This window comes from Hyla sarda, chromosome 5 (assembly GCF_029499605.1).
Source record: "Hyla sarda isolate aHylSar1 chromosome 5, aHylSar1.hap1, whole genome shotgun sequence".
Classification (NCBI taxonomy): Eukaryota; Metazoa; Chordata; class Amphibia; order Anura; family Hylidae; genus Hyla; species Hyla sarda.
Genome location: NC_079193.1, coordinates 307,625,179 through 307,768,849, shown reverse-complemented (window position 1 = coordinate 307,768,849; position 143,671 = coordinate 307,625,179). Strand labels below are relative to the sequence as shown.

Sequence of the window (143,671 nt, the reverse complement as noted above, 5' to 3'; positions counted from 1 at the left end):
TTCTCTACGATTTCTACTCTTTACTTCTTCAACCTCCTGTGGGTTTCCCGGTGTCGCATCGTTATATGGGTCATTGGGAAGATGCTCTAAACACTACCATAACTCTCCCTCTGTGGAGGGTTATCTGGGAGAGGGCCTCTAAGGCATCTATTTGTACGGCCTATAAGGAAACTCAATACAAACTAATTATGGGATGGTACCATACACCAGAGCTGTTAAATAGGTTGAACCCCGACATCCCCCCCCCCCCATATGCTGGCGTTGTGGGGTTGGTCTGGGTACAGTGTATCACATATTTTGGTCCTGTCCCCTGATAGTGGAATAATGGCACAAAGTGTGGGGATTACTGTCTGATGTTCTGGGGGTGTCGGTCCCTCTCGACCCTCTTGTCTATCTTCTTCAGCTTTCTCACCCCATCATGCACATAGTCTTAGCTGCTAAACCACTCATTGCTAAATGTTGGAAGAGGACCCTCCCCCTGCTGAATCCGACCTCTTATCTTGCATACGGGAGATTCGTTCTCTGGAAATCTTTAACTGCTTCCCTGAATAACTCTGTCCCTTTGTTTCACTCGGTCTGGGAGCCCTGGGACCGTTTTTCTGACAACCGCCTTGATATTCTTTTCTCTAGCTCTTTCCTCTTTTTCTCCTTCCAATCTTTCCGATCTACCTCCCTGTGTGTAGTACTGTCACTTTTTGTTGGTCTTGTGCTCCCCCCGGTTTGTGCTCCCCTCCTCTCCCTTGCTCGTGGCCTTGGGCTTTGTCCTATATTTGCTGCCATTTGGATGTGCTCTCATTGGTTCTCATTATTTTCTCCTATGGCTGCTTGTCATGTTGGTCTTGGAGGCTAGTGGAACGTTGCTGTCACTGTACTGACCTGTCCGGATCTGGGCACTTGCTAATACGATTGTTTGTATAGCTGTGGTTGTTAACGGGCCCATGTGACATTTGCGCTATGTTTATTTTTGTTTTGATTGTAATTATGCAAACTTCCAATAAAAATTACAGTAAAAAAAACAAAAAAACTAAGAATACTGTGTACAGTACTAGGCACCAGTGTACAAGAAAAATATAGTGGAGCTGGAGAGGGTTCAAAGACGGGCAACCAGGGTAATACGGGGAATGGGAGGACTACAGTACCCAGAAAGATTATCAGTATTAGGGTTATTTAGTTTAGCAAAAAGGCTTAGGGGAGACTTAATAACTATGCATAAATATATCAGGGGACCGTACAGAGATCTCTCATGATCTATTTATACCCAGGACTGTATCTATAACAAGGGGGCATCCTCTACGTTTAGAGGAAAACTGTTTCTACACCAGCACAGACGGGTGTTCTTTACTGTAAGAGCAGTGAGACTGTGGAATTCTCTGCCTGAGGAGGTGGTTATGGTGAACTCTGTAAAAGAGTTCAAAAAGGGTCTGGATGCATTTTTGGAGAATAACAACATCGCTGGTTATGAAAACTTGATTTATAGGGACAGAATGTTGATCCAGGGATTTATTCTGACTGCCATATTTGGAGTCGGGAAGGAATTTTTACCTCAAGTATGAGTTTTTTTTTGCCTTCCTTTGGATCAACTCAGTAGGGACTCATTAGGGATACAGGTTGAACTTTATGGACTCTGGTCTATTTTCAACCTTATGAACTATGTTACTATGTATTTTGTGTTAGTGTAGTGTAGTGTTTTTAGGGTACATTCACACAGGCGGGGGTTTACGGTGAATTTCCCGGTAGGAGTTTGAGCTGCGGTGGAAAAAGACCAGCTGTTGCAAAACTACAACTCCCAGCATGCACGGAGGCACACTGGTTGGAAAACCTTGAGTTAGGTTCTGTTACTTTCCAACCAGGTTCCATATTTTCCAACCAGTGTGCCTCTGGCTGTTGCAAAATTACAACTCCCAGCATATACTGATCGCCGATGGGCATGCTGTTGTAGTTATTCAACAGCTGGAATCACGCAACTACAACTCCCATCATGCTGAGGCATCCGTTTGCCGTTCGTGCATGCTGGGAGTTGTAGTTTTGCAAGATTTAGAAGGCCACGGATTAGAGAACACCGCACAGTGATCTCCAAACTGTGGCCCACCAGATGTTGCAAAACAGCAAATTTCAGCATGCCCAGACAGCAAACCGCTGTCTGGGCATGCTGGGAGTTGTAGTATTGCAACATCTGGAGGGCTACAGAGTAGAGACCACATTCTAGAGGTCTCCAAACTGTGGCCCTCTAGATGTTGCTAGGCAACAACTCACTAGCAGGATCGTGTCACAAGGAGGATCACTGCCGCCGCATCAGCAGGAAGATCGTCGCCCGCTATAGGTAGGAGACCTCCACTCCCGCTCCCAGCACAGTTCCCCTGCTCTGCCCGGACTACCGTGGGTGGGCAGAGCGGGGGAAGCGAACTTTAACCCCCCCCCCCCCCCATCACTGTAGGCTGCTCTGTAACATCCTGTTTTCATGCTGCAGTCTGATAGACAGGACAGGAGTGAGCACGGAGGAGTGCTAGTCTCCTCCCTCACTTACTTGACTGTCCCAGTCTGTGCTTTAGCTGAGACAAAGATGATGCTGCAGTCAGACAGGATTATGTTCTGGATGATCTGTTTTTTTTTTGTTTTTGTTTTTTTTAAATCAGCCATCATTTCTATAAAAAAGGAAATAACATTATCTTGATATAGAAGGTTATATTGTAAAGGTTAATGTTTTGACAAGATGTAGAACATACAAAAAGTTTTTGAATCTGACAGTGCCTATTTAAAGATAATCTGAAAGTGCTATGTCTAGGTTTGGGATTGAATTTATAAAAATATTGCTGCAGCATCACACAAAAGTGATAATAGACTTTCCTTACTTACTCAACAATGTGCAACAGAAGCCATTGAACAAAAGCATCTTTACTACAGAATTATGGTTTACAAAAGGAAGATTAGTAAAATTGTAGAACAGGGGAAAAAGGAATATTACTTTTAATTGACCATGTTCAGCTTTTTCATGGTTCTCCAGCGATCCTTCAGCATGACGCCTGTGCGGTTGTTAAATCCATAGTGAACTAGTATTCTGCTCCAGTTCCCTGCTCCATATTTTTTTATACCTTTCTTTAATAGTTCATCTTCTTTGCTGGTCCAAGGCTAAAGCATATGAATACAAATACTGTTAAAGGAAAATGGTTACCCTGTTCACCCACATCAATACACTGGATTATAGTGAGACCGGAGATCGATGAGGGGTCACTGACTACAATACATGACTGGTCTAGAGATATGTCCCTCCGAAGATCCACTTCTATCTTCTCTGAATTGCCCACTAGAGGCAAGGCCCCGTCTGCTAAATTTGAACATTCATTGTCACTGGTCACGTGAGCGCTTGTACCTACTTAGTGTTCACTTGACCAGTGACAATGAATATTCATATTGATCTGGTGGGCCCGCCTCCAGCGCACATTTCACAGACGATAGAAGCGGATCTTCGGAGGGACATATCTCCGGACCAAAGGTACGTATTGTAGTCAGGGACCCCTTATCGATCTCCCGTTTACCCACACTATACCCAGTGTATTGGGTTTAGTGTGAGTGCACAGGATAGCAGTTTTAATTTAATTAAATATATTGAATTATATACACTGCTCAAATACATAAAGCGAACACTAAGATAACACCTCCTAGATCTGAATGAATGAACTAATCATATTAAATACTTTCGTCTTTACATAGGTGAATGTGCTGACAACAAAATCACACAAAAATTATCAATGGAAATCAAATTTATCAACCCATGGAGGTCTGGATATGAAGTCACACTCAAAATCAAAGTGGAAAACTACAACTTTGATGTAATGTCCTTAATAAAAGTCAAAATGAGGCTCAGTAGTGTGTGGCCTCCACGTGCCTGTATGACCTCCCTACAATGCCTGGGCATGCTCCTGATGAGGTGGCGGATGGTCTCCAGAGGGATGTCCTCCCAGACCTGGACTAAAGCATCCGCTAACTCCTGGACAGTCTGTGGTACAACTTAGCGTTGGTGGATGGAGCGAGACATGATGTTCCAGATGTGCTCAATCTGATTCAGGTCTGGGGAACGGGCGGGTCAGTCCATAGCATCAATGCCTTCCTCTGGCAGGAACTGCTGACACACTCCAGCCACATGAGGTCTAGCTTTGTCTTGCATTAGGAGGAACCCAGGGCTAAGCGCACCAGAATATGGTCTCACAAGGGGTCTGAGGATCTCATCTTGGTACCTAATGGCAGTCAGGCTACCTCTGGCAAGCACATGGAGGGCTGTATGGCCCCCCAAAGAAATGCCACCCCACACCATTACTGACCCACCGCCAAACCAGTCATGCTAGAGGATGTTGCTGGCAGCAGAATGTTCTCCACGGCGTCTCCAGACTCTGTCACATGTGTTCAGTGTGAACCGGCTTTCATCTGTGAAGAGTACAGGGTGCCAGGGGCGAATTTGCCAATCTTTGTGTTCTTTGGCAAATGCCAAACGTCCTGCACGGTGTTGGGCTGTAAGCACAACCCGCACATGTGGATGTCGTGCCCTCATACCACCCTCATGGAGCCTGTTTCTGACACATTTGTGGCCTGCTGAAGGTAATTTTGCAGGGCTCTGGCAGTTCTCCTTCTGCTCCTCGCACAAAGGCGGAGGTAGCGGTCCAGCTGCTGGGTTGTTGCCCTCCTACGGCCTCCTCCATGTCTCCTGGTAGCACCTCTGGACACTATGCTGAAAGACACAGCAAACCTTTATGCCACAGCTCGCATTGATGTGCCATTATCCTGGATGAGCTGCACTACCTGAGCCACTTGTGTGGGTTGTAGACTTCGTCTCATGCTACCACTAGAGTAAAAGCACTGCCAGCATTCAAAAGTGACCAAAACATCGGCCAGGAAGCATAGGAACTGAGAAGTGGTCTGTGGTCACCACCTGCAGAAACACTTCTTTATTGGGGGTCTCTTGCTAATTGCCTAGAATATAAATTTAAACATGTTGTCTGTTCCATTTGCACAACAGCATGTGAAATGGATTGTCAATCAGTGTTGCTTCCTGAGTGGAGAGTGTGATTTCACAGAAGTGTGATTGACTTGGAGTTACATTGTGTTGTTCCCTTTATTTTTTTTGAGCAGTGTAGTATATAGTATATGACAATATATCAATTTAAAAAAGTATTAGCACTTCAAAATCTGATGGAGATTATATATATATATATATATATATATATATATATATATATATAAATTTGAGTAGCCATATTAGTCCAGTGATGCAAATCATAAAATGTTGCAGTATCTTGTAATACCTTTTTTATTGGACTAACATATTTTTGTAGAGACAAGCTTTCGGGATTCCTCCCTTTATCAAGTCCAAAGCAAATCTAAGTTCACAAGCAGAAGACGCAGGTTACATCTCACAAATATGCAGGGGTTAAGACAATAGATGTGGAGAATTCACACTAAGATGGGCCATAAATTGTCCTGTTATAGGAACATAGACTAAATAGATAAGAATGAGAAAAAGGGGGAGGGAGGGGGGAGCAGGGGAGAGACTGGTAATAAGCAGGACAAAGTGGGATGCAAAAGAGAATCCAGTATAGTACAGGTTATAAGAGAATACAGTATACAGTACAGGTTATAAGAAATTTTGATAATGAGATAAGAAGCTCAAATCTACATTAAGTCCCCTGTTTTTCGAAAGGAATCCCGAAAATTCTGTTAGTACAATAAAAGAAAAGGTATTAAAAGATACTGCACCATTTTTTGATTTGCATCTGCATCACTGGACTAATACGGCTACTAAAATTTACTATATATTATATATACACACACAGAATCAGTAGATGTGAACTAAATGTATATAAATTTATTAAAATAGGATAGAACAATGTCAATCTTGCATAAAATAAAATATGCTAGACCACCTGAAATACTACAGATGAAAGACCACAGGGCCCTTGTTTCTGTCCTAATAGTATCCAATCTATAAAAAATATATGATAAAATAGTAAAAATATGGTTAACCCCCTTTGAGGTATTTGAATATGTCATTTATTTCTTTTGATAATGAGAAAGTATATGTAAGGGGTGGGGGGACACAGGGGGGCGGTGGTTATGTCCCTGTTCACAGAGCCCCGTGCGTGGTGCACACAGCGCTCGCTCCCGCCTGCATGATTGACAGGCGGGAGCAAGAGATAAGCAGAGCCGCACTTCCGGAAAGAGGACCAGTGTCCGTCCGGCACTGGTCTGAAAGATATGCAGCACCTGCTGAACAAAGTACAAGAGAGACCCCTAGTGGCCACTTTTTACAAAGGTATTAAACTGCTGTAAATATTTTTTTTTTTATGAATATATATTGCAATAAGGCTTCATTTAACATAAGGAACACTATATAAAAAGTTTTACTTGATGACAGGTATTCTTTAATTACCCAATCAGCAACTAAACACATACAATTATGTAAATAAGTGGAATTTCTTGTTCAGACCAAACAAAATGGGAAAGATATGTGATCTGTGGGGCTGAAATTTTAAAATTCAGTAAAACGTTCATCCCCTGGGATTATGAAGAAAATGGATTGGACGAAAAAACTATAAATACCCTAAAAAACTGCATGGATTTTCCTCTGAAATAAAATACCAGTTACTACAATGTTTCTTCTAGCCATAGTAAAATGGCTTTTATTTTTCTTAGCCAAAAGAAGAACTTAATCCAAAGATCTCCTAGTGTTATTAAATTGTAGGGAATGTATTGCATTTTGTTTTGTTAGAGTTGACTCTGTGGTGTTCATGACAGTACTTTATTATATGGATCACTATGCTAACAGCATTACCAAACTTAGGCTGGGTTCACACCACTTTTTTTGCAATACAGTTCCTGTATACGTTTTCAATTTGAAAACCGCATGGAACCGTATTGAAAACCGTATGCATTGACTCTCCATTGAAAACCGTATTCCAAAAGATGTATCGAGTTGTGTTAGTTTTGCATCCTGTAGCCTACCACCGTTTTTGGTCCGGGTGAAGAACCGCATTGAAAACGTATATATATTTTTTTAACATTGGAGTCAATGGGAACCGTACAGAGCCGTATGTGCATACAGTTCCATCCGGTTTTCAACATACGGTTTTTAACTTTGCACAGTATTTTTTCTTGGAATTTCAATCAAACAAGTGAAGCTTTATTCATAATGGAATGAAAAGTTAAAAACATATACGTTTTTTCTTTAAAAACAGATGCAACCGGACATCATTTTTCAAACCGTATACGGATTAAAATTTGTGCACACGTTTTGATACAGTTTAGTCAGGTTTTGAGGAATCCATTTTTTTAAATGAAAAACCTGATACGGGAACTGTATTGCAAAAATGTGGTGTGAACACAGCCCAATATAGGTTTTGAGATGTTTAATAAATAAATAAATTATTTAGCATAACTCATGGTTGTGGCACCAGCTTTAGTTTTATTTTTTATACATATATTGTTTATAATTGCTTGTACAATACACTGCAGTATTTATGTATTGTAGTATACAGAGCTATAACCACTATCTTAGTAAGATGGCAGGCCTGAGGGTCTTCACTACATGCCCAGCTACCATATTAACTGCTCAGCACCCTGCAATCATGTGTGCAGGGTAAGGTAGGGTGATTGGGTGACAGAGGGACCACCTTTTGTCTAACCACATAGATATTGACTGTAGCATCTAGGGGTTTAAATGGAGAAGATCAGAATTATCACTGTTCCCATTCTCAGTTCATGTGTTCACTCTCCCTACTCCTCTAGCAAACATCATGACATACAGGAACGTTAAAATGTCAGGGAGAGGTAAAAATGGAGGTAAGATTTCCACCTCATCTAGTGGACCAGAACAGCAGTCATTCCCTACAATGGTTAACTGCAGAATTACACAACTCCCAAGCTTTACACTGCCTGTATCTGTTATGTGAAGGTTTACAGGCTTAAGCTGCATCACATAGGGATACACAGACTATTTAGTGTGAGTTAAGGAACAGAGGTTCTTTGCCACCAATTATCCTTTTCTACCTTTAGATAGAACTCAGCGTGATGAGACATCTCCTCTGTTTCTGCGAAGCAGAGGCATCATAGTTGCTTTAGGAAAGCCAAAATAAAGAGGAAGGAATCAAGATGTCAGACAGTATATAAATCAAACTAACTAAAATATGTATACACAAGGACACACAAGAGCTTCCACATTATTCTCTAATGACGGCCTTTGCTGTATTATACAGCTTAAAATAATGATGCAGCGCTTAGGAAAATTAAAAACTTGAATCCAGGAGCTTATACACAACATAAAGACTGGCTCACAAACAGTTTGTCATCTGACTTTAGTATGAAGCACAATAAATCATCTACAGGGTGATGATTTTAGGGTATAAAAAACTGTTAAGAGCCACAATCATTTGTGATTTGCAATTGCTAAAACAACCAGTACAGCACTCAGCTATCAGTCCACTCCAACAGTTGGACCTTCACAGATCAGACATTTATCCCCTATGCTATGGTAAGAAGCATTTTATTTATCAGTTCTACTAGGCTCAGTCAACCTTACCTGTTTTTTCTTCATTGTTGCAGAATGACCAGAGATTTCAAGATTGTGAGTTGGTGCATTACTTAAATTATCACACTTTTGTTTTCCTATTGTATGACAGTAAGGGAACAGGAGTTACTTCATTGTCAATTATGTGTTTTAGGAAAATAGTTAAAAGGGTACTCCTGTGGAAAACTTTTTTTTTCTGTGCCAAAAAGTTACAGATTTGTAAATGACTTCTATTAAAAAATCTTAATCCTTCAAGTACTTATCAGCTGCTGTATAATAGAGAGGAAGTTATTTTCTGTCTGACCACAGTGCTCTCTGATGACACCCCTGTCCGTTTCAGGAACTGTCCAAAGCAGAATAGGTTTGCTATGTGGAATTGTTCCTGCTCTGGACAGTTCCTGACACAGACAGAGGTGCCAGCAGAGAGCAGTGTGGTCAGACAGAAAAGAAATTCAAAAAGAAAATAATTTCCTCTGTAGTATTACAGAAGCTGATGAGTACTAGAAGGATTAAGATTTTTCAATAGAAGCAATTTACCAATCTGTTTATCTTTCTGGCACCAGTTGATTTAAAAAAAAAAAAAAAAAAAAAAAAAAAAGGAGATTTTTGTTTACTTACCGTAAAATCTCTTTCTCGAAGGATCCACTGGGGGACACAGACCGTGGGGTGTATGCTGCTGTCTCTAGAAGGTGTGACACTATGGTAATAAAAAAAGTCAGCTCCTCCCAGCAGGATATACCCGCCTTCAGGCCCTGAGGTGATCAGTTTACGTTCCAGAGCAATAGGAGAGGACCAACAGGTCAAAGAAAACCCAAACTGTCCGAGAACCAGAAGAAAAAAAACCTAACTGAACACACCCGCGGACAGAGAACCAAAGGAAACCCCAAAAAAATGTCGGGAGCTGTGTCCCCCAATGGATCCTTCGAGAAAGAGATTTTACGGTAAGTAAACAAAAATCTCCTTTTCTCTATCAGCTCCATTAGGGGACACAGACCGTGGGACGTACCAAAGCCGTCCCTTGGGTGGGCAGATAAGCAGTCAGGCAGACGGCCGGTCCACTGCCGCCTACAACACTTTACGGCCCAGACTAGCATCAGCCGATGTGAAAGTATGAACTCGGTAGAACCTCGAGAAAGTGTGCAAAGACGACCAGGTAGCTGCCTTGCAAATCTGCGAGGCCGAGGCTCTATTCTGGAGAGCCCAGGATGCCCAAACAGAACGGGTAGAATGAGCCACAACCCTGAAAGGAGGAATCTTCCCCTTACAGCGATAGGCTTCTGAAATGGCAGACCGAATCCACCGAGAAATGGTGGCCTTGGAAGCAGACTGTCCCTTACGACGACCTTCTGTAAAGGACGAAAAAGGAATCACACTGACGAAACAAAGAAGTGATGGAGAGATAAGACCGAACTGCCCGAACTACATCCAGCTTGTGTAGTAAGCGCTCCTTAGGATGAGAAGGAGCAGGACAAAAAGACGGGAGAACAATGTTCTCATTGAGATGAAAGGCCGAAACCACCTTAGGCAAAAAGGAAGGATCTGGCCGGAAAACAACCTTGTCCTGGTGGATCACCAGAAACGGAGAACGGCAGGATAGAGCTGCCAATTCAGACACCCTCCGGTTGGAGGTGATAGCAACAAGAAACACCACTTTCCAAGAAAGGAGGCGGAGAGACACCTCTCTAAGGGGCTCAAAGGGTTCACCCTGGAGGGCACTCAGAACCAGTTTCAAGTCCCAAGGGGGAGAGGGAGACCGATAAGGAGGAACAGCATGCGCAACTCCTTGAAGGAAGGTCCGGACATGAGAATTAGAAGCCAGAGGCCGCTGAAAAGGAATAGCAAGGGCCGAAACCTGACCTTTAAGGGAACTGAGAGACAACCCCAGTTCCAAACCCGACTGCAAAAAGGAGAGAAGACAGGGAACCTAGAAGGTTACAGGGGATAAGTCCTGAGCTTCACCCCAACGAAAATAAGACCGCCAAGTACGGTGGTAAAATCTTGTGGAGGAGGGCTTACGAGCCCTGAGCATGGTGTGAATGACTTGGGAAGAGAACGTGCGGGCCCTCAAAACCGCGGTCTCAACCGCCACGCCATCAAATGCAGCGACTGTAAATTGGGGTGGAAAGGAGGACCCTGAGAGACCAGGTCCGGATGGAGCGGAAGGCGCAGTGGAGCGTCGTCCAGGAGCCTGACTACATCGGCGTACCACGACCTTCGGGGCCAATCTGGTGCTACCAGAATGGCGGAGACGTCCTCTGTTTTGAGCTTTGGCGTTGTCCGACTGGACGCGGACAGGACGGGACTGAAGCTGGGACTCCCAATGAAGAAGACAAAGAGGAATCGCCCGTAATTCCAATATATTTATCGGAAAAAGGGCCTCTCGGGTAGACCAGAGTCCCTGAACTGTCCAATCCCTGAACACGCCGCCCCAGCCAGATAGGCTGGCATCCGTTGTAACTACCTGCCAGTGAAGGGGAAGAAATGACCGCCCTTGGAAAAGCAGGGGGGAGCGGAGCCACCAGAGCAGAGACTGACAGACCCTGCGAGGGAGAACAATCTGACGATCGAGGGACAGAGGAGACCTGTCGCACCGAGAGAGAATTGCCAGTTGAAGAGGGCAGTAATGAAACTGGGCAAAGGGTACGGCCTCCATAATTGCCACCATTCAACCCAGGACTTCCATAGAAGTGCTGATTGAGACTGAGACCTGGGTCCGAAGGGAGCGGACCCCCGACAGAAGCGCCAGACGTTTGTCCGGCGGGAGGTAAATTCGGGCAGAGGCCGCGTCGAAGCGAAGTCCCAAGGTTAGAGACTGGGTAGGGGAGAGGACTGACTTGTCCCAGTTGACCATCCACCCGAAGCGATCCACAGTGTGGAGAGAGACGTCCACATTCTCCAGAGTCTGGGCTCTGGTTGGAGCCTTGATGAGAAGGTCATCCAGGTAGAGTATCACAGAGACTCCCCTCGACCGTAAAAGGCTCATCACTGGCGCAAGGATCTTGGTAAAGACCCGAGGAGCCGTGGCCAGGCCAAAGGGAGGGCTACGAATTGAAAATTCCCCTCAGGAACCGCAAAGCGGAGGTACCGATGATGGCCTGGAAACATTGGGACATAAAGGTAGGCATCCTTGATGTCCACCGAGGAAGAAACTCCCCTTGTTCCAGGGACGCCACCACCGAACGGAGAGACTCCATTCGGAAGCGGCGGATAAGAAGATGATGGTTGAGATGCTTGAAGTCTAGGATTGGTCGCACAGAACAGTCATTCTTGGGAACCACAAAAATATTGGAATAGAAACCCCGAAACCGCTCCCCTGGAGGAACGGGAACGATAACCCCTTGGAAAAGCAGAGACTGAAGAGCCTCTCAAAATTGCTTCACCAGAAAAGGAGACCAGGGAGCCCGGGATCAAAAAAAGCGATCCCTCGAAAGGGAGGCAAATACGATTTGGTAACCGTTGGACACCACGTCCCTGACCCACGAGTCCTGAATGTGTGAGGTCCAGATGTCTCGAAAAAAGTAAGAGACTACCTCCCACCCGAGAAAAAAACCGAGGGTGTGGGCTTCACTTCATGCAGAAGTGGGTTTGCGGTTGCCTGATTTGGGCGCAGACCGGCCGGACCGGATTGGTGTCCGACTTCCAAGAGGACTTCCTTTGGGAAGTAGGGCGAGCCTTATTTTGAGGCAACAAGGAACTCTTACCTCCTGTCGCCTCAGAGATAATCTCATCATGGCGCTTGCCAAAAAGACGGCCACCCGTAAAGGGAAGCTCAATGAGAGACCTTTTGGAAGCGACATCCGCATTCCAAGGTTTAAGCCACATAGAACGGCGGAGTGCCGCTAGGTGACCCACAGCAAAAGCAGAACAATGGGCTGACTGCATGGAAGCCGCGCACAGGAAGTCCCCTGATTTAGAACATTGTAGAGCCAGAGCAGACAGATCCTCTGGGGGGGATCCCGCTAAGATACACTGATGGAGCTTTAGGCACCACTCCAACAGAGCCTTGGACACCCATGTCGAGGCGAAGATGGGAAGAAGAGAAGAGCCAGCTGCTTCAGAAGCAAACTTCGCTAAGGAGTCTACCTTTTTGTACGTCGAATCCTTGAAGGCAGCGGCATCCGCCAGTGGCAGTGTAGTCGCCTTAGAGATCCGGGAGATTGGTGGATCCACTGAGGGAGGGGAAACCACCTTAGTGACAAGGTCCTTGTCAAATGGATAACGTTCTTGAATCGTCTTGATTCCCGGGAACCTCTTGTCTGGATGATTCCATGCAGATTCCAGAATGGTGTCAAAGTCAGCTGAACCTTTGAGGTGCTGGCTTAGCACAATGAAATGATACTCCTGGAGTGGCATCCGAAGATCCTGGGTCCTCTAAGTGAAAGGTGTCTCTTATGGCGATCACCAATGAGTCCACCGTTTCAACTGAATCCTCTGAGTCAGATGCCGGCTCGGAAGCCTCGTCCGCCAGTTCACCAGGAGAATGTGAACGAGTGGAGGCAGCCCTGGAGGGGGGCAACCCAGACCTGGTACACGGCTCTGGCGTGGCAGAGCGGCGACCTTGAGAATGTCCTCTGAAGGAGCGACGTTTGTGCCCAGATGACAGGGGGGGCAGCCATATATTGGGTCAGGGAAGAAAACCCAGGCTGGTGGGGTGGCTGAATCCACCGGAACCGGAAGGGCATCAGGGGGTAACAGGGGTCTGGGGGAGCAGTGGAGCAGGCAGGGCAAGTGGGCTCAGTAGAGCCAGGCATCTTGGTATTACAGTGCTTACAGACAAAGTAAGTCACTGACGTCAGGGACTTTCTCACCCTAGTCTGTGTCTCCTGGCAGCTGCGGAGAGGAGAACCCGGCTCCGTGCAGCTAGAGTGACAGAAAACAGGCCAACCAATAGCAGAGACGGGCATGCCTGAAGCCGAGGCACTAACTAATTGGCCCCTCCATGGCGCTGATTGGAGGCTACTTCGCGCCTCTGAAGAGCTCCGACAGCCCTGTGGGCGGAGCTACAGACTGGCCGAGAACTGTAATGGCGCCTGCTCCTTGTCCCGAGCGCACATGTCAGCCGCATATGCGCATCGGGGGAGTAGAGCGGGCGGCCTACACGCCGGCAGAGGCTGCTGGAGAAGTGAAGTAAGCCGGTGCTCAGAGCGCCCGGCCCGTACTGGAATGGCACCCGCTCCTTGTCCCGGACGCACATGTCAGCCGCATATGCGCTCGGGGGAATAGAGCGGGCAGCCTATACGCCGGCAGAGACTGCTGGAGAAAGAGAAAGTAAGCCGGTACTCAGAGCGCCCGGTCCGTAGAAGCGCCGCGGCTGTCAGCCGCATATAAGGCGCTGCGGTCAAAGTAACCACACACACAGTGAAGTAAAACACAGATTACATGCCCCGAAAAATGCCACTGCTCCTCCAGAATAAAAAGTTCAGCCCCTGTATAAGCCAGCCCTATAACCTGAAAAGGTGGGCCAAAAACAGGGGGTCTCCAGAGGTTGCAAGTCCGCACCTAAGGAGAAAAGGGGGAAAGTACTTACCTCAGTCACAAGAACTTACCTAATGGAGTCTTTAGAGAAGTCTTCAGTCAGCTTTTGTCACCTGCATCACGCCTGGCTGCTATGCGCGAGCGAGGCGAGCAGGTAAATAGGGGGACCTGGACCCATGAGGTACCAACCCAGGTGCTGACCGTTGGCGAGGGAGGGTGAACAGTGCATATACGCAATGTCTGTGCCCCCTTACTCGCAATGGGGAAACAGGGAACCGGAGCCCCGGAGTCCCCACCTGAAAACAGGAAAGAAAAAGGAATAAAAAACTAACACGTCCCTAACTAGGAAAACAAAAAATCAGAAGACCTGGTCTGGAGAATTCCAGACCATGTCCACCTCCTTCAGACACTAAGCTTAAAGGGTACTCCGGTGAAAACCTTTTTTCTTTTAAATCAACTGGTGGCAGAAAGTTAAACATATTTGTAAATTACTTCTATTAAAAAATCTTAATCCTTCCTGTACTTATTAGCTGCTGAATACTACAGAGGAAATAGTTTTCTTTTTGGAATGCTCTCTGATGACATCACGAGCACAGTGCTCTCTGCTGACGTTATTATAATAATAATAACACTTTATTTATTGTTGTCCTTAGTGGGATTTGAACCCAAGTCCCTAGTATTGCAAGGCAGCAGTGCGAACCACTGAGCTAGCATGCTGCCCTTTACATACATCTGCTATGCACGGTTGCTAAAATGGACAGAGATGTCAGCAGAGAGCACTGTGCTCGTGATGTCATCAGTGTTCCAAAAAGAAAGGAATTTCCCCTGCAGCAAGTACTGGAAGGATTAAGATTTTTTAATAGAAGTAATTTACAAATATGTTTACCTTTCTGCCACCTGTTGATTTAAAAGAAAAAATGTTTTCACCCTTAAAACTGATCACCTCAGGGCCTGAAGGCGGGTATATCCTGCTGGGAGGAGCAGACTTTTTTTATTACCATAGTGTCACACCTCCTAGAGACAGCAGCATACACCCCATGGTCTGTGTCCCCCAATGGAGCCGATAGAGAAAAAATGTTTTCCACCGGAGTACCACTTTAAACAAGTAAGTTAACCTAAAACCAGCTCAACTGCACCAAATTGTCTTTACTAATCTAATACACAAATACTGTATACCCATAAATGGTGCAGTATTATGGAAAATGGAAATCTCTGGGCAATGGAAATAGTTTGGGTGCTCTACCAAGCGTTCACTTTTGCTTTGTGATCTAAAAAAGTTTTCAGCTCACAAACCAACAGTATCTCATCATTATTGATAGGCCAATTGCACAAGTTGAACAACTTGACCCGAAAGTTCTACTTTGGCCTTAAATGGTTACAGTCAATTCTACAAACCTTGCTTAAATCAGTAGTACAAAATGAATGTAAGAAACCTTACAATATATCTAAATGCATAATGAATAATTCTTTCAACTCTTTCAACAAGCCCAACTTAATGTAATTACAACTTAATGTTATTCCTGGAAAGAAATTGTAAAGAATTCTGAAACTATATTGACTCACCTATAATGGGTTTGCTTATTACCCATTTACAATTTTCGTTTGATCTGCCTTTCTTCAAAGAAAAGAGTCGCCTCTGGAGTCTGCAAAAGATAGTGCTTAATAACAATACTTCACGCTTTTTGGGTTCTTTAGTTTTATGTACACAAAGCTAAATAGCTGTATAGTAAAAATAACACTTTCTAACATCCTACTGTGCTTCATACCTAAGCATTATAAAAATGGAAACATTTTTGTTTAGTTTACAGCCAACAGTTCATGGCAAAACTTTAGCATGACAGCTCAGTACTTTACATTGTTGCCTTTGCATTACCGGATTCTTTAGTTACAATCTGAGCAAGGGCAACATCTGGGGTTTGTATTTTCTCCTTGTAATAGCTTCGATTTCCTCAAGGTACTCTAGTTTTTTTCTAATAGTCAAGAAACAAAAACAAACAATCAAACTGCTAACCCCTTTAGGGTGTCGGTCTCTGTACAGAACTGCAGAATGTGTTAGCACTGTATAAGCAACGTCTGTATGGGAGATGAATCTCAAGTCACCCAGTAACTATTGTACATAGTACAAAAAGTTTCAATCTTTTTACTCATGTTCTAGAATTGTGAACATCTATGTCAACTGAACATAATCAGGACAGTTTTCAGTCTCTAGATATAAACAATGCATATTCTCATTCACTGAGAGCAAGCAAAGGTTTTTTTTGAAAATGGGGAGAAATGTTCTACAAATATTATTAGACCAGCACAGTTAACTATTAGATGACACAATACTATTCAGACATTCTATAATAGGAAATCCTAAAAGGAGCATACAACAGAAAATTCAAATGTTTGCAGCAGCTCTTTAACCCCATAAAGACAAAGCCCAGTTTCACCTTAAGGACCAGAGCGTTTTTTGCACATCTGACCACTGTCATTAATAACTCTGGGATGCTTTTACTTTTTTTTTATGCCGATTCAGAGATAGTTTTTTCATGACATATTCTATTTTATGTCAGTGGTAAAATTTTGTCGATACTTGCATCATTTCTTGGTGAAAAATTCAAAAAGGTTATGAAAAATTAAACAATTTATAATTTTTTTTACTTTGAAACTCTCTGCTTATAAGAAAAATAGACAAAACAAATAAATGATATATTGATTCACGTATACAATGTGTCTACTTTATGTTTGCATCATATAGTTGACAAGTTTTTACTTTTGGAAGACATCAGAGGGCTTCAAAATTCACCATAAATTTTAAAAATTTTCACAACATTTTCAAAATCTGAATTTTTCAGGGACCAGTTAAATTTTTAAGTGGATTTGAAGGGCCTTCATATTAGAAACAAATGACCCCATTATAAAAACTGCACCCCTCAAAGTATTCAAAATGACATTCAGAAAGTGTGTTAACCCTTTAGGTGTTTCACAGGAATAGCAGCAAAGTGAAGGAGAAAATGTAAAATCTTTTTTTTTTAACTCGCATGTTCTTGTAGACCCAGTTTTTGAAATTTTACAAGGGGTAAAAGGAGAAAAATCCCCCCAAAATTTGTAACCCAATTTCTCGAGTAAGGAAATACCTCATATGTGTATGTCAAGTGTTCGGTGGGTGCACTAGAGGGCTCAGAAGGGAAGGAGCGACAATGGGATTTTGGAGAGTGAGTTTTTCTGAAATGGTTTTTGGGGGGCATGTCGCATTTAGGAAGCCCCTATGGTGCCAGAACAGCATAACAAAAGAAAAAAAAAATGCATATTTTGGAAACTACACCCCTCAAGGAACGTAACAAGGGGTACAGTGTGCCTTAACCCCCCACAAGTGTTGGACACATTTAATTTTTCATTTGCACAGCCCACTGTTCCAAAGATCTGTCAAAAGCCAGTGGGGTGTAAATGCTCACAGCACCCCTTATTAAATTCTGTGAGGGGTATAGTTTCCAAAATGGGGTCACGTGGGGGGGGGGGGGAATTCACTGTTCTGGCACCACGAGGGGGGTTATGTAAACACACATGGCCCCCGACTTCTCTCAAATTCTCTCTCCATAAGCTCAATGGCGGTCCTTCTCTTCTGAACATTGTAGTTCGCCCACAGAGCACTTTAAATCCACATATGGGGTATTTCCATACTCACAAGAAATGGGGTTACAAATTTTGGGAGGCGCTTTCTCCTATTACCCCTTGTGAAAATGAAAAAATTGGGGTAACACCAGTATTTTAGTGAAAAAAAAGAATTATTTTCTTCATTTTCACATCCAACTTTAACAAACATTCGTCAAACACCTGTGGGGTGCTAAGGCTCACTATACCCCTTTTTAAGTTCCGTGAGGGGTGTAGTTTCCAAAATGGGGTCACATGTGGGTGTGTTTTTTGTGTTTAATGTCAGAACTACTGTAAAATCAGCCACCCCTGTGCAAATCACCAATTAAGAACTCAAATGTACATGGTGCGCTCTCACATCTGAGCCATGTTGTGCGGAACTACCCCATATGTGGGTGTATGGGGTAGTAACGTACTCAGGAGAAATTGCGTTACAAATTTTGGGGGTCTTTTTTTTTCCTTTTACCACTTGTGATAAATGAAAAGTATGGGGCAACACCAGCATGTTAGTGTAAAAAGATTTCATTTTTTTAACAAACAAACAAAAACAAAACAAAAAAAACCCAAAAACATTCTGTTACTTTTGGGGGCTTCCAATTCTACGCAGAGCACTTTTTTTTTGTAAAACGAATGAATAAAATGACACCCAACTTGTATAGGTTTGATTTCGTTTTACTTCTGTTAAACAATTATTACTTTATGCACAAAAATTAGGTTAAAAATTTAACTTTTTTATTTTTCCGTGTATGGGATGTCCAAAAGCTATTTTTTTTTTTGCGCCACGATCTGAAGTTTTTATCGGTACTGTTTTTGTTTTGATAGGACTTTTTGATCGGTTTGTATACATTTTTTTGGGGGTATACAAGGTGACCAAAATACCCAATTTTGGGTTTGCATTCACACCACTGGACCACCAGGGAGTATTTAAAGCGGTCAGCTTTGACAGCGACAGTCTAAAGGGTTGATAGCCGGCCATAGCAACCGCCGCATGTCGGCTATTAACGCCGGCCCTCAGCTACAAGAATCAGCCCAAGCCATACACAGTTAACAGCATTTAACCAGTTAAGAGTCCAGATATAAAATTAGACATTTTATTATAGGATAAATCAAAAAACTTGTTGTGGTCACTACTACACAGTTGGCCCCTACCTCTACTTTTGATATTCGGTCTGGCCAATAGGTTAGTATTAGGTCCTGTACTAGTGGTAAAAGGAAATTGTCCTTTATTATTGCCAAAAACCTATTTCCTTTGCTGGGTCGCTGGGTCTTCGTCTGGGACTTTGGCATGGAAATCCACAAAAATTTTTTACATGTTCATTCTTTTTGTGAAATCCGAAATACAGAATTTCTGCAATGGAAGTTCTGCAGCAAAAAAAGTGCAAAAAAATTCTATTCACCACTATGTTAAAGAATACCTGTCACCAAATAAACTTTTAATATAGTGTTCCTTGCAGGGCTGTGGAGTCGGTAGATAAATGTTCTGAACTCCACAGTTTTTTGTACCTCCGACTCAGACTCCCCGACTCCTCTGTATTAATATGCAAATGTATTTATAAACACTTAGGCTAGGTTCAGACTACGGAATTTCCGCCTGCAATTTTGCTTTGAAATTGCAGGCGGAAATTCCACTTTCTAAAATGTATAGTGTAGTGAATGATTTTCCGTTCACAAATTCACACTTCGGAATTTGTGAAGCGGAAAATCTGCTTAGAAATTTCCGCCTGAAGAAAAGCGGTGCTCTTTCTTCAGGCGGAAATCCGCACGGAACACATTGCAGTCTATTGGAGACTGCAGTGTCCACGCGGTCCTAGCGCCGACTGATTCAGCTGGCGCTGGCCGCACTTGGAATCTCCGGGCGGAAATTTTCTGCCTGGAGATTCCATAGTCTGAACCTAGCCTTACAGTTGAATCCAAGAAGCTGTTCCACCAAGTTCTTCTAAGCTCTTCTGCTTAATTCACGGTTACTTAACGTGTTCGTTTTGCGGTTGCGTGAGGCACTGCATGCATTGGTCTTTATTCTTACAGTAGAGAAGTCATTAATTATAACTTTTTTTGAATTGGGACATTTAAACTTGTTTTTTTTTTTTTTTTTTTTTATTCCAATCTAAATTTAGTATGAGTCTGAGTCGGTGCATTGTTTGCCGACTCAGACTCCCGATGCCCAAAATTTCATCCGACTCCACAGCCCTGGTTACTTGTGTAATTAGCAGACACTTTCCCATTCATTTGCTTTTAAAATCATCAACATAAAAAGGTTTAAAATGCAATAGAAAGAAAACAGCCACGAGGTGGCACAATTAATACAGTGAGTTTGGTCTCCTCCCGGCCTGGCAGGACACCAAACTCCAGAAGGGGGGTATTTATCAGGAGTGGTGTAGATGAACGTCTTTTTACCCCATTAATTCATGAAGTGAAAACTGTGTACCAGCATACATGTATACTTTATTACATGGTGCAGGGCAAGTGATAAATCTGGTGCTGATCACATTTCTTACTTCAGTGAACGACTTTGTGTAGTGCCCCCCTAAGACTGTGTGTGTGACTTTTTATGCCGTGCGACAAAATATTTGACTTTTTAATCATGCTGTTTGCAGTCAGTTTTGAAAGCAAAGTCAGGGCTGGTGTAGATTTGCACCTAATTTAGCGCAGTAGCGACAAAAGATTAGACAAACCGAAAAGTCGCATATGAGGATTTCCTTACCACTGCATGATATCAACTGAAATCATGACTTTGTATGCTATTCTTGAAGAATCTTCTAAAGCAAAAGTCTGAAAAGTCAATGAAAAGTCTCAAAACAGCATCTGAGACAAACAGACAAATGTACACCACAAAACCAGAAAAAAACCAATGATAAATTCCGCCCAAAAGTGTTTCCCTGCACTGAGCTTGATTGACAGCTGCACAGAGCCTCACTGAAAGCTGCACAGAGCTTGAGGTCTATTCATCACAGCACTGCAACAATGTGAGAGCGGAAGTGGTCCCCCAGCAGGCTTCAGGGATGTCCTGCCTGCTGGGAAATGCTCACTTTCTCCTGCTAGGAGATTGCACTATGTGAGCAAGAATAAAAGGTATGATACACAGCTTTTTAACCCATTAAGGACCAAGGACGCACCGGTACGTCCTGAGTCCTTTCCCTTTCTGTAACGCGGGCCACGGCGTGTCCCGCATCATAGTGGGTCGGGCCCGGCCTCTAACAACGGCCGGGACCTGTGGCTAATAGCGTGCGGCACTGATCGCGGTGCAGCACGCTATTAACCCTTTAGACGTGGCATTCAAAGTTGAACACCGCGTCTAAAGTGAAAGAAAACAATGCCGGTTAGCTCAGGGGGCTGTTCGGGATGCTGCGATTTCATCACGGCCATCCCGAACAGCCCCCTGAGCTAACCGGCATTGCTTTCTTTCACTTTAGACGCAGCGTTCAAATTTGAATGCCACGTCTAAAGGCTGTGACACAGCAGGAGGGTCCCTTAAATTGCCTCCTGGTGTCCTATAGCCGAATGACTGCTCAGTGCCTGAGATCCAGGCATGAGTAGTCAAGCGGCAGAATCATTGATCAATGGTTTCCTATGAGAAACCATTGATCAATGTAAAAGATCAGTGTGTGCAGTGTTATAGCTCCATATGGGAGTAAAGTGTATAAAGATCATTTAACCCCTTCCCTAATAAAAGTTTAAATCCCCCTTTTCCCCATAAAAACTTCTGGTCCTTAAAGGGTAAAAGCTATTTTTTCTAAGGGTGGGAGGAGTGTTTTCAATAGTTCGGGAACATAGCCTGAGTAGTTTAGAAGTTTATTTGGTAACAGGTACTTTTTAACTTAATGTTCCTGAGCTTAATTTTTCCACCATATTTTGTAAGGTAATTCCGCAGTGTAAACATACCCAAATTTGAAAGAACATTCAGAAAATCCTGCAAACTTAGAAACAATTGGAGCAAAAGGTATGTATCTTTTTAAAGTAACACTAAACCTAAAAATGACTAATTGGGCTGAGTCCACCCAAAAATTGTCCAGTTTTCAGAGGAAAAGTTGACCAGTTACCCATAGCAACTAGATTGCTTCTTTCACTTTTCAAAAATGGAAGAAGGCTTTTCAAAAATGAAAGAAGCATTATGATTGGTTTCTATGGTCAAATGGTCAACTTATGTTCTGCACAGGTTTTGTTAAATATCACCCATATTACTTTAGTCAGTATTTTTAGCCTAAAGCAACAGTGGAACGAATACAGGAAAAACTATAATAAAAATTGTGTACCTTTTGCTGCGTTTTGTACCCCTTCCTAGTTTTGGCATAAAATATTGACCAAATACTTGTGTGAGAACCAATCCCAAAAGTTAACACAGTCTCTTACCTTTCGGTAAGGTCTACCGCCTCCTCTGGGAATTCATTTATAACTTAATATCTTCACCATCCCTGGGGGCACAAATGTTTCCCGGGGAAGGTGAGGAGAATGATTTTAGCATATATAATGCAGTATCCATATGAATTCTTACTTCCCACTCTGGGGACTTACTGAGTCTTAGCAGCGACTCATTTCAAAGGGAATGTTTCGGCAGTTTTAAAATTGCTAACAGCCCTATAAGGCCTTTGGAAAGGGGAGTGTAAAAGCAGTTTCCTGCCCCAGCCAGTGCCCTCAGTTGTGACAAGAAGACCCCACCTCCTGGACACTTGAGGCAGCAGCTGCCAGGGAATTAAACAGTAATGGACACAAAGCATACAATCTAGTTAGATTGTGTTTGTATACATGTATTACCTAGATAATAATTAGAAACCAATTCTGAAATCCAGGTAATGGCAAAGGGTTCACCAATTTTTCCTGCAACTGTATACTTGTAGCTACATTACAGTTTTGCCTTGATATAACGAAAGGTTGCCATTTCTTGAATTTATCTACTCAGTGATAATATAGAAACCATATAGAACACAAAGTTTTTAGTTTTTTTATTAAAACAATCATCTAGATGTATTTGACCAGTGTACAGTTTGGTACATTCACACCGAGGAAACTCAGCAAGGAATTTCCACAGCGAATCCGTACCACCTGGAATTTTGCCAGAGAAAGCGTAGGAAATCAAAGGTCCATCAACTAATAGGCTTTTTGTGGTCAGATTCTGCCGAAAAAATAAACATGTTCATCAGTGCAGCAGAAAACAATAGGAGGCTACTGCAAGCGGTTTCTGCTCAGAATTTCCTCTTGGACATTCAGCCCACAGGTATCTCTTCCGACTCTTTCATATGTTTGGTTTGCCTTAAAGTGCATGTGTGTGGAGCGAGATTATTTGCCTATTTCTATTCTCTGTTGTCATTTCTGTCATTTTTGTTCTGCATGTCCTGTGGTCCTGTATATGTCTCGTGCGCTACTATGTCCTAATGTTGTGAGATTCTTTCTGCGTCTCTGTATAGTGCCCTCTTTATACGCTCTCGTTACCTTCTCTAAAAGTGCTTATCCACGCTTTGTGCGGACTCTCGAGGGTGGCGACCCTCCTTTTGCTACTGTTGTGGCTTCTCTAACCCCTTTTTTCCTTCCCTTTTTTTTCTTCCTCTATTCTTCTGTTCTGACTGTATCGCATACATGCAACTTATGGACAGATATTGCACTATTTTTCTATTTTGAAGTTTTACACTTATTCCTTTACGAGGGTAGGACACAGGAATTAGGGGTGGGGGGATGGGTGTTCTGTGTGGGTGGGGCGATGGGGTTTGTGGTTTTGTTGTTTGGTTGTAAACTGCTAAATGTTTAATCAAAAAATTCTGATTAAAAAAAAAAAAGGTGCATGTGTTATGGGGTAAAAGCCTCTGTCAGACACCTATGGTGGCAGCTTATCTTCCTGGACAACGAAAGGATCCGTTTCTGTGCTTGTTCGTAACATGATTAGCACGTCTTTTACATAAAACAATCGTCAGCAAGTTTGGCCAATAACCACCCTGTATATTAGGGCTTTAAGTTCTTTTTCAATATATTTGTTATAAAACATTAAGGGAGGAATTCACCAAGACTGCTGTTTCACACACACACACTGGTAAAGCCCCCCTTCCTCCCAGTGAAGGATTGCACTGAATTTATCAAGAAGCATAAGTCTTTAAAAAAAAAAAAAAAATCTATGCCAGCTCTATACAGCAATTTACACCAGCTAGGAGGTAGAAATTCTAAAACCAGTGTGTGAGCTGTCACACTCCTTTGTGCCCACCCAAAAGGTTTTCTGCCAGGCGCAAAGTATCATAAATCCCCACCACCTTACATTTTTTTTTCTTTTTAATGTCCCAAATCAAACATGTTCATCTTTAGACGTTCTGTTTATTTACAGTTCATTTTGCCATTCTAATAACACTATTGTTTATATTTCTTTAGGGGCAGGAGGTAATGTTTCCCCTTGAGAAGAGCACCAAACTGGTGTGGAGTCTTATAGGCTATACAATGCTGTACTGAGAAATGAGAATGAAGTAGCCCTTCACCAGAAGAAAAACTGCTTGTTCCCTAATGGCATACAAACACTAAAAACCCTGTCCACACATTTAAAAAAATCTGTCAGCAGTTTTGAGCTGTGAAAACTGCTGACACTAATATATAGAGCAGGAGTGAATTTCTAGTGATGTTCTGACTGGATTGGGCATGGGAAGGCGTCAATGCAGGGGGCATCTGACAGGAAGCATTCGCCTCCTGGGCACTTGTGAAAGCAGAGGCTGGGGCATTAAAAAATTTTTTTTTGTTACGTAGGTTGCATGACCATAACCCACAAAAGTATGCTTACTGTCTTCTAGATAGTGTCAGCAGTTTTGAAAGCGCAGAGCTGCTGTTTGACTTCCTGTAAGGATATGTTCACACAAACATAACCCACTGCAGGTTTTCCGCAACCGGATTACATTGCTACCTATTGACTTCAATGGGTCTGCAGCAAATCAGCAAGAAAAATTTCCATTGCAGAAAACCTGCAGAGGATTATGTGCAAGTGAACATATCCTAATACTGGGAACTACTAATACCCTAATACTGGAAAAACAATATAGCTGTACAATCCCACAAAGTGAAAATTTTCTTATTTACTCAACAATGTGCAACATTTTCACTCTTAGAAGCTACCAAGCTAAGGCTACATTTCATTAAGATATTTTATAAAAGCATGTTTATAAAAGCATGAGGAAGAGGACAATCTCCCTTATTTGTGTCCTGTTGATTGTTAAAACTGTAGAATAAGGGACCAAGGAATATTACTCGTCATGGACCATGTTCAGCCTCTTCATGGTTCTCCAGCGATCCTTTAGCATGACGCCTGTGCGGTTGTTGAATTCATAGTGAACTAGTATTTTTCTCCAGTTCCCCACTCCATATTTTTTCACACCTTTCTTCAACAGTTCATCTTCTTCCCAGGTCCAAGGCTAAAGAAAATTAATAAAACTATTGGGAATATCTTTTGCTTATACAGTATATCTATATCTTCATTGAAAATGTTTATCTGTTGCTTACCTACGTGTCTTTTGATCCCCTGACAATAATGACCACAGGTACAGTGACCACTTTATTGAATACCCATGCTCATTAATATAAATATCTAACTAACCAGCAACTAAGTTGATATGAAAAACATTACAAGAACTTTGAGTGATCCAACCAATACACTTAAAGAATGATTAAATCTAATTATCAGAGGCAAAACAAACAATGGATATTAAATTCTATGGACAGTTTTGCACAGTTTTTATTTTTATTGTTCATTTGTTTTCTGAATGCAACATGAGGCAGCTTTCTAAAATATTTTTCTTTACAAATGTCCTACCATTGAGCAGAGAGGAATCCAGAGTAAATATTCAGCTTGGAAATTCTGCTGCAGCAGTTTCCCATTATTTTCAATGAAATTCTGCTGCCCTGTGCACATAGTAAAATTTCCATGGTGGATAACTGTGCCTAAATTGAAATTCCAGACTATGTAGAAATAATGAACATTCCTTCTTTTAGCGGAATATTCTAGAAAATGAATTTCCTTTTATGGAGACTGCGCATTCCCGAGCAGTCCTAGTGTCTACTTATTTGTAGGCACCTGCCACATAAGTACAATGCAAGGATATAAAATGCTTTTCAAAAGGTGTCTATAGCCTTTAAAGGGGTACTCCCATGGAATTTTTTTTTTTTTTTTTTAAATCAACTGGTGCCAGAAAGTTAAATAGATTTGTAAATCACTTCTATTAAAAAAAAATCTTAATCCTTCCAGTACTTTTTAGGGGCTGTATACTAAAGAGAAATCCAAAAAAGAAATGCATTTCCTCTGATGTCATGACCACAGTGCTCTTTGCTGACCTCTGCTGACCATTTTAGGAACTGTCCAGAGCAGGAGAAAATCCCCATAGCAAACATATGCTGCTCTGCTGACCTCTGCTGTCCATTTTAAGAACTGTCCAGAGCAGCATATGTTTGCTATGGGGATTTTCTCCTGCTCTGGACAGTTCCTAAAATGGTCAGCAGAGGTCAGCAAAGAGCACTGTGGTCATGACATCAGAGGAAATGCATTTCTTTTTTGGATCTCTCTTTAGTATACAGCCCCTAAAAAGTACTGGAAGGATTAAGATTTTTTAATAGAAGTGATTCACAAATCTGTTTAACTTTCTGGCACCAGTTGATTAAAAAAAAAAAGTTTTCCATAGGAGTACCCCTTTAAATAATTATTTTAAATAAATAAAAAATACAAAAATCCTAATACTCTATTAGCTCCCTAATAGATAAAAATTGTTCTAATTTTCCGCAGTGTTGGGCATATCCCCACTAACTAGTAATTTATGTAAATAAATTATGCCGTTCTTCAAAGTGTATTAACAATCATTGCATCTAAAAGACGCTAACCAAGTAGATGAAATAGGCTTGGTTCACACCCCATTTTAGTTTTTTGCATGTATTAATGTATAGATGTATGTATGAAGGTCTAAAGATTATATACACTAAACGGATAACAAAAATGTGGTGTGGCCATAGCCATACATCATTCTACCATAAGATAAAGGGATTGAAGGTGGGACATTTCTTAAACAGGGAAAATAACTTTCTTGTTACATTTTAACATTGAATTGTATTTAATAAAGTTTAGCGCAACTGTCACCTAGAATAGGCTTGTTAAGAGGCACATGCAGTGCAGTGGGGGACTTTACAAGCCTACTCTAAGCATACCTTTGCTATAAAAGCTGTCTGCTGCATATTCTCTCAATAAACTTGTTTGGAAGTCCCTACTGGAGATGCAGGGACTAGGGTTCGCTATGCTCCAGGGCAGCACTGTCTCTCTCCAGCTAAGTCACTTTGTTGATCAACACACATGGCTCGACCTGCCTGCGGGCACGCTGTCAGTCAACAAACAGCATGTTGTAACTATAGAGAGGTAGAGGGGCCCGGAGCATTTTGAGACCCAGGCTCTCCTCTCAGACTGTTCAGCCAACTCCAGGAGGGATTACCAACCACGTTTATTGGAAGTATTAGGAGTACTGCACTGTGCAGCTTCATTAGCCTATTCTAGGTAACAGTTGCGATTTTATTCAAAACTATATACAGCATATCAGGACAGTGAGGGGTAAAAGCCATACCCAGCCTCACCAAAGAGTTTATGGCTAAATGAGTAGATTTTACAAGGGAAGTGCTGAAAATAAAAGTGGACACTCAACAACTATTAGTAAGAAATTACTAGTTTAGAAAACCTTACCTGTTTTTTCTTCATTGTTGCAGAATTAACAGAAGTTTCAAGATGTTCAGACTGTGCATTTCTTAAACTATCACTATTTTGCTTTCCTATTGTAAGACAGTTAAGGACAATTCGTTATTGCATTTTTAAACATGTGTTTTAATAAATAAATTACTCATAAATGAACCCTTTCAAAGCCATCTTCTATGTTCCATTTCTTTACAGAATGAAGACACTTATGTACCCACCAATGGTTCTGTACTGAGAAAAATGTGTTGTGCTGTATGAGAGAAAGCATTTTATAGATGGAAATCTCTGACTAGTGGCAGAAGGTTTGGGTGCTCTATCCAGCAATTTATCACAATGAAATGATTTGATATCAGAACACAACAACTGTAAAGGTGCATACATCACCCTGTTATATAACTGCACCAGGGTACTACACTGGAAAACATTTATTTACTTTTAATTAAGTGGTGCCAGAAAGTTAAACAGATTTGTACATTACACAGCAAAAACAAAAAGAAACAAAAAGAAACATAGCCAGCACAACTACTTAATACATGGGTGCACACTGCTGTGGAAAATACAGAGTATACAAAAAAGAAAGTTGCAGCAGCACACTTGGTCAAAAAAATGGAGGCTCTTAGCGCACTTTTTGATCAAAACATGTCCCCCCTATCCACCACGCGGAGGTGGCCTCATTTCGGATGGGACCTTAACACTCATTTCAATCACCTCTGCTGGGCATATGGCCTCTGACTGGGTGACATGCTAGATCCACTATCAATTTAAAAAACCTCCTGTGAAAAAGGGGAGGGGTGCACGGCTAGAGAGGGGGCCACTCCCCCTAAATTGCACAGCAAAAACAAAAAGTAACTTCACCTTTATTTTCATCCAGATTAAAACATCGACATGGATTCGTCTCAGACACAATGGCAATAACATAAAACTCATGAAACGTCCAGCATGACGCGTTTCAGGTCATGTGACCTTTCATCAGATGCATGATGGGTAGTGGGGAGATGGAGAGATATATATAGAGCTAAATGGAACAGGTGTGAAAACGACAGGTGATGGTTTAACCCCATAAGTTCCAGGTTCCAAACATTTCACCACTACAAATCATGAAATCAAATGATATATGATTTTTCGAACGAAGTCTAATCATACAAAATCCACTTGCAAAAAAACCTTTATACATAACAAATAAAGAAAAAATATCTAATATTTTGTAGAATAACATCAAACCTTTAATTAAGACCATATGGCTGGAATGTATGTAACGAGTAGATCCAGAAAATTTCTCAATTGTGCAAAATTTTTATACGGTCACCACCCCTTTCTGGTTGCTGAACTACTTCGATACCATAAAATTGGAAATCAGACACATCACCTGAATGTACAGTACTAAAATGTTTTGACATATTCGAAGCATTGGTGTAAGACGTACTGTTAACCCCTCTCAGGTGTTCTTGAATCATTTTTTTCAACTCTCTTTTTGTGCTGCCAATATAGGAAATGTTGCAACTTCTGCAGCAGATCCTATACACTACATATGTGGACGGACTGGCAATTGATCAACTGTTGAATAGCAACAGGTTTGAGCTCATTCATAGCTATTGAAGAAATTTTAACCGCATGTTCACACACATCTAGTTTGCCCGCACATAAAAAATCCTTTCAGATTTAACCAAGATGAGCAAGTGTTAGATTTGTGTGAAGAAGGAAGCGCACTAGGAGATAACAAATTTGCTAGATTTGGAGCTCGTCTACTGGAAAAATTTATACCATGTTGTAAATATTTGTTTAAAAGTAGGATCCTGCTCTAAAACAGGTAAAAATGTTATGATAATGTTTTTGATAGTATTGAATTCCACACTATGGGCCTCATTTATTAATCTGAAACCGACCAGTTTTTGTCTAGTTATTTTGGCCCAAAGTGTCTGAGACATGTCTGCGCCAGTCTGCACCAGTGTTCGACAGTGTGCGCCTGGAAAATCCAACAAACCCGACATTGCACTGTGAAAAGCCGCAAAAGGGGGCGTGGTCTGCCACAAAGGGGCGTGGTCGTTCCGAAAGGGGCGTGGTTTCACAACCCAACTGTGATTTACTATTGAATTCACAGAAAATCCTGTGGATAAATGGCTGGAAATATCCACCTAGAAAAAGCTGGTCAGAAAATGTTCCTAACTTTTCCCAATGGTAAATAGAGAGGAATCCTGCAAGTCTGAAACAACTTTTCCCACTAGTAAAAACCCAATACTCTTTGTAAATAAGGCCCTATATGTTGCAACAAATGTGGGCTTGAAGGAGGGTATTTCAGAAAAAAAGTTTTTTTTGATGTTTTGATTTAGTTTTAAGAAGATCGTTCCTAGATTTCAACTGGACCTTGCGTTTAGCTCTATTAAGAGTCCAGGGCTGATGACAAACCGTGACAACCGATGACAAACCGTGTTAGACTCGATATAATACAACTCTTCAGTTGAACAATTTCTTTGAGCCTGTGTCAACTCACCCACAGGGACAGCTAAAACCATATGGTTGGCACGATTCTGCTTGGAGAATAGTGTTGCCAGCAGTAGGCTTTCTAAAGGTGATGGTGTGAACATGTCCCTCACTAGCCTGCAGCAAAATATCCAAAAAAAAGTGTAGTAGATTTATGCCAGGAATGTGTAAAAAGCTAATTTGTGAGGATTGTTATTGACATATTCAACATATAATAATAACTACAACATCATCCACAAACCTCCCATACCATACGATGTGGGAGGAAAAGGGATTGACGTCATTGAAAATATATTGCAGTTCCCACCAGTGGACAAAAATATTTGCCACTGCTGGGGAGGACTTAGCCCCCCCATAGAGGCACCTGTACTCTGAACATAAAATTGTTATTGAAAGCTAAAAAAAAAAAAAATTGTGTGACGAGATGTAAGACAATGCATCCAGAATAGAGTTACACAAATCATAGCTATAGGTTGAAAAATGATGCACGATATATGAAACTGCTCTCAAGGATAATGAATGGGGTAATTTAGGGGGGAGTGGCACCCTCTCTAGCTGTACCCTTTTTCATAGGAGGTTTTCTAAAATGACAGTGGATCCAGCATGTCACCCAGTCAGATGCCATATGCCCAGCAGAGGACATAGTTTTAAATTAGAGGGGCAAAGGTTTCTGCAGTAATATCAGGAAGTATTACTTTACTGAGAGAGTAGTGGATGCATGGAATAGCCTTCCTGCAGAAGTGGTAGCTGCAAATACAGTGAAGGAGTTTAAACATGCATGGGATAAGCATAAGGCTATCCTTCATATAAGATAGGGACAGGGACTACCGTATTTATCGGCGTATAACACGCACTTTTTAGGCTAAAATTTTTTGCCTAAAGTCTATGTGCGTGTTATACGCCGATACACCCCCAGGAAAGGCAGGGGGAGAGAGACCGTCGCTGCCCGCTTCTCTCCCCCTGCCTTTCCTGGGGTCTAGAGCCCTGCTGCCGGCCCTTCTCTCCCCCTGGCTATCGGCGCCGCTGCCCGTTCTGTCCCCCTGATTATCGGTACCGGCGCCCCATTGCCGGCGCCGATAGCCAGGGGGAGAGAAGCGGCGCCGACAGCCAGGGCGAGAGAAGGGGCAGCGGCACCCATTGCCTGCACCGCTGCCCCGTTGCCTCCCCCCATCCCCGGTGGCATAATTACCTGGGTCGGGTCCGCGCTGCTGCAGGCCTCCGGCGTGCGTCCCCGGCGTCGTTGCTATGCGCTGCGCGGCGCATGACGTCACTGCGCCGTGCATAGCAACGACGCAGGGGACGCGCGCCGGTGGCCTGCAGCAGCGCGGACCTGACCCAGGTAATTATGCCACCGAGGATGGGGGGAGGCAACGGGGACGCGGCGCCGGCAATGGGTGCCGCTGCCCCTTCTCTCCCCCTGGCTGTCGGCGCCGCTTCTCTTCCCTGGCTATCGGCGCCGGCAATGGGGCGCCGGTACCGATAGTCAGGGGGACAGAACGGGCAGCGGCGCCGATAGCCAGGGGGAGAGAAGGGCCGGCAGCAGGGCTCTAGACCCCAGGAAAGGCAGGGGGAGAGAAGCGGGCAGCGACGGCCTCTCTCCCCCTGCCTTTCCTGGGGGTGTATCGGGGTAATATACGCGCACACACGCACCCTCATTTTACCATGGATATTTGCGTAAAAAACTTTTTTACCAAAATATCCTTGGTAAAATGAGGGTGCGTGGTATAGGCCGGTGCGTGGTATACCCCGATAAATACGGTATTCATAGTATTCAGATTATTGGGCAGACTAGATGGGCCAAATGGTTTTATCTGCCGTCACATTCTATGTATGTTTCTATGAGGCCACCTTTGCGTGGTAGATGGGGGACACTTTTTGATCAAAAAGTGCGCTAAGAGCCTCCATTTTTTTGGCCAAGAGTGCTGCTGCAAGCTTCTTTTTTGTATACCCTATTTGTCACAGCAGTGTGCACCCGTGTATTAGGTCGTTGTGCTTACTATGTTTCTTTTTGTTTTTGCTGTGCAATTTAGAGGGAGTGGCACCCTCTCAAGATTTGTAAATTACTTCAATTGAAAAATCTTAATCCTTCCAGTACTTATCAGCTGCTGTATACTACAGAGGAAGTTCTTTTCTTTTTTAATTTCCTTTTAACAACTAGATCCACCATTTGTACTAAACTGGGTTTGTGTGAAATTGGCATAAGACTTGGGCTTTACACAGTCTAGTGCTATAGAATAGTCTTAAGGGGTTGTCCTAGCTCTCACTTTGATTTTCTCCGGCTCCTCTGGCCTGTTTGCAGCTGCCGGAGATGGTCGAAAAAGCTGAAAGTAGCTGAACAAGGGAAGTTATGCAATTTGCGTAGGTCTAGTCGACTTTAATGATACTCTGTTTACGTAACCCTGGGAGTTAAGTAAACAGCAGGACTACACTGTTTGCTTAACTCCCATTCTCTGCTTCAGCAGGTTAGAGAAGAAAGCCAGAAGGAGGGAGCTAGGAAAACATCTTTAAAAGGGATTTTCGCTAGCTGTGCTTAGCCTGGTGATGGATCCACTTAGACCTGGCCATGTACTTTAATATGTAAACAAAACACCCTTTTTTTTAGGTCATAATCGTGGACCCTCTACGAACCAGACTTGTGAATGATCAGTATATAGGGACCACTTACATGAATCATAGGAATACTAAAGGGTAAGCTCCGGTGCAGCTTACCCTTTAGTATTCCTATGATTCATGCAAGTGGTTTTATGATAATCCACCTTGGTATCATGGCTTTTTACATTATACTAAAGGGTTTCTATATCTCTGTATTTTTTTCCAGTGCTCCTGTGAGGAAACGTCATATATGAATCAGCCATCATAGCATATCATTCATGTATCTATATATCTAGCTGTTTTGTGGTTATTCCCTATATGTACAATCACAAAAAAAACTGACCAGGTTCTATATAATATCTATGATTGACGCGCTATAAACCTGACATACACAACATATGACTCAACTTGACGCTAAGCTATAATTATCATTTTCCTCCACTATTATAATTATTATCTGTATCTTATGTGCCATAAATTTTGTGTAATAAGTTTATGTCTTACTGTATCTTGTTATCTAACAATTCTGGATTATCTCATTACTAATGGTTGTGATTTCCTCTCATGCCTGATGAGCCCCAAATATTGTTGGGAGAAACGTATTGGCAAGAGAGGCCTTCTAATCACTTACCAATAGGCATCATTGTGAGTTTTTTCCTTATCCCTATCCACACTTAGAATTAGGAGTTTCCCACCGAGACAGGCAGGGCTCCAAGTGTAGGTCATCACCTGTCACCCTATCCCCCTTCCCCATTTGTGGCACTTTATGAATTTTTGTAAGTCATTGTTAAGTAATTTTGTATTATTTGGTATAAGTAAACATTGTCTAATTATATGATATCTTTAGCCTAATTGGTGTGGTTTCTATAGTTTTCTGCTAGCTACAGAATAAGAAGAAAAACCACCATAGGGTGCGCCCCTAGTGAGGATCGCTGAGGTTCGCTTGAAAGGTGAACAAACTTGGGGTTCTTACCCTTAGGTGTTGCGCTGAGGGCACAACACCTACAGTAGTATCTGGAGAGAGAGATACGGGTTAGCCGCCAAGGGGAACACCCGGGGATGTCAGCCAGTCCGGTATAGGTACAGTGCAAAACAGTGAAAAATGGTTCCCCCAAATGAGGCGCTTCTCCTGATAGTTGCATAATGCAACGTGTTTCGACCCAGAACTAGGATCTTCATCAGGCATACAGAACATGTATTTATCTAGCGTCTGTTTGTATGTACTGTATGCCTGATGAAGATCCTAGTTCTGGGTCAAAACGCATTGCATTAAAAGAACCTTATCCAACTATCGGGAGAAGCGAGAACCATTGTTCACTGTTTTGCACTCTAGCTGTGCTTAGGTCCCAGTTAAATAGAAAAAAAAAACAATACCTAGCCTTTTCGCTCTCCTGCTGCTGTCTGTGTCGGTCCTTACTGCAAAACACTTCATTGTGTTGGAAGGCCGACCCAGACACAAAGAAGTGCTTTGCAGTAAGGACCAAAACAAAGACAGCAGCGGAGAGCTAAAAAAGGGTCAGAATACTTAGATAGAAAAAAATACCCCTTTAGGGTACGTTCACACATATGCAGATTTGAAAAGCAGGATTTGATGCACAGGATTTTCTGCTGCAGATTTTAATGTTAACTAAATGACTGAGCACAACTTCTAATCTGCAGTTACAATTGTACTCACAGACATCATGGCCGCTCCCTAGCTCAGGAAGCATGGGGGGTGCAACTGCAATGTCTTAGTACACTGCGCATGCGCTGCAACTCGAATATCACTGTGGGGGAAGATTTATCAAAACCTGTGCAGAGGAAAAGTTGTCCAGTTGCCCATAGCAACCAGATTGCTTTTTATTTTTCACAGAGCTTTTAAAAAAAAAAAAAGGAAAGAAGCGCTCTGATTGGTTGCTATGAGCAACTCAGCAACTTTTCCTCTGGACAGGATTTGATAAATCTCCCCGGTGTGTCTGCTAGTAGAGGCAGATTGCTGCTACGAGCAGACAAAAGCAGGACTCACAGGCACAGTAGAAGGTATAATCTAGGGACGGTCAGTAGCTCATCTGCAGTGTAAAATACACTGTGGAGGTGCTACACATGACCCTACCCTTAACCTATTTAGAACCAACTGCCATAAAATGTTTGGCAGTTGGTCATCTGGTAAGTTTGCTAAACACTGCAGGTGCCATCTGTAGTTCACTATGGACAACTGGCACCAAAGCTAGCTCTAATGCTGATTATTTAACCTCCTTAAGGCTGCAGTTAATTAATTGTGACCAATGCATTTAAAAGGTTAGGAGCTGCAAAAATAAATCCCTGTGCAAGAAAACAAGTTCTCACATAGCTCAGTAGATAGCAACAAAGTTAAAGGGATCAGAACATGGATTTGCAAAGCAATATGTTAAAAGTTATTTAAATTAGCAAAACATGAGAAAAGCTACATACATTTGCAATCACAATAGTTAAAGTGTACCTGTCGTCAACAAAAACTTTTTATATAATGTAGATAATACAATTATATGTATATTTGTAATATACATTGGTTTAAAAAATAAATAAATAAAAAGAAAGTGTATATTTTTGGGAGAAAAATGCTGTCCTTGTAGCTATTGAATGTGTGTCTCTATGAGGAGTCCAAATACAGGATGCCCGATGTTTGTCTTATGCGTCTGTATGTCTATAATTCTTCTACTGCTTGATGGTGTACGGCCAATTGGTAACCCGTATTGGGTGACGGCTATCCGCCAGATGCTATTATGTTCATTTGTTAATTTATTGGTTTTGAGTTTGTTACTTTGTTGGCCCCTGTGGTCTCTCACATCTGTCCCTGTCGTTTACATGCTGTCTATCTAATTTTGGCAATAAGAGCCTTACTACCTATTGTTTATGGTCATGGTGTTGTATAGACTGTTTACTTTTCAATAAAATGAATAATAAAAAAAAAAAAAAAAGGGGTGTATAATTAATATTTAATTTTTACTGTCACCCCAGCAAAATAGGATACATTTTAGGATAATGGAATACCCCTTTAACCTCTGAAAGACACAGACAATTTTCATTATTGTGTTTTAGGTCACTTCATATACAATAAAAAGCATCAAAAAGTCCCATCAAAACAAATATGGTACCGATAAAAACCACAGACCACGGCCCAGTACGTGGTAAAATAGAAAAAAGTTACAGGGGTCAGAAGATAATTTTAAACATATACGAATTTTGGTGCATGTAGTTATAATTTTTTTAACACCTTAAGGGCGGGAGCTGTGTCCCCCAATGGATCCTTCAAGAAAGAGATTTTACGGTAAGTGTTAAAAAATCTCCTTTTCTCTATCAGCTCCATTGGGGGACACAGACCGTGGGACGTACCAAAGCCGTCCCTTGGGTGGGCAGATAGTCAGGCAGACGGCTGTTCCACTGCCGCCTGCAGCAGTCTACAGCCCAGACTAGCATCAGCCGATGTGAAGGTATGAACCCGGTAGAACCTCGAAAAAGTGTGCAAAGACGACCAAGTAGCCGCCTTGCAAATCTGCAAGGCCGAGGCTTTGTTCTGGAGAGCCCAGGATGCCCCAACAGAAACAGGTAGAATAAGCCACAACCCTGAAGGGAGGAATCTTCCCCCTACAGTGATAGGCTTCCGAAATGGCAGACCGGATTCACCGAGAAGTGGTAGCCTTGGAAGCAGGTTGTCCCTTACGACAACCTTCCGTAAGGACGAAAAAGGAATCGCACTGATGAAACGAAGAAGAGATAGAGAGGTAATACCTAACAGCCCAAACCACATCCAGTTTGTCGAGTAAATGCTCTCTAGAATGAGAAGGAGCGGGATAAAAGGACAAAAGAACAATGTCCTCATTGAGATGAAAGGCCGAAACAACCTTAGGCAAAAAAGGAAGGATCTAGCCGGAAGACAACCTTGTCCTGGTGAAGCACAAGAAACTGAGAACGGCAGGAGAGAGCTGCCAATTCAGACACTCTCCGAATGGAGGAGATAACAACAAGAAAATGCCACTTTCCAAGAAAGGAGGCGCAGGGACAACTCCCCAAGGGGTTCAAAAGGGTCACCTTGGAGTACCCCCAGAACCAGATTCAAGTCCCAAGGTGGAGAAGGTGACCGATAAGGAGGGGCAGCATGCGCTACTCCTTGAAGGAAGGTCCGGACATGAGAATTAGAAGCCAGAGGACACTGGAAAAGAAAGGGCCGAAACCTGACCCTTAAGGGAACTGAGAGACAACCCCATTTCCAATCCCGACTGCAAGAAAGAGAGAAGACGGGAAACTGAAAAGGTAACAGGACACAAGACCTGAGCTTCACACCAACTAAAATAAGACAGCCAGGTATGGCGGTAAATTTTTGCCGAGGAGGATTTATGAGCCTTGAGCATAGTGCGAATGACTTGGGAAGAGAAACCGCGGCTCTCAAAACCGCGGTCTCGACCGCCATGCCGTCAAAGCAGAGACGGTAATAGGGGTGGCACAGGAGACCTGAGATAGGAGGTCTGGACGATAGGGAAGGCGCAACGTTAAGTCATTCAGGAGGCTGACCATGACGACTTACCACACCCACCGGGTCCAGGCTGGGCCACTAGAATGGCGGAAACGTCCCACTGAGAGTTTCCTCCAGACCCCGAAAAGAGAAGAAAGGGAGGAAACAAATAAGGTAGGGTAAAGCCCGACCACTAAATAGACAAGGTAGGGCAAGGCTCGACCAAGAGAGGAACGCTTCGGTTGTGGCGGGACAAGCAGAGGTCCACGCCTGGAGCGCCCCAGGGGTTGCAGATCACAGCAAACACCCCTGGATGTAGGGACCAGTGCCTTGGATGACTGAGGACCGGCCGAGAAGATCACATCCCAGGGACGGCCAGACTGAAGATAACTGAGATGGCCGGAAACCTGAGTTCCGCCAGGAGGGAAATTCCCAAGAAGCAAGCGAAGAAAGAATTGCCCTAGGCCCCAAAATGTTGAAGGGGAAAAAGTTTCTCGGGGGGCCAAGACCCCAGACTGGGCGGTCCCTGAAAACACCTCCCCAGTCTGACAGACTGGCAGGGATGGACAGGAAGGAACACCCCCGAAAAAAAATGAGGGGGAAAACGAAGCCACCATAGAAGGGACCAACAAGACTGACGAGAGAGGACGATCTAGCGGCAGAGAGACAATGGAGACCTGTCACAATCACCAGTTGAAGAGGTCGGTGATGAAACTTGGCAAATGGCAATCGACCCAGGACATCCATGCAAAAGCGAATGGAAACTGGAGCAGGGAGCCGAAGGCATCAGACTCTTGAAAGGAGTCGGCGGAGTCGAAAGCGGGAAGAGGCCGCATCGAACTGGAGCCCCTGGAGAGCAGTTGAGCTTGTCCCAAATGACCATCCAACCGAAGTGAGACAAGGTCTGGAGGTTGAGACTAAGACTCTCCAGGATCTGGGTCCTGGCTGGAGCTCAGATCAGGAGGTAGTCCAAATAAGGAATCACGGAAACAACTGTTGTCCGTAAAAAAGGCTATTACAGGCGCCAGGACTTTGGACTTTAAAGGTCCGCGGAGAAGTGGCCAGACCAAAATGGATAGCCACAATAGAAAATGACCGTCCGGAACTGCAGAGCGGAGGAACTGCTGATGACCGGGAAACAATGAGAAGTGGAGGCAGGCATCCTTGATGTCCACCGAGGAACAAAAACTCCCCTTGAACCATGGACGCCAGCACCGAACGGAGAGACTCCATTCGGGATGGGAACGCAAGATGCTGGCTGAGAAACTCGAGAACCAAGACTGGGCGAACAGAAACGCCTTTCCACAGAGAGGTTAGAATAAACCTCGAAAACGTTCCCCTGAAGTTGCATGTCCAGGCATCCCGGAGGGTAAGAGGCGGCCAACCACCCGAGAGAGGTCGGCGGGTGGGGCGACCCTTCAGGCCGAGGAAGGCCTACGGGTGCCTGATTGGGCCACAAAACGGCCAGAACGGACAGCCAACCTCCGGGAGGAATAGGATCGGAAAGAGGAGCCAGCTTCCCATGAAGGCGCCCGGCTGGACCCTTTGTTGGTACCCTTTGTTGGTACCAAAGGTTCGCAGCATCGGAAGGAGAACTTACGACGGAAAGCGGTTCTGTGAGTCTTACCAGAGGTAATAAAGAACTCTTTCTCCGCCCATCGCCTCACTTCCTGAAGGTGGCATCCCCATTCCAGGCTTAAAGCCACATGAAGGGACGGTGGCTACCAAGTAGCTTGTGGTAAAGGCAGCACAGTGGCTGCACATGGAAGCGGAACACAAAAAAAATCTCCGGCTTCAGAGCATCGGAGAGCTAGATTAAATAAATCATCCGGAGGGATCTTGAAGACTACCCTGGCGGAGTTGTTGACCATACTAAAAGGGCCTTTGACACCCAGGCAGAAGCAAAAGCGGGAAAAACCTGCTGCCTCAAGGGCAGAGATTGCCAAAATATCAACCTTCAGGTCCACTGGATTCTTGAAGGCAGCCACATCAGCCAACGGCCAAGTAGGCGCCTTAGAGAGGCGGGAGACCGGCGTATCCACAGTTGGAGAGGAGGTCCACCGAGCAATGAGGGCCTTGGCGAAGGAATACCGCGCTTGAACCTTCTTTGTTTCCTGAAACTTCTTGTCAGGGTGACTTCAGGCGGATACCCGCAGGTCGTAAAATTCAGAGTGAGAGCTGAAAGTCTTGAGTGCCGGTTGGGCACAGAGAAGGAGACTTCTGGAGCCACATCCGAAGTTCCTGGGTCCTTTAGATGGAAGGTGTCTCTTATGGCCGCAACCACTGAGTACACCATATCAGGCACATCCGTGCGGTTTTCTGAGTCGGAGGCCGAATCAGAAACCTCATCCACAAGTTCTCCAGGTGAATGGGAACGTGTGAGGCGGCCCTGGAAGAGAGAGACTGACCTGGTACGCGGGTCTGGAGAGCGAGGGCGGCAACCCTGGGAGCATTCTCTAGAGGAGCGACGCTTGCTACAGGTCAGAGTAACGGGGTGATGCCTGCGAGGGGAGCGCCCGTGCCTGCCAGAAGACTCGGGGGATGAGTCAGATGACACACAACTATGATGCTGCGAGAGCGTCAGAATAGGGGGAGAGTGGGACCCTCCGGAGGGCCGATGTAGGGAGGGCCTCTCCAAGGCAGTCACCACATAACGGGAGACCTGAGCCAAGTCGGATATAGACTGGAAGAGTGAGGGAACCCAGGCTGGAGGGGCGGCCGAATCCACCGGGTCGGGAAGAACAACCGGGGTAGAGTAGCAGGGGGGTCTGGGGGAGCAGTGGAGCAGGCAGAACAAGTGGTTCAGCAGAACCAAACAGTTTAGAGTTACAGTATTGACAGAGTAAAGGAGTGGCTAACAATCCAGTTAACTGTTTAGAGGGAGGCTGTTCTGGGCCTCTCTCACCCAAGACTGTGTTCCATTTCACTGTGTTACTGATACAGTCTGCTTATCTTACTGTTTCACATGCCTTGAGATCCCTATAGACCACAATGGGCCTATTTAAAAAATTAAACCACAACACTGTAACACTCTGTCCCACCCCGGGACTCGAACCCGTGGTGGTCTGCAGGCTGTCAAAGAGGAGAAATGCCGCCAATAGTGAGGGGCATGTTAGAAGCAGGGGGCACAGCTGATTGGCCCCTGCCACCAATCGCGCGCACAGTGCTGATTGGTGTACAGCTCGCACCCAGAGAAGCTTCGGCGGCCCTGTGTGGGCGGAGCTAAAGCACACCGGGCCACCAAAGCATTAACAAGAAGTCTGTATTGGCGCCCGCTCCTTGCCCCAAGTGCACATGCGAATGCATGTGCGCTTGCGGGGAACTGAGCGGACTAGATGCCGCCGGCAGCAGCTGCTGCCGAAGTGAAAGTAAACCGGTGCTCAGAGCGCCCGCATAGAGAATGCCGCGGCTGTCAGCCGCTTCAATGTAAAAACACACACACAGACGTTACACACACACACAGTATATATGAATAAAGTGTAGAGAGTTGTGCCCCATCCAAACTGCCACTGCTCCCCCAGTAATAAAGGACCCCCTGTCCAGGCCAGCCCCATTAGACCCATGAGAAAAGTGGGCCAAAAACTGAGGGTCTCCAGCTGTTGCAAATCTGCACCTAAGGAGAAGAGGAAAATATACTCACCTCAGTCAGAAGAACTTCCCTCATGAAGTCTTTCTATGAAGTCTCCAGCCAACTTTTATCACCTGCATCATGCCGGGCTACCATGTGCGAGCGAGGCGAGCAAGGAGATAGGGTGACCCGGACCCATGAGGTACAACCCCAGGCGCTGACCGTTGGCGAGAGGGGGTGAACAGCGCATATACGCAATGTCTGTGCCCTCTTACTCGCAATGGGCCACAGTTCCTGAGTCCCCACCTGAAAACATGAAAGAAAATAGAATAAAAAAAACTAACACATTCCCTAACTAGGAAAATAATAAAACATAAGACCTGGTCTGGAGAAATCCAGACCATGTCCACCTCCTTCAGACACTAAGCTTAACCTGATTACCTCAGGGCCTGGAGGCGGGTATATCCTGTTGGGAGGAGCAGACTTCTTTGTTGCCATAGTGTCATACCTCCTAGAGACAGCAGCATACACCCACGGTCTGTGTCCCCCAATGGAGCCGCTAGAGAAATGTAATTTTTTTTACACTAACATGCTGGTGTAGACCCCAACTTTTCCATTTCATAAGGGGTAAAAGGAGAAAAAGCCCCACAAAATATGTAATGCAATTTCACCCGCGTACGGAAATACCCCAAATGTGGCACTAAAATGTTGCCTTGAAATACGTCAGGGCTCCGTGAGTGAGAGAGCGCCATGAGCATTTAAGGGCTGAATTAGGGATTTGCATAGGGGTGGACCTGGATGCAAACATTACACTTGCCTCCAATACCAAAAATACCCTACAGCAGTGTTTCCCAAACAGGGTGCCTCCAGCTGTCGCAAAACTCCCAGCATGCCTGGACAGTCTTGTAAGGGGGAGGGCACTTATCCCTGGCATCATCGCCACCACCGCCGATCCTGCCGCCCCTGCACACCCGATCGCTCCTTGGGTTAATCAAATGGTGTCCCGGGGTGTCAGGCGGGACACCCTTGGACTTTAGCTTATTAACCAGCACCGTGGGAGCACGCATTTAATGAACGCTGTATATATGGCGGAATGCGCAAAGGTATCGTGTCATCCGCGTACTGCGTGAAGGGGTTAAAGAAGTCAAATAAATAAAACCTACATAAAACCTAATCGGGTATCCCTGTAACGGTATGGACCTGCAGAAAAAACATAAGGTGTCATTTTTACCGAAAAGTTCACTGCGTAGAAACGGAAGCCCTAAAAATTAGCAAAATGATTTTTTTTTCTCATTTCACCCCGCAAAATTTTTTTTTTGTTTCGCCACAGATTATGGTATAAAATAAGTGAGGTCATTACAAAGTACAATTGGTCATGCAAAAAAACAAGCCCTTATATGGGTCTGTAGGTGCAAAATTGAATGCGTTATGAAGGTAGGGGAGAAAAAACAAAAGTGCAAAAACGAAAGTGGTTTTGAGTCCTTAAGGCGTTAAAAACTACAACTCTTACTTTTCCATCCACAGACTCAAAGGCTTAATTTTTATGTGTCAGTTGTACTATGTAATGACATCTTTCAATTTACCATAAAATGAACAGTGCAACAAAATTATTATAATTTGCAGTGGAAAATTGAAAGAAAAACTGCAATTTTGAAAGTTTTGAGGGGTTTTGCTTTTGTGAAGTGCACTTTACGGTAAAACTGACATGTTCTCTTTATCCTGTAGGTCACTATGATTAAAACAATATCCATGTTTACATGCTTTTCTAACTTATGTTGTTAATAAAGTAGGTTTAGAATTGTCCTCTTCTGTCTCCTAAAACTTTCTTTTACATATACGCAGCTGGCTCAATTTTTTGCATTGACTTACCTATAATGGATTTGCTCATGACCCTTGTGCAAGTTTTGTCCGGATGCCATGGTGTGTTTTGTACCAAAGAAAAGAGTCTCCTTTGGATTCTGCAAAAGATTAATAGTAATATCTTAGGTCATTAGGTTAACCAGAATTCTATAAGCATAGCTTGATCATTGTATAGTAAAATTGCTTTCTAATAAGGAGATTTTTATGCTTACCGTAAAATCTCTTTCTCGAAGGATCCATTGGGGGACACAGACCATGGGTGTATGCTGCTGTCACTAGGAGGCTTGACACTATGGCAACAAGAAAAGTCGGCTCCTCCCAGCAGGATATACTCGCCCACAGGCACCTGGGGTAATCAGTTTTAGTCCCAGAGCAATAGGAGAAGACCGACAGGTCAAGAGAAAACCACAAACTGTCCGAGCAACCAAAAGAAAAAAGGCAACTGAACACCTTTCGGACAGATAACTGAAATAGGAACACCAGAAAAGGGTGGGAGCTTTGTCCCCCAATGGATCCTTCGAGAAAGAGATTTTACGGTAAGCATAAAAAAAAATCTCCTTTTGTCTATCGGCTCCATTGGGGGACACAGACCACGGGACGTACCAAAGACGTCCCTTGGGTGGGTAAGGAATCAGACGGGTGGACGGTTGGACCACCGCCTGCAACGTCTTATGGCTCAGAGTAGCATCAGCTGATGCGAAGGTATGAATCTGGTAGCACCTTGAGAAAGAGTGCAAAGACGACTATGCGGACGCCTTACAGAACTGCAAGGCCGAAGCCATGTAGCGGAGAGCCCAGGATGCCACGAAAATCGGGCGGAATGAGCCAAAACCCTGAAGGGTGGGATCTTCCCCTTGCAGCGGTAAGCTTCCAAAATGGTTGTCCTGTCCGACGACCACAACAGGTTGTGGAACAAACGCTTCCAGGGATGAGAAGGGGCAGGATAAAAGGACGGTAGGACGATGTCCTCATTGAGATGAAAAAGTCAAAACCATATCAGGTACGAAGGACGGACCTGGACGGAAAACAAAAAAACTTGTCCTGGTATCAACCAGAAAGGGAGAACGCTAGGAGAGAGCTGCCAGCTCTGACACTCTCCTAACAGAGGGAAGAGCAATAAGGAATGCCACCTTCTGGGGAAGGAGACGAAGAGAAATGTCCCTGAGAGGTTCAAAAGGGGGGCCTGGCAGGGCAACTAAGACCAAGTGCAAGTCCCAAGAGAAAAAAGGGGACTGATAAGGAGGGGCAGTTTGTGCCACTCATTTAACTAGGTTCGGACATGATAATTGAACGCCAGAGGACGTTGAAAAAGAATGGAAACGGCCGAACCTTTGACCCCTAAGGGAGCTGAAAGCCAACCATGACCGGAGAAAAAGGCTGAGTTTCACACCAACAGAAATAAGACCACCAAGTATGGTTGTAAATCTTTGCAGAGGAAGGCTTGTGAGCCCTCAGCATGGTGCGAACCACTTGGGAAGAGAAACTGCGGGTCCTCAGAACCGCCGTCTCAACCGCCACGCCGTCAAAAGCAGAGACGGTAAATAGCGGTGGCAGAGGAGACCTGATATAGGAGGTCTGGACGATAGGGAAGGCGCAGCGGTAAGTCGTTCAGGAGCCTGACCACGACGATGTACCACGCCCGCCGGGGCCAGTCTGGGCCACGTGAATGGCGGGAACGCCCTCTGCTGCGAGTTTCCTCAGGACCCCGAAAAGAGAGAAAGGGGAGGAAACAGATAAGGTAGGGCAAATGCCGACCAACAAACAGATAAGGTAGGGCAAAGCCCGACCAAGAGAGAGGAACGCCTTGGTTGTGGCGGGACGTGCAAAGGTCCACGCCTGGAGTGCCCCAGAGGTTGCAGGTCACTGCAAAACACCAGATGTAGGGACCACTCGTCTTGGACCGGCTGAGAAAGACCACATCCCAGAGATGCTCGGAATGAAGATCGCTGAGATGGCCGGAAACCCGAGTTCCGCCGAGAAGGGAAATACAGAAGAAGCAAACAAAGAAGGAATTGCCCTAGGCCCCAACATGTTGAAGGGGAAAAAGGCTTCTCGGGGAACCAAGATCTCAGACCGGACGGTCCTTGAAAACACCTCCCCAGCCCGACAGAAAGGCAAGGAGGGGCAGGAAGGAGCACCCTCGAAAAAGCAGGGGGGAAACGAAGCCACCATAGAAGGGACCGAGAGACAATGGAGACCTGTCCCACCTCAAGATCACCAGTTGAAGAGGTCGTGATGAAACTGGGCAAACGGCACGGCCTACACGGCTGCCGCTTATTGTCCCAGGGCATCCATGCAAAAGCGAATGGAAACTGGAGCAGGGTGCCGAAGTCATCGGACTCTTGATAAGAGAGTCAGCCAATTGGTCAGCGGAGTCGAAAGCGGGCAGAGATCCGCGTCGAACTGGAGCCCCAGAAGAGCGGTTGGACTTGTCCCGATTGACCATCCAACCGAAGTGAGACAAGGCCTGGGGGTTGAGACTAAGACTCTTCAGGATCTGGGCCCTGGCTGGAGCTCCGATCAGGAGGTCGTCCCCGTAAGGAATCACGGAAACAGCTGTTGTCCGTAAAAGGGTTATCACAGGTGCCAGGACTGTGGTAAAGGTCGGCGGAGAAGTGGCCAGACCGAAAGGAGGGCCACAATAGAAAATGACCGTCCGGAACTGCAAAGGGGAGGTACCGCTGATGACCGGAAAAACAATGAGATGTGGAGGCAGGCATCCTTGAGGGCCACCGAGGAACGAAAACTCCGCATGAACCATGGACGCCAGCACCGAACAGAGAGACTCCATTCGGGATGGGAAAGCAGAAGATGCTGGCTGAGATACTCGGGAATAAAGATTGGAGGAACAGAAACGCCTTTCTTGGGGACCACAAAGAGGTAGGAATAACCATGAAAACGTTCCTCTGAAGGAACCAGGACAATTACTCCCTGTATAAAAAAAGGAGCTGGAGCACGCCCCGAACTGCCTTCGCTAGAGAGGGGAAACCGGAGGGTCCAGGAAAGAAAAAGGCAATCCCATAGAAGGGAAGCAAATTCGATCCTGTATCCATTGACTACCACATCCCTGACCCAGGAATCCTGAATGTGCGTGGTCCAGGCATCCTGGAAGAATAAGAGGCGACCAACCACCCGAGAAAGGTCGGCGGGTGGGGGGTGACCCTTCAGACCGAGGAAGGCCCACGGGTGAATGATGGGGCCGCAAAACAGCCGGAACAGATAGCCGACCTCTGGGAGGGACAGGTCCGGAAGGAGAGAGCCCTCTTCCCGTGAAGGCGCCTGGCTGGACCCTTTGTTGGAAAGCGGTTCTGTGAGCCTTATCCAGAGGTAATAAAGAACTCTTTTCCGCCCGTCGCCTCACCTCCAGAAGGCAGCGTCCATATTCCAGGCTTTAAGCCACATGGAGGGACGGTGGCTACCAGGTAGCTTGTGGCAAAGGAAGCACAATGGCTGCGCCTGGAAGCAGAACACAGAAAATCTCCAGCTGCGGAGCATCGGAGAGCTGGATTAAATGAATCCACCAGAGGGATCCACCAGAAGACTACCCTGGCGGAGTTGGGAGACCATACTGAAAGGGCCTTTGACACCTTTATGTCCGCTAAATCCTTGAAGGCAGCCGCATCAGCCAATGGCCGGGTAGGCGCCTTAGAGAGGCAGGAGACCGGCAGATCCACATTTGGAGAGGAGGTCCACCGAGCAATGAGGTCCTTGGCGAAGGGATACCGCGCTTGAACCTTCTACGTTTCCTGAAACTTCTTTTCAGGGTGCCTCCAGGCGGATATCAGCAGGGCGTAAAATTCAGCGTGAGAGCTGAAAGTCTTGGGTGTCGGTTAGGCACGAAGAAAGGAGACTTTTGGAACCACGTCCGAAGTTCCTGGGTCCTTTAGATGAAAGGTGTCTCTTTTGGCCGAAACCAATGAGTACACTATGTCCGACATATCTGTGCGGTCCTCTGAATCAGAGGCCGAATCGGAAAATTCATCCGCAAGTTCTCCAGGTGAAGGGAAACGTGGGAGGCGGCCCTGGAAGAGGGATAGACTGGCTTGTGCTCAGGTCTGGAGAGCCAGAACGGCGACCATGGGATCGTCCTCTAGTGGAGTGATGCGAGCTACAAGCTGGAGCAACGCCTGTGAGGGGAGCGCCCGTGCCTGCCCAAAGACTCAGGGGATGAGTCAAATGAAACACCACTATGATGCTGCGAGAGCATAAGAATAGGGGGAGAACAGAACCCTCCACATACTGGGAGGCCTGAGCCAAGTCGGGGATATGGGGGAGCAGTAGTGCTAGGTTAAAAGTAAAAAACTCCAGACTGTACCCCCAATGCAGCTGCTGTGAAGTTTTTAGAACTCTGGCACGCTGAAGAGAGATGTTGAAAACTCTGCACCAATGGCAAGAGGGGGCCGTACTAAACCAAAGGCGCTGTTGAATGGCCCCGAAAACTTCCCTCTGCGCGTGCACAGCGCTAATAGGTAACTAGTCCCTGCTCAGAGAAGCACCGACGGGCCGGAGATAATGCGCCCCAGCAAGCCAAAGGAAATACAGCAGAGGTAATAATGGTGCCTGCTCCCAGCCCCGAGCGCACATGCTACCGCATTTGCAAACTAATGGAGAAAGGAGCGGGCGCAGTACCTCCGGCAGCCTCCGCTGCCGAAGAAAAGAATGTCAGGGCGCTATGTGCGGCCGTGGGAACACGTTCCCGCTCAGAGAAGCAGCTACGGGCCGGGTGGGCGGAGCCAACGCATCCAGGCCCACCGAGTAAGTGCAGCTGAGACAATAATGGCACCCGCTCCCGGCCCCACTAGTGGGGAAAGGAGCGGGCGAAATACCTCCGGCAACCTCCGCTGCCGAAAGAGAAGTATGTTAGAACGTTATGTGCTGCTGGGCCGAAAAAGCGCCCGTTGCAAAAACGAAAGTCGCCGTGGCTGCTTAGTAGCAAGCCGCTCACAAATGTACACTTAAGTACAAGCCCCTGCACCACTGCTCTGTCCCCCAGCTGTAGAATAAAGAAAAGGAAAGGACCCCCGAGTAGACAAAAGGAGGGAAAAATCCCTCCTGGCCCGTCCTAATTTAACAGTGGGCTAACACTGGGGGTCTCCAGAGGTTGAAAATCTGCCACCTAAAGAAAAAAAGGGGGGAAAATACTTACCTCATGCTGAAGAACTTACCTAATGAAGTCTTCAGCCAGCTTTAGTCACCTGCATCATGCCGGGCTACCATGTGCGAGCGAGGCGAGCAGGGAGGTAGGGGGACCCGGACCCATGAGGTACAACCCCAGGCGCTGACCGTTGGCGATAGGGAGTTCACAGTACATAAACGTGATGTCTGTGCCCCCTCAATCGCAATGGGGAAACAGTGAGCTGCAGTTCCTGAGTCCCCACCTGAAAACAGGAAAGAAAACGGAATAAAAAGCTAACACATCCCTAAATCTAGGAAAATAATAAAACATAAGACCTGGTCTGAAGAGAACTCCAGACCATGTCCACCTCCTTAGACACTAAGCGAAAACTGATTACCTCAGGTGCCTGTGGGTGGGTATACCCTGCTGTGAGGAGCAGACTTTTCTTGTTGCCATAGTGTCAAGCCTCCTAATGACAGCAGCATACACCCATGGTCTGTGTCCCCAGTGGAGCCGATAGAGAAATACTCCTTTTCAGCTCCTGAGCATTTTCAACAACATGTCACTTTCTGATGACACCGCCTCGTTATCTCCTTTATTTTGCCTATTTAGAGATATCCACATGTAGAGGTAGCCATACATAACAGTGTAGGCACAGGACTCTCCCTGTTACTTGTTTAATGGAGGGCTAATCCTAGAAGTGACTAATACAAGTAGGTTGTTTCTTACCTTTCTGTTTTATCTGTAGTATCAGCTGCTTCTTCTGTCAAATTATTTCTTGTCAACAAAAAGAAAGGAAAAAACAGTTTAGACTTCACATTTAAGCATTAAACTGAATAATCAAATGCAATTTGCAATGGGCTCACAGATTCAGAATTTTAGAATTTAAGGGAGTTGTCTTCTGGTGCAGGGGGACACGGTGGACCAAAATTTTTTTAATAGATTAAGAAAACGGAACTTACTGATTTAAATCTGAGCTGTTGTCCTGATCAAATGTGCCTTCACACTCGCTCGTTGACATGTTTTCTTTTTGAAGGCTATAAAACAATAATTAAGATACAATTTTTTAACCAAGCTTCACCACAGAATAAGATGATAATTTTGGGCCTCAATACAGATCTGCTTTTTAGGCTCCAGTCACATTTGTGTCATGGATCTACATTGGGATTTTGGCAACTGCAGTCTTCTTGGTTGGGTGGGATTGTTAAATGGTCAGCTGGGGTCCCCATTTTTATCTATGCTATATCGGACACTGAACTCGTATTCAGTGCAAGATATGTTTTTTAATGTGTTTAACAAAGATACTCAAGATTATATAGAACTAATCATTTCATATATAATAATCATATACAATTAATTTACTTGGTGGGACCCCATAATCTATGAGCCAGAATTGAGAGCAACTCATACATTGGTGGATCTGGCCTGTCATGGTTAGTTATTTATATGAATGGTCAGCATATAATAGACATGAATTGAGGGGACGTGGCCGTTATGTCATGTCTTTGGAGCAGCGCCCGGCACAGAATGCCAGGGGCTGCACAGAGCTCATGGGGTCCCAGCGGCAGGATTCCTGTGATCAGACATTTTATATCCTATCCTTTGGATAGGGAATAAGATGTCTTAGGCCGGAACACCCCTTTAAATGCTAAAATGGAAAATGTATTTAAAAAGTACTCACTTATCATTGGTGGTTTGTATTTGCTGTTTTTCCTTTTCCCTAAAAAGGATAAAAAAATTTGGGTTAGAACAGTACTGTGACATAGAACATAAAAAATAAATATGTGCAAAGACTGGGTAACTATCTGCATAAAAACATTAGGGTTCATTAAGGCATTATACAGTAACAAAAATACTTGATATTTCTTGGTGATTCGTGAACTTTATTTTCTTCCATTTGGACATCGACTTTATCTTTGGCTTCAACCACTTTTGTTGCTGCCTAAAATCATAAAAAATGAAATAATTTCGTTTTTATTTGCCAGAACTGTAGTTCACTACAAGTGCCAGGTACCGCAATGACAGTTTTTCATTGACGTACAATACAGTAGCATGTAAGAGCCACAAATACTGACACTGAAGAGAACAAAAAGCCTACAAAGTACAAAAGTATAAAAAGGAAACCATGACAAATATGGTTTGCAGATCCTTCTTCCCCAAAAATTTCTTAAAGCGTGCAACTCACCTGTAGCAAAAAAACAGGGGGCCTTTTGGTCAACATAAGACTGATGTAAGATTTGATCTTGGTCAACATTTTGTTATGTGAAAAATTCTCAAGGAATTCATGATATGGATCTTTTTTACTAACAACCATAGACATTTTCATTCTTAAATACTGAAAAAGAAAAGAAAATCAAAAGGTTTTATTGAGTCCAAAATACTAAGCAATCAAAGAGTTCTTGTCTTTGGAAAAAAAAACTTCTGACATGTCAGAGACAAAAGTTTGGGCCATACAGATTTCATAGTGAGTCTATGGAGCCAGGCTCCTGCAACGAGATGGGGAAAGCAGCGAGCTGAGAAAAGAAGTGCTTAGCTGCACACTTCTCCCGCCTCGTTCTGAACACCTTACCTAATATGTACAGCTCATAAGGGAGAAAAAAAACAAAACTGAGGACCCACAAGTAAGACTGACTTCCTGTATGTATGTTTTCACACTTTATGCTAAAGTTTTACTGTACATTTATAAAAATTGATGAATAAACTAAAACCAAACAATACAAAAATTGTTTGTGTTGTCAAAAGCTCTGACTTGTATTTAGCTTATACACCACTAGATGTCCTCCTTACATTTATACAAATTATCTACTCAAGAAAACTGGTTTTCAAATGTTGGTCTAAAGGCAGAATACAATAAAAATAAATAACTATTATAGACTTTGGATATTTCTGACCATATAAAAGACATCTTCAGTTCCTACAAGATATGGGAACTTTTACCTATACATTTGCATAATATATTTGTTCACATGAGAGACCTTATTTGTCTCAGATTCTTCAAACTGTCGGTCAAGAACTTCTGATGACAACTTAAATCTTCCCTTTTCCATGCAAACTGCTACAGCCTGTAGACAAAAAGACAACAACACAGTTAGGAGGAAGCATACTCACTTTATTCACTGGTTGCAGTTTGGTTCAAAAACTGCATGGGAAGCTTTCTTAAAAAAATAAAAATAAAAAAATAAAATAAAACCTGTGTGGAAACCTAGCCTTATTGCAGCAAAAGTAGTGCAGCACACACTCACTTTAATCATTAACATTTTTTTTTTACCATTTGTTAAATTAAGAAAACCACAGCCATTATTTATAGTCTACATAAGCACAAACAACATTACATATAAGAATGCATTCATAAAAACATGCAATGCTTTGATATCAATGTTTATTACATCAGCTTGCCTCGCTGCTAACCATAAAAACATCTTAAAAACAGATTTGTACAAAGACGACAGCAGAATTTCTGAACAAATATATGAATAAAAGTGTCAAGAGAATAGATAAATCGGTAATGGGCCAACTGCTGGGACCTCCACCAATCCCGATAACGGTGGTCATTTTCCCACCAAATTATTGGAGCAGAACGCACTTCATACATTCTCTATGGGACTACCGAACATTGCCGAGCACTGGTCTCCAATGGAAGGCTCTTAACTATATTACGGTAGTCAAACTATTACATTAAATGGAACGGTGTACATTAATTTACTCTATTGTGGTGCTTCAGGAAAACAAGTTACCGTATTTATCGGCGTATAACACGCACTTTTTAGGCTAAAATTTTTAGCCTAAAGTCTGTGTGCGTGTTATACGCCGATACACCCCCAGGAAAGGCAGGGGGAGAGAGGCCGTCGCAGCCCGCTTCTCTCCCCCTTCCTTTCCTGGGGTCTAGAGCGCTGCTGTCGGCCCTTTTCACCCCCTGGTTATCGGCGCCGCTGCCCGTTCTGTCCCCCTGACTATCGGTGCCGGCGCAGATAGCCAGGGAGAGAGAAGCGGCGCCGACAGCCAGGGGGAGAGGAGGGGCAGCGGCACCCATTGCCGGCGCCGCTGCCCCGTTGCCTCCCCCCATCCCCGGTGGCATAATTACCTGGGTCGGGTCCGCGCTGCTCCAGGCCTCCGTCGTGCGTCCCCGGCGTCGTTGCTATGCGCTGAACGGCGCGGCGCATGACGTCAGAGCGCCGCGCCGTGCATAGCAACGACGCTGGGGACGCACGACGGAGGCCTGGAGCAGCGCGGACCCGACTCAGGTAATTATGCCACCGGGGATGGGGGGAGGCAACGGGGCAGCGGCGCCGGCAATGTGTGCCGCTGCCCCTTCTCTCCCCCTGGCTGTCGGCGCCGCTTCTCTCCCCCTGGCTATCGGCGCCGGCACCGATAGTCAGGGGGACAGAACGGGCAGCGGCACCGATAACCAGGGGGTGAAAAGGGCCGACAGCAGCGCTCTAGACCCCAGGAAAGGCAGGGGGAGAGAAGCGGGCAGCGACGGCCTCTCTCCCCCTGCCTTTCCTGGGGGTATATCGGGGTATACACGCGCACACACGCACCCTCATTTTATCATCGATATTTGGGTAAAAAACTTTTTTTACCCAAATATCCTTGGTAAAATGAGGGTGCGTGTTATAGGCCGGTGCGTGGTATACCCCGATAAATACGGTACTTGCTGTGAGTTTCCTCACACATATATTACAGCTAATCGCTGGGAGTTCTGGCAAACAGACAAGGCACTACAGTGACCTGACCTCCAGTAGAAGAGATACAATATTCAGGACTCTATTGCTAGCGGGACTGAAAAGTATTAGAAAACACAAGTCAGTTTTGGGTGAAAGTCTTTCAAGCAGAAGACAAAGACAATCATGTAGTACTAATCTTACATTACTGACCAATACTTTCAACAAGCAGCTCTAAATGCCGGAAGAATTTGAAAAATGTGCGCAGCAATTGTATGGTACCTGCGGCCTCCTTCCTGAAGCGGTGCGCACTATCCGTGATGTCATAGGAAGCGCAGGACGCATAGGCAGCGGCATGACGCTGACGTGCCGCCTGGGATGACGTCACCTGACGCGCGCATCGTGCATCCCCCCGGCCCGCGCATCGTGCATCCCCCGGCCCAAAAGCAAGGTCCTGCGATCTTTACAGGCAGCAGTAAGTGTAAAACGTCCATAGAGATATTTTTGCAAGGGGGTATACTTGTTTAAATAGGAACCCTACCTGGGTGATCATGTATATCTGGGGGCCTGTACACCAATTGAGAACCCCTATCTCTTTATCAGGTGGGGCTCCAGCTGTTGCACAACTACAACTCCCAGCATGATCGGACAGCCAATGGCATGCTGGGAGTTGTAGTTTTGCAACAGCTGGAGGCTTCCTGGTTGGAGAAACAGCGGTATACTGGCTGCACAGTGTTTCCCAAGCAGGGTGTCTCTAGCTGTTGCAAAACTACAACTCCCAGCATGCTCGGACAGCCAATGGCTGTCTGGGCATGCTGGGAGTTGTAGTTTTGCAACAGCTGGAGGCTCCCTGGTTTCTAGAAACAGCGGTATACTGGTTGCACAGAGTTTCACAGCTCACTCCCCCACTGTGACACACAGGTCCCAGCACATAGAAGATGCGCTATTATCCTTTATGTGTGGGCGGCGACAATGCACATTTATATAAAAAAAACATACCATTATTCGGTATGAACAGGTATATCGCCCAGCCCTAGGGGTCATATATATGTGGGGGCCTGTACACCTATTGGGAACCCCTATCTCATCATCATCGCCCCCACCCCCCGCAGCGCAATCGCTGATCCACTATAGAGGTAGCCGGAGGGCTTACCTCTGCTTCCTGCTGTCCCCCTCTGTCATTGATAGATCCGCTCTATCAATGGATCACAGAGCACACAGATCAATGGAGTTCAATAGAACTCTATTCATCTGTATGAGGAATCTAATGATTCCTCCTATAAATCTAATAAACTGTAAAAAAAAAAAAAAAAAAATTAATACGTTTTAATAAAAGTTTGAAAGACACACATTAACGCAGTGGTCTTCAAACTGTGGCCCTCCAGATGTTACAAAATTACAATTCCCAGCATGCTAGGACAGCTGTTGGCTGTCCGGGCATGCTGGGAGTTGTAGTTTTGCAACATCTGGAGGGCCACAGTTTGAAGACCGCTGCATTAACAACTTCCATGTTAAAAGTTCAAATCACCCCCTTTTGCTATATAAAAACATGTAAACATAATAAAAATAAACATATTTGGTATCGCTTCGTGCGTAATTGTACAACCTATTAAAATATAGCATTATGTATCCCGTACGGTAAATGTAAAAAAAATACCAAACCACAGATTTGCAATTTTTATAATATCCCAGAAAAAAAAAGTTAAAAAGCGATTAAAAAGTCAGATCAATACCAAAATGGTACCGATACAAAAAACTGATTATGGCGCAAAAAATTAGCCCTCATACAGCCTGGTATAAAGAAAAAAATAAAGCTACAGGGGTTAAAAAATGGCAATTAAAAAAAATTGAAAAAGTTCAGAATTAGTAAAACATGACGTAAATTATACAAATCTGGTATTGCGTAATCAGACGGCCTAAAGTATGAAACTAACATGTTATCTCAACCCCAAGGTAAATGGCATAAGAAAAAAAAAAAAATCTGCAAAATTATCTTTTACTATTTCAATTTCACTTCACCTAATATATATTTTTTTGGTTTGGAGAACATGTTATTGAAAAATTAAAAGGTGTCATTATAGTAGGTAGTTATGGCTATTATAGGGCGAGGAGGAAAAAAATCAGAGCGCAAAAAGCGAAAATTGGCCGGACAAGTGGATCGTCATGAGGGACAAGTAGATTTTGCTCCATGTTAGTCCCGTGGACAATTCGTTTTTTATAAAATTTCCACACCCCTGGTTCCCTCCGTTTCCTGTCTCTCTTTGAATGAACTGTATCACATTCTTAGAGGTTGTAGCACGGGAGGATTGTCTATTAGAAGTGGAACTGCATCAGGGGTACTGCTGCTGTTGAAAGTGCTAAAATCGGGAACACTTGTGCAAACATACGGTAGTTGCCAATCACTGTATCTTGGTATTCTCTACAACTCCCAGCATGCCGAGACAGCTGTTTGGGCATGCTGGGATTTGCAGTTTTGCAACATCTGGAGGGCTACAGTTTAAAGACCACTGCACAGTGATCTCCAAACTGGGGCCCTCCAGATGTTGCAAAACTACAAATCCCAGCATTCCCAGACAGCAAACTGCTGTGTGGGCATGCTAGGAGTTGTAGTTTTGCAAGATCTGGAGGGCTACAGTTTAGAGACCACTCTAAAATCTGCTATTGGTGGTCACTTCTAGATGACCAATAGCAGGGATAGGAGGGGTGGCACCCCCCTTATTTTCCTGGTCACCGGAGACACGTATGACCCGGAATTGCCACAAATCGGCGGTGTGAATTCGATATCAGCAGTCACCTAGTCTGATCTCCGCCCCGCGTGCGGCGGGGACTGAAATTCCCACGGATGTACATGTATGTCATGGCTCCTTAACTACCAGGGTCTAATGTCGTACCGGTACGTCATGGGTCCTTAGAGTATTCCAGAACAAAATAATTTATCTCCAATCCAAAAGGATAGGAGAAAAGTTATAGATCGCGGGGGGCCTGAGCACTGGGGCCCCCCCGGGATCTCCTGGACGGGGCCGCGTCAGTCTGCAGGAAGTAAAGTTTCGTCCCCAGCAGAAAACCGCGGCAGACACTCCCCCTCCATGTATCTCTATGGGGTATATGGAGGGAGCGTGTCGGCCGCCACGTCAGGTGGGGACGGAACGCCCCCTTTCCAGCATACTGCTGTGGCCCCGTCCAGGAGATCCCGAGGGGGGCCCCAGCGCTCGGACCCCCCGCGATCTATAACTTATATAAGTTATATTGCACTACAGATCTCCTTTAACTAGTTAAAAGGGTACTCCGGTGGAAAAAAAATTTTCTTCATATCAACTGATGCCAGAAAGTTAAACAGATTTGTAAATTACTTCTATTAAAAATTCCTAATCCTTCCAGTACTTCTTAGTGGCTGTATACTGCAGAGGAAATTCTTTTCATTTCATGGGATTTATTTTCTGTCATGACCACAGTGCTCTCTGCTGACACCTCTGTCCATAGCAGCATATGTTTGCTATGGGGATTTTCTCCTGCTCTGGATGGTTCCTGACATGGACAGAGGTGTCAGCAGAGAACACTGTGGTCATACAGAAAAGAAGTCCAAACAGAAAAGAATTTCCTCTGTAGTATACAGCCGCTAAAAAGTAATGGAAGGATTAATTTTTTTTTTTTTTTTTTTTTAATAGAATTTACAAATCTGTTTAACTTTCTGGCATCAGTTGATTTAACCCCTTAAGGACTCAGACAATTTTATTTTTAAGTTTTCCTTTTTTCCTCCTCGCCTTCAAAAAAAATCATACCTATTTTATACAGACTAGTATGAGGGCTTGTTTTTGGCACGACCAGTTGTCCGTTGTAATTCCATCACTTTACCATAAAATGTATGGCGCAACAAAAAAAAATTCTATTTGTGTGGGGAAAATAAAACCGCAATTTATCAAAATTTTTAAAGGTTTCGCTTTCACGCCGTACAATTTACAGTAAAAATTAAGTGTTCTTTATTCTTTGGGTCAATTAAAATGATACCCATTATAACATACTTTTCTATTACTGTTGCGCTTACAAAATAAAATGTACAAGTAATCCAGAGTTTAAACCCTGCATTAAGGAGGAAACGGTAAAATGCTGGATTCCTTTCCTTTTTTTTGGGAGAGACACATTGCACTGACTTGATATCCATGCATTAGTAAGGCTAGGTTGACACTAAGGAATGTCTGTCTGGAATTCTGCTTAGGAATTTGAGTCGGAAATTCTGATGTAGCAAATTCCCAATGCAGAATTTCACCAGGGCATATTCTACTGCCAAAAGAATGAGCTTGCTCATATTTTAGGTGGAATCCAAACCGCAGACATTGCTATTAATGGTGAAGGCAATGTCCACGTGATCCTAACTGAATTAATTTTTCCGTCCAGAGATTCCACAGTGTAAACCTAGCCATTTACTACCATGGATGGTAAGCTGATCCTACTTTCATTGCATACGATTTTTTGTAGCTGGTTACTTACAAGACATTTGTGTAAATACATTAGGGATCGACCGATACTGTTTTTTTACGGCCGATACCGAAAATCGGTGGAGGTTAGGGCCGATAGCCGATAACTTATACCAGAATATCGGTATAAGTTATCGGCTATTTATCCCCCCTCGACACCGCTGCAGATCATTGATTTAAAGCGGGCACTTTAAATAAATGCACTGCAGTGGCTTTTGCGGTGCCATAGGCCGCCGCCGCCCGCTTCTCCCCCCATGCCTGTCCGGGGGTCCTGAGTCCTATCACCGCCACCGCTCCCCCCACCGCCGCACCGTACCGCGCCCGCCCACCGACCGACCCGCCGCGTCCGCTCCCCCACCGCACCGCCCCGGCCCCATTGCCTCCCTCATCCCCGGTTTTATAATTACTTGTTTCCGGGGTCCACTCTACATCTGGCTCAGGTGGCGTCCTCCTGAGCTGTCACTGTACGCACAGACGGTGACGTCACGTTGCGCACGTCACGTCACTCGTCATTGCGCACAGCGTAACGCAGGACGCAGCAGGAGCCAGAAGTAGCGTGTGCCCCGGGAACAGGTAATTATAAAACCGGGGATGGGGGAGGCAAAGGGGCCGGGGCGGTGCGACGCGGTGGGTCGGGGGCGGTCGCGGTGCGGTGGGGGCGGGGCATTATCGGCAAGGTAATTGCCGATACTGATAATGCCCAAAATCGTGATTATCGGCAGATAATATCGGCCAAACCGATAATCGGTCGATTCCTAAAATACATCATAATCATTTTATAGTGAAAAGTTCTGCAATAATCTGTAGTGTGGGAAATATATTGATACTGGCTCATCATATGTACAGTGCACAGGTCTCTTTTCCAGTACACTGTGAGACAGATTTATTAACAAAGGTGAACAACCTATTCATAAATCTGCTAAGGAGCCAAAAAAAAAAAAAATATCTGACATTGTTTTCCCAAACTTTTCTAAATAGAAAAAGGGTCACAAAAGCCTTGCCATGTCCACTCTTTCCTGACACAGAGGCTTTAAACACCATGGTTTTTAAAGTACATTTGCAGCAAAAAGCAATAATTAATTAAATTGTTGTGTTTTAAAAACTTTGACCATTTAAGATATCCAGTAATTTTTTTTATTTATTTGAAAGTTTTATTTCCATTTTTGCAGAAACATTAAGGAATAACAATCACTTCTAATGAGAAACTCTGTTGTCTTTTATAAAGCATAGCTTGAAAATTCAAATTATAAGGCAATACAGTAGGGGAAAGTTAAACAAAAAAAGGGGGGTTAAATATGAGGGGATAGGGAAAACTAGTCCGCGGATGGTAATAGCGTTGAACTTGAGAGAGATGTGTAGTAGATCTGGAAGGCAGTCTATTGAAACAATGTCTTGTAATAAAAGTTTGCTTCAACATAATGGAATTTCTGTGCAAACTTCTGCTTAAGAATTCCGCTGCAGCAGAGTCCCATTGATTTTAATGGGATTCTGCTGCACTGTATACAGTGTCCGCACGGAAATGCATTGCTGTCTATGACATGGCTTATTTCAGAGCAGTCCTAGGGCAGGCATGTCCTGTTGGCGCTCCGCTGTCGGCTAAGTGTCTGCACCAAAATTTTAGCCAAGATTTTATCACCGAGACTCCCCTCGACCGTAACAGGCCCATCACTGGCGCAAGGATCTTGGTAAAGACCCGAGGAGCCGAGGCCAGGCCAAACGGGAGGGCGACGAATTAAAAATGGCCCTCCGGAACCGCAAAACAGAAGTACCGATGATGGCCTGGAAATATTTGCACATGGAGGTAGGCATCCTTGATGTCCACCGAGGGAAGAAACTCCCCTTGTTCCAGGGACGTCACCACGGAGAGATTCCATTCGGAGTGGCGGATAAGATGACGGTTGAGATGCTTGAGGTCTAGGATTGGTCACACAGAACCGTCCTTCTTGGGAACAACAAAAAGATTGGAATAGAAACCCCGAAACCGTTCCCCTGGAGGAATGGAAACGATAACCCCCTGGAGAAGCAGAGACTGGAGAGCCCCTTGAAATTGCCTCACCAGAGAAGGAGACCGGGGGGCCTGGGATCGAAAAAAAACGATCCCTCGGGAGGGAGGCGAATTCGATTCGGTAACCGTTGGACACCATGTCCCTGACTCAAAAGTCCTGAATGTGTGAGGTCCAGATGTCTCGAAAAAGTAAGAGACGACCTCCCACCCGAGAAAAAAAAACGCGGGTGGGGGCTTCACTTCATGCAGAAGTGGGTTTGCGGTTGCCTGATTTGGGCGCAAACCGGCCGGACCGGTTGGTGTCCGACTTCCAAGACGGGCGCGCCCGGAACGAGGGAGCCTTCTTGTCCCGCGAAGGCACCTACCCAGACCCTTTGCTGGAGCCAAGGGTCCGAAAGGAAGAGGACTTCCTTTGGGAAGTAGGGCGAGCCTTATTTTGAGGCAACAAGGAACCCTTACCTCCCGTCGCCTCAGAGATAATCTCATCAAGGTGCTTGCCAAAAAGACGGCCACCCGTAAAAGGAAGCTAAGAGAGAGAACTTTTGGAAGCGGCATCCGCATGCCAAGCTTTAAGCCACATAGAGCGACGGAGAGCCGCTAGGTGACCCACAGCAAAGGCAGAACAACGGGCTGATTGCATGGAAGCCACGCACAGGAAGTCCCCAGCGTTAGAGCATTGGAGAGCCAGAGCAGACAGATCCTCTGGGGGGGATCCCGCTAAGATACCTGGATGGAGCTTTTGGCACCACTCCGACAGGGCCTTGGACGCCCATGCCGAGGCGAAGATGGGAAGAAGAGAAGAGCCAGCTGCTTCAGAGGCAAACTTCGCTAAGGATTCTACCTTCTTGTCCGTGTAGTTGCCTTAGAGATCCGGGAGATTGGTGGATCCACTGAGGGAGGGGAAACCACCTTAGTGACCAGGTCCTTGTCAAATGGATAATGTTCTTGAATCGTCTTGATTCCCGGGAACCTCTTGTCTGGATGTTTCCATGCACATTCCAGAATGGCGTCAAAGTCAGCATGAGAGCTGAACCTTTGAGGTGCTGGCTTAGCACGATGAAAGGATACTCCTGGAGTGACATCCGAAGATCCTCTAAGTGAAAGGTGCCTCTTATGGCTGCCACCAATGAGTTCACCGTTTCAACTGAATCCGAGCGGTCCTCTGAGTCAAATGCCGGCTCGGAAGCCTGGTCCGCCAGTTCACCAGGAGAATGTGAACGAGTGGAGGCAGTCCTGGAGGGGGGTGACGCTGACCGGGTATGCGGCTCTGGCGTGGCAGAGCGGCAACTCCGAGAACGTCCTCTGGAGGAGCGACGTTTGTGCCCAGATGACGGGGGCGGGACCCACGAGGGGAACGCCCACGTCTATCTGAAGACTCAATGGAAGAGTCAGACGAGGCACCCCTAGTACGCTTGTGAGAGCATGAAGTATGTGGAAACAAGGAGCGGGCACTCTCAGAGGCCCTGCGCAGGGTAGACCCCTTCAAGGCGGACACCACTTCCCGGGAGGCCTCAGCCACCGAACGGGAGACTTGGGTCAAGTCAGCCATATACTGGGTCAGGGAAGAAACCCAGGCTGGTGGAGCGGCTGAATCCACCGGAACCGAAAGGGCATCAGGGGGTACCAGGGGGTCTGTGGGAGCAGTGGAGCAGGCAGGGCAAGTGGGCTCAGTAGAGCCAGGCATCTTGATATTACAGTGCTTACAGACAAAATAAGTCACTGACGTTCCAGGTTTCTGTTTAGAGGGAGGAACACCTCTGGGTACGGACATAATGAGAAAAGAGACAGGAACTTTCTCACTCTAGTCTGTGACCCTTGGCATCTGCAGTGAGGAGAACTCAGCTCCGTGCAGCTAGAGTGTAAGAAACAGGCCAGCCAATAGTAGAGAGGGGCGTGCCTGAAGCAGAGGCACTAACTAATTGGTCCCTTCTAACTGAAAATCGTGCCCACGGCGCTGATTGGAGGCTACTTCGCGCCTCTGAAGAACTCTGACAGCCCTGTGGGCAGAGCTATAGACTGGCCGAGAAGAAGCTGTAATGGCGCCCGCTCCTTGTCCCGAGCGCACATGTCAGCCCCCTATGCGCTCGGGGGAATAGAGCGGGCGGCCTATATGCTGGCAGAGACTGCCGGAGAAAGTGAAAGTAAGCCGGCGCTCAGAGCGCCCGGCCCGTACAAGCACCGCGGCTGTCAGCCGCATATAAGGCGCTGCGGTCATAGCCGCAAGTAACCACACACACAGTGTAAAACATAGATTACATGCCCCCTAAGATGCCACTGCTCCCCCAGAATAAAAGTCCAGCCCCTGTATAAGCCAGCCCCATAACCTGAAAAGGTGGGCCAAAAACAGGGGGTCTCCAGAGGTTGCAAGTCCGCACCTAAGGAGAAAAGGGGAAAGTTCTTACCTCAGTCAAAAGAACTTACCTAATGGAGTCTTCAATGAAGTCTTCAGTCAGCTTTTGTCACCAGCATCACGCCTGGCTGCCATGCGCGAGCGAGGAGAGCAGGAAAATAGGTGGACCCGGATCCATGAGGTACCAACCCAGGCGCTGACCGTTGGCGAGGGGGGGGGGGGGGGGGTGAACAGCGCATATACGCAATGTCTGTGCCCCCTTACTCGCAATGGGGAAACAGGGAACCGGAGTCCCTGAGTCCCCACCTGAAAACAGGAAAGAAAAAGGAATAAAAAACTAACACGTCCCTATACTAGGAAAGCAAAAAATCAGAAGACCTGGTCTGGAGAATTCCAGACCATGTCCACCTCCTTCAGACAATAAGCTTAAACGGATTAGCTCAGGGCCTGGAGGCGGGTATATCCTGCTGGGAGGAGCCGACTTTTTTATTACCATAGTGTCACACCTCTTAGAGACAGCAGCATACAACCATGGTCTGTGTTCACCAACGGAGCCGATAGAGAAAGAGGCATTTATCCTCTAAGTTACATGAAAATGTTTCTTTTATTTGCTTCTACTATACATTTATGCAAAATTACTTGAAATAACAGTGCCAAATTCTGTTTTATTTCAATTAGTCTGTATAAATCTCTCAAACAATAACAGCTATTTATAAAAAAAACTTTTTCCATGTCACGCAGTTGTCAAAAGTTTTGATCTCTAGATATAACTACCACGTGTTTAACTCCGTGATTTGGTGCCAAGGAGATGGGCTCCATAAAATGATAAAGGAGCTTGTCTCCTGCAATTAGTGGGACTGAGTGATGAGCCAGAAAGTGAAGTCTGATGCCGCCTGCTTCACTTGACTATATCGGCTGGGGTCTCAGCACTAAGACCTTGACTTAACGGTATTTTTGACACATCTGCATCACGTCAATAGTTTATTTTCATGACAGTAATTGTTCAAGAATGCAGCTATATCACTGCTTTGACTACTGTGTTATTATATTATTACAGTAAAGCTTTAAGTTGTTTTTATCTATAAGAACCAGCATGCATATGTATTAAGCACAGACTCTACTTAATATAGTAAACAAATGGAACTAATTTGCAGTTACAGCTTCTTTGCAGGTTGGTTTTATCTCTCATGACATTGTTTTGTTGTACTAATTATCACAATGTAGAAGAGAAGATTAATAAGTGCTGTTACCTATATCTGCATTTTAGCAGGACTCCTCTGTTGACCTTCTTGGCAGCAATATGTACCCCTATGAACTTTATTGATTGATTGATTGTGAGGATTTTTTCCAGAAATCTAGTGTACAGCAAATCCTTTTATCTCCGCTTCTAATTAGATTACAAATTGCTCAATGCTGAGACAGACAGCATATAATACTTACAAAGGTGTCTTATCCACATAGCATATAGGCCAAGAAGTTATAACCCATCTTAATAGTTTTTTTGGTCTGAAATGATTAATTGACTGTGATTAGCATAGGCCATCAATCACTGATTGGCAGGGTGCAAATACCTGGCACCTCTGCTCAGAGAGCCTCAGTGCCCTGCACTACATAAAAAACGGGCCATGTACTGCTGTGTAGTGATGATGCCGGATTACTGCAGATTAGCTCCCATTCACTTCAACAAGTAAGGTCTGATTGGAACTGTATTGTTAAAGGGGTTGTCCTGCAAAAAGTTTTTTGTCTTATTTAAATATGCTCAGATTGCTTGTTTAAACAAAACCAACCTGTACTCTCCCTTGCTTACCTGCTGCCTCCATTATCATTGCACCTGGTCTCTGCCTTGCTCTACTTCCTAGCGCTGTGGTTATTACGTCACATTGTCAGTCAGCCAATCACTGGTTGCAGCAGTGTTCTGCCTTAGTCAATGAGTGGCAGTGTGACCATAGCACCAGAAAGTTAAGCGAGGTGGAGACTAGGGCTATGGTCAATTTGTCACAATGTTACTAAGTCTACTGGCCGAGGTACGTTACTGCTACAGCAAATGATTGGCTGAGCAGCAATGTAATGTTTTGACCACACCACTAATAAGTGGAGAGTGGGAAAAGCAAATCGCTATCATTCCTAAGAGCAACCCCCTTACCACTAAACCACCTCAAGCAGTGTGGGGGTGTGGTGAAAAGACCACATCCACCGTAACACTCCATGACTACAACCTCCTCTATCCAGCCATCCTATTATGACTCCACTCAACCCTGGGTCGCTGCTAGTTCACTGCTAAGTGGATGCTTCCTATGTGTCCAAACAAAAGCAGGAAGTGCTGGTCAGCTGGGATAGGGAAGCAATAAAACTGGACACAGCAGGGCATCAGGACAGATGAGTATAATTTTTTTTAAATTTTTTTTTGGTGTCAGCCTGGAGTCAAAGATTTTGTTTGGCGTGACACCCCCTAAAAGGGAATGCAGATTAAAATAAGTTCAACGGACATGTAGTATCACCTCTAATGATCTCAATAGAAGATGCGCTTTAACAGTGGTCACTCACCTGAACTTTAACCAATGTTTTTATTTCTTCTAGGAGAATTCTCAGGTCATTATCTTCTTCAGTGATCTGATCCAACACCATTGCAGCTGTTTCCAGTGGAGTTAGCTTCTCATCTGTTTCAAACTGTACATCTAGAAAGCATTGAATATATGTTTGGTTTGTTGTATCATTCCAAAAGGATTGGACTAACACACAGAATCACAAATTATGTTTTACCAAGATGTCTTCCTTCTATAACACGGCTGAGGAACTGTGAGATCAAGACAGCTTTTGATTTCTCTGAATCCAGTGTAGATATACCCTCCAGGATCACTGTGTATGAAATTTAGAGGTTATATATTTTCCTGACTCAGCTGTTTCCATATCTAACAAACCACAGGGAAAAAGAACCATGCAAACTCTCTTCCAGGAGCAGGGGACTGGTTAACTCCACTTCTCGGGGTGTCAGTGGTTGGGGCCTCACCAATCAAAAAATAAAAGCAAAGTTATTGTCTATCTGGCAACATCATGTGGGACTAAAATGATCAGATAAACATATATAACATTCTGCCAAGGTAGGTACTAGCATTAGATATTAGCACACATACATTACATGCATACATAGCCATTTCTTTCTACGTCACTGATGATTTTCATAAAAAGGTATACATTTACAAAAAGCAAACCCCTCCATCTTTTGCCACCCCAAATTATACCAGGCATGTGCCTCCAGCTGTTGCAAAACTACAACTCCAAGCATGCCTGGACAGTGAAAGGATGTCTGGGCATGCTGGAGTTGTAGTTTTGCAAAAGCTTTAGGCACACAGCTGAAGGCAACATTGCTGCAAAGTTATCCAAACCGTGTACAGTGACCCCCCGACCTACGATGGCCCCGACATATGATGAAATCGACATACGATGCTTTTTTATGTCAGGGCCATCGCATTAAGTGCTATCCGGCAGCGCCAAATGGTTAAGCTGCTAGCAGCTTAATGTTCCCCGTGTGGTGTGGTAAGTATTCCTTACCCCTCCACGATGCTCCGGGGTGCCCTCCGGGTCCAGCGCTGGTCTTCCGGTGTCTTCTCGGCCCTCTCCGATGACGTCAATACGCTGCTGCGTACGTCATCCAATAGGAATGGCGTACGCAGTAATGACGTTGCTACGCAGGCCCAGTAAGGCCTTGCGGAAGACAGAAGAGGACTGGAGAAGACAGCGGAGAGCCCAGCGGACGCCGGGGTCACCATCGGGAGCGGCGGGGACACCATCTCAAGCGGCGGGGACAGGCGAGTACAGCTTCCTATACTTTACATTGCACGAATCCCTCAACATACAATGGATTCGACAAACGATGGCTCGTTTGGAACGAATTACCATCGTATGTTGAGGGACCACTGTACCTCCAACTAACAAGTCCCAGCATTAAAGGACTGCCTACAGATGACACACATGAATGACATAGGAAGAGCTAATGGAACAATAGAGAGGGACGAGAAGCAGGCGCTGGATCGCGCAGCCACAAGTAGGCTATCGTTCCAAATATTCTCTTAACAGGTAAGTTTATAAAATTAAAACACATGCAACGTATCAAAACCGATCAGGTTTTTTTTCATCAGGCATTTCATCAGGATGCCTGGAATATTTGTAATGATCTCCTACTTGCAGCCACGTGATCCAGCTCCCACTTCTCATCTCCCTCTATTGTTCCACTATACGCTTGCCTGTAAACAGGGGAGCCACAGCAGCTGCTATCTGAGTGTATGCCCTTGGAGTGTTGTGTTCATACTTGCACAACACGATCAGGTGAGTGGATTTATGCATAGCGTGTAACCACCACCGATCTTATCAGATTTCAAACAAGGGAGGGCTCCTCGTTCTCTTTGTGTTTTTATAGGAAGATGTAAATTATACACTCACCATATTGTCTTTGGTGGTAAAGTACAGGCAATCCGCAATAATTGATATTGTGTGTGTGTGTGTGTGTGCGCAGCATAAATCCAGAGAGGAAAGGGTTACAGAGAAGGGCTGCCAGACTTGCTACAAAGAGCAGGGAGTCAGCAGAGTGAGGGGGGAGTCATCACAATGCAAGCAAAAGAGGGACACACTGTCTCCCTCTGACAAGATGGAAAAGACATTGAGCAGCTGTAATATGCTAGTGAAATATGGATGATAGAGACATAAAAATTACATATGTCTATTACATTAATTAGCAAATCCAAATTTTTTGTTTTTCAAATTTCAACCCGCAAATCATTTTCTTTTTTGTTTCGGAGCATAAGTTATAAAGAAAAATTAAAGGTGTCATTACAAATTACAATTGGTCCCGCAAAAAACAATCCCTCATATGGGTCTGTACATGGAAAAATAAGAGTTATGGCTATAATAGGGTGAGGAGGAAAAAAAAACAAAGTGCAAAATCTTAAACTAATAAAGACCTTATTTACATTATATTCCGTTTGAAATTATTTTGTGTAGCAGGACAAATGGATTTTCATGAGGGACAAGTAGATTGTGTTCTGTTTTAGTCTCTTGGACAAGTTTTTTTTATTTTTAATTTTATTTATTATTATTATTATTTCCACACGCCTGAGTGCAGGTAACACTAATGAAAAGCATTACAGGGGAGATGTATCAAAACCTGTCCAGAAGAAAAGTTGCTTAGTTGCCCATGGCAACCAATCAGATTTATTCCTTTGCTTCTTCAAAAGGCCTCTGGAAAATAAAGGAAGAAATCTGATTGGTTGCCATGGGCATTGCTATGGGCAACTCCACAACTTTTCCTCTGGACAGGTTTTGATAAATCTCCCCCTACGTTTCTATGCTAGGTGGCTTTATTGGTCTGTAATCCTCGTTTTTCAGTGTATGTAAATGAGTTGACTTGGTGCACATAGGGTGTTCTTAAGCCCCAGATGCACCCTGACATCCAGCCCTCTTCCTCCTTTGTCCAGTTCACCTTATGAATATTTATATCCCTTCTTTTGCCTTCTTTCAGCAATTACTGTCCATGTGCGGCTTTCAGGGTATACCAGAAAGCGGCATGTGGCTCCGCACATCCGTATTACCTTGGAAGTGTCATATGTGTAGTACTTGCTGAAAGGAGGCATATGAATATTCATAAGGTGAGCTGGACAGAACAGAAAGTGGGCCAGGGTGTATTTGGGGCTTTGGGACGCCCAGCGTGCGCTAAGCAGGCTCATTAACATATGCTGGAAATGGGATTACAGACAAATGGAGTGAAGAAAGGTAAAGACCTTTTTTTATAGCCACGCCTGTACCAACAGGTTAGTACGGGTAATACTAATGACAAATTCCCAAATTGTTAAGCCAGAGATTGCTGAAGCTATACAAAGGCCTGTCGAGTTTATTATCACTTGTTAAAACTGTCTCCCCAGATACTTCTCACCAACAAGTGGGGGACATCTCAGTTGTCAGATACTCCTCACATTGACTAATGCATGATAGACTGGCTGCTGTTCTTAGATATTTCTATTTCTTGGCCGCAGCACCTACGATAAAGCAGATCTATGACAATCTGACTTCTTGTTATGACTGTGCCAAGCTAAAGGCCACTAAGGCTATCAGTCAGTGTCTGTGGTGCAAAAGACCATCTTGCTTTATTTGTTGTTGTTCCCGTATGGGGCCCTAGGCTCTTTGCCGAAATAACGTGTTTTGACCACAACATGAAGTGGCCGCTGACACGCCCCCTAATTACATTTCTATGGCAGCAGAGGCGGAGACTGCTGAATGCAGCGTCCCCGCTCTCCCATGTATTGAGGGGGCATGTTGGCTGCCGCATCATACAGTGGTCGGACACGCCCCCTGGCCGCTGACTGCCGGGGTCCAAGCGATCTGAAATCTTCGGATAGGGGATACGTTTTCTTATCCCAGAGTACTCCTTTAAATGGGTACTCCACCCCTAGACATCTTATCCCCTATCCAAAGGATAGGGGATAAGATGTCAGATCACCAGGGTCCCGCCGCTGGGGACTCCCGCAATATAGCAAGCAGCACCCCCCTGTAACTGCTTCCGGAAGCGCTGAAGGTTCTCTGGCTAATTCCTCCCCACCACCGTTACGGAAGATGGTGATGTCACGCCTCCGCCCCGTGTGACATCACGCCCCGCCCCCTCAATGCAAGTCTATGGGAGGGGGCATGACGGGGGCGTGATTATTATTATAATTTTTTTTTAAATCAACTGGTGCCAGAAAGTTAAACAGATTTGTAAATTACTTCTATTTAAAAAAATCTTAATCCTTCCAGTACTTACTAGCTGCTGAATACTACAGAGGAAATGATTTTCTTTTTGGAACACAGAGCGCTCTGCTGAATCACGAGCACAGTGCTCTCCCCTGACAGCTCTGTCCATTTTAAGACCTGTCCAGAGTAGGAGAAAATCCCCATAGCAAACATATGCTTCTCTGAACAGTTCCTAAAATGGACAGATGTCAGCAGAGAGCACTGTGCTCATGATTCAGCAGAGAGCTCTGTGTTCCAAAAAGAAAACAACATTTACAAATCTGTTTAACCTTCTGGCACCAGTTGATTAACCTCCTGAGCGGTAATCCCGAGCGTGACTCGGGGTTAATTTTCCCTGCCAGGATCGGTAACCCCGAGTCACGCTCGGGGTAGAATTACAGAGTTCCCGGCCGGGCTGCACGATATATCGCAAAAGCAATGCGATATAGCGATGCGGCCCCCGGGAAAACATGCGATTATCTGCTCTGGTCGGCTCTCGTTGCGGGGGCCGGCCAGAGCAGGTAAAGAAAAATACAAAAAGTCAGTGTTTCCCTACCAGGGGGCCTCCAGCTGTTGCAAAACTACAACTCTCAGCATGCCCGAACAGCCAAAGGCTGTCCGGGCATGCTGGGAGTAGTAGTTTCACAACAGCTGGAGGCCCCCTGTTAGAAAAACACTGAGCTAAGTGTAAAAGAAAGAAGCAGTAAAATAAAAAAAACTTTTGCTCACCTAATCCCGGTCCCTGAAGAGGTCGTTCCCCCTCCGTGCGGTCCGGGGTGTCCTCTCTTCACTATTCATCTTCTAGGACCTTTCACTTTTCAGCCAATCACAGACCGCAGTGGTGTAAAGCCTGTGATTGGCTGAAGGGGAAAGGGCTTGTTCTGCAGCAAATACACTAGGTTTGAAATCTGCTCGGCAAACCAAGTGTATTTGCTGCAGGACAAGGTGACAAGGGGGGGGGGATGAATGTGACAAAGGGGGGGATGTGACAGGAGGGGGGGATGTGACAAGGGGGGGGGGAATGTGAAATGAAGGGGGAAATGTGACAGGGGGGGGGAATGTAACATGAAGGGGGAGAATGTGACAAGGGGGGGAATGTGACAAGGGGGAAGAATGTTACAAGGAGGGGGAAGAATGTTACAAGGAGGGGGAAGAATGTGACAAGGAGGGGGGAGAATGTGACAAGGAGGGGGGAGAATGTGACAAGGAGGGGGGAGAATGTTTCGGGGGATGTGACAAGGGAGAGGGGGAATGTGACAAGAGGGGGAATGTGACAGGGGAGATGTGAAATGGACAAAGGGAGATGTGAAATTCAGTTAAAAAAATTGTACCGCTTTTGGTACAAATTTCCAGACAGAATCATACCGCCAGGGAGGTTAAAAAAAATAAAAAATAATAAAAAAAAAGTTTTCCCCCCAGAGTACCCCTTTAATGCCTGGCTCACAGTGATCTCGGTCCTGCTTCACTGAACACCTGCACAGGCGTAAATGGAGCTGGATCACTGCAGCCTGGGGAGCTCAAAATATTAACAAATAAAAAAATTTATGTTGTAATTGTTAATTTTGGATTCAGTCATAAACGGCCATTTTTGGGCTATAGCTTTCACTACAACCCCATCAAAAAAAATTAATAAAATAAATAAATCTGAAAATAAACATTCCAAGTGTGATAAAGTGGCTAAAAACAAATTAGCAATTGCAGCCATTTTTGATGAAAATAAATCTTTGTGAGTGTAGTGTAGGTGCACTGATGGTATACACAGGTCTTGAAGATGTAGTTGGAGTGTACATGCACCAAATTTATTAAATGGTCGCATTGCATGTGATAAATATGGTGCAGGTATTAGGGATGTCTTGTTACTGTATCAGGGCCGATACTAGACATTTTCACGAGTACCACATACCTCTCATCCAGCTTTCCCAGTCTCCTGTAGAGGGTGGTGTGTTCGTTTTCACGCAGTACACTTTACGGTAAAATGTATCTTTATTCTCTGGGTCAATACGATTAAAATGATACCCGTCGTTACATACTTTATTATTATTTTACTGCTTTCAAAAAAAATCAAAAAAATATATCTTTTTTTTTTTTTTTTTACAATTTTTTTTTTTTAAATTGCCCTCTTTTGACTACCTCTGACTTTCTCCTTTTTCCATATACGGGGATGTGTGAGGACTCATTTTTTGCGCCATGACCTGTATTTTTTTTTAGTACCACTTTTGCATATATGTGACCAAAAAGCCGAAATTTTGGATTTTTTTATTTATTTTTTTTTATTTATTTTTTTTTTTTACACGTTTATGCCATTCACCATATGGGATCATTAACATAATATTTTTATAGTATGGACATTTACGCATGCGGTGATACCAAATATGTTTATTATTTATCATTTTTTATAAAAAAAAATTGGGAAAAGGGGTGATTTAAATCTTTATTGGGGGAGTGGCTTTTTCAAAAACATTTTACTTTTTTATTATTTTTTATTTATTTTTTATAAGACCGCCAGTGCGCACAGTGACAGCTCAGAACGCCACCAGAGCCAGAAGTAGCTCGGGCCCCGGAAACAGGTAATCATAAAACCGGGAATGGGGGAGGCATTGGAGCAGCGGCAGTGGTTGGACTAAGGTCCGGCAGGGGGAGAGAAGCGGGTGGTGGCAGCTATGGCGCCACAAAAGCCGCTGCAGTTCATTGATTTAAAGCACCCGCTTTAAAATTGATGATCTGCAGCCACTTCTTCGGGGCCAGGGGGGGGTGGCGGAGTAGGTGTGGAGAAATAGCCGATAACTTATACCGGAATATCGGTATAAATTGTCGGCTATCGTCCTGAAAGGCCACAGATTTTCGGTATCGGCCCTAAAAAAAAATCGTTATCGGTCGATCCCTAATTAAAATATAATATTATGTATCTCATACGGTAAATTACGTAAATGAAAAAAAAAAAAAAAACACACAGAATTTCAATTTTTATAATATCCCAGAAAAAAAAAGTTAAAAGCGATTAAAAATTCAGATCAATATTAAAATGGTACCGATACAAAAAACTACATACATACAGCCCAGTATGCAAAAAAAGGAGATTTTTTATGCTTACCATAAAATCTCTTTCTCGAAGGATCCATTGGGGGACACAGACCATGGGTGTATGCTGCTGTCACTAGGAAGCTCGACACTATGGCAACAAGAGAAGTCGGCTCCTCCCAGCAGGGTATACCCGCCCACAGGCACCTGAGGTAATCAGTTTTAGTCCCAGAGCAACAGGAGAAGACCGACAGGTCAAGACAAAACCACAAACTGTCTGAGCAATCAGAAGAAAAGGCAACTGAACACACCTTCGGACAGATAACTGAAATAGGAACACCAGAAAAAAGGGTGGGAGCTGTGTCCCCCAATGGATCCTTCGAGAAAGATATTTTACGGTAAGCATAAAAAAAAAAAATCTCCTTTTCTCTATCGGCTCCATTGGGGACACAGCCCATGGGACGTACCAAAGCTGTCCTTTGGGTGGGTAAGGAATCAGACAGGTGGACGGTTGGACCACCGCCGTCTGCAACATCTTCCAGCCCAGAGTAGCATCAACTGATGCAAAGGCGTGAACCTGGTAGCACCTTCAGAAAGTGTACAAAGACAATCATGCGGACGCCTTACAGAACTGCAAGGCCGAAGCCACGTAGGGGAGGGCCCAGGATGCCCCGATAAACGGGTGGAATGAGCCAAACCCCTGAAGGGTGGGATCTTCCCCTTGCAGCAGTAAGCTCCCAAAAAGAGCAGACCGGATCCACCGAAAAATGGTGGTCGTAGAAGCAGGTTGTCCCATACAACGACCTTCCAGAAAAACAAAAAAGGGGTCACACTGCCGATATATGTATAGATATATATCTTTTTCACACATTATGACACTAGGGTGATTGATTATCTATTATATTTCATTTTAGTATTATTATTAACACATTAACTATTAATTAATTAATTTATATAATATATTTCATTGTATAGTGGTAGATCTGTATTTAACATAGGATATCCATGAACTGTGTGCTCGATCCTTACTGTTATGATTCGTTTTATCTATATCCGCTCATTGTGTAACTGCCATCTTTCTATGGAGTCATGTGACTGTCACATGACTTCACTAGTGAATTAGACCAGGTATCCGCCCAGATCATGTGACTGACTGTCACGTGACTTCATTCTGCCGGAGGGGCGGCGCGCTCCCGGCTGCATCATCTCCGATGCCACGGCGTTGGGGGTACGGCTTGGAGTTGCGCTATCTCCCGGGTCACTGTTTGCTTACCGACGGCATGACGCTGGTGGGCGGGGACAGTGATGCAACATTGTTAATTGGATCAAATTATCGGTGTGTGATGACAGCACATGAACTTTGACTCCCACGTCAGTTGATGCGGGCAAGATGGCCGCTGCACGAGGGACTTTGACTTGTCACACCTGTAAGGTATGACTGTTTACCAACTACATATATAAGGCACGATGAATACTTATCTCTCTACACTCCTGAGGAAGTCACTCAGTGACAGAATGCGTGGAGTTCTTGGGACTGGGACGTATGGGTGACATTTCTGTCTAACTGTTTATTGCAGGGTCTGCCTCCTCTCATCCTTGTGTCTATGTGCGGTAGCTGATTTATTATTGTTTTCTCTTCACGTGTCTATATTTTTAGACGGTGTAGCATTGTTATTATTTAGCTTCACATCAAGTATTGTATGATAATTTCGCTGTGTTTTTTGCTGGCAGGTTAAATTATTGGGATTGTTCACTTATTTATTGCATATTTTATACCGCAGCATCCAGTGTTAGGAGGATCAAATTATACCTGCATACTCTGCATTTTGAGTTAACATCCAGTTATTATTCTGTCCCAGTCCCTAGTGGGACATTCACCATGTCTCACTTGTGTAGTGCGGTCCAATGTGGACCTTTTTAAGTGTTTTTATATGTATGTGTCTGTCATTTTTTCATTCTCAACTTGTATGAGCCTTTAAAAAAAGATTGCTTAATTTGCTATGTATTACAGGATTGGGTGTGCTTTAATTTGATACATTTTTGTGCTTTGTTGCTTGGTTTGTTCAATGTGGTTAGCACCCCTAGCACAGTATATTGTATAGCTGAGCCCCCCCTTTTCCTTCTATCTATAAGCCCTGGAGGTTGGGCACGATTAAAGGAAACTCCTGGAATCACGTCCGAAGTTCCTGGGTCCTCTAGATGGAAGGTGTCTCTTGTGGCCGAGACCAATGAGTGCACCATGTCCGACATATCCATGCGGTCCTCTGAATCAGGGGCCGAATCGGAAACTGCATCCACAAGTTCTCCAGGTGGGTGGGAAGGTGTGAGGTGGCCCTGGAAGAGGGGGGAGACTGACCAGGTACGCAGGTCTGGAGAGCCAGAGCGGCGACCATGGGAGCGGCCTCTAGGGGAGAGACGCTTGCTACAGGGCGGAGTAACGGAGCGATGCCTGTGAGGGGAGCACCCATGCCTGCCAGAAGACTCTGAGGATGAGTCAGATGAAAAACATCCCCATGACGCTGCAAGAGCATCAGTATAGGGGGAGAGTGGGACCCACCGGAGGGTCGGGAGGGCCTCTCCAATGCAGTTACCAAGTCGGGAGACCTGAGCCAAGTCGGATATAGACTGGGGGGGAGGGAGAGAACCCAGGCTGGAAGGGTGTCCGAACCCACCGGGTCTGGTAGACAACCAGGGTAGAATAGCAGAGGGGGGTCTGGGGGAGCAGTGGAGCAGGCAGAACAAGTGGTTCAGCAGAACCAGAAATTTTTGAGATACAGATTTTACAGATGTAATGAGTGGCTAACACTCCAGTTAACTGTTTAGAGGGAGCAAATGGGTTCAGCAGAACCAGGCATTTTGGAATTACAGCTTTTACAGACAAAATGATGAACTAATGCTCCAGTTGTCTGTGCAAACAAAGTCTGTGACTCCAGGGCAGCTGCTGTGAGGAGAACTCCGTTATAGTGGAGAAATGCTGGCCAATAGCAAAAGAGGGGCAGGCCAGAAGCAGGGGCACTGCTGATTGGCCCCTGCCTCTCACAATGCGCGCACAGAGCTGATTGGAGGCTAACTCTCGCCTCTTAGAAGCCCCAACAGAGGGGGCGGAGCTATAGTGCCCTCAGCTTCTGACAAGGTGGTCAGTAATGGCACCCACGCCCGCTCCTCTCCTCGAGCGCACTGTCATTCGCATATGCGCTTGCGGGGAAGCGAGCGAACGAGACGCTGCCGGCAGCCGACTGCTGCCAAAAGCGAAAGTAAGCCGGCGCTTCATGCGCCCGCATAGTAAAAACGCCCCGGCTGTAAGCCGCTTTAAGAAACACACACACCACACATACACATCGTTCAGGAAAGTGAAAAGTATGAATAAAGCTGTGCCCCAGTCCAAAAATGATCCTTCTCACCCCAGCAATAAATATAGAAAAAAACCCTGTCCAGGCCAGCCCCTGAGAAAAAGTGGGCAAAAAGTGAGGGTCTCCAGAGGTTGCAAGGCTGTACCTAAGGAGAAAGGGAATATACTCACCTCAGTCAGAAGAACTTACCCAATGAAGTCTTCTATGAGGTCTTCAGTCAGCTTTCTGTCACCTGCATCACGCCGAGCTACCATGTGCGAGCAAGGCGAGCAGGAAAATAGGGGGACCCGGACCCATGAGGTACAACCCCAGGCACTGACCATTGGCGAGAGGGGGTTAACAGCACATATACGCAATGTCTATGCCCACTCAATCGCAACGGGGAGACAGTGAGCCGCAGTTCCTGAATCCCCACCTGAAAACATGAAAGAAAAAAAAGAATAAACTAACACATCCCTAACTAGGAAAATAATAAAACATAAGACCTGGTCTGGAGAGAACTCCAGACCATGTCCACCTCCTTAAGACACTAAGCTAAAACTGATTACCTCAGGTGCCTGTGGGCGGGTATACCCTGCTGGGAGAAGCAGACTTCTCTTTCTGCCATAGTGTCGAGCCTCCTAGTGACAGCAGCATACACCCATGGTCTGTGTCCCCCAATGGAGCTGATAGAGAATTATTTAATTTTTTTTCTTTAAAGCTACAGGGGTTAAAAAATGGCAATTAAAAAAAATTTGAAAAAGTTCTGAATTTTATTTAAATTAGTAAAACATGATGGAAACGATACAAATATGGTATTGCTGTACTCATGTTGGCCTAAAGTGTCAAAACATGTAAGCTCAATCACAAGGTAAATGGTGTAGAAAAGAAAACCACCATGTTTGCTAAATTTTCTTTTACTACTTTCAATTTCACTTCACCGATATATATATATATATACCGTATTTATCGGGGTATACCACGCACCGGCCTATAACACGCACCCTCATTTTACCAAGGATATTTGGGTAAAAAAAGTTTTTTACCCAAATATCCATGGTAAAATGAGGGTGCGTGTGTGCGCGCGTGTATACCCCGATATACCCCCAGGAAAGGCAGGGGGAGAGAGGCCGTCGCTGCCCGCTTCTCTCCCCCTGCCTTTCCTGGGGTCTAGAGCGCTGCTGTCGGCCCTTCTCACCCCCTGGTTATCGGCGCCGCTGCCCGTTCTGTCCCCCTGACTATCGGTGCCGGCGCCGACAGCCAGGGGGAGAGAAGGGGCAGCGGCACACATTGCCGGCGCCGCTGCCCCGTTGCCTCCCCCCATCCCCGGTGGCATAATTACCTGAGTCGGGTCCGCGCTGCTGCAGGCCTCTGTCGTGCGTCCCCAGCGTCGTTGCTATGCACAGCGCGGCGCACTGACGTCATGCGCCGCGCCGTTCAGCGCATAGCAACGACGCCGGGGACGCACGACGGAGGCCTGCAGCAGCGTGGACCCGACTCAGGTAATTATGCCACCGGGGATGGGGGGAGGCAACGGGGCAGCGGCGCCGGCAATGGGTGCCGCTGCCCCTTCTCTCCCCCTGGCTGTCGGCGCCGGCACCGATAGTCAGGGGGACAGAACGGGCAGCGGCGCCGATAACCAGGGGGTGAGAAGGGCCGACAGCAGCGCTCTAGACCCCAGGAAAGGCAGGGGGAGAGAAGCGGGCAGCGACGGCCTCTCTCCCCCTGCCTTTCCTGGGGGTGTATCAGCATATAACACGCACACAGACTTTAGGCTAAAAATTTTAGCCTAAAAAGTGCGTGTTATACGCCGATAAATACGGTATTTATTAATATTAGGGATTGACAGATTATCGGTTTGGTCGATATTATCGGCCGATATTCATGATTTTGGACGTTATCGGCAATTACCTTGCCGATCATCCGATAATGCCCCAACCCCTGCACCGCCCGCACCGCACCCCCCACCGCACCGCCCTGGCCAGAGACCGCCACCGCCCCATTGCCTCCCCATCCCCGGTTTTATAATTACCTGTTCCCGGGGTCTGCGCCATTTCTGGCTCCTGTGGTGTCCTGTGTTACGCTGTGCGCTGCGCAATGACGAGTGACGTCCTCAAAGCGACGTCACCGTCAGGGCGCACAGTGACAGCTCAGGAGGACAGCGCCGGAGCCAGAAGTATCGCGTACCCGGACCCCGGGAACAGGCAATTATAAAACCGGGAATGGGGGAGGCAATGGGGCGGCGGTCTCTGGCCGGGGAGGTGCGGCGGGGGACGCGGTGTGGTGCGGGCAGTGCGGTGGTGGGGATAGGACTCAGGACCCCAGGACAAGCAGGGGTAGAGAAGCGGGCGGCGGCGGTCTCTGGCACCACAAAAGCCGCTGCAGTTCATTGAGGGGGGGGGGGGGCTGATAAATAGCCATTAACTTATACCGGAATAATCGGTAGAAGTTATCGGCCCTAAAAAAAAATTATATCGGTCGATCCCTAATATATATATATTTTAGGGATCGACCGATATTTTTTTTTTTAGGGCCGATAATCTGTGGAGGTTAAGGCCGATAACTTATACCGGAATATTTGTATAAATTATCGGCTATTTATCTCCCCCCCTGGCGACACCGCTGCAGATCATTGATTTAAAGCAAGCGCTTTAAACCAATGAACTGCAGCGGCTTTTGCGGTGCCAGAGACCGCCGCCACCCGCTTCTCTCCCCCTGTCCTGGGGTCCTCCTGAGTCCTACCACCGCCGCTTAGTTTTTTCCTCTTTTTCTTTTTAAAAGCCAAAACGCTTTAAATTTTCCACTTAAAGACCCATATAAGGGCTTATTTTTGGTGCAACTAACTCATTTTATTGCCAAAAACCACTACAGCGAAATTAAGAAAAATATTTTTTGGAAGAAATTTAAAAAAAAAAGCAAGTTAGCAACTTTTGGGGACTTCCGATCTGCAGTCCACTTTTCGGTACAAATGATATGTTATATCTGTTCTGTAGGTCCATGCAATTAGAATGGAACCCAACTTATAAAGGTTTTATCCTCTTCTGACCCCTGTAACTTTTTATTTTTGCATATACGTGGACATATGAGGGTACATTTTTTTTTTTTTGCCCCATGGTCTTAAGTTTTTAGTGATACCATTTTTGTTTTGATAGGACTCTTTGATCACCACCTTTTATTCACTTTTTTTCTGGTACAACAAGCGACCCAAAATACGCAATAGTTGCACAATTCTTGATTTTTTTTTTCTTTTCTTTTATGCAATCGGCCAATTAACATTATATTTTAATAGTTCGGACATTTATGCACTCGGCAGTACCACATGTTTATATTTATTTTTGTTTACATCATTTTTATTTTAACCCCTTAAGGACATGCGCAGTAAATGTACGTCGCTGCAGCGAGTTACTTTGTGCACAGCACCATACATTAACGGAGCGGCTATGATGTGGGCGCAGGAGCACTAGCTTCATGCACGGCGGGTACCGGCGGCTGTCCGTCTGCCATTAACCCCTCAGATGCCATGATCAATACAGATCATGGCATCTGCGGCAGCGCGGCACCTAAATGCTGATCTTATCACCTGCGACACTGGTGCGGGGATCAGATCAGCCAAGATGGCAGGTGGAGGTCCCGTCACCTGCCCCCATCGATCTCCCGGGGTCTTCTGCTCTGATCTGCCCTCCAGCACACCAGAGCAGAAGATCACCGATAATACTGATCAGTGCTATGCCTATCTAATGATTGCTATTAATAATCCCTTATGGGGACTAAAAAAAAAAAAAAAAAAAAAAAAAAAAAAAAAAAAAGGGTTAAAATTTTTTTTTTTTTAAAGTTAAGATTTTTGGGAAAAGCCACTCCCCCAATAAAGATTTAAATCACCCCTTTTCCCAATTTTTTATAAAAAAAGGCGTAAAAAATGATGTCACTCGTCATTGCGCAGCGCACAGCAGGACACCACAGGAGTCAGAAGTAGTGCGGACCCCGGGAACAGGTAATTATAAAACCGGGGATGGGGGAGGCAATGGGGGAGGCAATGGGGCAGCGGTGCTTTATCGGCAAGGTAATTGCCAATACAGATACCGTATATACTCGAGTATAAGCCGAGTTTTTCAGCACAATTTTTCGTGCTGAAAACACCCCCCTCGGCTTTTACTCGAGTGAACTCTCCACCCGCAGTGGTCTTCAACCTGCGGACCTCCAGAGGTTTCAAAACTACAACTCCCAGCAAGCCCGGGCAGCCATCGGCTGTCCGGGCTTGCTGGGAGTTGTAGTTTTGAAACCTCCGGAGGTCCGCAGGTTGAAGACCACTGCGGCCTTCGACATCATCCAGCCCCCTCTCACCCCCTTTAGTTCTGTACAGTACTCGCCTCCGCTCGGCACTGGTCCGGTGCTGCAGGACTGTCCGGAGAGGAGGTCGTCTGGTGGGATAGTGGTTCCGGGCTGCTATCTTCACCGGGGAGGCCTCTTCTAAGCGCATCAGGCCCGGCCCCAGAATAGTCACGTTGCCTTGACAACGACGCAGAGGTACGTTCATTATCAACGTACTTCTGCGTCATCGTCAAGGTAACGCCTCTATTTTGGGCCCGAAGCGCGGAGAAGAGGCGCCCCCAGTGAAGATAGCAGCCCGTAACCACTATCCCACCGGACGACCTACTCAACGGACAGCCCTGCAGCACCGGGACAGCGCCGAGCGGAGGCGAGTACTGTACAGAACTAAAGGGGGTGAGAGGGGGCTGGATGATGTCGAAGGCCGCAGTGGTCTTCAACCTGCGGACCTCCGGAGGTTTCAAGACTACAACTCCCAGCAAGCCCGGACAGCCGATGGCTGCCTGGGCTTGCTGGGAGTTGTAGTTTTGAAACCTCTGGAGATCCGCAGGTTGAAGACTACTGAGGGCGGATGATGACAAGAGGATGATGAAGGGGGGGGTGTGGGATGATGACAAGAGGATGATGAAGGGGGGGGTGGGATGATGAAGGGGGGTGGGGATAATGACAAGGGGATGATGAAGGGGGGGGGGTGGGATGATTACAAGGGGATGATGAAGGGGGGTGGGGATGATGACAAGGGGATGATGACAGGTGATGATGATGAGCGTCTGGATGATGACAGGCGGTGATGATGATGAGGATGTTAATGACGGGGTCTGGATGATGACAGGGGGGATGATGTATTTCCCACCCTAGGCTTATACTCGAGTCAATAACTTTTACTGGGATTTTGGGTTGAAATTAGGGGTCTCGGCTTATACTCGGGTCGGCTTATACTCGAGTATATACGGTAATGTCCAAAATCGTGAATATCGGCTGATAATATTGTCCAAACTGATAATCGGTCGATCCCTAATTTTAATACTTTGTACAATTACGCAGCGATACTAAATGTTTAGTTTTATTATGTTAACATGTTTTTATATAGGAAAAGGGGGTGATTTGAACTTTTAACATCGAAGGGGTTAATGTTTGCCTTCTAAACTTCTATAAAAATTATTATTATTTTTTTTTACACTTTATAAAAGACTTTTGGAATTAGATTCCTCATACAGATCAATAGAGTTCTATTGAACTCCGTTGATTAGTATGATCTGCGATCCATTGATAGCGCCTGGCTGGACTAGGCTCTATCAGTGACATAGCCACGGAAACCAGGGATCAGAGGTAAGCCCTCCGGCTACCTTTATTGTAGATCTCCCCACCGCAATGACGCTGCGGGGGGGGAAATCCACCCCACCAGGGAGCATTCACATGTCCCTTTAGACGCCGGCAATCTAAAGGGTTACTAGCCAGCCGCATGCTGGCTATTAGCGGCGGCCCCCAGCTACTGAGAACAGCTGGGGGTTGCAGAGTATGGAGCGGGCAGGAGTCAGGAGCCGCTCCACACAGACTGCTGAGCGCCGCCGCGCTTGTCTGGTCCGGCCTTGCTTGCCCGAAGCAGGACTAAGGGCAGGAAAAATTCACCTGCCCTGCGCCTGGAACTGCGTTGGGCAATAGGAATTCCACATCCCTAAAGGAGGGAGGTAGGGTGGATGAGAGAGCCTAGGGGAGAGAGAATAATGTTGATGATTTGGGGGGGGGAGGAGTAATGGTGTTTGATACTGATGATGATGGGCCTGGGGGAGAGGGAATAATTGTGGTGGTGATGACGATGATTGGGGGGGGGGGGGGGGTTAATGGTGCTTGTGATACTGATGATGATGAACACAGGCCTGGGGAAGAGGGAATAATTGTGGTGGTGATGATTGGGGGGGGGGGGGGGGGGGGGTTAATGGTGCTTGTGATACTGATGATGATGGGTCCAACCATTCTTGGGCCAGAAATTTTTGACCACTACAAAGGTCAGCAACTGCCGAGCCGAGAAGTTTGTGACTAATCAAATTACTGTAACTTCGCTCATCTCTACTACTTTGTAATGACATCAGTCATTTTACCCAAAAATCTACAGCGAAACAAAAAAAAAAAAATAATCATTGTGTGACAAAACTGAAGAAAAAAAAGGCCTTTTTTTGTAAATTTGGGGGCTTCTCTTTCTATGCAGTACATTTATCGGTAAAAATGACACCTTATATTTATTCTGTAGGGCCATACAATTAAAATGAAACCCTACTTATATAGGTTTAATTTTGTCCTACTTCTGAAAAAAAAAATCACAACTATGTGCACGAAAATGTATACGTTTAAAAATGTTCTCTCTTCTGTAACTTTTTTTTTTTTCGCATACATATTTTTGGTGCCGTGATCTTAAGTTTTTATCATACCATTTTTTGTTTTGGTTCACATATACAATATGTCTACTTTATATTTTCTATCTGGATATCACTAGCGCTGGAATGGATTGAATGGAGTATATATCTCTAGCTGCAGCAAAACCAAATCAGCACATGTCCCTGTATGTTGTGCAATAAGTGAAGATACAAAATATATCAGAGATGTGGAAATTCTATCGCCCGACGCCCGGGACAAGTAGTTTTAGGCGCCGGGCAGGTGAATTGTTTATAGATTTAGCCCTGTATCGGGCGAGCAGGGACAGACAGACTTCCCCCTTTTTTTTTTTTTTTTTAATGCCGGTGTGAGGCGCAGGAGCGGATGGAAGTCTACACCTCACACCAGCACTCAGGAGTGTATGGAGGGGGCGGCGGCGGCGGCCTCCAGCTGACTGCAGAGTCCCCTTATCTCCCCTCCAGGGTGAGAGAAAGGACGTAGACAGCTCCGTGCACAGCTCCTCCCTCCCCCGTACACAGCTCTATCCCTACCCCTCCCCGGCTCTGTCTCCATAGGACCTAATCCACCACGGGGAGGTTGCTTGTTTGCACGGGGAAAACACAGAGCTGGGGGGGGAGGGGAGAGAGGACGGAAATCTCATCTCACACCGGCGGTAACTACAGCTCTGATGTCCACTCATGGCCGGATCAGGTGAGGAGACAGAGAATGCAGGCGGCGGCAGGAAGGGTGGTTATATATGTATGGTGTGAGTGTGTGTGTGATGTGTGTATGTGATTTATGTGATGTATGATGGGGGGGCAGCGGCAGGTGTATGTATAATGTGTGCATATGTATGGTGTATATCAGTGTTTCCCAACCAGGGTGCCTCCAGCTGTTGCAAAACTACAACTCCCAGCATGCCCTGGGCATGCTGGGAGTTGTAGTTTTGCAACAGCTGGAGGCACCCTGGTTGGGAAACACTGGTGGATATGTATGGTGTGAGAGTATGTGTGTATGATGTCTGTCTATGTGTGATGTGTATGTAATGTATGATGTGTGTATAATGTCTGTCTGTGTGTGATGTGTATGTAATGTATAATGTGTGTATGATGTCTGTCTGTGTGTGATGTGTATGTAATGTATAATGTGTGTATGATGTCTGTCTGTGTGTGATGTGTATGTAATGTATAATGTGTGTATGATGTCTCTGTGTGTGATGTGTATGTAATGTATAATGTGTGTATGATGTCTCTGTGTGTGATGTGTATGTAATGTATGATGTGTGTATGCTGTCAGTCTGTGTGTGATGTGTATGTAATGTGTGATGTGTGTATGATGTCTGTCTGTGTGTGATGTGTATGTAATGTATACTGTGTGTATGATGTCTGTCTGTGTGTGATGTGTATGTAATGTATACTGTGTGTATGATGTCTGTCTGTGTGTGATGTGTATGTAATGTATAATGTGTGTATGATGTCTGTGTGTGATGTGTATGTAATGTATGATGTGTGTATGATGTCTGTCTGTGTGTGATGTGTATGTAATGTATAATGTGTGTATGATGTCTGTCTGTGTGTGATGTGTATGTAATGTATACTGTGTGTATGATGTCTGTCTGTGTGTGATGTGTATGTAATGTATAATGTGTGTATGATGTCTGTGTGTGATGTGTATGTAATGTATGATGTGTGTATGATGTCTGTCTGTGTGTGATGTGTATGTAATGTATAATGTGTGTATGATGTCTGTGTGATGTATATGTAATGTATGTGTGTATGATGTCTGTCTGTGTGTGATGTGTATGTAATGTATAATGTGTGTATGATGTTTATGTGTGATGTATATGTAATGTATAATGTGTGTATGATGTCTGTCTATGTGTGATGTGTATGTAATGTGTGATGTGTATGTAATGTATGATGTGTGATGTGTATGTAATGTGTGATGTGTATGTAATGTATGATGTGTGATGTGTATGTAATGTATGATGTGTGTATGATGTCTGTCTATGTGTGATGTGTATGTAATGGATAATGTGTGTATGATGTCTGTCTGTGTGTGATGTGTATACCATAGAGCTTGCTATTAGAATGCAATGCCTGCAAGGGGCAAGAATAGACTCCCAGCAATATATGAAATAATAAAGGGGATAAATCAAATAGAATCCCAGGGGAGGTGCATGTAATACTTAACTTTTAATTTTACAAAGTTAAAATAATAAATTAGTGCTCAAATAACCCAAACGAATAAATATAAATGTTCTGGTTGCGATATGGATCTTACTCCAGAAGCAATATCAAGCATACAGGGTGTCGCTCTCAACGCGTTTCTGCCACTAATGATATGGCGTCATCAGGAGAGACAAAAGACAAAGCTTGAAATACCTTAGAATTGTGGTACTAAGAGCACCCTATAAATAAATAAACCAATGTGACTAAGAGATCACGGCAAGGACTGTCTGTATCAGGCCACCTGCAAAGAAAGCACAACAGAAAGGTACCAATGTCATTTATGTGCTCCAAGCATAATAAAACACATGAGCAATTCATGCGGAGCATACACTCACTGTGCCGTGGATATTTTCCAGAAAACCTAAAGAGGAAAGCACATAGAGAAAAGCCCCTATCAGTAACTGTCCAGCTGGTACCTGTAAAGAAAAAACACTCTTCCGCAGTATGCGGCTACTCACAGTTCCAGTCTGCCGATATCCGTGATCCCAGGATGGTGCGCTATTACCCGCAGTGGCGGGGAGCCTTGCAGTAAGTGCCGGCTGCTAATGCGCTTCCGTACCTGGGATCACGGCGTGTGACGTCTTATGCGCTGGCCGAGCCACGCGTCACTTCCGCCGCGCCCCTGATTGACGTCATAGGGGCCGGCGATTATCGTGCAGCGCGCGGTCAGGTGACGGCCGCAATGAAAACAAAAGAATCATGTGATTACGGCTATGGTAAACACTCTTATATCCTGGTATATTCATAATGGCTAGATGTTTTAAGCAAATTAAGGAGGAACTAAAGGGATAGAGGTTAAGTATGTAACCTAAAACTATTCATAAATATATATTTAATAAGCAATACTACGGAGATGCCTTATGCATATATAGCAGGTGCATAGAAAAACCTGACCATAGGAGTGTATACATACATAATGAGAAGTCTAAGTACCCTAAATGACTGGGTACTATTGCCATAATTCATTGGTGACTCCCATAATTATATTGATACAAACTGGTCGGAGGAAATTATACTAGCATACATATAGAGTTTTAGCAAGGCCAAATACAAAGGCCATGGGTATAGATACCCTGGATGCTCGGAAGAGGTTAGACTCCGCGGACGAGGACTAAATCATTGAACCTTATATTAACTGAGGCTCAATTATAGTATAATATAATCTAATGGGGTACCCCCCCCCGAAAGGGGGACACTAGATAGGCTACATGACAAGAGGATAGCGGGGGCCTAGGGAACCTACCTTCCCCTGCGCTAGTTCTATAACCCTAGTGCCTAGGCAGGGAATACCGCCCTAATAAGGGCGGGCCTGCTCCCGATCCTCCTACTTGCCTAATAGGTCCCTAGAAATTGGTGACACTGACTTTAGGCTTACTAAAGCCTCCACTAGCTGCCTATAGTCACCAAGAACGGGGGGTACCCCCAAGTCCATCTACAAAAAACTAGCATAATTGACCTGTTCATTCAGGCCAGATGGAGTACAGGTGTCTAATTTGTAAATCCACCTGCACTCCCTTTGTAGGAGTACACGGTCCAAATCCCCTCCTCTTGGTGATGGCCAAACTTTTTCTATACCCATGAATTTTAGATTATCTGTCCGGCCCTGGTGAGAGTCATTGATGTGTCTTGCAAGGGGCTTATCCCTCCGATGTCGGATATCCCCCAGATGTTCAAGAATCCTGGTCTTGAGTGCTCTCCTGGTCTTGCCCACTTATTTTTTACCACATGGACAGGTCGCTAGATAGATCACCGATACTGTAGAGCAGTTGATAAACTCTCTCAATCTGAACTGTTCTCCAGTGGATTCATTGACAAATATCTGAGACCTGCTGATGTTGATGCAGGCCTTACAGTGTCCACATGGAAAACACCCCGATTGCCTAGGTCTTTGTTCTAACCAGGTGTTTCCCAATGACCTCGGTGGTAGATGGCTTTGTGTAAGTATGTCACCTAAGTTGCGACCTCTCCTAAAAGTCAGTAGGGGTACCTCTGGGATTTTGTCACGTATATCAGGGTCCATTCTGAGTATATCCCAATGTCTATTAAGGATCTCACGCATTTTGGTGGACCCTTGATCAAATGTCGCTATTACTCTCGTAGTCCCCCCTAACTGGTCTTCCCTCGGTCGGGGTATAAGTAATGATTCCCTGGGTGTATCAAGTGCATGTTGGTATGCTGCTGAGAGAACGTGCGAGGGATAGCCTCTATTTTTGAACCGTGTACGAAGTTTACCAGCCTCCTCCACGAAGTCACACCTCTCCGAGCAATTCCTCCTGAGGCCGAGATACTGTCCCCGCGGGATACCCCGTTTAAGGGGTCCCGGGTGGCAGCTCTCCCACCTCAGGAGGCTATTGGTGGCAGTGGCTTTTCTATGCACGGTGGTCCGCAAGGTACCACTATCTTGTTTGTAAATCATAATATCCAAGAAAGCTAGGCATTTCTCCTGTATCTCAAAAGTGAAGAAAAGCCCTAGTCCATTGTAATTTAGGGATTTGATAAAGTCCTGAAAGGCCTGGGCTGTACTCTGCCACATAATAAGGACATCATCTATGAATCTAGCCCATACCAGGGCAGATTCACTAAAATGTTCCCTTGTATCGGCAAAAACTACGGTGGCCTCCCACCAGCCCAGGGTCAGGTTTGCGTACGTGGGGGCGCATGGGCTCCCCATCGCCGTACCCCTGAGCTGGTGGAAATAAGTACCGTTAAATAGGAAGTAATTGTGCGTCAATACAAACCGCATCAATTTAAGCACCAGTTCGTTGTGGGCCTGCATATTGATGTCCCTAAAAGACAAATAATATGCTATAGCTGATAGGCCCACCTCATGTGGAATCGCTGAATACAGAGACTCAACATCAATGCTGGTCAATAGTGTGTTTCTGTCTACAACAATTCCCTCCAATCGTTAAGTAGGTCCGTAGTATCCTGTATATATGATGGTAACGCCATGACAAAGTGCCTTAGCACCATGTCGATATAGATTCCTATATTTTGTCCCAGACCTCCTATGCCTGCCACAATAGGACGCCCTTTAAGAGGTGTAGTTCCCTTGTGGACTTTAGGCATGGCATAGAAGGTCGGGACAATAGGATTCTGTGGTATCAAAAACTCACACTCCTGATCACTTAGCAGGCGATCCGTTTTGGCCAGGGCTACAATCTCCAATAATTCTTTTTTATACCTATTAGTGGGGTCACCACTCAATATCTCATAAGTGGACCTGTCATCCAATAGTTTTTTACACATGAGAATATATTTGTCATGATCCATGACTACAATGTTTCCCCCCTTGTCAGCAGACTTGATAACTAAGTTATCTTTACGCCGTAGCTGTTTAATGGCAACATGTTCCTTGTTGGAAAGATTCTTCCTGTTTGCTGACAAGGGGGGAAAAGATAAGGCTTTAATATCACGGGATACCAGTTCAAGGAAGACATCCAAGCAATTTGTTTCACTCACAGGTGGAAAGGTTTTATTTCTGTTTTTACAGTTGGTAAATGGACCCTCATACCGGGGTCTCTCGCCATCCTCCAACAGAGATGCTAAATTTCTTACCATCGGGAGTTCATTTATCCCTATGCCTAGTTCTAGACATTCTCTTTTGTCGCGTAGTACATGATATTTATGCCATTTTAGCTTACGGATGAAGAGGTGAAGATCCTTAGTCCAAATGAAGGGGTCAAAACTAGTAGTTGGTACATATGAGAGCCCCCGGCATAAGACCCTCACCTGTGCATCCGTAAGTCTCTCACTAGACAAATTAATCACCTGCAAGTCACCTGTGTCATTAGGGGTCATTGGCGATTCTCTTTGGTTCTGAGTGGGTAAGGATCCCTGTTGTCCCGATTGGTATCCCCAGAAAAAGGAGCCATATGTGAGGCAGAGGATGATTCTCCAGACCATTCTGAGTTCTTATATTGGTTCCTCCCTGTGCCCGTTTTTCCTCTAGTAGGGCCTCTACCCCGGTGATTTCTGGGGTTACCCTTACCACGTTTGCCTGACTGAGCGTAGGTCCTATCTGTATCACCTTGATCAGTATCTGAGGATGACACCTCGGTTTCAGTGTCCCTTGTTGTTACAGATTTAGTTAGAACACTATAGGCACGGTTTTCCCTAAACTCTTGAAGATCACGGATAAATTGCGCTCCTTTAGCTGATATTGGAATCGTTCTATAGTGTTTTTAGCTTGTGTCTCTTTAGCCTGAAAGTCAGGGTCCTCCTTGAACTTAAGGACTATGTCCTTTTGTTCCTTCAATTTGCTCTCGGCTATTGTTAGATTAGCTTTCTCTTCCTCGAGCAAAATCTGGATAAACTTTAGAGACGTATTCATCGCTTCAGTCTCCCACTTTTTTAGAACTGCTGGAGTCCTCAGCCTACTTGCTGGGAGAACTGGGATTCGGAGGCCCCTAGGCACAATTTGATGTTTTAAATAACTCTCGAATCCCTGGATTTCCCAGAAAGAGACTGCGTATTGTTTGTAGCAGGTGATCAGATCACGGAGTGCAATTTTTAAGGAAGGAGTGAATTTAGTTTGTGTGAAAACTAGTTCCGAGAAAACCTCCCTAGCTTCACATAACCATTCAGCCAAATTCGGTGTACCAGATACAAAGCTAGCCATCACTAAGTAGGAGGATCGGGAGCAGGCCCGCCCTTATTAGGGCGGTATTCCCTGCCTAGGCACTAGGGTTATAGAACTAGCGCAGGGGAAGGTAGGTTCCCTAGGCCCCCGCTATCCTCTTGTCATGTAGCCTATCTAGTGTCCCCCTTTCGGGGGGTACCCCATTAGATTATATTATAATTGAGCCTCAGTTAATATAAGGTTCAATGATTTAGTCCTCGTCCGCGGAGTCTAACCTCTTCCGAGCATCCAGGGTATCTATACCCATAGCCTTTGTATTTGGCCTTGCTAAAACTCTATATGTATGCTAGTATAATTTCCTCCGACCAGTTTGTATCAATATAATTATGGGAGTCACCAATGAATTATGGCAATAGTACCCAGTCATTTAGGGTACTTAGACTTCTCATTATGTATGTATACACTCCTATGGTCAGGTTTTTCTATGCACCTGCTATATATGCATAAGGCATCTCCGTAGTATTGCTTATTAAATATATATTTATGAATAGTTTTAGGTTACATACTTAACCTCTATCCCTTTAGTTCCTCCTTAATTTGCTTAAAACATCTAGCCATTATGAATATACCAGGATATAAGAGTGTTTACCATAGCCGTAATCACATGATTCTTTTGTTTTCATTGCGGCCGTCACCTGACCGCGCGCTGCACGATAATCGCCGGCCCCAATGACGTCAATCAGGGGCGCGGCGGAAGTGACGCGTGGCTCGGCCAGCGCATAAGACGTCACACGCCGTGATCCCAGGTACGGAAGTGCATTAGCAGCCGGCACTTACTGCAAGGCTCCCCGCCACTGCGGGTAATAGCGCACCGTCCTGGGATCACGGATATCGGCAGACTGGAACTGTGAGTAGCCGCATACTGCGGAAGAGTGTTTTTTCTTTACAGGTACCAGCTGGACAGTTACTGATAGGGGCTTTTCTCTATGTGCTTTCCTCTTTAGGTTTTCTGGAAAATATCCACGGCACAGTGAGTGTATGCTCCGCATGAATTGCTCATGTGTTTTATTATGCTTGGAGCACATAAATGACATTGGTACCTTTCTGTTGTGCTTTCTTTGCAGGTGGCCTGATACAGACAGTCCTTGCCGTGATCTCTTAGTCACATTGGTTTATTTATTTATAGGGTGCTCTTAGTACCACAATTCTAAGGTATTTCTTTTGTCTCTCCTGATGACGCCATATCATTAGTGGCAGAAACGCGTTGAGAGCGACACCCTGTATGCTTGATATTGCTTCTGGAGTAAGATCCATATCGCAACCAGAACATTTATATTTATTCGTTTGGGTTATTTGAGCACTAATTTATTTGGTGACGATTTTAACTTTGTAAAATTAAAAGTTAAGTATTACATGCACCTCCCCTGGGATTCTATTTGATTTATCCCCTTTATTATTTGTGTGTGATGTGTATGTAATGTATGATGTGTGTATGATGTCTGTGTGATGTGTATGTAATGTATGATGTGTGATGTGTATGTAATGTATGATGTGTGTATGATGTCTAAGTGTGATGTGTGTGTGTGTGTGATGTATGATGTGGGGTAGGCAGCGGCAGGTGTATGTATGATGTGTGCATATGTATGGTGAGAGTGTATGTGTGTATGTAATGTATGATGTGGCGGGGGTGTGTATGTATGATATGGGGGCAGTGGCTGATGCATGTATGATATGTGTATGCATGAATGTTTTGTATAGGAGCGGACTGTCACGTCGGGCATTAGGGCAGTTGTGCCATCTCATTTTATTTATTTTTAGTGGTTTCTGGCCATCCGCACTAAATTTCACCCCCAGAATCCCGCCCTTCATACTCACCCGCCAACCAAGAGCCCCACTGATGCACGCAAACACACCCGAACCAAAACTACAACTCCCAGCATGTTGGACCATAACCTAAACTGTAGAACTATAAAGTGTAACATGCTGGGAGTTGTAGTTTCGGTTCGGGTCAGCTGCAGAGCCATAGGCTGCATCAGGGCATGCTGGGTGTTGTAGTTACTAACTGCAATTTCCTGTATTCCTTGACACATCCTATGGCTCTGCAGCTGACACAAACCAAAACTACAACTCCCAGCATGTTACACAATAACCTTAACTGTACTACTATACAGTGCAACATGCTGCAATCAGACTATTTTCGTTGAAATTATTTCATCTACCAGGACAAGTGGATTTTCTTGAGGGACAAGTAGATTGTGTTCCGCTTTAGTCCCTTGGACAAGTAGTTTTTTTTTTATTTCCACACCCCTGTATATATTAGTGGTATGCGCTGCTGGAGAGTGTGTGTGGTTAATACAGAGAGAAAAGAGAAGATCATACCTGTTTCTGTAGGACAGAAGGATGTTTCAGTACTGACACTTTACTAGGAAACAGGTGTGCAGAGTAGTGCTGGAGGTTAGACTGAAGGCTTGATTGAGCTGAATTTAAACGTACAAAAAAGTGGATGGTTGTTAATGGATGGTCTACAATTCTTACTGTATATACTTATAGATGTACTGCTGGTGTGTTGGTCCGTACCTTACGCAGCTCAGCAGCAATTGTGTGTGTTGACGCCGTCCGTGTGGCTGGTTGCTACGGGTGATGCCCGTTCAGATAAATAGATTATTGCCTACTGCGCGTGTTTCTAAAAAAAAACAGCAAAGTTAGAGCTATAAGCAACAAAGTTGAAGGACCATAAGTGGTTTTTACAAGTGCGCTTAGCGATCTGTTAGCGATCCTGCACTGATAGTTAGTGGAGCTTTTGTGTCTCAAGTAGAGAAATGATACCTGAGTTCATGCGTAGTGTTAATAATCCATAGTTGTAGCACTGGTTACCGGTTACTGATGGTATGGAGGGTCCTCAAATTCTGGCGCGGTGGTTCTGTCTCGGTGTCCGTGGAGTTTCCTCCTGTGATGCAGCGTGAGAACGCCCCGGCCGGTGGCGTCTCAACCAAGCTGCTGTGCTGTATCAAAGCAAAGTGAGGAGTAGTGACGTCACTACAAATGCTCCTATAGTCCAAAATACCCTCGACTAGTTTCGGAAACTTGGGCCGTTTCCTTCATCTGGAGTCCAAGTTTCCGAAACTAGTCGAGGGTATTTTGGACTATAGGAGCATTAGTAGTGACGTCACTACTCCTCACTTTGCTTTGATACAGCACAGCAGCTTGGTTGAGACGCCACCGGCCAGGGCGTTCTTCCGCTGCATCACAGGAGGAAACTCCACGGACACCGAGATGGAACCACCGCGCCAAAATTTGAGGACCCTCCATACCATCAGTAACCGGTAACCAGTGCTACAACTATGGATTATTAACACTACGCATGAACTCAGGTATCATTTCTCTACTTGAGACACAAAAGCTCCACTAACTATCAGTGCAGGATCGCTAACAGATCGCTAAGCGCACTTGTAAAAACCACTTATGGTCCTTCAACTTTGTTGCTTATAGCTCTAACTTTTCAGTTTTTTTTTAGAAACAAGCGCAGTAGGCAATAATCTATTTATCTGAACGGGCATCACCCATAGCAACCAGCCACACGGACGGCGTCAACACACACAATTGCTGCTGAGCTGCGTAAGGTACGGGACCAAGACACCAGCAGTAGATCTATAAGTATATACAGTAAGAATTATAGACCATCCATTAACAACCATCCACTTTCTTGTACGTTTAATTCAGCTCAATCAAGCCTTCAGTCTGACCTCCAGCACTACTCTGCACACCTGTTTCCTAGTAAAGTGTCAGTACTGAAACATCCTTCTGTCCTACAGAAACAGGTATGATCTTCTCTTTTCTCTCTGTATTAACAACACCACACTCTCCAGCAGCGCATACCACATTATATATATATATATATATATATATATATATATATTGTACTTTATATTTTCATCTTAAAGTTGACTTGTTTTTACTTTTGGAAGACATCAGAGGGCTTCAAAAGTTTAGCTGCAATTTTCCAATTTTTCACAAAATGTTCAAAATCGGAATTTTTCAGGGACCAGTTCAGTTTTGAAGTGGATTTGAGGGGCCTTCATATTAGAAATACCCCATAAATGACCCCATTATAAAAACTGCACCCCTAAAAAGTATCCAAAATGACATTCAGAAAATTTGTTCATCCTTTAGGTGTTTCACAGGAATAGCAGCAAAGTGAAGGAGAAAATTTTAAATTTTCATTTTTTTTACACTCCCATGTTCTTGTAGACCCAGTTTTTGAAATTTAACAAGGGGTAAAAGGAGAAAAAGCCCCCAAAATTTGTAACCCAGTTTCTCTCAAGTAAGGAAATACCTCATATGTGGATGTAAAGTGTTCGGCGGGCGCAGTAGAGGGCTCAGAAGGGAAGGTGCGACAATGGGTTTTTGAACAGTGAGTTTTTCTGAATTTTTTTTTTTGGGGGGGGGGGCATGTCACATTTAGGAAGCCCCTAACAGCAAAAGAGAAAAAAAAAAAAAAAAAAAAACATGGCATACTATTTTGGAAACTACACGCCTCAAGGAACATAACAAGGGGTACAGTGAGCCTTAACACCACACAGGTGTTTGACGACTTTTCGTTAAAGTCGGATGTGTAAATGAAATTTTTTTTTTCACTAAAATGCAGGTTTCCCCCCAAATTTTACATTGTTTCAAGGGGGAAATAGGAGAAAATGCCCCCCAAAATTTGTAACCTAATCTCTACTGAGTATGGAAATACCCCATGTGTGGACGTCAAGTGCACTACAATGCTCAGAAGAGAAGGAGTCCAATTTGGCTTTTGGAAAGCAAATTTAGCTGAAATTTTTTTGGGGGGCATGTCCCATTTAGGAAGCCCCTATGGTGCCAGACCACCAAAAATTTAAAAAATAAAATAAATAAAAAACACCACATGGCATACTATTTTGGAAAATACACCCCTCAAGGAACGTAACAAGGGGTACAGTGAGCCTTAACACACCACAGGTGTTTGACAAATTTCCGATAAAGTTGGACGCGAAAATGAAAAATTAGATTTTTTTCACTAAAATGCTGGTGTTACCCTAAATTTTTCATTTTCACAAGGGGTAATTGGAGAAAATGCCCCACCAAATTTGTAATCCCATTTCTGAGTATGGAAATACCCCATATATGGATGTAAAGTGCTCTGCGGGCGAACTACAATGCTCAGAAGAGGAGCTACACTGAGCTTTTGGAGAGAGAATTTGGTTGGAATGCAAGTCGGGAGCCATGTGCGTTTACAAAGCCCCCCCGCCCGTGGTACCAGAACAATGAACCCCCCCCCACACACATACGTGACCCCATTTTGGAAACTACACCCCTCACAGAATTTAATAAGGGGTGCGGTGAGCATTTACACCCCACTGGCGTTTGACAGATCTTTGGAACAGTGGGCTGTGCAAATGAAAAATTGTATTTTTCCATTTTCACGGACCACTATTCCAAAAAATCTGTCAGACACCTGTGGGGTGTAAATGCTCACTGCACCCCTTATTAAATTCTGTGAGAGGTGTACTTTCCAAAATAGGGTCATGTGGGGGGGGGGGGGGGTCCACTGTTCTGGCACTATGGGGGCTTTGTAAACATCCATGGCCTTCAATTTTGGACACATTCTCTCCAAAAGCCCAATGGCGCTCCTTCCCTTCTGAGCATTGTAGTTCATCCACAGAGCACTTTACACCCACATATGGGGTATTTTCTTACTTAGAAGTAATGGGCTTACAGATTTTGGGGAGCTTTTTCCCTATTCTCCCTTGTGAAAATGAAAAATGTAGGGTAATACCAGCATTTTAGTGAAATTTTTTTATTTTTTCTCATTTTCCCATCCAATTTTAACGGAAATTTGTCAAACACCTATGGGGTGTTAAGGCTAACTATTCCCCTTGTTACATTCCGTGAGGGGTGTAGTTTCCAAAATGGGGTCACACGTGGGTATTTTTTTTTTTTTTGCGTTTGTCACAACCGCTGTAAAATCAGCCACCCCTGTGCAAATCACCAATGCAGACCTCAAATGTACATGGCGTGCTCTCACTTCTGTGCCTTTTGTGCGCCCACCGAGCATTTCACACCCACATATGGGGTATTTTCGTAACCAGGAGAAATTGCATTACAAATTTTGGGGGTCTTTTTTCCCCCTTTTACCACTTGTTAAAATTAAACGTATGGGGCAACACCATCATGTTAGTGTAAAAAAATTACATTTTCATAAGGGGTAAAAGCCCCCAAAATTTGTAACACAATTTCTCCTGAGAACGGATATATCATATATGTGGCACTAAACTGTTGCATTGAAATACGAAAGGGCTCCAAAGCGGGAGAGCGCCATGCGCATTTGAGGCCCATTTTGGGGATTTGCATCCACCACCAAAATACCCTACAGCAGTATTTCCCAAACAGGGTGCCTCCAGCTGTTGCAAAAAATAAAAAAGTTATAGGGGTCAGAAGATGACATTTTTAAACGTATACATTTTCCTGCATGTAGTTATGATTTTTTCCAGAAGTGCAACAAAATCAAACCTATATAAGTAGGGTATCATTTTAACCGTATGGACCTACAGAATAATGATAAGGTGTAATCTTTACCGAAATATGCACTGCTTAGAAACGGAAGCCCCCAAAAATTACAAAATGGCGTTTCTTCTTCGATTTTGTCGCACAACAATTTTTTTTCCGTTTCGCTGTGCATTTTTGGGTAAAATTACTAATGTCACTGCAAAGTAGAATTGGCGACGCAAAAAATAAGCCATAATATGGATTTTTAGGTGGAAAATTGAAGGGGTTATGATTTTTAAAAGGTAAGGAGGAAAAAACGAAAGTGCAAAAACGGAAAAACCCTGAGTCCTTAAGGGGTTAAAGGGGTACTCCGCTGGAATTTTTTTTATTCATTATTTTTTTTAATCAACTGGGGCCAGAAAGTTAAACAGATTTGTAAATTACTTCTATTAAAAAAATCTTAATCCTTCCAATAGTTATTAGCTTCTGAAGTTTTCTGTCTAACTGCTCAATGATGATGTCACGTCCCGGGAGCTGTGCATGATGGGAGAATATCCCCATAGGAACTGCACAGCTCCCGGGACGTGAGTCATCAGAGAGCAGTTAGACAGTAAACAACAACTCAACTTCAGAAGCTAATAACTATTGGAAGGATTAAGATTTTTTAATAGAAGTAATTTACAAATCTGTTTAACTTTCCGGAGCCAGTTGATATATAAAAAAAAGTTTTGGCCTGGAATACCCCTTTAATCCTTCTAGTATTTATAAGCTTCTGTATGCTCCAAAGGAAGTTCTTTTCTTTTTGAATTTCTTTTCAGCCTGACCATAGGGCTCTCTGCTGACACCTCTGTCTATGTCAGGAACTGTCCAGAGCAGGAGAGATTTCCTATGGGGATTTGCTCCTGCACTGAACAGTTCCAGACATGGACAGAGGGGTCAGCAGAGAGCACTGTGGTCAGACGGAAAGGAAATTCAGAAAGAAAAGAAGAATCTTATAAGTACTGGAAGTATTAAGATTTAGCAAAGTAAAGTAATGTACAAATCTGTTTAACTTTCTGGCACCAGTTTCTTTTTTTTTTTAAATTATGTTTTCTAGTGGAGTACCCCTCCTTTAAGCATTTTTTGCTAATCTGACCACTGTTATTTTAGGCATTAATAACTCTGGGATGCTTTTACTTATGCATTTGATTCTGAGATAATTTTTTCCTGACATGTTCTACTTTATGTTAGTGGTAAATTTTCGTTGATACTTGCATAATTTCGTGGAGAAAAATTTAAAAATTTCATGAAAAATTTGAAAATGTTGCCTTTTTTTCTAACTTTGAAGCTCTCTGCTTCTTGTAAGGAAAATGGACATCCCAAATAAATTATATATTGATTCACATTTATAATATGTCTGCATCATAAAGTTGACATGTTTTTCATTTTTGAAGATATTAGAGGGCTTCAAAATTTTGCAGCAATTTTCTAATTTTTCATGAAATTTTCAAAATCTGAACTTTTCAGGGACCAGTTCAATTTTCAAGTGAATTTGAGGGTCTTTATGTTAGAAATACCGTATATACTCGAGTATAAGCCGACCCGAGTATAAGCCGAGACCCCTAATTTCAACCCAAAATCCCAGGAAAAGTTATTGACTCGAGTATAAGCCTAGGGTGGGAAATACATCATCCCCCCCTGTCATCATCCAGACCCGTCATTAACATCCTCATCATCACCGCCTGTCATCATCCAGACCCTCATCATCATCACCTGTCATCATCCCACACACCCCCTTCATCATCATCCCACACCCCCCCCCTTCATCATCCCCATGTCATCACCCCCACCCCCTTCATCATCCCCTTGTAATCATCCCCCCCCTTCATCATCCCCTTGTCATCATCCCACACACCCCCTTCATCATCCCCTTGTCATCATCCCACACACCCCCTTCATCATCCCCTTGTCATCATCCCACTGTCATCATCCCCACCCCCTTCATCATCCCCCCCCCCCCCCCCTTCATCATCCTCTTGTCATCATCCACCCGCAGTGGTCTTCAACCTGCGGACCTCCAGAGGTTTCAAAACTACAACTCCCAGCAAGCCCGGGCAGCCATCGGCTGTCCGGGCTTGCTGGGAGTTGTAGTTTTGAAACCTCCGGAGGTCCGCAGGTTGAAGACCACTGCGGCCTTCGACATCATCCAGCCCCCTCTCGCCCCCCTTTAGTTCTGTACAGTACTCACCTCCGCTCGGCGCTGGTCCGGTCCTGCAGGACTGTCCGGTGAGGAGGTGGTCCGGTGGGATAGTGGTTCCGGGTTGCTATCTTCACTGGGGGGCGCCTCTTCTCTGCGCTTCCGGCCCGGAATAGAGGCGTTGCCTTGACAATGACGCAGAAGTACGTTGGCAATGAACGTACCTCTGCGTCGTTGTCAAGGCAACGTGACTATTCTGGGGCCGGGCCCGAAGCGCTTAGAAGAGGCCTCCCCGGTGAAGATAGCAGCCCGGAACCACTATCCCACCGGACCACCTCCTCTCCGGATAGTCCTGCGGCACCGGACCAGCGCCGAGCGGAGGCGAGTACTGTACAGAACTAAAGGGGGTGAGAGGGGGCTGGATGATGTCGAAGGCCGCAGTGGTCTTCAACCTGCGGACCTCCGGAGGTTTCAAAACTACAACTCCCAGCAAGCCCGGACAGCCGATGGCTGCCCGGGCTTGCTGGGAGTTGTAGTTTTGAAACCTCTGGAGGTCCGCAGGTTGAAGACCACTGCGGGTGGAGAGTTCACTCGAGTATAAGCCGAGGGGGGGTGTTTTCAGCACGAAAAATCGTGCTGAAAAACTCGGCTTATACTCGAGTATATAAGGTACCCCATAATGGACCCCATTATGAAAACTGCACCCCTCAATGTATTCAAAATGACATTCCGAAAGTTTGTTAACCCTTTAGGTGTTTCACAAGAATAGCAGCAAGATGTCCTTACATGACAGTGCGCTCAGCCTATCACCGGCCGAGGCGGGACAGGGCTGTGGCCGGTGATAGGCTGACAGCTCTGTGATGTTCCCATCCCCAGAAAGCAGCAAGAGCAGCGGAGGACCGTGAGGCCGGTTTCCGGAGCAATGTAGGAAGAAGGGGAGTTAAAGGGGTACTCCGGCGCTTAGACATCTTATCCCCTATCCAAAGGATAGGGGATAAGATACCTGATCGCTGGGGACCCCCGTGATCTTGCACGCCGCACCCCGTTAGAATGGGTCCCCAGAGCGTGTTCACTCCGGGTCTGATTACTGTCGATCACAGGAACGGAGTATTGTGATGTCACGGCTCCGCCCACGTGTGACGTCACGCTCCACCCCATGGGAGGGGGCGTGACAGCTCCCATAGGCTTGCATTGAGGGGGCGGAGCGTGACGTCACACAGGGGCGGAGTCGTGACATCACAATGCTCCGTCCCCGTGATCGACCGTAATCAGACCCAGAGCAAACACGCTCCGGGGACTGATTCTAACGGGGTGCAAGATCACGGGGGTCCCCAGCGGCAGGACCCCCGCGATCAGGCATCTTATCCCCTATCCTTTGGTGTACCCCTTTAAAGTTTGTTTTTTAATATTTGCAGCCCGGGCACAGGAGTACAGTACATCGGCTCATAATTATTTGGCAGGGGGGAGGGGGGGAAAGAAGAGCTCGCGGGTGACATATGATTAGTCCCCCCCGATGTGGGGGTCAGCGCAGCGCTGGGCTGATAAACCGGGGGGGGGGGGGGGCGGTGGGGGAGCAGTGCCCATCACATGATTATTTTTTCTTTTTTTTTTGGGGGGGGGGGGGGGGGTAAATACCGTTAGATACCGTGGAACGGCCATAATTTACAAAAATACCGGGATACACATTTTTGGTCATACCGACCAGCTCTAGCTATTACCCCAAATAGAAGAGAAGGAGCGCCATTGGGCTTTTGGAGAGAGAACTTGGCTGGAATTGAAGGCCATGTGCGTTTACAAAGCCCCCCGTGGTGCCAAAACCGTGGGACTCTCCCAAATGTTACCCCATTTTGGAAACTACACCCATCACAGAATGTAACAAGTTTCCGAAATGGGGGGGGTCACATGTCCAGATGTTGCAGAACTACAACTCCCAGCATGTCCAGACGGTCTGGGCATGCTGAGAGTTGTAGTTTTGCAGCATCTGGAGGGTAACAGTTTGTAGCCCTCCAGATGTTGCTTGCAAAACTACAACTCCCAGCATGCCCAGACAGCCAAAGGCTGTCTGGGCATGCTGGGAGTTTGTAGTTTAGAAACTTCTAGGGGGCCTCAGTTGAAGATCATTAAATGGGCACTGTCTCCAACAATTTTTTTTGATATGTTGTAGTACTTATGTATTACAACACATCTCTAATATAGTTTCATTATATATATTTTTTATTATTATTATGGTGTATTTTACAATTGAAAACCAGCCACTAGGGGTCTCCCTCCTAGTGGCCGGCTGCAGCCTGGCTTGATGTCACGCCTGAATTCGGACCGATAACGGCCGGACAATCGGCCCTAATTCAATCAGGCTGCTCTCGCTCCCTGCCTGTCAATCAGACAGGCGGGAGCGAGCGCAGTGAACGCCGGGGCTGCACACTAGTTATCAGTGCTGCGCTGAAGCTCCATTACAACTTTACAGGGTCTCGGCAGGTGTAAATGTTATTTATAGGCAGGCTACTCCTATACTTCTCCTCCCTGGGTAGCACATGCACTGCTAAACAGGGAGGAGGAGACCCCGGGGCAGCCTGCGATTCGCTGATCACCTATGCGCGCTCCCGACAGGAGCGCAGCATAGATGAAGTGAGGGCGGAAGTCGGCGCCCAGCAGGTGTCAGTGACGTCGCGCCAACTGGGGAAGCCGGCTTCCGGGAGAGGACAGCGCAGCAGGAAAGATGATGAAGATGACGACTTAGTGAGTTTAAAATAAGTTTCTTTTAAAAAGGCAGGGAGGGGGTTAGGGATAGATTAATAATAGGTAGGGACAGAAGAAAACAAAAAACAGATGGTGGGAGCTCCGGTACCGTTAAGTTAAGCCAAAATCACTTTAGCAAAAAGTCGCCCACATTTTTGCGCAGAGACACTTATGCGACTTTTGTACACCCAAAAAAAAAAAAGCTCTAAACTTGTAAATAAATGTCCCCAGTGTGTGCACATGGCCTTACAGTGAAGATGTTACAAAAGAAGACAGCACCAAAAATCTATGGTAGATAAATAAGGTCTCATGGAGTGGTGAGAAGTTCATAGCAGATTATTGGGGTCTGTCGGGTCGCTGACAAGTGTGGGATCCCATTTAGGTCACACGCTGCGCAATCCACAAAGTGTGGCATAGAAATTCATGGTCGTGTGGCCAAAATGACCTGTAGCCCCTGTCAAAGTTCACCCTGTTACCTTCTGCACAGGGCAGGGTCTATTTATCCATGATATAAATATAACTAAAAAGTAAAACATTTCATGTAGCAATATTTGACTACAATGTAACTTAAGAACCTCCCTCAGATGCCAACATCACATGTGGACACTACATAGGACTCCACACCTACCCCCTATTCTCTCATAATAGCTGTGAGAGAAAGATGTGGCAGCCCACCGCTCCAGCATTCAATACTACTGTACTGCACCGGCGGACGGACACAGCACTACGGTTCAGGCCACAGGCGCTGATACAAAACTACAGCTCTGGGCACAGGCGCACTGATACATCCCCTCGGCGCTAACTACAGTGTTCATATAGTCCCGTCCCCCTCCGCCTCCATTACCCTCCATTGCTCGGCACATCCGCTGGAAATCATCCGTCCGCTCGTCATCTGCGAAGTAATGACACAGATAGGCAAACATGTAATCAAACACCCAGGATGTGGCCACGTTTGCCACCTGGTCGAAGTGAACCGTCTCCTCCCGAGCGTCCTCCTCCTCCATGGTTACTTCCACAGACCGAAAATACCGCGCGTTAGGGCTATCGGCACGAGCGCCCTGTGCGCATGCGTACAGTCAGTGTAGATTCCCGCCAGTTATATTCAAATGTCCACTTGTGTGTGGCGTGTATCGGGTGCTGTACGTTAAAATACCGGCACAGTGCTCACCTGTGTGTGGTAAATCCGGTATCTGAGGAACCGCTGTGAGGAGATAGTGGGATTCTGGTGATACACTGTAGAGCAGTATTTCCAAACAGTGTGCCTCCAGCTGTTTCAAAACTGCAACTCCTTTGGCTGTCTAGGCAGGCTGAGAGTTAGGCTGCTTTCACACTATAAAATGTATCCGTTTTAAAGATCCGTTTGATGTTCCTTTATGAAAACCCTGAAAATCGCCCATTAAACAGCCGTCACAAAATCCCATTATAGTCTATGGGATTTTTACATTATCCATTTTAACCCGTTATAGTCCGTTATTAATAGCAGACGTTTGTTTATGATGGAAGATAGTAATACATGCACTATTTCTTCCGTTCATTCACCCATCACAAAATAACGTCCGTTATTAATAATGGACTATAATGGGTTTAAACGGATAATGTATAAATCCCATAGACTATAATGGGATTTTACAACGGCCGTTTAACTGACAATTTTCAGTTTTTTGGTAACGAAACTTCTAACGGATCTTTGAAACGGATACATTTTATAGTGTGAAAGCAGCCTTATAGTTTTGCAACAGCTGAAGACACACTGTTTGGAAAACACTGTTGTAGAGGTTATGTGGGAAATGTGTCATTGATAGTATGTGTTTTATTTTGTGTGGTACAAATGTGTACACACACCAAATGTGTTAACCCCTTGAGGACACAGGAAACTTTCATTTTTGCATTTTTATTTTTTCCTCCTCGCCTTCTAAGAGCCATAGCTTTTATTTTTCCATCCACAGACCCAAATGAAGGCTTGTATTTTTGCGCAACCAATTGTACTTTGTAATGACACCTTTCATTTTACCTTAACCCCTAAAGGACTGACCCCTTTTTCACCTTAAAGGGGTACTCCCACCCTTGACATCTTATCCCCTATCCAAAGGATAGGGAATAAGATGTCTGATCTCGGGGGTCCCGCCGCTGGGGACCCCCGCAGTATTGCATGCGGCACCCACCTGGTTTTTTTTGTGCAGAAGCGCTGGAGGGTCTGAGTCGCGACTACAGGAACGGAAGTCCGTGACGTCAGGACTCCGTCCCCGTCCTGCCGTCATGCCCTTTCCCATAGACTTGCATTGAGGGGACGGGGTGACGTCACACAGGGGCGGAGTCCTGACGTCACGGACTTCCGTTCCCGTAGTCGCGACTCAGACCCTCCAGCGCTTCTGCACAGAAAACAGGTGGGTGCCGCATGCAATACTGGGGGGGTCACCAGCGGCGGGACCCCCGAGATCAGACATCTTATCCCCTATCCTTTGGATTGGGGATAAGATGTCTAGGTTGGGAGTACCCCTTTAACCCCTTAAGGACGCAGGAGCATTTTCGTTTTTTCCTCCTCACCTTTTAAAAATCATAACCCCTTAAATTTTCCACCTAAAAATCCATATGATGGCTTATTTTTTGCATCACCAATTCTACTTTGCAGTGACACTAGTCATTTTACCCAAAAATCCACGGCGAAACGGAAAAAAAAAATCATTGTGTGACAATTGAAGAAAAAATGCCATTTTGTAACTTTGGGGGGCTTCCGTTTCTACGCAGTGCATATTTCGGTAAAAATGACACCTTATTATTCCGTAGGTCCATACGGTTAAAATGGTACCCTACTTATATAGGTTTCATTTTGTCGTACTTCTGGAAAAAATATGCAGGAAAAACTTCACGCAGGAAAATTTATACGTTTAAAAAAGTTATAGGGGTCAGAAGATGACAATTTTATTTTTCCACATACAGGGCAGAATGAGGGCTCATTTTTTGCGCGTGATCTAAAGTTTTTATCAGTACCATTTTTGTTTTGATCACTTTTTATTCATTTTTTTAATGGTATAAAAAGTGACCAAAAATAAGTTTTTTGGGACTTTTGAATTTTTTTACTTGTACGCCATTGAACATGCGGTTTAATTAACAATATATTTTTATAGTTCGGACATTTACGCACGCGGCGATACCACATATGTTTATTTTTATTTACACTGTTTATTTTTTTATGGGAAAGGGGGGTGATTCAAACTTTTATTAAGGAAGGGGTTAAATGATCTTTATTAACACTTTTTTTTTTGCAGTGTTATATCTCTCATAGGGACCTATAACACTGCACACACTGATCTTTTACACAGATCACTGGCGTGTATCAACACGCCTGTGATCAGTGTTATCGGCGCTTGACTGCTCCTGCCTGGATCTCAGGCACGGAGCAGTCATTCGCTGACCGGACACCGAGGAGGCAGGTAAGGGCCCTCCCGGTGTCCTGTAAGCTGTTCAGGACGCTGCGATTTCACCGCGGCTATCCCGAACAGCCCGACTTAGCAGCCGGGATACTTTCACTTCAGACGCAGCAGTCAGCTTTGATCGCTGCGTCTGAAGGGTTAATGCAGGGCATCACCGCGATCGGTGATGTCCTGTATTAGCCGCGGGTCCCGGCCGTTGATGGCCGGCGGGACCGACCCGATATGACACAGGGTCACTGCGTGACCCAGCGGCATATCGCGGGAGCCGGCGGAGGACGTAAATATACGTCCTTCGACGTTAAGGGGTTAAGGACTCAGACCTTTTTATGCAATTCTGACCACTGTCACTTTATGCATTAATAACTCTAAGATGCTTTTACTGTTCATTCTAATTCCGAGATTTTTTTTTCGTGACATATTCTACTTTAACATAGTGGTTAATTTCCGACCTTACTTGCATCCTTTCTTGGTGATAAATACCAAAATTTTATGAAAATGTTGTATTTTTCTAACTTTGAAACTGTGCTTGTAAGGAAAATGGATATTCCAAATTTTATATTGATTCACAAATACAATATGTCTACTTTATGTTGGCATCAGAAAGTTGACAAGTTTTTACCTTTTGATGACATTAGAGGCCTTCAAAGTATAGCAGCAAATTTCTAAATTTTCACGAAAATTTCAAAATCTGAATTTTTTCAGGGACCAGTTAAGTTTGAAGGTGATTTGAGGGGCCTTTCTGTGAGAAATACCCCATAAATGACTCCATTATAGAAACTGAACCCCTTAAAGTATTCAAAATGACATTCAGAAAGTTTGTTTACCCTTTAGGTGTTTCGGAAGAATAGCAGCAAAGTGGAGGAGAAAAATCAAAATCTACATTTTTTTACTCTAACGTGTTCTTGTAGCCCCATTGTTTTCATTTTTAAAAGTGGTAAATGGAGAAAAAGCCCCCCAAAATTTGTAGCCATATTTCTCTCGAGTATGGAAATACCTCATATGTTGACATAAAGTGCTCTGTGGGCTCACAACATGGCTCAAGAGGGAAAGAGCAACTGTGGAATTTTTGAAAACTAATTTTGCTGTCAAGGTTTTTGGGGGTCATGTTGTATTTATGAAGCCCCCATGGTACCAGAACAGCAAAATAACCCCCACAAGGCATACTATTTTGGAAACTACACCCCTCAAGGAACACAACAAGGGTTATAGTGATCCTTAACACCTCACAGGTGTTTGACAGCTTTGCGTTGAAGTTGGACATGAAAATGGAAAATTTTATTTTTAACACTAAAATGATGGTGTTACCCCAAATTTTTCTTGTTCACAGGGGGTAATAAGAGAAAATGTACCCCAAAATTTTAAGTCCAATTTCTCCCAATTAAGAAAACGCCCCATATGTGGACGTTAAGTGCTCTGCTGGTGCACTACATGTCTCAGCACAGAAGGAGTGCTATTGGACTTTTGGAGATAGAATTTTGATGAAATTCAAGTCGGGTGCCATGTGCATTTACAAACCTCCCATAGTGCCAGAACAGCAGAAACCCCCCATATGTGACCCCATTTTGGAAACTACACCCCTCACAGAATTTAATAAGGGGTGCAGTGAGTATTTACACCCCACTGGTGTTTGACAGATCTTTGGAACAGTGGGCTGTGCAAATGAAAAATTTAAATTTTCATTTTCACGTACCACTGTTCAAATAATCTGTCAGAAACCAGTGAGGTGTAAATGCTCACTGCACCCCTTATTACATTACGCAAGGGGTGTAGTTTTTAAAATGGGGTCACATGTGGGCGGGGTCCACTGTTCTGGCACCACGGGGGGCTTTGTAAACACACATGGCCTTCAATTCCAGACACATTATCTCTCCAAAAGCCCAATGGCGCTCCTTCTCTTCTGAGCATTATGGGGCATTTCCATATGGGGTTACAAATTTTGGGGGGCTTTTTTCCTATTACTCCTTGTGAAAATAAAAAAATTGGGATAACACCAGCATTTTAGTGAAAAAATTTTCATTTTCACGTCCAACTTTAACAAAAATTCTTCAAACACATGTGGGGTGTTAAAGCTCACTATACACCTTGTTACGTTCCGTGAGGGGTGTCGTTTCCAAAATGGGGTCACATGTGGGTATTTATTTTTTTGCGTTTATGTCAGAACCGCTGTAACAATCAGCCACCCCTGTGCAAATCACCTCAAATGTACATGGCACTCTCACTCCTGAGCCTTGTTGTGCACCCACAGAGCATTTTACGTCCACATATGGGGTATTATCCGTTCTCAGAAATTACAAATTTTGGGGGTCTTTTTTTCCTTCTTGTGAAAATGAAAAGTATAGCGAAATACCAGCATGTTAGTGTAAAGAATTACATTTTTTTACAATAATATGCTGGTGTAGACCCCAACTTTACCTTTTTGTAAGGGGTAAAAGGCGAAAAAGCCCCCCAAAATTTGTTAGGCAATTTCTCCCGAGTACGACGATACCTCATATGTGGAACTAAACTGTAGCCTTGAAATACGACAGGGCTCCGAAGTGAGAGAGCGCCATGCGCATTTACGGCCGAAATTAGGGATTTGCATAGGCACTGACCCTTACCTCCGATACCAAATTTACCCTACGGCAGTGTTTCTGCCTCCAGCTGTTGCAAAACTCCCAGCACGCCTGGACAGTCAATGGCTGTCCGGCAACACTGGGAGTTGTTGTTTTGCAACAGCTGGAAGCTCCATTTTAGAAACCGTGGCGTACCAGACGTTTTTCATTTTTATTGGGGGGGGGGGGGGGACTGTGTACGGATAAATGTAGTGATTTACCCTTTATTTTGTGTAGGTGTAGTGCAGTGTTTTTAGGGTACAATCACACTGGCGGGTTCACAGTGAGTTTCCCGCTGGGAGTTTGAGCTGCAGCGGAAAATTTGCATCTCAAACTTGCAGCGAGAAACTCACTGTAAACCCGACCGTGTGATTGTACCCTGTACATTCACATGGTGGGGTGGGCAAACCTCAAGCTATTGCAAAGCTACAATTCACAGCATGCCCTTTGGCTGTCCGTGCATGCTGGGGGGTTGCAGTTATGCAACAGCTGGAGGCACACTGGTTGCAAAACACTGTGTTAGGTAACAAACTCTGTTACGCAACCAGTGTGCCTTCAGCTGTTGCAAAAACTACAACCCCCAGCATGCACGGACAGCTGAAGGGCATGCTGGGACTTGTATTTATGCAACAGCTGGAGGCATACTACTACAACTTCCAGCATGCCCTTTGGCTGTCCATGCATGCTGGAGGTTGTAGTTATGCAACACCTGGAAGCACACTGGTTGCAAAACACTGAGTTTGTTACTTAACTCAGTGTTTCCCAACCAGTGTGCCTCCAGCTGTTGCAAAACTACAACTCTCAGCATGCATGGTCTGTCAGTGCATGCTAGGAGTTATAGTTTTGCAACAGCTGGAGGCACACAGTTTGGAAAACCCTTAATTAGGAAACAGACAATGTTTCCCAACCAGTGTGCCTCCAGTTGTTGCAAAACTACAGCTCCCAGCATGCCCAGACAGCGGAAGGGCATGTTGGGAATTTGTAGTTATGCAACAACTGGAGGAGAACAGTTTGGAGACCACTGTGTAGTCTGAAGAGCCACGTGTTGCTGAACTACAACTCCCAGCATGCCTAGACAGTCTGAGCATGCTTGGAGTTGTAGTTTTGCAACATCTGTAGGGCTGCAGCTTGGGCACCACTGTATAGTGCTCTCCAAACTGTGGCCTTCCAGATGTTGCAAAACTACAACTCCAAGCATGCCCAGACAGCCTTTGGCATGCTGGGAGTTGTAGTTTGGTAACTACTAGAAGGCAGCAGTGAAGGTCACTTACCATGGATCTTTACTGCTGCCTTCAGTGCTGCTCCGCCGCCGCTTCCTCACTGTCGCAGATCCCGCCGCTAATCCCGCCGTTTTCCTACGCCGATCCCGCTGCCATCCTGAACTGCTCCAATACCAGCTGCCATCCCCCCCCCCCCCCCCCTGCTCTGCCTCACATCCAGGGGCAGGCAGAGCGGGGATTTCAACTGAAACCCCCCCCCCCAACTGCTATTGGTCGGTCAGTCCTAACCAATCAATGGCAGGGGATAGGAGGAGGTGGCATCACTCGCTCCTATCCTTCAGGATGATCAGGGATGTCTCTGACATCTCCAATCATCCCTATTTTCCAGGCTATCGGGTCATCAGAGACCCTATCAGCACGGAATCGGCACAAATCACCGATCTGAATTGATCGGCGATTTGTGGCAATCGCCGATATGGGTGGACCTCAGGACCCACCTGGGCGATATGCCGGGATGCCTGCTGAACGATATCAGCAGGCATCCCGGTCCATTCCCCGCCCAGCGAGTGGCAGGGGCCAGAAGAACGCAGGGAATACCTGTACAAGACGGGGGCGTATAGATATGCCCTGCGTCCATAAGGGGTTAAGGACCAAGCCCATTTTCACCCGAGCAATTTTTGCACATCTGACCACTGTCACTTTAATGGGGTACTCCGGCGCTTAGACATCTTATCCCGCCGCTGGGGACCCCCGTGATCTTGCACGCCGCACCCCGTGTTCGCTCGGGGTCTGATTACTGTTGACCACGGAGCTGTCACGCCCCCTCCCTTAGGCTTGCATTGTTCCGGCCCCGTGATCGACAGTAATCAGACCCGGAGTGAACACACTCCAGGGACTGATTTTAACGGGGTGCGGCTTGCAAGATCACGGGGGTCCCCAGCAGCGGGACCCCCGCGACCAGGCATCTTATCCCCTATCCTTTGGATAGGGGATAAGATGTTTAAGCGCCGGAGTACCCCTTTAAGCATTAATAACCCTGGGATGCTTTTACTTATGAATTTGATTCCAAGATTGTTTTTTCGTCACAAATTCTACTTTAACATAGTGGTAAATTTGCATCGATACTTCCATCATTTCTTGGTGAAAAATACTAAAATTTCTAACTTTGAAGCTCTCTGCTTGTGAGTAAAATAGACATTCCAAATAAATGATATATTGATTCATATATACAATATGTATATTTTATGTTGGCATCATAAAGTTGACATGTTTTTATGTCGCATGTCGCATTTTGGAAGCCCCAATGGTGCCAGAACAGCAACATCAAAAAAAAAAAAAAACACATGGAAACTACACCCCTCAAGGCATGTAACAAGGGGTTCAGTGAGCCTTAAAGGGGTACTCCGCCCCTGGCATCTTATCCCCTATCCAAAGGATAGGGGATAAGATGTTAGATCGCCGCGGTCCCGCTGCTGGGGACCCCGGGGATCGCCGCTGCGGCACCCCGCCATCATTACTGCACAGAGCGAGTTCGCTCTGTGCGTAATGACGGGCGATACATGGGCCGGAGCAGCGTGACGTCATGGCTCCGCCCCTCATGACATCACGGCCCATCCCCTTAATGCAAGTCTATGACAGGGGGCGTGATGACCGCCACGCCCCCTCCCATAGACTTGTATTGACGAGGGCGGGCCGTGACGTCACGAGGGGCGGAGCCGTGACGTAACGATGCTCCGGCCCCTGTATTGCCCGTCATTACGTGCAGAGCGATCTGGCTCTGCGCAGTAATGATAGCGGGGTGCTGCAGCAGCGATCCCCGGGGTCCCCAGCATCGGGACCCCAGCGATCTGACATCATATCCCCTATCCTTTGGATAGGGGATAAGATGTCTAGGGGCGGAGTACCCCTTTAACACCCCACAGGTGTTTGACAACTTTTCGATAAAGTCAGATGTGTAAATGAACATTTTTTTTTTTTTCACTAAAATGCTTTTTTTTTTCCAAAATGTACCATTTTTACAAAGGGTAATGGGAGAAAATGCCCCCCAAAATTTGTAACCCCATTTCTTCAGAGTATGGAAATACCCCATGTGTGGACATCAAGTGCTCTGCTGGTGAACTACGTGCTCAGAAGAGAAGGAGCGCTATTGAGCTTTTGGAGAGAGAATTTGTTTGGAATGGAAGTCGGGGGCCATGTGCATTTACAAAGCATCCCGTGGTGCCAGAACAGTGGACCCCCCCTCCACATGTGACCCCATTTTGGAAACTACACCCCTTACAGAATTTAATAAGGGGTGAAGTGAGCATTCACACCCCACTGGTGTTTGACAGATCTTTTGGAACAGTGGACTGTGCAAATGAAAATTATTTTTTTTTCGCGGACCACTGTTCCAAAAATCTGTCAGACACCTGTGGGGCATAAATGCTCACTGCACCCCTTATTACATTACGTGAGGGGTATAGTTTCCAAAATTGGGTCACGTGGGGGCTTTGTAAACGCACATGGCCTTCAATTCCGGACAAATTTTCTCTCCAAAAGCCCAATGGCACTCCTTCTCTTCTGAACAGTGTAGTTTGTGCTTTACATCCACATATGGGGTATGTTCTTACTCAGAAGAAATGGGGTTACAATTTTTTTTTTCTTCCCTATTTTCCCTTGTGAAAATGAAAAATTTAAGGTAACACCAGCATTTTAGTAAAAAAAAGTTTTTTTGTAAAATTTTCCCTCAACAAAAATTTGTCAAACACCTGTGGGGGGTTAAGGCTCACTGTACCCCTTGTTACACTCCGTGAGGGGTGTAGTTTCTAAAATGGGGTCACACTTGGAGGACTACAATTTAGAGAGCACTGCATAGTGGTCTCGAAACTGTTGCCCTTCAGATGTAGCTAGGCAACTACTCACCTCCTGCAGCAGGATTGCCACATAAGCTGGAGGATTGCCGCCCACCGCCGCTGATCTCCGCCCGGTAAGGGACCTCCACCGCCGCCACCGCTCACATCACAGTTCCCCTGCTCTGCCTGGACTACCGTGGGTGGGCAGAGCGGGGGAACCAAACTTTAACCCCCGCCTCTGATCTGCTATTGGTCGGTCGCTTCTGACCAACCAATAGCAGGGATAGGAGGTGTGGCACCCCTGCCACCTCACTCCTATCCCTTCCGGGAGATCAGGGGTGTCTTGGACCACCCGGAATCGCCGCAGATCGCCGGTCTGAATTGACCAGCAATTTGCGGCGATCGCTGGGGACCGAAATTTCCATGGGCATACCTATATGCCCTGCGTCCTTAAAGGGGTACTCTGGTGGAAAACTTTTTTTGTTTTTTAAATTAAAGGGGTTCTCCTGTGCTTAGACATCTTATCCCCTATCCAAAGGGGCGGTAGTCCTGCCGCTGGGGACCCCCGTGTTCTTGCACGCGGCACCCCGATTGTAATCAGTCTGATTACTGGCAACCACAGGGCCGGCAGCATGTGACATGACGCCTCCGCCCCCGTGTGACGTCATACTCCGCCCCTCAATGCAAGCATACGCGGCACCCCATTGATTAAAAACGGCGTGCAAGATCCCAGGATCCCCAGCAGTGGGACTCCCGTGATTAGGCATCTTATCCCCTATCCTTTGGATAGGGGATAAGATGTCTAATCACCGGAGAACCCTTTTTAACTGGTGCCAGAAGTTAAACAGATTTGTAAATTACTTCCATTAAAAAATCTTAATCCTTCCAGTACTTATTAGCTGCTGAATAATACAGAAGAAATTATTTTCTTTTTTGAACACAAAGCTCTCTGTTGACATCACAAGCACAGTGCTCTCTGCTGACATCTCTGTGCATTTTAAGAACTGTCCAGAGACAGTTGGAGAAAATCCCCATAGCAAACATATTCTGCTCTGGTCAGTTCCTAAAATGGACAGAAATGTCAGCAGAGATCACTGTGCTCGTGATGTAGCAGAGAGCACTGTGTTCCAAAAAGAAGTAGTAGTATTCAGCAGATAATTAGTACTGGAAGGATAAAGATTGTTTAATAGAAGTAATTTCCAAATCTGTTTAACTTTCTGGCACCAGTTGATTTAAAAAAAAAAAAGTTTTCCACCGCAGTACTCCTTTAACCCCTTAAGGACCAAGCCCATTTTAACCTTAAAGGGGTATTCCGCCCCTAGACATCTTATCCCCTATCCAAAGGATAGGGGATAAGATGTCAGATCGCCGCAGTCGCGCTGCTGGGGAGCCCCGGGATCCCCGCTGCGGCACTGCGCTATCATTACAGCACAGCGCGAGTTCGCTCTGTGCGTAATGACGGGCGATACGGGGGATGGAGCAGCGTGAAGTCATGGCGCCGCCCCTCATGACATCACGGCCCGTCCCCTTAATGCAAGTCTATGGGAGGGGGCGTGACGACCGCCACGCCCCCTCCCATAGACTTGTATTGAAAGGGGCGGGCCGTGACATCACGAGGGGCGTAGCCGTGACGTAACGATGCTCCGGCCCCTGTACCGCCCATCATTACGTGCAGATCGAACTCGCTCTATGCTGTAATGATAGCGCGGTGCCGCAGCGGGGATCCCAGGGGTCCCCAGCAGCGGGACCGCGGCGATCTGACATCTTATCCCCTATCCTTTGGATAGGGGATAAGATGTCGAGGGGCGGAATACCCCTTTAAGGACCAGGCCAATTTTATTTTTGCGTTTTAGTTTTTTCCTCCTCGCCTTCTAAAATTCATAACTCTTATATTTCCATCTACAGACCCATATAAGGGCTTGTTTTTTTGCGTTACCAATTGTACATTGTAATGAAACCTCTCATTTTACCATAAAATGTACAGCGAACCCCCCCAAAAAAAATTTTAGGGAGGAAATTTTAATGAAAAACACAGTTTTGCACATTTTGGAGGGTTTAGTTTTCACACTGTACACTTTACGGTAAAAATGACGTGTTCTTTATTCCGTGGGTCAATACAATTAAAATGATACCCATGGCTAAATACTTTTATATTTTTGTACCGGTTAAAAATAATCTAAAACTTTTTGTACAAAGTCAGTAATCTAAAATTGCCCTATTTTGACCACCTATAACTTTTTCATTTTTCCGTTTATAGGGCGGTATTAGGGCTAATTTTTGCACTTCTGTACTTTTTATCGATACCACATTTGCATATATAACATTTTTAGAAATTTTTTTAAATAAAATGTGACAAAAAAGCTGCATTTTTGGACTTTTTTTTACGTTTACGCCATTCACTGTACGGGATCATTAACATTATATTTTGATAGTTCGGACAATTTTACGCTTTTTGGGGGTAAAATGGGAAAAACAGATAATTTTTTTTATTGGGGGAGGGGATTTCTCACTTTTTTTAAACTTTTTATTTTTACATTTTTCAACTTTTTTTTTTTTACACTTTTTATGTCCCCATAGGGGACTGTCTATAGCAATCATTTGATTGCTAATACTGTTCAGTGCTATGCATAGGACATAGCACCGATCAGTATTATCGGTGATCTTCTGCTCTGGTCTGCTCGATCTCAGACCAGAGCAGAAGACCCCGGGAGACGGCCGGAGCCAGGTGAGGGGACCTTTGGCCGCCATGCTGGATGATCGGATCGCCGCGGCAGCGCTGCGGGGGATCCGATCATCCATTCAAAGTAGCGCACTACCGCAGATGCCGTCCGTGATCTGTATTAATCACGTCATCTGAGGGGTTAATGGTGGACATCCTCTCGATCGCGGATGTCAGCCATTACCGGCGGGTCCCCGGCTGCTGCTAGCAGCCGGAACCTGCCGTGTATGACGCGAGCACAGTTCCGATGGTTGCGGTCATACACAGGACGTAAATGTACGTCCTGGTGCGCGAAGTCCCGCCAAACCAGGACGTACATTTACGTCCGTGGTCGTTAAGGGGTTAAGGACTCAGGATGCAGGCCATATGCATATGCCCTGCGTCCTGAAGATCTTAAAGAAGTACTGTAGTACTTTTTTCTCGGTCACTTCATTAGGGGACACGATACCATGGGGGAGATTTAATAAAACCTGTTCATAGGAGAAGTTGCTGAGTTGCCCATAGCAATCAGTCAGCTCGCTTCTTTCATTTTTAAAGAGACCTGTGAAAAATTTAAGATGAAATCTGATTGGTTGCTATGGGCAACTCAGCAACTTTACCTCCGCACAGGTTTTAATAAATCTCACCCTATGGGTATTATGCTGCTGCCACTAGGAGGCTGACACTAGGCAAAAAAAGAATTTGGCTCCTCTCAGCAGGATATACCTGCCCACAGGCTTTGAGCTAATCAGTTTAAGCTAAGTGTCAGTAGGAGGCAGACAGAGGTCTGGAGCTCTCTCCAGACCTGTTTTTTTCCTTTATTATTTTCTAGTTCAATATGTCTAGTTAGGTTCTTTTTCCCTTGTAATTTTTCTAGGTTGGGCGACAGGAGCATGGCATTGCCTCATCTCCCACATGCGACAAAGTGGCACGGTGCATAAGAGTGTGGGGCGTTACCCTGGGTCCGGGTTCCCCACTTGCCCCTGCCATCCTCGCTAGGCAGCTTGGCGCGAGGCAGCGTGGCCATAAGCTGGCTGAAGCTGCCCTTGTTGAGTATACGAACATGGAGTCTGAGTATGTACATCCCCCTTCCTCTATATCCCTAGGGTCTCCCTTATTGAGGGTTGAACTCCCTCCGGGGGTCCCATGGTTACTCAGTGCAGCTCCTTCAAGGCCACCATTATGGCGGTGGTGGTCGGGCACCTCATGGCCTCTGGGTTCATTCTACTGGACTCTTTCCCTCCCATTATGGCTGCCGCGAGCCTTGTTACCTGCTTGACGGGAGTCGGTTCCCTCCGTTTTATGCAGGAACCTGCACACTGCAGATTCCTCACTCCCCTGCTCCCACCATACCACAGCTCACACAGCTGGCGGTGGGAGAGTCTTTCGACCTGCATGATCGGCCAGTTCCCTGTTCCACATGCAGCAACTGCTGGTCTTTTATTATCTGCCCGCGTCCTTCTCCCCCCAGACAGTCGCGGTTCAGGGGTTAACATATCCTTCCTTTCATGGTGGGCACAGGGGGCCAGGCAGCGCCCGCTTTTCTCCCCGCCCCTCCTGGGTTTCTGTTTTACCTGGATGGTTGTTGCGGTTCTGGGTTTCATCTTGCCTTTATTCTTGGCACTGCTATGGTTGTACCCACATTGCCAAACGTCCCCCCCTTCACTTCTTCCGAGTGGGGTGCTGGCGATCCTGACGTGGTTTCTAATCTGGTTACCCCAACCCTCAGGTGGGACTCTCCTTCGGGTTAACTCTTGCTTAGGAGACATCCTGGCGGTCCTTGGGCAGTTTTGATTTTTCTGGCCCTTTTTTCCCTTTGCAGTGAGGGTGCTCTTGGTTTACTCTCTGCTCTTGCTTTCCAGCGGTCTCTTGCTTGGAGTTTCTCAGGCCCTTCTTCCTCATGGCTCTTCTGTGCGGGCTGCCGATGGCTCCCCGAGGTTCCGTGGCTGTCTCAATGATGGCATATAATTCCTTCTTCTGAGTGGGTGCCTGTTGTTCCGTGCCTGGACGACAGTCTTGGTGGGCAACCTCTCGTGTCTAGTCTTGTGTCTGCAGGGGCCTGGCAGCGCGTTAAGCTCGGTGGTGGCGGTGCCTGTTACTCTGCCTGTCATTCCCCCATATGGAGTATCACTCCTTCCTGGGGGTCCCAGACTCGTTCAGGATCCTTTTCCTCAATATTCTGCCATACAGCACCTTCTTGCGTCGTGCTGCCTTCCAGGTGGATGTTGTGGTCGCAGTCTCCGGGGAGGTTTCCCCAAGTTTTCTCTAGCCTTAGCGGGGTTCCACTTTTCCCTGCGGACGTCGGTCCCCCCATCTATCCAAGGTCTGTCTCTGCCTTGGGGCACTTCGCCTAGGCCGTTTCACACAGGTTTTTAGTTGCTATGAGTGTACTGGTGTGGGTCTCCGCGTTCTCTCTACTTCTTTCTGGATCGGAGCGCCATGGTTCTGATGGAGGCTGCTCCGGGGGTTTCCGGACAGCTCTTACCTCCTTATCGGGCAGTTTACCTCCCTTTTGTCCTCTTAGTGACCTGGGACCTTACGGTCAGTGTGGTTGGCCCTATCTGGCCTATGCGCACTTCATAGGCAGGTGTAGTCCTCCTGTCGCACGCTTTTCCTTGCCCTTCATGGTGATACAGAGTGTTCTTTGAGTTTTTTCTCTTCCAACCGGTTCCTCGCAGGGTGGCCCTAGGCCTTTGGCTTTTTGTACCTGGGCCTCCCAGTTTGGGTGGTCGGCATCGGGCCGCATACCCTGGCCTTCTCCCGGGCCAGATCGCCCTTTAGTTCGGGCCTGGATGGGGATCTTGCTCAGTATCTCTCTTCCTCCTTCGCCAGCAGTTTTTGGTTTGCTTCCTTCTGAATTCTTGCCCTCTGCAGAGTGTGCTCCACTACCTTCTCTTTGTCTTCTCCCTTCCCGGACTCAGTCTCGCAGTTGCAGCTGGCTGCCTGGCAGGGCTCCCCAGTAGTGCCTTTCTGGCTTCTTTCTAGTCTAGGGGCTGGCGTTTCCTCGCCATGTTCTCTTGCTTAGCAGAATCTTGGAATTGGGGTTCTCTTGTCGCTTTCTCTTCCTCATTCTGGCCAGGCCTCGCCAGTCTTGCATTTTATATCTTTTCTCGGGAGGTGGTTTCCGCTCCAGCCAGGATGAATTCGGCCTGGTAGGCCTCCGGGAAAGCCATTTCTTCCGTTTTGGTCGGTTGTTGGAACTCAGTCTCTGCACGATTCCTCCCTTTTGGGTTCTGGCTCACCCCTCATGTTTTGTGAGGGCTTCCGGGTGGTTGGGTTCCGGATTCCGGTTCCTCTGGGCCTTGTCCACTGTTCTGTCATGCAAAAATGTTAACCTGCAGCTTGCTCGCTAGCATACAATGACTAGGCATTAATCTTTAATGATAGATCATCTTTTATTAAAGTACAAATCTTATTTAGCACGACTCATATAAAAGTATAGAGTAAACATCAATACATCACCGTATATTGTAGCATCACTCCTCAGTCGGGGGACTCCAGTTGGAGGTTTACCTGGAATCACCGTTTGACACACGCCGATCAGTTCAATAGAAAGTCCCCCGACTGAGGAGTGATGCTACAATATCCGGTGATGTATTGATGCTAAGCTCTACACTTTTATAATATGATTCATGCTCCATAAGATTTGTACTTTAATAAAAGATGTTCTATCATTAAAAATGTATGCCTAGTTATTGTATGCTAGTGAACGAGCTGCAGGTTAACATTTTGCATGACAGAACATCCACTTTCTAATGCGAAGGGATATCGCACAGTCTCTGGCTGACCTGCCTTTCTCTGGCGGTTGTTTTCCCCACCCTAAGGACTGCTTTGGGATGTCCCATGATGTCCTGTGTCCTCCAATTAAGTGACCGAGAAAAGGAGATTTTTTTGTATTCCCCATAAAATATCTTTTTCGTAGCCTTCATTGGGGGACACAGCACCCACCCATTTATGGTTGCCTGGTCATGTTGTTTGTTGCCTGTTTTTACTTTCCGGTGTCCTTTGGACGCATCTCCTTTGTTGTGTGGCTTCTCCTACTGCTTTGTGACACAACTGATTAGCTCAGTGCCTGTGGGCGGGTATATCCTGCTGGGAGGGGCCAACTTCTTTTTTTGCCTAGTGTCAGCCTCCTAATGGCAGCAGCATAATACCCATGGTCTCCTGTGTCCCTCAATGAAGGCTACGAGAGAGAGATTTTACAGGGAGTACAAAAAATTTTTTTTGTTCCCTCTGTTTCGGCTGTAAAAAAGTAGAAAAAAATATATATACTTTAACTCATCCCCCTGTGTACCAATATCGATGTCCTGTTCTCAGAGTGCAGTGTAACTCCCTGTCCTCCAGGACGCAGAAGAAGACAGGGACCAGAGGACGTCAGATATTGAGGTAACGTCAGATGATGTTTTTTATTTTTTTTTAACTTTTTGCAACCCGGGCACAGAGGAAATATAAAAAAAAAGCACTACAGTTCTTCTTTAACCCCTTGGGGACGGAGCCCATTATAACCCTAAGGACGGGAGCATTTTTTGCAATTCTGACCACTGTCACTTTAACCTCTTAAGGACCCATGACTTACCGGTACGTCATGAGTCCACTCCTGATCTATAACACGGGGCCACAGGTCGTGGCTAAGAGTGGGCAGCACTGATCGTGGTGCCGCACGCTATTAACCCTTTAGACGCGGTGTTCAAAGTTGAACGCCGGGTCTAAAGTGGAAGTAAAACCATGAAGTGTAAATAAAAATTAACATATGTGGTATCGCCGCGTGCGAAAATGTCTGAATTATTCAAATATATCATTAATTAAACTGCACAGTCAACGGTGAAAAAATGAATAAAAAGCGATCAATAAGTCATATCAGTGCAAAAATGGTACCGCTAAAAACTTCAGATCACGGCGCAAAAAATGAGCCATCATACCGCCCCATACGTGGAAAAATAAAAAAGTTATAGGCCTCCAAAGATGACAATTTTAAACGTATACATCTTCCTGCATGTAGTTATGATTTTTTCCAGAAGTACGACAAAATCAAACCTACAGTGGGGATCAAAAGTTTGGGCCAAGGAAAGATGGAAAAATCTCCAAAAGGCATCAAATTACAGATTAGACATTCTTATAATATGTCAACAAAAGTTAGATTTTATTTCCATCATTTACACTTTCAAAATAACAGAAAACAAAAAAAATGGCATCTGCAAAAGTTTGGGCACCCTGCAGAATTTATAGCATGCACTGTCCGCTTTGCAAAGCTGAGATGTGCCAGTGTCATGGATTGTTCTCAATCATTATCTAGGAAGACCAGGTGATGTCAATCTCAAAGGTTTTAAATGCCCAGACTCATCTGACCTTGCCCCAACAATCGGCACCCTGGGTTCTTCTAAGCAGTTGTCTAGAAATCTGAAACTGAAAATAGTTGACGCTCACAAAGCTGGAGAAGGCTATAAGAAGATAGCAAAACATTTTCAGATTTCAATATCCTCTGTTTGGAATGTAATTAAGAAATGGCAGTCATCAGGAACAGTGGAAGTTAAAGCAAGATCTGGAAGACCAAGAAAAATATCAGACAGAACAGCTCGCAGGATTGTGAGAAAAACAATTCAAAACCCACGTTTGACTGCACAATCCCTCCAGAAAGATCTGGCAGACACTGGAGTTGTGGTATACTATTCCACTATAAAGAGATACTTGTACAAATATGGTCTTCATGGAAGAGTCATCAGAAGAAAACCTCTCCTATGTCCTCACCACAAAAATCAGCGTTTGAACTTTGCAAATGAACATATACACATGCCTGATGCATTTTGGAAACAAGCTATGTGGACCGATAAGGTTAAAATTTAACTTTTTGGCCGGAATGAGCAAAGGTACATTTGGAGAAGAAGGGGAACAGAATTTAATGAAAAGAACCTCTGTCCCAACTGTTAAGCATGGGGATGGATCAGTCATGCTTTGGGGTTGTATTGCAGCCAGTGGCACAGGGAACATCTCACAAGTAGAAGGAAAAATGGATTCAATAAAATTTCAGCAAATTTTGGATGCTAACTTCTATAAATGGATAATGATCCTAAACACACCTCGAAATCCACGGGGGATTACATCAAGAGGCGTAAACTGAAGGTTTTGCCATGGCCTTCACAATCTCCTGACCTCATCATAATTGAAAATCTATGGATAGACCTTAAAAGAGCAGTGCGTGACAGACAGCCCAGAAATCTCAATGAACTGGAAGACTTTTGTATGGAAGATTGGGCAAAGATACCTCAAACAAGAATTGAAAGACTCTTGGCTGGCTACAAAAAGCGTTTACAAGCTGTGATACTTGCCAAATGGGGCAGTACAAGATATTAACTCTGCAGGGTGCCCAAACTTTTGCAGATGCCATTTTTTTGTTTTCTGTTATCTTGAAAGTGTAAATGATAGAAATTAAAATTAACTTTAGTTGACATATTATAAGAATGTCTAATCTGTAATTTGATGCCTTTTGGAGATTTTTCCATCTTTTCATTGGCTTCTTTATGCACATCAATACAAATTTTTACCTGGGGTGCCCAAACTTTTGATCCCCACTGTACATAAGTAGGGTATCATTTTAATCGTATGGACCTACGGAATAAAGAGAAGGTGTCATTTTTACAGAAAAATTTAACGGAAGCCCCCAAAAGTTACAAAATGGTCTCACAATTATATTTTTTTCTGTTTCGTCGTAGATTTTTGGGTAAAATGACTGATGTCATTACAAAGTAGAATTGGTGGCGCAAAAAATAAGCCATCATATGGGTTTTTAGGTGCAAAATTGAAAGAGTTATGATTTTTTAAAGGTAAGGAGTAAAAAACGAAAATGGAAAAACCCCGGGTCCTTAACCCCTTAAGGACCAGGCCATTTTACACCTTAGGACCAGAGCGTTTTTTGCACATCTGACCACTGTCACTTTAAACATTAATAACTCTGGAATGCTTTTAGTTATCAATCTGATTCCGAGATTGTTTTTTCGTGACATATTCTACTTTAACATAGTGGTAAAATTTTGTGGTAACTTGCATCCTTTCTTGGTGAAAAATCCCAAAATTTGATGAAAAATTTAGCATTTTTCTATCTTTGAAGCTTTCTGCTTGTAAGGAAAATGGATATTCAAAATATTTTTTTTTTATTCACATTTCCAATATGTCTACTTTATGTTTGCATCATAAAATTGACGAGTTTTTACTTTTGGAAGACACCAGAGGGCTTCAAAGTTCAGCAGCACTTTTCCAATTTTTCACAAAATTTGGAACCTTGCTTTTTTTCAGAGACCAGTTCAGGTTTGAAGTGGATTTAAAGGGTCTTCCCATTGGAAATACCCCACAAATGACCCCATTATAAAAACTACACCCCCCAAAGTATTCAAAATGACATTCAGTAAGTGTTTTAACCCTTTAGGTGTTTCACAGGAATAGCAGCAAAGTGAAGGAGAAAATTCACAATCTTTATTTTTTACACTCGCATGTTCTTGTAAACCCAATTTTTGAATTTTTACAAGGGGTAAAAGGAGAAAATTTATACTTATATTTGTAGCCCAATTTCTCTCGAGTAAGCACATACCTCATATGTCTATGTAAAGTGTTCGGCGGGCGCAGTAGAGGGCTCAGAAGCGAAGGAGCGACAAGGGGATTTTGGAGAGTACGTTTTTCACAAATGGTTTTTGGGGGGCATGTTGCATTTAGGAAGTCCCTATGGTGCCAGAACAGCAAAAATAACCCACATGGCATACCATTTTGGAAACTAGACCCCTTGAGGAACGTAACAAGGAATAAAGTGAGCCTTAATACCCCACACGGGTTTCACGACTTTTGCATATGTAAAAAAAAATACATATTTTGTTCACTAAAATGTGTGTTTCCCCCCAAATTTCACATTTTTGAAAGGGTTAATAGCAGAAAATACCCCCCAAAATTTGTAACCCCATCTCTTCTGAGTATGGAGGTACCCCATAAGTGGACCTGAAGTGCACTACGGGCGAACTACAATGCTCAGAAGAGGAGGAGCACCATTGAGCTTTTGGAAAAAGAATTTGTTTGGAATGGTAGTCAGGGGTAATGTGCAATTACCAAGCCCCCCGTGGTGCCAGAACAGTGGACCCCCCCCCACATGTGACCCCATTTTGGAAACTACACCCCTCACAGAATTTAATAAGTGGTGCAGTGAGCATTTACACCCCACTGGCGTTTGACAGATCTTTGGAACAGTGGGCTGTGCAAATGGAAAATTAAATTTTTCATTTTCACGGATCACTGTTCCAAAAATCTGTCAGACACCTGTGGGGCGTAAATGCTCACGGTACCCCTTATTACATTACATGAGGGGTGTAGTTTCCAAAATGGGGTCACATATGGGGGGGTCCATTGTTCTGGTACCATGGGGGCTTTGTAAACACAAGTGGCCTTCAATTCCGGACAAATTTTCTCTTCAAAATCCCAATGGTGCTCCTTTTCTTCTGAGCATTGTAGTGCACCCATAGAGCACTTTACATCCACATATGGGGTATGCTCTTAGTCAGAAGAAATTGGGTTACAAATTTTGGGTGGCTTTTTTTTATTTCCCCTTGTGAAAATGAAAAATTTAGGGTGACACCAGCATTTTAGTGAAAATTTTTTATTTTTTTCATTTTCCCATCCAACTTTAATGAAAATTTGTCAAACACCTGTGGGGCGTAAATGCTCACTGTACCCCTTGTTACGTTCCGTGAGGGGTGTCGTTTCCAAAATGGGGTCACATGTGGGTATTTATTTTTTGGAGTTTATGTCAGAACCGCTGTAAAATCAGCCACCCCTGTGCAAATCACCAATTTAGGCCTCAAATGTACATGGTGCGCTCTCACTCCTGAGCCTTGTTGTGCGTCCGCAGAGCATTTTATGCCCACATATGGGGTATCTCCGTACTCAGGAGAAATTGCGTTACAAATTTTGGGGGTCTTTTTTCCCTTTTACCTCCCGTGAAAATAAAAAGTAAAGGACAACACCAGCCTGTTAGTGTAAAACACTAACAGGCTGGTGTAGACCCCAACTTTTCTTTTTCATAAGGGGTAAAAGGAAAAAAAGCCCCCAAAATTATTAACGCAATTCCTCCCGAGTACGGAGATACCCCATATGTGGCACTAAACTGTTTCCTTGAAATACGACAGGGCTCTGAAGTGAGAGAGCGCCATGCGCATTTGAGGACTAAATTAGGGATTGCACAGGGGTGGACATAGGGGTATTCTACGCCAGTGATTCCTAAACAGGGTGCCTCCAGCTGTTGCTAAACTCCCAGCATGCCTGGACAGTTAGTGGCTGTCCGGAAATGCTGGGAGTTGTTGTTTAGCAACAGCTGGAGGCTCTGTTTTGGAAACACTGCCGTACAATACGTTTTTTTTATTTTTATTAGGGGGACAGTGTAAGGGGGTGTAAATGTAGTGTTTTACTCTTTATTATGTGTAAGTGTAGTGTAGTGTTTTTAGGGTACGTTCACACTGGCGGGTTTACAGTGAATTTACCGCTAGGAGTTTGCGCTGCGGTGAAAAATTTGCCACAGCTCATACTTGAAGCAGAAAACTTACTGTAAACCCGCCAGTGTGAATGTACCCTGTACGTTCACATGGGGGGGCAAACCTCCAGCTGTTTTAAAACTACAACTCCCAGCATGTACTGACAGACCGTGCATGCTGGGAGTTGTACTTTTGCAACAGCTGGAGGCACACTGGTTGGAAAACCTTCAGTTAGGTTCTGTTACCTAACTCAGTATTTTCCAACCAGTGTGCCTCCAGCTGTTGCAAAACTTCAACTCCCAGCATGTACTGATCGCCGAAAGGCATGCTGGGAGATGTAGTTATGCAACAGCTGTAGGGATCGCAACTACAACTCCCAGCATGCAGAGACAGCTGTTTGCTGTTTAGGCATGCTGGGAGTTGCAGTTTTGCAACATCTGGAGAGCTATAGTTTAGAGACCACTGCACAGTGGTCTCCAAACTGTGGACCTCCAGATGTTGCAAAACTACAACTCCCAGCATGCCCAGACAGCAAACTGCTGTCTGGGCATGCTGGGAGTTGTAGTTTTGCAAGATCTGGAGGTGCACAGTATAGAGATCACTCTGCAGTGGTCTCAAACTGTAGACCTCCAGCTGTTGCAAAACTGCAACTCCCAGCAAGCCTAAACAGCTCTCTGGGCATGCTGGGAGTTGTAGTTTTGCAACATCTGGAGGGTTATAGTGGTCTCAGACTGTAGCCCTCCAGATGTTGCTAAGTAACTCACCGGCTTCCGTTGGATCCAGTGAGCTGCGTCGCCGTCCTCTTCTTACGCCGATCGTCACCCGCTGTCGCCGCTGATCGTCGCCCGCTGCCATCGCCGATGGGTTAGTGGATCTTCGGCGCCGGTCCCTGTCGGTTTCCCCGTCCTGCCCCGCCTATTGTGGGTGGGCAGGACGGGGAAACCGAAAGTAAACCCCTCCGCCCCCGATCTGCTATTGGTGGTCACGTCTAGACCACCAATAGCAGAGATAGGAGGGGTGACAACCCTGCCACCTCACTCCTATCGCTACAGGAGGATCGTGGGTGTCTAGGACACCCGCGATCCCCCTTCTATTCCGGGTCACCATAGACCCGTATGACCCGGAATCGGCGCAAATCGTAAGTGTGAATTCACTTGCGATTTGCGCCGATCGCCGACATGGGGGGGTCTAATGACCCCCCTGGGCATTTGCGCGGGGTGCCTGCTGATAGATATCAGCAGTCACCCCGGCCCGATCCCCGCCCGGCGCGCGGCGGGGACCGAAATTCCCACGGGCGTACAGGTACGCCCTTGGTCCTTAAGTACCAGGGAGCAAAGGCGTACCTGTACGCCCTTGGTCCTTAAGGGGATAAAGGGGTACTCCGCCCCTGGCATCTTATCTCCTATCTAAAGGATAGGGGATAAGATGTCAGATCGCCGCGGTACCGCTGCCTGGGACCCCGGCGATCGCCGCTGCGGCACCCTGCCATCATTACTGCACAGAGCGAGTTCGCTCTGTGCGTAATGACGGGCGATACAGGGGCCGGAGCAGCGTGATGTCATGGCTCCGCCCCTCATGACATCACGGCCCATCCCCTTAATGCAAGTCTATAGCAGGGGGCGTGACGACCGCCACGCGCCCTCCCATAGACTTGTATTGACGGGGGCTGGCCATGACATCACGAGGGGCGGAGCCGTGACGTAACGATGCTCCAGCCCCTGTATTGCCCGTCATTATGTGCAGAGTGATCTGGCTCTGCGCAGTAATGATAGCGGGGTGCTGCAGCAGCGATCCCCGGTGTCCACAGCAGCGGGACCCCGGCGATCTGACATCTTATCCCCTATCCTTTGGATAGGGGATAAGATGTCTAGGGGCGGAGTACCCCTTTAAGGGGTTAAAAATAACTCTGGGATGCTTTAACTTTTCATTCTGATTCTGAGACAGTTTTTTCGTGACATATTCTACTTTGTATTAGTGGTAAATTTTTGTCGATACTTGCATCATTTCTTGGTGTAAAATTCCAAAGTTTGATGAAAAAATTTTAAATTTTGCATTTTTTGGACTTTGAAGCTCTCTGCCAGTAAGGAAAATAGACATTCCAAATAAATTATATATTGATTCACATATACAATATGTCAACTTTATGTTTGCATCATAAAGTTAACATATTTTAACTTTTGGAAGACATCAGAGGGCTTAAAAATTCAGCAGCAATTTTCTAATTTTTCACCAAATTTTCAAAATTGGAATTTTTCAGGGACCAGTTCCATTTTGAAGGGGATTTGAAGGGCCTTCATATTATAAATACCCCATAAATGACCCCATTATAAAAACTGCACCCCTCAAAGTATTCAAAATGACATTCAGAAAGTTTTTTTTAACCGTATGGTCGTTTCACAGGAATAGCAGCAAAGTGAAGGAGATAATTCAAAATCTTAATTTTTTACACTCGCATGTTCTTGTAGACCTAGTTTTTGAATTTTTACAAGAGGTCATAGGAAAAAAAGCCCCCCAAAATTTGTAACCCAATTTTTCTCGAGTAAGGAAATACCTCATATGTGTATGTGAAATGCTCGGCAAGCGCAGTAGAGGGCTCAGAAGGGAAGGAGCAACAATGGGATTTTGGAGAGTGAGTTTTTCTGAAATGGTTTTTGGGGGGCATGTCACATTTAGGAAACCCCTATGGTGCCAGAACAGCAAAAAAAAAAAAAAACAACACATGGCATACTATTTTGGAAACTACACCCCTCAAGGCACGTAATAAGGGGTCCAGTGAGCCTTAACACCCCACAGGTGTTTGACGACTTTTCGTTTAACCCCTTAACGACGCAGGACGTATATTTACTTCCTGCGCCGACTCCCGCCATATGAAGCGGGATCGCGCCGCGATCCCGCATCATATCGCATCGGTCCCGGTGCTCAACGGCCGGGACCCGCGGCTAATACCACACATCGCCGATCGCGGCGATGTGCGGTATTAACCCTTTAGAAGCGGCGGTCAAAGCTGACCGCCGCTTCTAAAGTGAAAGTGACCCGGCTGCTCAGTCGGGCTGTTCGGGACCGCCGCGGTGAAATCGCGGCGTCCCTAACAGCTTACAGGACACCGGGAGGGCCCTTACCTGCCTCCTCAGTGTCCGATCGGCGAATGACTGCTCCGTGCCTGAGATCCAGGCAGGAGCAGTCAAGCGCCGATAACACTGATCACAGGCGTGTTAATACACGCCTGTGATCTGTGTAAAAGATCAGTGTGTGCAGTGTTATAGGTCCCTATGGGACCTATAACACTGCAAAAAAAATGTAAAGAAAAAGTGTTAATAAAGGTCATTTAACCCCTTCCCTAATAAAAGTTTGAATCACCCCCCTTTTCCCATAAAAAAATAACAGTGTAAAATAAATAAATAAACATATGTGGTATCGCCGCTTGCGTAAATGTCCAAACTATAAAAATATATCATTAATTAAACCGTACGGTCAATGGCGTACGCGCAAAAAAATTCCAAAGTCCAAAAAAGCGTATTTTGGTCACTTTTTATACCATTAAAAAGTAATCAAAAAGTCTGATCAAAACAAAAATCATACCGATAAAAACTTCAGATCACGGCGCAAAAAATGAGTCCTCATACCGCCCTGTACGTGGAAAAATAAAAAAGTTATAGGGGTCAGAAGATTACATTTTTAAACGTATACATTTTCCTGCATGTAGTTATGATTTTTTCCAGAAGTGTGACAAAATCAAACCTATATAAGTAGGGTATCATTTTAACCGTATGGACCTACAGAATAATGATAAGGTGTAATTTTTACCAAAATATGCACTGCGTAGAAACGGAAGCCCCCAAAAGTTACAAAATGGTTTTTGGTTTTTTTTTCGATTTTGTCGCACAATGATTTCTTTTTCCGTTTCGCCATGCATTTTTGGGTAAAATGACTAATGTCACTGCAAAGTAGAATTGGTGACGCAAAAAATAAGCCATAATATGGATTTTTTGGTGGAAAATTGAAAGGGTTATGATTTTTAAAAGGTAAGGAGGAAAAAACGAAAGTGCAAAAACGGAAAAACCCTGAGTCCTTAAGGGGTTAAAGTCGGATGTGTAAATGAAAAAAAATGTTTTTAAAAATTTTGCATTTTTACAGGGGGTAATAGGAGAAAATGCCCCCCCAAATTTGTAACCCCATTTCTTCTGAGTACAGAAATACCCCATGTGTGGATGTCAAGTGCTCTGCTGGCGCACTACAATGCTCAGAAGAGAAGGATCGCCATTGGGCTTTTGGAGACAGAATTTGTTTGGAATGGAAGTCAGGGGCCATGTGGGTTTACAAAGCCCCCCGTGGTGCCAGAACAGGGAACCCCCCAACATGTGACCCCATTTTGGAAACTACACACCTCACAGAATTTAATATGGGGTGCAGGGAGCATTTACACCCCACTGGCGTATGACAGATCTTTGGAATAGTGGGCTGTGCAAATGAAAAATTACATTTTTCATTTTCATGAACCACTGTTCCAAAAATCTGTCAGACACCTGTGGGGCGTAAATGCTCACTGTACCCCTTATTACATTACATGAGGGGTGTAGTTTCCAAAATTGGGTCACGTGGGGGCATTGTTCTGGCACCATGGGGGCTTTGTAAACACACGTGGCCTTCAATTCCAGACAAATTTTCTCTACAAAGTCCCAATTTTGCTCCTTCTCTTCTGAGCATTGTAGTTCGCCCGGAGAGCACTTTACGTCCACATATGGCTATGTTCTTACTCAGAAGAAATGGGTTTACAAATTTTGGGGGGCTTTTCCTATTTTCCTCTGTGAAAATGAAAAATTTAGGGTAACATCAGCATTTTAGTGAAAAAAAATTATTTTCTTCATTTTTTTCAACTTAAACAAAAATTCGTCAAACACCTGTGGGCTGTTAAGGCGCACTATACCCCTTGTTAAGTTCCGTGAGGGGTGTAGTTTCCAAAATGGGGTCACATGTTGGTATTTTTTGAGTTTATGTCAGAACCGCTGTAAAATCAGCCACCCCTGTGCAAATCACCAATTTAGGCCTCAACTGTACATAGTGCGCTCTCACTCCTGAGCCTAGTTGTGCGCCTGCAGAGCATTTTATGCCCACATATGGGGTATTTCCGTACTCAGGAGAAATTGCATTACAAATTTTGGGGGTCTTTTTTTCCTTTTATCTCTTGTGAAAATAAAAAGTATGGGGCAACATCAGCATGTTAATGTAAAATTTTTCATTTTTTTACACTAACAGGCTGGTGTAGACCAACTTTTCCTTTTCATAAGGGGTAAAAGGAGAAAAAGCTCCCCAAAATTTGTAGTGCAATTTATCTCGAGTACGAAAATACCCCATAGGGTGCGTTCACACAGAATAATTCGCGAGGAATTTACTCAAGTAATTCCTCGTGAATTTTCCACTTCAATACATTGAACATGTCATCTCTCCATAGACTTTAATGTATTTTCCGCTTTTCCGTTCACACTGCGTAAATTCCGCTGCGGAATTCATCTTCGCTTGAAGAAAGAGCTTGTTCATTCTTGAAGCGGAATCCGCAAGCAGAATCCCATTGAAATCAATAGAAATTGTTTTTTTTCCCACCCTACACCGTTTTAGCGCGAAATACGAGCGTAATTCGTGCAGAATTCACACAGAATTCGCGCAGATTTTTTTCTGAAATCCAGCCCCTGGAAAAAGGATGACACTCATTCAACACCCATTTCTCCACCCATTTTATTATTATTTTTCATGCATGTGGTTATGATTTTCTCCAGAAGTAAGAGAAAATCAAACCTTTATAAGTAGGGTATCATTTTTTATTTTTACAGTACACAAATATTAACTTTATTGTAATCTAAAATGTGGGACAATACACATTAGAAACACTTAAAAGGCTCCAGAGAGTATATGCATATATCGAGGGAGCACAGATGCTTAAAGGGGTACTTCCCTGGAAAACATTTTTATTTTATTTTTTTTATTTTTTATTTTAATAATAAAAATTTACAAAACTACAGTGTACAATTCAGATATAACAACAGCACCAGTCAGGAAAAAAAAAAAGAGAAAAGACAAAAAGGCCATATAGCCATACTTATACTTGTTTACATCTGAGAAGTATACCTAATCATTATTAACACCCCCACCCCACCTTCTGGCACCGAGAAAAGGAAAGAGGAGAGAGAGAGAAGAAAAAAAAATAAAAAATTTGTAAATTATTATTTATGTTTAAGTCTACTATACATTCCAAATTTTTCTATATTCTCTTTGACCCTTCTTACTCCTCATCCATCTAAACTCCTTATCTTTCATGATTTTTAACCCTTCCTTCCATTACTCTATCTGCAGTTCTTTAGGGGTTATCCAATTGCTTAGTATGGTCAGTCTAGCGAAGAACAAAATCCGATGTAGCAGGCACTCAAATTTCCCCATATTACCAATAGCTCCTAGCAGTTTAAACTCTATCATACGATGTACCTTCACGGGGATTTTAATTTCTACCTCTTTTATTACAGATTCCCAGAAAACAGATATCTTCTCACACGACCAAAAGCTATGTAAATAATCCACTTCTTCCAAACCACATTTAACACACTGTGATGTAATTTTCACCCCTATCCTATATAAATGAAGCACGGAATAGTGGGTCCTGTGTAGTATCTTAAATTGTGTAATTTTATGTTCCATATTGCGAGAAACCTTACTTATATTTTGGGCCATAATGTCCCACTCATCTTCAGACACAGTACCCACTATCCCAGACCATTTTTCTTTAATTCTATCGGTCCCCCTTACTCCAATAATGTTATTTAATTTCTTATACAAAATTGATATTCCTTTTTTTTTTTAAGTGCTCTATTTGAGTTAGTGCTTCTATCAAATTGTGTTTCTGTGCTACATATACCTCCTTATCTATCGTGTTATGGACTGCATGACTAACCTGCCAATAGTATAGCCAATCATTATCACTAATGTCATACCCCCTTTTTATGTGCTCAAATGAAAAAAGTTGTCCTTTATCAAATATTTCTTCCAATCGTTTCATACCCTTACTATCCCAAAAAGTTGACTCACAATCCACCAATTCTTTAAATTTGTTGTTACCCCACAAAGGTGTGAACCCAAAACTATTTTCTATATGTAATTCTTCCTTTAATCTTTCCCATACTTTTCTAAATTTGTGCAGTAGCATCGTGTTATTTGAACCACTCTCTTCATAATCATCTAATTCCAACACCTCATATATGTTCTCTTTCTCCTTATCTACTACAATCTTCTCCAGATATCTAGAAATGTTTTGTATTTAGACTCAGAGAAGGTGCAGAAGATACTGGGTGCACCCAATCAACAGCCTCAGAGATTCCCATGGCCACATCGGACAACTATATGATGAGCTTATAAGGTAAGTTTATATGAATTTCCACACACTACTAGTCTTTTTTTTTATTATTGTAAAGAAAATCATTATTCCTTATTTTTTCTTTACTTATAGGTAACCCAAAAAGTTCATAAACTTTGTGAGGATGCCTATGGAGGCCTTTGACAAACTGCTGGACATTCTTGATCCCCACCTCCAGCTTCAGGATATAAGAATGCGTCAAGCCATCAGTCCCAGAGAACGTTTAATGATCATGTTGCGGTAATTTTAATTTTTTTTCATTTAAAATGATTGTATTTTATATTCCAAAAAGGGGATGATGCTCCTTGAATTGTGTTGTAGTTTTGGGACAGATGCAAAGCCATAGGCTGTTTCAAAGATTTTTGGTACATGCAACACTCAGCATGCCTAGATGCAACCTACACCTCTGCAGCTGACCCTAAACTACAAATCCCAGCATGTCGCACCATATAATATTAAATTAAATCTACTGGTGCAACAGGCTTTGATTTTGAGTTTTGGTGTACGCTGTAATTCTCTGTTTTTTACCATGTTTTATTGATACTGTACAAATTTTTTTTTTCTCTTTCAGATTTCTTGCAACAGGGGAGAGTTTTGCATCGTTGCACCTCTAATTCCGGTTTGGTAAATCAACCATCTCTGGAATTGTGAAGTCAACATGCCACGTGATCTGCCAACAGTTGCAGCCCATTTCAATGCCCAGTCCAACCCAGGAGACGTGGCTACAGGCAGCATCAGGCTTTCAGTCTGTAGCACAATTCCCAAACTGCATAGGCGGCGACGGGAAGCATGTACGAGTGCAGAAGCCACCGCGATCAGGATCACAGTACTTCAATTACAAGAAGTACTTTTCTGTGGTCCTGATGGCGGTGGCTGATGCCAGTTATAAGTACATTGCCATTGACGTCGGCGCCTATGGTAGTACTGGGGACTCACGGGTGCTGAGGACATCTGAATTTGGGCGGCAAGTTTTGCAAGATCAGGTGACTCTGCCTCCACCCAAACCTCTTCTGGGTACCACGCATCCAGTCCCCTTCGTCATGATATCGGATGAGGCTTTTAAATTGAGGCTTTTCCTCTGAAGAATAACCTGCTGCGCCCATACCCACAGAGGGGACTGAATGCCCGAAAGAGGGTTTTCAACGCAAAGCTGAGCCGGGCTTGACGCTTTGTGGAGTGCACCTTTGAGATCATGAGTAGGAAGTGGAGGATCTTCACCTGTGCAATGCAGTTGGATGAGGCCACAGTTGATGCAGTCATCAAAGCCGTGTGTGTCCTCCACAACTATGTCCGTGACTATGATAGCCCCGACATAGAAGTGAACACACACGAGGCTTTGAATGATGAGCCAATCAACTGGGGCTCAGGTCGTCGATCCAACCATGCTGTACTTGTGAGAGAAACCTTCGCTGACTATTTCATGTCCCCCGAAGGTGCCGTGTCTTGGCAAGTTTAATCAGCCTTGGTGATCATCACATGTTTTCTGGAATTGATGGCTAAGGACCTGAAGCAGTTTGTCTACGATCTCCATAGATGTCCTCACCTCATGGGATAGCTTCAAGCAAGTCATCTAATGCCTTCCGTTGTGGTCTTCCCCTTCCCTCAGCAATATGATGGCTTATGTGCTACCTTTTGCTTACAATCTACCACCAAGTTATTTTCTTACAAAATATTGTTTTGTTAATAAAAATGTTATCAAATTTTGTGGCTAATTTGTTTTAATTACACTCTTTTGTTGTATGTGATGAACTAAGTTTGGATTACAAATAGCTTAGTTAGTTCCACCAGTGTTCCAGAAAAGGGGTGGCTCCAGCAGTTCCTAAACTAGAAGCATGTCTTGACAATAATGCAATAAAAAGCAAAACAAGAATAATTTCCATAGGAAAAAATATTTATTAAGTACAAAACATAAATAAAAAAGTGGTCTTAACTGAACCTGTTAATTAAAAATAAAATGTTGTGATTCAATTTTTACAATTTCAAAAGGATATTTAAAAGTCTGGCGCTAAGATACAAACTACAACTTCCATCAAGCCCTGATACAGCCTGTGATAGAGCTGATACCCCAACCAAAAACTACAACTCCCAACATGTTGGACTATATAGTAGTATATAGTCTAGGTCAGTGTTTCCCACCCAGGGGCACCTCCAGCTGTTGCTAAACTACAACCCCCATGCTGGAGAAACATAACGTAGTATATAGTCTAGGTCAGTGTTTCCCACACATGGGTACCTCCAGCTGTTGTCCCCCATGCTGAATGTAACATAACATAGTATATAGTATAGGTCAGTGTTTTCCAACCCAGGGGCACCTCCATCTGCTGCTAAACTACAACCCCTATGATGTAGTAACGTAATGTAGTATATAGTATAGGTAATTGTTTACAACCCTATACTATAGTTTTCTACAGCTAAGCAAAACTACAACTCCCAAGATGTTGGACTAAAGTACAACAGAGCACATGTCTGATAAATAGTTAATAACAGCCAGTAAAAAACTTTACCTCAGTAATCAGGACATCAAGATCCACTTGCATCCTCTTGGATGTCTTTTTTTCGGACATTTTTAACTTTTTTACACCTATATATAGGGAACTTTCAACAACAGGTGTCTTTACTTGTGATTAGCAGTCTTAAAATTGCCGATTTGGCCCTCCCACTGATTTTTCCCCTCCGCTCTTCTTCCTCCTCTGGTTTCTTCGCGTATTTCTTGCGTAACTTCCGCACGAAATAAAATTTCAAAATACTCGCAACATTTTTTCAGCGTGAATTCATCGCAAATTCCTCAGTGTGAACGTACCCATATATGGCCCTAAACTGTTTCCTTAAAATACGACAGGGTTCCAAAGTGAGAGGGCGCCATGCGTATTTGAGGACTAAAATAGGGATTGCATAGGGGTGGACATAGGGATATTCTATGCCAGTGATTCCCAAACAGGGTGCCTCCAGCTGTTGCTAAACTCACAGCATGCCTGAACAGTCAGTGGCTGTCCGGAAATGCTGGGAGTTGTTGTTTGGCAACAGCTGGAGACTCCATTTTGGAAACACTGCCGTTTGATAAGCTTTCATTTTTAATTGGGGGGGGCAGTGTAAGGGGGTGTATATGTAGTGTTTTACCCTTTATTATGTGTTAGTGTAGTTTTTTTAGGGTACATTCGCACTTGTGGTGGTTTACGGTGAGTTTCCGCGCTATGAGTTTACGCTGCGGTGGAAAATTTGCCGCAGCTCAAACTTGAAGCAGGAAACTTACTGTAAACTCGCCAGTGTGAATGTACCCTGGGCAAACCTCCAGCTGTTTCAAAACTACAACTCCCAGCATGTACTGATCGCCGAAGGGTATGCTGGGAGATGTAGTTATACAACAGCTGGAGGTACCCCACTACATCTCCCAGCATGCTGAGACAGCTGATTGGGCATGCTGGGAGTTGTAGTTTTGCAAGATCTGAAGGGCCACGGTTTAGAAACCACTGCACAGTGACCTCCAAACTGTGGCCCTCCAGATGTTGCAAAACTACAAATCCCACCATGCACTGACAGACCGTGCATGCTGGGAGTTGTACTTTTGCAACAGCTGGAGGCACACTGGTTGGAAAACCTTCAGTTAGGTTCTGTTACCTAACTCAGTATTTTCCAACCAGTGTGCCTCCAGCTGTTGCAAAACTACAACTCCCAGCATGTACTGATCACCGAAGGGCATGATGGAAGAGGTAGTTATGCAACAGCTGGAGGTACGCCAGTTTTGCAAGATCTAGAGGGCCACAGTTTGGAGACCACTGCACAGTGATCTCCAAACTGTAGCCCTCCAGCTGTTGCAAAACTACAAATCCCAGCATGCCCACACAGCACACAACTGTCTGGGCATGCTGGGAGTTGTAGTTTTGCAACATCTGGAGGGCTACAGTTTAGAGACCACTATATAGTGGTCTCAAACTGTAGCCCTCCAGATGTTGCTAGGCAACTCACCGGCTTCCATAGGATCCAGGGAGCCGCATCGCCGTCCTCTTCTGCCGCGATCCCCGCCACTGATCGTCGCCTCGGCCGATGGGTAAGTGGATCTTCGGCGTAGGTCCTCCTCGGTTTCCCCATTCTGCCCCGTCTATTGTGGGTGGGCAGAACGGTGAAACCGAAAGTCAACCCCCCCCGCCCCCGATCTGCTATTGGTTGTCGCTTCTTGACGACCAATAGCAAGGATAGGAGGGGTGGCACCCCTGCCACCTCACTCCTATCCCTTCAGGGGGATCGTGGGTGTCTTGGACAACCCCGATCCCCCTTATTTTCCGGGTCACCATAGACTCGTATGACCCGGAATAGCCGCAAATCGCTGGTGTGAATTCACTGGCGATTTGCGGCGATAGCTGGCATGGGCGGTGATCGGAAATGCAGAGGGTACGCCCTCCATCCTTAAGTGACGGGACACGAGGGCGTATCCATGCGCCCTCCATCCCCAACAGGTTAACCCCTTGGGGACCAAGGGTTTTTCCATTTTTGCACTTTAGTTTTTTCCTCCTCACCTTTTAAAAATCATAACCCTTTCAATTTTGCACCTAAAAATCCATATGATGGCTTTTTTTTGTAGGACCAATTATACTTTGTAATGACATCAGTCATTTTACCCAAAAATCTACGGCGAAATGGAAAAAAAATTATTGTGCGACAAAATTGAAGAAAAAAAAACGGCATTTTGTAACTTTTAGAGGCTTCCGTTTCTACGTAGTAAATTTTTCGGTAAAAATGACACCTTATCTTTATTCTGTAGGTCCGTACATTCAAAATGATATCCTACTTATATAGGTTTGATTTTTGTCGTACTTCTGGAAAAAATCATAACTACATGCACGAAAATGAAAATGTTTAAAATTGTCCTTTTCTGACCCCTATAACTTTTTTTATTTTTCCGCGTATGGGGCGGTATGAGGGCAAACTTTTTGCGCTGTGATCTGAAGTTTTTTGTGGTACCATTTTTTTAAACTGATTGGACTTTTTGATCGCTTTTTATTCATTTTTCCGTGACACTGTGGGGATTGTAAATGCTCACTGCACCCCTTATTACATTCCGTGAGGGGTGTTGTTTCCAAAATGGGGTCACATGTGGGGGGGGGTCACTGTTCTGGCAACATGGGGGCTTTGTAAACACACATGGCCTTCAATTCAAGCCAAATTCTCTATAAAAAAAATTTGCTCCTTCTCTTCTGAGCATTGTAGTGCACCCGCAGAGCACTTTACATCCACATATGGGGTATTAACATACTTATAAGAAATGGGGTTACAAATTTTGCATGATTTTGCTCCTATTTTAGTGAAAAAAATCACAACTTGTCAATCACCTGTGGGGTGTAAATGCTCACTGCATCCCTTATTACGTTCCTTGGGGGGTGTAGTTTGCAAAATAGCCCACATATGGGGTATTTCTGTACTCATTAGAAATTGTGTTACAAATTTTGGGGGTCTTTTTCTCCTTTTACACCTTGTGAGAATGAAAAGTATGGGGCAACACCAGCATGTTAGCGTAAAAAAAAAGAATTACACTAACATGCTGGTGTAGACCCCAACTTTTCCTTTTCATAAGAGGTAAAAGGAGAAAAAGCCCCCCAAAATTTATAAGACAATTTCTTCAGAGTACGGAGATACCCCATATGTGGTCCTAAACTGTTGCCTTGAAATACGACAGGGCTCTGGAATGAGAGAGCGCCATGCGCATTTAAGGCCTGAATTAGGAATTTACATAGGGACAGACCCGAATGCAAGTGTTACACTTGCCTCCGATACAAAAAATACTGTACAACAGTGTTTCCCAAACAGAGTGTCTACAGCTGTAGCAAAACTCCCAGCATGCCTGGACAGTCAATGGCTGTCCGGCAATAGAGGGAATTATTTTGCAATAGCTGGAGGTTCCGTTATGGAAATTGCGCCAAATGTGATGTTTTTCATTTTTATTTGAATGTATATGTAGTGTTTTACTCTTTATTTTTTATAGTGTAGTGTTTTTAGGGTACATTCACACTGACGTGGGTTTACAGCAAGTTTTTTGCTAGGAGTTTGTGCTGTGGCAGAATATTTGCCTTAAACTTGCAGCGGGAAACTCACTGTAAATCCCTGCCCGTGTGAATGTACCCTGTACATTCACATTGGTGGGGGGTGGGTGCGAAAATCTCCAGCTGTTGCAAAACTACAGCTCCCAGCATGCACTGACAGCCGATGGGAGGGGATGTTGGGAGTTGTAGTTATGCAGCAGCTGGATCCGCCAGATGTTACCGAACTACAACCTTCAGGATGCCTGGACGGTCTGGGCATACTGAGAGTTTTAGTTTTCCAACATCTGGAAGGCCACAGTTTGAAAACCACTGCACAGTGGTCTCCAAACTGTGGCCATCCAGATGTTTCAAAACTACAACTTCCAGCATGCCCAGACAGCCTTTGGCTGTCTGGGCATGCTGGGAGCTGTAGTTTTGCATCTTCTAGATGGCCACAACCGGATCACTCACCAGCTTCAGCCCGCTGACTCCGCATCCTGCAGCAGCCCTCTGCAGCAGGCAGATGCCGCTGCCGGGCAAGCTGCCCCATACTGTCCCCCGAATCCACAACAGGACCACCACTGCCATCTCCTCCTCCCCCTGCTCTGCCCCGCCTTCCACACGTGGGCAGAGCGGGAATAGTCAGGTTAACCCCTGTCCGCCCGCTCCCTGATCTGCCATTGGTTGGTCAGTCCTGAACGGCCAATCTCGGGGGATAGGAGGAGGTGGCACCAGAATAAGCATGAACAAAGTGGTTTATTCATCCGTGACAGACAGCTACGTTTCAGTCTCTCAATGAGACCTTTCTCATGCTTGAAAAAGGTCTCATTAAATTGGACTACTGCAATCTTTAGATACTGATCAGTGCTATGCATAGCATTGATCAGTGTTTTCTGCAATCTACTTCTCTGGCCTCCTAGAAGGCAGACAACGCATCCATTATATCATTACAGTCATTAGTACGAAAATGTAAAAAAAATGCTCAAGTCAGTGTAGTTATGTGTTATAAACCCTATTCATAATATTATGCATGCTTTACAGTGGGGATCAAAAGTTTGGGCACCCCAGGTAAAAATTTGTATTAATGTGAATAAAGAAGCCAAGGAAAGATGGAAAAATCTCCAAAAGGCATCAAATTACAGATTAGATATTCTTATATGTCAACAAAAGTTAGATTTTATTTCTATCATTTACGCTTTCAAAATAACAGAAAACAAAAAATGGCGTCTGCAAAAGTTTGGGAACCCTGCAGAGTTAATATCTTGTACTGCCCCCTTTGGCAAGTATCACAGCTTGTAAACGCTTTTTAAAGCCAGCCAATAGTCTTTCAATTCTTGTTTGAGGTATCTTTGCCCATTCTTCCTTACAAAAGTCTTCCAGTTCTTTGAGATTTCTGGGCTGTCTGTCAGGCACTGCTTTTTTAAGGTCTATCCATAGATTTTCAATTCGGTTGAGGTCAGGAGATTGTGAAGGCTATGGCAAAACCTTCAGTTTACGCCTCTTGATGTAATCCCCTGTGGATTTCGAGGTGTGTTTAGGATCATTATCCATTTGTAGAAGCCATCGTCTCTTTTTTTTAGCTTTTTCACAGATGGCATCAAGTTAGCCTCCAAAATTTGCTGAAATTTTATTGAATCCATTTTTCCTTCTACTTGTGAGTTCTCTGTGCCACTGGCTGCAATACAACCCCAAAGCATGATTGATCCATCCCCATGCTTAACAGTGGGACAGAGGTTCTTTTCATTAAATAATGTTCCCCTTCTTCTCCAAATGTACATTTGCTCATTCCGGCCAAAAAGTTCAATTTTAACCTCGGAACTTGTTTCCAAAATGCATCAGGCTTGTCTATATGTTCATTTGCAAAGTTCAAATGCTGATTTTTGTAGTTAGGAAGTAGAAGAGGTTTTCTTCTGATGACTCTTCCATGAAGACCATATTTGTACAAGTATCTCATTATAGTGGAATAGTGTACCACAACTCCAGTGTTTGCCAGATCTTTCTGAAAGGATTGTGCAGCCAAACATTGGTTTTGAATTCTTTTTCTCACAATCCTGTGAGCTGTTCTGTCTGATATTTTTCTTGGTCTTCCAGATCTTGCTTTAACTTCCACTGTTCCTGATTACTGCCATTTCTTAATTACATTCCGAACAGAAAAAGTTTTGCTATCTTCTTATAGCCTTCTCCTGCTTTGTGAGCGTCAACTATTTTCCGTTTCAGATTTCTAGACAACTGCTTAGAAGAACCCATAGTGTTGATTGTTGGGGCAAGGTCAGATGAGTCTGGGCATTTAAAACCTTTGAGATTGACATCACCTGGTCTTCCCAGATGATGATTGAGAACAATCCATGACACTGGCAGGTCTCAGCTTTGCAAAGGGGGCAGTGCATGCTATAAATTCTGCAGGGTGCCCAAACTTTTGCAGATGCCATTTTTTGGTTTTTGTTGACATATTATAAGAATGTCTAATCTGTAACTTGATGCCTTTTGGAGATTTTTCCATCTTTATGCACATTAATACAAATTTTTACCTGGGGTGCCCAAACTTTTTATCCTACTGTATGTGGGACAAACTGGGACAACAGCTTTGCAAAAGAATTCAAAAGCACTTATCCAACATAGCCTTGGCTGAACGTGATGCAAGGCATTATAAGAAGCTTACCCCTATCGCTTTGTATTTTTCGAAGTATCATGCCGGACATCCTGCTGGTCTGAAGATTGTAGGCCTGGAACGAGTACAGGGTGACACTAGAGGAGGGTCCTTAACTAAGAAACTTTTACATATTGAATCTAAATGGATCTTCAATCTGTTTACCGTCAGTCTATCAGGCCTTAATGAGAAACTTCTATTCACCGGGTTTTTGGGTGAGTAAATTAATAATACAGTCCTGGTCACACAGAGGGGACTTGTTTTGATTGTTTCCTCTTTTCCCCCTTTTTCTTTCTTTCCTGGGGGGGGGGGGCGTTGTGTAGTTTGTGTGTTTTTTTTCTTCATTTTATATATTTCCTATCAGAAGAGAATCTTTTGGTTTTATCTGTTTAGACTGGGATCTGAAGGTCATCATTGCTACGCATATACTATACTATAGTTATATATTTTACCACCACCACCGCAACACCAGTGCCCACAGGGGGAACGACCCACTGGCAGAGCGGCCCCAACGCCACATCCCCACAGACACGGCGCCGCGGCAACAATGGATGCCGCACAGCACCACACCAGTGCGAACAAAGTGTAAAAGCTCACTTACCATATGCTCCCAGTCAGACTGGGAGGCTGCCAGAAATAAAAGGGCCCTGCGTAGCTACCTGCTACTTATATAGGGTTGGGCTGGGGGTGGGGCGGAGTGCTGACAAGTGGAAAAAAAAACTAAAAAGAAGGGGATAGAAAACACAATGTCAATTCAAGTAAAGAAAACAGATATGGTAAGTGAGCTTTTACACCTTGTTCACACTGGTGTGGTGCTGTGCGGCATCCATTGCTGCCGCGGCGCCGTATCTGTGGGGAGGTGCGGCCCAGGGACTAGTTTGAGTGGCATTGGGGCTGCTCTGCCAGTGAGTCGTTCCTCCTGTGGGCACTGGTGCTGCGGCGGTGGTGGTCGCCGCCCAGTGCTACATCATTTTATGCTAGGGATGTTAGGGACCCACTCTGACTAGGTGGCCTTGACGTGGCGAGTGGGCTTGTACCTTTTGATCAAAATGTATACTAACAACCTGTTAGTTTTTGAATTTATGCTGAGAAGCAATTAGATCAAAATACAATTTGTGGATGTGCGACCATGTCTGTCTTCTCTACTTGAATTCACTATATATTTTACTTTGTATGGTCAAATATTACTTTGGTATAATAAGTGGATTAGTTATATTATATATTTCTTACATATGTTGCGCAGTATTTTTACATATTTTTTGTTCAACTCAATTACAGGTTGATAGTTTATTATCCACATTATCTCACAGGTTACGAGAGTGATCTGTTCACATAATTCTTAGTATCTATTATATACATACCCACCATTGTTACTTAATTTCACACGTTAACTACATGCACTATTTATTCCCATTTTGATTTTTCACATACACCTACATTCATTCTCACACTTTCATGCACATACATTCATATACACACACTATTTCACATGCATCTCTCATTCACAGTCAGTCTTTCACATATTGTCACACATCATCTTTTTTCACACAACAGTGTTTTGGTGTTTTCACACATGGAGGGTCTTCACTGTGGCTTTTTTATTTTCCCTCTCTTACTGGCTTTTTCTCTCACAATAGTGCCCACATCTCACAGTCATGACACACTTTTTCATGATCTTTTTCATGATTTTTCCATACTTACATTTCACTTCACTATTTAACAAACTATCTAAACGATAAATTTTTTAATGATATCTCATTATCCAATAACTGTTACGCCGAGCGCTCCGGGTCCCCGCTCCTCCCCGGAGCGCTCGCAGCATCCTCTCATTCGCAGCGCCCCGGTCAGACCTGCTGACCGGGTGCGCTGCAATATCACTCCCAGCCGGGATGCGATTCGCGACGCAGGAGGTGCCCGCTCGCGATGCGCATCCCGGCTCCCGTACCTGACCCGTTCCCCGTCTGTCTTGTCCCGGCGCGCGCGGCCCCGCTCCTTAGGGCGCGCGCGCCGGGTCTCTGCAATTTAAAGGGCCACTGCGCCGCTGATTGGCCCTGATTTCACCTGTGCGCTCCCTACTTATACCTCACTTCCCCTGCACTCCCTCGCTGGATCTTGTTGCCATTGTGCCAGTGAAAGCGTTCCCTTGTGTGTTCCTAGCCTGTGTTCCAGACCTCCTGCCGTTGCCCCTGACTACGATCCTTGCTGCCTGCCCTGACCTTCTGCTACGTCCGACCTTGCTCTTGTCTACTCCCTTGTACCGCGCTTATCTTCAGCAGTCAGAGAGGTTGAGCCGTTGCTGGTGGATATGACCTGGTTGCTACCGCCGCTGCAAGACCATCCCGCTTTGCGGCGGGCTCTGGTGAATACCAGTAGCAACTTAGAACCGGTCCACCAGCACGGTCCACGCCAATCCCTCTCTGGCACAGAGGATCCACCTCCAGCCAGCCGAATCATGACAATAACTAGTCATAACATGCAGTAAACGACTACATAAACAGTTTCATGTTCAATAAATAATCACTTCAATCTGTAATATAGAACTATCTATTTTTTACTAATGTCTAATTCTTCTTATTCCAGTATATTTTTGTATCATACGTCTCAACGCTGAGCTAATCGTCCTTTTCCCTGATTATCCGCTTACAAGGATCTGCACCGGATACCTTATATTTCAACTTGATTCTATACTGCATGATGACCCGAAAACTCGCCCTGATTGTTTTGGGATGACGTAAAGGAGAGTGGAGTACATTACCTTGAATCAGCATGGATGCCCCTTAATGGATGCGCCTGCTCGGACAGCGAGGAGGCAGGAAGGGGCCCTCCCGCTGTCCTGTCAGCTGTTCGGGATGCCGCGATTAGCCGCGGCTATCCCGAACAGCCCGACTGAGCTAGCCGGGAACTTTCACTTTCACTTTTTGCCGCGCGGCTCAGCTTTGAGCGCGCGGCTAAAGGGTTAATAGCACGCGGCGCCGCGATAGGCGCTGTGCGCTATTAGAGGCGGGTCCCGGCTTCACTATGACGCCGGGCCCGCCATGATATGACGCGGGGTTACTGTGTAACCCCGCGTTATATCAGAAGAGCAGGACCAAGGACGTACCGGTACGTCCTTGGTCCTTAAGGGGTTAAAGGGGTACTCGCGTGGAAAACTTTTTTTTTCTTTTTAAATCAACTGGTGCCAGAAAGTTAAACAGATTTGTAAATTACTTCTATTAAAAAATCTTAATCTTTCCAGTACTTTTTTGGGTCTGTATACTACAGAGGAAATGGTTTTCTTTTTGGAACACAGAGCTCTCTGCTGACACCTCTGTCCATTTTAGGAACTGTCCAGAGCAGCATATGTTTGCTATGGGGATTTTCTCCTACTCTGGACAGTTCTTAAAATGGACAGAGATGTCAGCAGAGAGCACTGTGGTCATGAATGATGTCAGCAAAGAGCTCTGTGTTCCAAAAAGAAAACCATTTCCTCTGTAGTATTCAGCAGCTAATAAGTACTGGAAGGATAAAGATTTTTTAATAGAAGTAATTTACAAATCTGTTTAACTTTGTGGCACCAGTTGATTTAAAAAAATTTTTTTCCACGGAAGTACCCCTTAAAGCCTGCATAAATTAGTTCAGCTTTCAGGTGCTCCGAAGGGCTGGAAAAGGTGGATACAGTCCTAGGACTGTATCCACCTTTTCCAACCCACCGGAGCACCTGAAAGCTGAACTAATTTATGCAGGCTAAAGTCAGCAAACACCAAGCCGCGAGGTTCATGACAAATCGAATCACTGTAACTTCGCTCATCTCAAATTGGGGTATTGGGTACCTATTGATCTCTAGAAGGACAGTAGTGCGACGAACAAACAATCATGTACTACAGTTTTTATTTATATTTATTATTTTTTCAGTTTATTATAATTATTTTTTATGTTATTATTTGCTATTTACCCCATTACTGAATGTGTATGTGTAAGAGTTAGCTCCTTTCAAGCTCTTTTTGTGATCGTTCTGTATCATGTGACATTATGGGCCATGTGACCAGAATGCAGGTCTGGCCTGGTCACATGATCGGAGCAATGCCGGCGCGCATAGTGCATTCTCTACTCATTATCAGGCTGTTCATGGGGATCTCGTGATGACAGCATGTGACTATCTTGGTCACGTGATCGGAGTGCGCGTCTGCTGATCTTTGACTTGCACGTTGGAGTGTGCACAGTATGGTGCCTGCCAAGCCACCGTGGTTAAGTGGTACGTGTCATCTCTCCACATCTGACAGGTATTCATCTGATTTATGGAGTATTTAGGATACGATATTCCAGTACACCTCTGAGGAAGTCACATCTGGTGATGGAACGCGTGGAGTTCTCTCTAAGGACATGGGCTGACCAGGTCATTCTTCCTCCCTTCCTTCCTTCATCTGTGATCCTCGTACCATGTGGTGACATTATGGTTACTTTTGTTCATATTATTGTTATTTGTTTCATTTACCTACTGCACCTACGAGGGTTTATTGTACTTTAATGTGATTACAGTTTGTCAACATGGTGCTCCCTATGATGGTGTAACTATAGTGTGGTACAATATACAGATTATACTAATCTTTCATTATTTTGTTGGAGGTTATTGTACCGAGTACCCAGTTATCACACTGATAGGTTAGCAATGGCACTTTGTATTGTATAGGCAGTGATACCACTATTACTTCACCCATGTCCTCGGGTGACCATCATTTGGTTTCCCTGCTGTAGCATGGCTCTATGGAGCCTTTTTAAGTGTTTTTAACGTGTGTCTTTTTTTGATAATCATGTATTAAAATTCTGTTTCATAAAATATGATTGTGATTGTTCATATTTACCATTGGGTGTGCGTCTGTTTATAGCATTTTTGTCTTTTTCTTGATTAAACTGAGTCCTTAAGGACTCAGGAACGAGGCCGTGCCTGTATGCCCTGAGTCCTTACCTGACATGAATGGCCTATAAGTATTTACACATCTTTATGATGCTCTACTGAAGAAAACATTACCCATTTTGTCCCATAGTAGTATAGTAATCAACAATATGTTTCCACTCACATGGATCCTCCTATGATTGTCTGTGAAGATCTAAGTTTAACAAGATATTGTCAAACCTAGGATATATATATATATATATATATATATATATATATATATATAAATACACTGTATATACCATATATTTGAAATTGACACAAACCAGTAGCAAATTAATATATTGGTAGTCAAGGTCTTGTAGGGAATGCTCTTTTTTAGTGCACTGCAGGCCATTGCAGATATGATGGAATTAATGTAATGCTAATGTAAATGACAGAGAATTGAGATGAGACAGAAATGATTCATTTATACGTTTATTTCTATCCTGCATATGCATTCAGACTGAAATGAAGAAAAGAATGCAGTCATAGTACAGACATTTGACATAAATGTTTAACAATTACATGCATGCATACAGAATTCAAAGGACGATTGGTATGGAGGTAATCGACATTCTACTTATTACAGTCACATTTCCTCTTCCTGTAAATCAAAGGCAGCAAGAATGGAAACATTGATAAAAGCGCCATTAGATATGTTTGAAAATAAGCTAATACAGATTATGGTGATGCAGATGGAGAAGAGAAAAAATAAGTGTTTGGTTCACTTGGCCTGAAAAATGAAAGAGCAGACAGAATGACTTAATTATAATGGAACATGCTGGATACCAGTAATACAGAGCTAAGATCTGATCCTTATAAGTGATAGTTACAGACATTAACCTGAGTACCTTGTAAAGATGATGCAACAATCTTACTGGATCTTGTGCTATACTTGCAACCATACAACAATGCTGAACACGTACAATCCTGACATTCATTGCGATGTTTATATACTTGCTGTCTTTAAAAAATACATTACAAACATTATGGAAACTGTATTAAATCTTTCTATGCTTGGAAGGTCAGACAAGTTATTGGTACATATGTGTGTGAGGATGTAAAAGTGGCATTTGTGCTTTTTTCGTTGTTCTTTGCAGCATTCAGGATAGTTACTGAAATGAATATCATACAAATATAAATTTATATGTATATACATATATATTTACAGGGCAAAAAAATATTCAAACTATTTGACAACAGAAATAATATACAGAAAAAAAGAGAACTTGCACAAAAACTTGGTGCTACCGATGTGGTCAAACATCATGAACACTTAAGCTTTGTGTTTGGTGCATACTAGTCTATTAACCATCCTTGCTAGGTTGAGAGTTGGATCACTCTTGTTATAAAAGTAAGAATCTTTGTGGCTTTTTACCATGTACTAAACATGCTTTGTACTATTTATCATTGTGCATTTTGTATATGTTTTTTTTTAACTCACCAAACTCTTAACTATTGGATAAATAAGATCTACAGATATTTCATAAGT

The 143,671-nt window shown here is 44.7% G+C and overlaps 1 protein-coding gene and 1 long non-coding RNA gene across 3 annotated transcripts; both read right to left on the bottom strand.

The window, feature by feature from the left end:
* Nucleotides 1–2,798: 2,798 nt before the first annotated feature.
* Nucleotides 2,799–15,997, bottom strand: LOC130272718 (uncharacterized). The gene is made up of 3 exons (XR_008843701.1): nt 15,590–15,997; nt 8,564–8,649; nt 2,799–3,126 (listed from the first exon to the last, which is right to left on the bottom strand). It is a non-coding gene; the product is annotated as an uncharacterized LOC130272718 (long non-coding RNA).
* A 6,604-nt stretch (nt 15,998–22,601) lies between these two features.
* Nucleotides 22,602–100,012, bottom strand: TERF1 (telomeric repeat binding factor 1). 2 transcript variants are annotated; one of them, XM_056522150.1, is made up of 12 exons: nt 69,568–69,676; nt 63,669–63,764; nt 63,453–63,583; nt 50,396–50,482; nt 49,606–49,755; nt 49,277–49,362; nt 49,102–49,140; nt 48,383–48,457; nt 48,150–48,197; nt 42,314–42,402; nt 27,330–27,415; nt 22,602–25,029 (listed from the first exon to the last, which is right to left on the bottom strand). In XM_056522150.1, exons 1-12 carry the CDS (start codon nt 69,572–69,574, stop codon nt 24,862–24,864), a joined length of 1,062 nt encoding a protein of 353 aa, XP_056378125.1. In that variant the 5' UTR covers nt 69,575–69,676; the 3' UTR covers nt 22,602–24,861. The 2 variants fall into 2 exon arrangements, with proteins under 2 accessions (XP_056378125.1, XP_056378123.1); XM_056522148.1 differs by lacking the exon at nt 69,568–69,676 and adding an exon at nt 99,787–100,012 and having other exon boundaries at nt 22,604–25,029.
* Between the last annotated feature and the right edge of the window lie 43,659 nt (nt 100,013–143,671).

What these genes read in the sequence shown, in the direction of transcription:
- TERF1 (XM_056522148.1), bottom strand. Translation starts at nt 99,946, where the DNA reads ATGGAGGAGGAGGACGCTCGGGAGGAGACGGTTCACTTCGACCAGGTG. An exon ending in TATAGAAGGAAGACATCTTG is followed by an intron (nt 63,584 to 63,668) that starts GTAAAACATAAT and finishes AATGCTTTCTAG; the next exon opens with ATGTACAGTTTGAAACAGAT. An exon ending in AACAGCTCAGATTTAAATCA is followed by an intron (nt 48,198 to 48,382) that starts GTAAGTTCCGTT and finishes TTTGTTGACAAG; the next exon opens with AAATAATTTGACAGAAGAAG.